Here is a 140,204-nt window from a genome sequence, read left to right as displayed (position 1 = left end):
CTCGGGAGGCTGAGGCGCGAGAATCACTTGAACCGGGGAGGTGGAGATTGCAGTGAGCCGAGATTGTGTCACTACACTCCAGCTTGGGCAACAGAGCAAGACTCTACCTAAAACAAAACAAAACAAACAAAAAAACGAAGAAACAAAAAAAACTAGAATCATTTTTATTATTTTAAAACACTTTGCAAAATGGTGGAGTTCCAACTAAGATTGACCAGCACTTAAGCTGTTTGTCTTTCATTTATACCTCCTAAGATGATGCTTCTTTTACAAAAATAAAATGCCATGTGGATGACTTGCAAATGGCTTATAGTTAGCTTACCCCAAGATCTTATTGCAGTGCCTGCCTTATCATTATTTTTTTAATAATTTTTTTTTTGAGACGGAGTCTTGCTCTGTCACCTACGCTGGAGTGCAGTGGCACAATCTAGGCTCACTACAACCTCCACCTCCCAGGTTCAAGCGATTCTCTTGCCTCAGCCTCCTGAGTAGCTGGGATTACAGGCACCCACCATCATGCCCAGCTAATTTTTTATTTTTGTACAGATGGGGTTTCACCATGTTGGCTAGGCTGGTCTTGAACTCCTGACCTCAGGTGATCTGCCCTCCTTGGCCTCCCAAAGTGCTGGGATTACAGGCGTGAGCCACCATGCCCAGCTTTATCATCATTTTTATAGCATTTTTTCTTTTGAAGATTATCCTTGAGCTGGTCTATTGAATGCCCTTCTAGTTCTCAAATATATCAAAGCCATTTTAAAATGAAAAGAAAGTGTATTTCCATTTTAGTGGCACTATTGCTACCATTTTTGAGCTCCTACTGTGTGTCGAGTGTTCCACATATGCTATCGCTGATCCTTATATGGAACCTGCAACCTCAGTAATATTATCCCATTTTATTGAGGAAATAGGCTTACAGAGATTGAAATGTTCGCTTAAAGGCACACCACACTCCTGAACCAAGACTCAAACACATGTCGTCTGTGTAACTCCAAAGCTACTTTACCGAGCAACTTTTCAATTATTGTCTCAGTGTTGGCAGATTCTTCTCTTGAAGGTACCAGTCAAGTAATCATATAGGTGGCCAGGAGTGGTGGCTCACATCTATAATCCCAGCACTTTGGGAGGCTGAGGCAGGTGGATCGCTTGAGTGCAGGAGTTTGAGACCAGCCTGGGCAACATAGTGAAACGCCATCTCTACAAAAACTACAAAAAATTAGCTGGGTGTGGTGGCACACAACTGTAGCTCCAGCTACCTGGGAGGCTGAGGTGGGAGGATCACCTAGCCTGGGGAGGTCAAGGCTTCAGCAAGTCGTGTTTGCACCACTGCAATTGGCCCTGTCTCAAAAAAAAAAAAAATCGTCTGTTTGATCTGATGAATAAGTTAGAAAACACTAGTTAGGGACCAAAGCCAACTGTGATATAAGATAATGAGTTCTCACATTTACCTTGTGTGGTTTGCAAATTGGCCTTATAACACAATTTAAACTTGTTCTGAGAAATGAACAGTGCAAGAATAAAATTGTAGCCTCACAAGGTCTCAACTTTGGAAAGCAACACCCGTTTGGGTAGATTTGTTAGAAAAGAACATGTCTTGGCCAGGCGCAGTGGCTCACTGCTGTAATCCCAACACTTCAGGAGGCCTAGGAAGATGGATCTCATGAGGCCAGGAGTTAGAGACCAGCCTGGCCAACATGGTGAGACCCTGTCTCTACTAAAAATGCAAAAATTAGCTGGGTATGGTGGTGCCTGCCTGTAATCCCACCTGTAATCCAGTGATAGAGCAAAACTCTGTCTCAAAAATAAATAAATAAACAAATAAAAATAAGTCCTCTTATGATTGTTAAATCCAATTTAAGAGTGCTGAACACTCAGTCACAACATTCTCTCATTCCACAACAGTGGAATTCCCTGGCAACTCTTCACCAGGACTTTGGTGCACCCACTCACTGACAGTAAACTCTGGAGCCTTTTTCTTTTAAGCCAGGTTCTCACTCTAGTCTGTTGCCCAGACTGGAGTGCAGTGGCACCATCATGGCTCACTGCAGCCTTTACCTCCTGGGCTCAAGTGATCCTCCTGCCTTGGCCTCCCAAAGTGCTGGGATTACAGGCCTGAGCCTTTAAAAAGTCTGCAGGTGGCTGGGCGTGGTGACTCATGCCTGTAATCCCAGCACTTTGGGAGGCTGAGGTGGGAAGATCACTTGAGCCCAGGAGTTCAAGGCTGCAATAAGCCTTGATTGTACCACTGCAGCCTGGGTGACAGAGTGAGTCCCTGTTTCAAAAGAAGGGGGGGGAGGGGGGAAGGGAGAAAGAGGCAACAGCAACAGCTGCAGCCTAATTCCATCAGTTGAATTCTAGGAGACTTGTACATAACTCCATTGAGTTCTCATTATTATCAGGCTTCCCTATAGACAGACAGAAGAGCCACATGCTGCAAATCTTTGGTGGAGGTGTTGCTGTGAGGTTTTCACTAAAATCTGGTAGAAATCTAAGATAAGTATTATTACTCATATTCAAATATACAAGTTGAATATACAGTTCCACAATTCAGATTCTGCAGGGATTGTGAGTCCTGTTCCCAATATCAGTGTAGTGTCATGGAGTAATTATAGCATTCAGTATAACTTGCATATGTTTTGAAAATTCAATAAAACAATAAGAATTGGTTATAAATAGATTGTGGATATAACTAAATTCTCACTACCCTAAAGTTAAAATATCCATTAGAGGCTGGGTGGCTCACGCCTGTAATCCCAGCACTTTGGGAGGCCGAGGCGGGCGGATCATGAGGTCAGGAGATCCAGACCATCCTGGCTAATACGGTGAAACCCCGTCTCTACTAAAAATAGAAAAAATTAGCCGGGCGTTGTGGCGGGCGCCTGTAGTCCCAGCTACTCGGGAGGCTGAGGCAGGAGAATGGCGAGAACCCGGGAGGCAGAGCTTGCAGTGAGCCAAGATCACGCCTCACGCCACTGCACTCCAGCCTGGGCGACAGAGCAACACTCCATCTCAAAAAAAAAAAAAAAAAAAAAAAATCCATTCGAGGAGGGGGCAAGTGCTCTCTAATTATCATTAATGATAACACTTTGCACTTAACAGTTTTCCCCTGTAAATGAGTTTCAAGTACTGTATCTCATGAGATATCTCTGCTGCATTTGAACATCTTAAAATGTGCCATGACCTTGGCTTGTGACTCTCCTCTCCTGGTTCTTCTCCGGACCCTGTAATACGTCCTTGTAGGTCCTCTCCTCTGCCCATCATTATCTGTTGGTGTTCCCAGGACTTCATCCCTGACAACTGTTCTCACAATGTGCCACGGTCATCTCATTCACTTGCATGGTTTCACTACTACTACCATCTCCGTGCAGATACTAGGTATTCCCATCTCTCTTTTTTTTTTCCTTGTATGTATTTATTTTTAATACAGGGTCTTGTCACCCAGGCTGGAGTGCAATAGCACGATCTCTGCTCACTGCAACCTGTCTCCCAGGCTCAAGTGATCCTCTCACCTCAGCCTCTCGAGTAGCTGGGATTACAGGCGTGTGCCACCATGCCCAGCCAATTTTTCAAAAAAATTTTTTTTGTAGAGATGGGGTTTTACCATGTTGTCCGGGGTGGTTTCAAACTCCTGGGCTCGAGCAACCCACCCTCCTTGGCCTTCCAAAGTGCTGAGATTACAGGTGTGAGCCACTGTGCCTGGCCTATTCCCTATTTTTTTTTTTTTTTTTTTTTTTTTAGCAAAGTTTCGCTCTTGCTGCCCAGGCTGGAGTGCAATGTGCAATGACCTGATCTCGGCTCACTGCAACCTTTGCCTCCCAGGTTCAAGCGATTCTCCTGCCTTAGCCTCCCGAGTAGCTGGGATTACGGGCATGTGCCACCATGCCCAGCTAATTTTGTATTCTTAGTAGAGACGGGGTTTCTTCATGTTGGTCAGACTGGTCTAAACTCCCGACCTCAAGTGATCCGCCCGCCTCGGCCTCCCAAAGTGCTGGGATTACAGGCGTGAGCCACTGCTCCCGGCCTCCCATTTATTTATAGTACCACGTTTGGTCCTGAGCTCTGGATTCATATTCCCAACTGCCTGCTGGGCATATGAATATATGCTTGGATGTAACAGTTTCCTCAAACTAAATGACTATAAGATGATTTTTATCTCCTACCGTGTGATCCCTTCCTCACTGAGCCCCACTCATAGCGACCCCCTGGTGGTGGTTTCTCCAGCATACCAACTGCTGCTTCAGCATCTTCACATTTGCTCTTCAATAAACTGAGTAGTTAGAACACTTACCCCAGATATCCTGATGTCTTAGTCAGAGATATGCTCAAACGCCACCTCTTTAGAGAGGTTTTCCATGACCACTTCCTCTAAAAGCAGTCTCTTTTATTTGTCTTCATTATGCTTGTTACCAGCTAACATTATACATGTCTTTGTTTATTGTCCCTCTCCCCAGAAAATAGAAATTCAACAAGGGCAGATTCTTTGTCTCTTTCGGTTTTATACCAGGCACATAAGTTGGTGCTCAATGAATTTTTTTTATTATTTTATTATTTTTATTTTTATTTATTTTTTTGAGACGGAGTCTCCCTCTGTTGCCCAGGCTGGAGGGCAGTGGTGCAATCTCGGCTCACTGCAATCTCCACCTCCTGGGTTCAAGTGACCCTCCCACCTCAGCCTCCCGAGTAGCTGGGACTACAGGCATGTGCCACCACGCCTAGCTAATTTTTTTGTAGTTTTAGTAGAGACGGGGTTTCACCATGTTTGTCAGGCTGGTCCCAAACTCCTGACCTCGTGATTTGCCCACCTTGGCCTCCCAAAGTGCTGGGATTATGGGCATGAGCCACTGCGCCTGGCTTTTTTTTTTTTTTTTTGAGACGGAGTCTCACCCTGTCACCCAGGCTGGAGTACAGTGGCCCAATCTTGGCTCACTGCAACCTCCGACCCCCAGGTTCAAGCAATTCTCCGGCCTCAGCCTCCCGAGTAGCTGGGATTATAGATGCCCACCACCACGCCCAGCTAATTTTTGTATTTTTAGTAGAGATGGGGTTTCACCATGATGGCCAGGCTGGTCTCGAACTCCTGACTTCAGGTGATCCACCTGCCTCAGCCTCTCAAAGTGATGGGATTACAGGCATGAGCCAGAACGCCCGGCGGTGCTCAATGAATTTTTGTTAAGTGACTTCATTTACTTGTAATCTTTATCCCCAGTCCCAGACTCCTCCTCTTTGCATGTTCTGGTTCCTTTAATAGCATACTCTGCCGAGTGCATTGGTTCATTCCTGTAATCCCAGCACTTTGGGAGGCTGACGCAGGAGGATCCCTAGAGCCCAGGAGTTCAACACCAGCCTGGGCAACATAGGGAGACCCCGCCCCTACAAATAATAAAAAACAAAATTAGCTGGGCATGGTGGTGCATGCCCGTGGTCCTAGCTACTGGGAAGGCTGAGGTAAGAGGATCCCTTTAGCCCAGAAGGTTGAGGCTGCAGTGAGCTGTGTTCGTGCCACTGCACTCCAGCCTGGGTGACAGAGTGAGAGTCTTTACCTCAGCTTTAGCTGGAGGATCTTAGATGGGTCACATTACTTCTGGAAGCCTTCTTCCTCTTTCCAGAAGGCCTCACCAGATGCACTAATGACAGAATTTCTACGGTTCTTTTAATGAGTACTGGCCGGGCGCAGTGGCTCACAGCCTGTAATCCCAGCACTTTGGGAGGCCGAGGTGAGCTGATCACTTGAGGCCAGGAGTTCGAGAGCAGCCTGGCCAACATGGCGAAACCCCGTCTCTACTAAAAATACTGAAACAGCTGGGCGTGACAGCAGGCACCTGTAATCCCAGTTACTCGGGAGGCTGAGGCACAAGAATCAGCTTGAACCTGGGAGGTGGGAGTTGCAGTGAGCTGAGATCACACCACTACACTCCACCCTGGGTGCCAGAGTGAGACTCTGTCTACCAAAAAAGAGTAGCTTGGTGTGGTGACAATCAGAAATATGAAGGGAATAAAATTTATGTATATTCTCCTTATTTTATTGTTGCCTGCTTATTCTACGCCAAACATTTGCTGGGGGTTGAAGACACAATGGTGAGCAAGACAGTGACTTCTTCAAAGATATCAAAGTTTAATGGAGGAGACAAAAAAGTAAGCAGGCAATTACAAAACAGGGATAAAGTGCTTTGATTGGGATAAACCCAGGAAATACAGAAAAGGAACACCTGATCCAGTCTTATGGGATTGGGAAAGGTTTCCTAGAGCAAGTCAGGTATTTGACCTGAAGGCTGAGTAGGAGTTGGCCAGAAGCGTGGAGAGAGAGATGCAGCTTGGAGTGTGCAGGAAAGAGCAAGTGCAGGAAAAGAGGAGGGAACCAGAGCTGGGGAGAGCGGCAGAGGCCAGATCATGAATGACCTCCTCAGAAATCACGCCAAAGGAGGTTCACTGTTTGCTGCTGGCAATGGGAAGCATGACAGGGCTTTACACAGAAGAGTGGCATGAAAGGATTTGCCTTTCAGAAAGATTGTTCTAGCAGAAAGGGAGAAAAGACTGACGGGAATCAAAATAGAAAAGAGGAGACTCATTAGGAGGTCGTTTCAGTAAGCGAGATATGGCCCAGTGATGGTCTGAATAATTGCTGCTAATAATTTGAGCCCCGTGATCTCATTTAATCTTTGCAACTCTATGAGGTAGACATAATTACTCCCATTTGCGGATGGGGAATCCAAGGAACAGAAAAGCTAAATAATTGCCCAAAGTCACATGGTAAGTGGTGGCAGCAGAGAGAGCCAGGCAGAAGGATCTGAGAACTATTTAGGAGGTGGTATGGGCATAACTGGATACATAGTTATACAATATTTGTTACTGATTTGGGGAGGGTGGCTAAAGGAACGGGAGTTAAGTATGATATGCAAGTTTCTAGCTTGGATAAGTGGGCAATGACTGAGTTAGGAACAGGAGAAGCAGGCAGGGAGTAGGGGAAAATGTGGCAAGTTGAGTTCAGGGTTTGATTTCAAGATGTCTGGGTAATTTCCTATTATCATTTTTTAACTTAGTTTTGTTATTTTGTTCATGCTTTGATGGATAATTTCCAAGCAGAGCTGTCCAGAAAGCAGCTGCAGGGGCTGGTGTGAAACTCTGCCAGATTTTGGTGTCATCAGCCTCAATCTTTCCCAAAAGGAAAAAATAAAACAAAACCACTTTTAGAGAAGCTGAAAATGATATAAACTTTGGGAATGAAGCATTTAGAAAAACAGATCATGCAATGGGATTTCCCACGGACCCATTTTAGGTCATTACAGGGTAATTGTCTCCCATTAATTCAGCTGTTTTTCACTAACGATCTTAACAGTCTTTCAGTTCTTGAAGTCTCCTATTGATAAGCAGGGCCTACATCTGCTACTCTACTGCAGAGGTGGGTATCTAACAACTGCTTCCAAAGAGTCAGTTTCTCCCAGGGCTTGGGAACTCCTTTGGGAGCTACACTAACTTCTAAAACACCAGGGAACCACTTAACAAATTATCATTTCAGTGCACTCAGTGATATCCTAATGGCCTGGAAACACAGTCCTAACCTACCTCTAGGGTCTTAGAGAACAGTTCACACAGAAGGAAATTTGCTCAATAATAATAACAATGTCAAGATACTAACATATCAAATAGTCTTAGAGGGAGGCTCTTGAGCTACACTTCTCCAGGTGAATTAGCATCTTCCCTTAACTTTCCTTCCCAGCAATGAAAAATGCTCAACATGCAGTAAGAAGAGTTGTTTTTTGCTTTTGTTTTTAAGGGATGAGGTCTTGCTCTGCAGCCTCGAACTCAGCCTCAGCCTCCCAAGTAGTTGGGACTACAGGCGCTTGCTACCACGCCCGGCTAAGAGTTTACATGTATATATACTTTTGGCTGCTCTATAGATAGAGTAGGGTTCACCCATAGGCAGAGTGGCCTAGAGTAGCCTAAATAATATTCTGGGGCCAGGCCTGGTGGCTCACACCTGCAAGCCATCATTTTAGGAGGCTGACTCGGAGCACTTGAGCTGCAGAGTTTGAGACCAGCCTCGGCGAAATATGGAGACCCCATCTCTAAAAAAATAATAAAAAGAATTAGCTAGGTGTAGTGGCACACACCTGTGGTCCCAGCTACTCAGGAGGCTGAGGTGGGGAGGATCACTTGGGCCTGGGGAGGTCCAAGCTGCAATGAGCTGTGATCATGTCACTGCATTCCAGCCTGGGTGACAGAGCAAAACTCTGTCCCCCCCCCCAAAAAAAAAAGTGTTGTTTTTTTTTTTTTTGATAAAGTTTCTCTTCTTTGCAAGTCTTGGCTACAAAATTAAAAACGTTTCTTTGATATTTATATTCTCCCCCAATATAAAACACTTCCATCCCTACCTTTGCCAAGGCTGGCTGTCCATTTAAAAAAAGATTTGAGAGAAAATTACTTGTAAGTAATTTGAAAATTGTGGCCACACCCTGGTAATACCTAATTACAGCCTTAGGCAGACTGTACAACTGTGTTACGAATAGAGAACCTTTGCTTCTAAGAAGTATCTGTTCTAGGAACCCAATCCTAGTGTGGTAGAAACTGTTATAGTTGTATTTTTGTTTTGTTTTGTTTTGTTCGAGATAAGAGTCTCGCTCTGCTGCCCAGGCTGGAGTACAGTGGTGTGATCTCGGCTCACTGCAACCTCTGCCTCCCAGGTTCAAGCTATTCTCCTGCCTCAGCCTCCCAAGTAATGGGGATTACAAGCGCATGCCACCACGCCCAGCTAATTTTTGTATTTTTACTGGAGATGGGGTTTCACTAGATTGGCCACACTGGTCTCGAAATACAGACCTTAGGTGATCCACCCGCATCAGCCTCCCAAAGTGCTGGGATTACAGGCATGAGCCACCGCACCCAGACTTAGTATTCTTAATGAATACTCCAAAATATCTCCTTAAAGCAACAAGGCCTTCTCTCATTTTTCTTTTTGGATTTTTTTTTCCTTCCCCAAAGCTAACGAGTCACCCATACCAAATATTCCTATGTGGCTTCTGTCACCAGCATAACCTTCGTAGAAAACTACTCAGGTTTTTTCATCTTCCCAAGATACGGCAATAACCAAAGGGCTCAAGATACTGTACTCCCAAATTCCTACAGAACATCTGTGTAATATACCTGTACATCTGTACGGAATGCATCAGTGTAAAGACAATCATGCCCAATTTTAATGACTCTGATGAAAAGCCATTAAATGAATCAGTGCTGGGTTACTAAAATAATTCTCAGGTTTGCTGACTTTAAAAATTATATTTTTAATTATAGAATATTGTTAGAATAATACAAACACTAGGATAACTGTGACCAATACCATAAGGAAAACTGTTCTACATATTGATTTGTTCATTCATTCTCCACAACCATAGAAAACAGGCACAAAGTGTTCACGGGATGTGCAGAGGCAGCCAGGGACTTGGGAGCAGAAGGCATGCAAAAAGCATTAGTGAAGGGAGTCTGATGCATGAGTTCTATACAAAGTTCAACACAGCAAACGGGCAACAACTGGCAGAAAGAGGAGACAGCTGGTGTGGCCCTTGTCCTTTAAGTTTCCCAGCTAGATTGTTCATGTATGGAGATAGCTGGGTGCTTAGAAGCCTTGTTTTAAGCCCTTCACCTCCAAGAAGCCAAAAGCAGCAGCAGGAACTGGTTGGGGTGGGGCAAGAACAGTAGGGAAGGAAAAGGGGGTGAAATACAGTTAGGTCATAGAAATGCGGTCATCTATGGCCACTCCCAAGCTGATACCCATAGTGGCTCACAGAAGCAACAGGAGAACTTTGACATTTATTAAAACCATCAGCAACATATATGAGAAAAGACATATTTGAGTTTAGTTACCAAGAACATGTGTCACCCGACAATTAAAATATGGATACCCACAGTCTGCTAGATTTTGTAAATAACAAAAAAAAATGCTCCTTGCCTGAGTTTGTCCTTAAAAAGGAGTGGCAACATGAAGGAACCCCCCTGGAAGATGGGTTACTTTAAAGGTTGTGTTATTAACAAGTGATGTGGTCCCACACAGCTGTGGGTCACAATAACTCATTATAGTACCCACCCAGAGAGACCACTGGCTCCTTTAACACCAAGTCCCAAAAAGCTATGGCAAAACATTTTAAAAATGTTACAACATTCACAATAAAGAACAGTAGCAATAAAGCACAGTAGAAATAAACTGGGGGTACTCTCAAAAGATATTCCTCACTCCAGTCCCATTTTCTGGGCACCAATTCCCTTCCACCCCAACATGCTTGGATAGCATCAACACTTGAGATATTTCTTAATTCCTACCTGGACTGAGATTAGGAAAACTGACACTACTGGGCTTAAATTGGGCGAACTGTTATTTTAACCACTTATATCTGTAGGGTGGGAGGATGGAAATACATTCCTACTGAGGTTCGTTAATTCCTTCTGACTAAGCCAAAGAGTTCTTCATTGCCATAGAAGATAATTCATTCTGAGAATAGGACAATCGACCTATTTGTCTGGTCATTATCTTCCACAATTGACAAACACATACAAACAAGTGCTTAGCTCTGTACAAAGACAGACCTTACAGGAGAGTGCACACTAAAGCACTAGTGTTTAAATTATTTTCCATAATGAAAAAAGGACATTTCTCACATTGGAGTTATGTCTATACTTCTGTCACATGACTCACATCACCCAAGAACATGCTAAGTCTCTGTAAATTCAGTTTCTATTAGAAAAACCACAGGAATACACATTACTGTACATACACATGCCCTGATGCAAGCTAAGATAAACACTGGGATGTGGCCCTTATCAAATCTTAGAGTTAGCAGGACAGGAAGAGTTGATCTTAGAGGGGAAAGAATACACAAACGACCTACATTCCTTGGGAAGGGACTCTGTGGTTCCTTCCCTGAAGGACTCAATTCCACTTGCTCCTTACACTTAACTGTCACTGATGGTCCTATCTTTTCTTGAAGATATTTTCTATACAATATTCCCTATAATGATCCCCAAAGAAAATTCATAAATCTGATTAATGGCAGTAATAACTGTGGGCATCTTCTGCTAAAGTCACCATCATTGATTGGTCCTTGGTCCCCAAACCTGTGTCTCATTTTTCCTTTCCAACCGTATCTTCAGTTAGCTTTCACAAAGATGCAAGCTTTAAAGGAGCTAATTAGAAACAATGAGGAGGAGAAAAGTTACAATCATTGCCTTCATCGTGCAAAATCTTGCCCTCAGGAAGATGGAAAAGATACAAATGCATGAGCAACTCAAGGAAAAAGCCCTTTGGAAGGGAAGATGTGTGTGCCCAACTACTATGGTGTGTGAATAGGTGTGGCAATTTAGGCAGAGTCTCTAGTTGCCTTTTTCCAAAGCAGCCATGACCACCCTATTACAGTCCCACGTTTCACTTAGCATAGTTCCTTGGGCCAAGGATGGGAGAAAATAACATTGAAAGATTTACTCCATTTCCAGGCCTGGGCATTCACCAGCATTTGTCCCCTGGTCTTCAGATTTCCAGTTACTTGTGGGGCTGATTTTAATGAAGTAACCCATTGAGTGAATAAAAATCACCATTTTGGAGGAGATAACATTCCCAAAGCTGAGGGTCAGAATTTCACATGGCTTGTCATCTCTGATGGTTTAAATTGTGGCCCACAACTAGGAGAGTATGATAAAAGCAGCTCAGTCTTGAGGGCGTTCATTGATATCAAATAAAATTGTATCTTCAAATGAATCATTTCTCAGCCATCATAATTACAGGACTTAGTCCGTATGAACTCTCTTATGTTTAATAAGAGCTGAGCTCCTGCTGAAACTCTTCTCACATTCGGTACATTCATAAGGTTTCTCTCCCGTGTGAACTCTTTGATGTGTGATGAGGTTGGAACTCTGGGTGAAACCTTTCCCGCACTGCACACACTCGTAGGGCTTCTCCCCTGTGTGGGTTCTCTGATGTTTAATTAGATCTGACCTTTCACCAAAGCTTCGCCAACACTCATTACACTCATAAGGCTTCTCTCCAGTGTGAATTTTCTGGTGTGTGATGAGATGAGAGCTCCGGCTGAAGCTTTTCCCACAAGCATTGCATTCATATGGCTTCTCTCCAGTGTGAGTTCTCTGGTGCTGAACCAAGTGTGAGATGCGGCTGAAATTTTCCCCACATTCGTTACAGTGGTACGGCTTCTCTCCCGTGTGGGCTCTGCGATGACGCACAAGGTCGGAGTTCTGACTGAAATTCTTCCCACACTCATCACACTTGTAGGGCCTCTCCCCTGTGTGGACTCGATAGTGTTTGATGAGATCAGATCTCTCACTGAAGCCTCGGCCACATTCGTTACATTCATAAGGTTTCTCGCCTGTGTGGGTCCTCTGGTGCTGAGCTAGGTGAGAGCTCCGGCTGAAGCTTTTCCCACACTCCTCACACTCATAGGGTTTCTCACCACTGTGGGTCCTTTGGTGTTGGATTAGGTGAGAGAGACGGCAGAAACTTTTTCCACACTCGTTACATTTGTGAGGCTTCTCTCCAGTGTGGATTGTCTGATGCTGAATCAGGTGAGAACTTCTTCCAAAACTTTTCCCACACTCGTTACAGTCATAAGGCCTCTCCCCAGTATGTGTTCTTTGATGCTGAATAAGGTGTGAGCTGCGACTGAAGCCTTTTCCACATTCATAACATTTATAGGGTCTGTCTCCAGTGTGGGTCTTCTGATGTCGATTAAGGTCTGAGATCTGACTGAAGGCCTTTCCACAATGAGAACATATATGATAGCGGATGCCTGTGTGGACTTCTTTGTGGACAAGTAGATCAGTGACTTGTTGGAGAGGATAGCTTACCCACTCTTCTGCTGTTAAATCTCCCCATTGTCTTTCTGACCTATCTCCACTTTCAAAGCCCTCTTCACTTTCAGGATTTTCCTCAGCATTCTCAGCAGGTCTTTCAGATGTAGTCCCAAATTGTACATCTTCACTAATCTCTTGCTTGGGATTTACCTCGTTCTCACTCCTGATCTCAAAATCTGTAATAAAAAGTAAACAATAAGACTAGTAAGTACAAAAATTACCTATTGTGTGCCAGGCACTATACTAAATTTTTTTTTTTTTAGACAGAGTCTCACTGTGTTGCCTTGGCTGGAGTGCAGTGGTGTGATCTTGGCTCACTGCAACCTCTGCCTCCTGGGTTCAAGCAATTCTCCTGTCTCAGCCTCCTGAGTAGCTGGGACTACAGGTGCACGCCACCACGCCCAGCTAATTTTTTTATTTTTAGTAGACACAGGGTTTCACCATATTGGTCAGGCTGGTCTTGAACTTCTGAGCCACTGTGGCCAGCCTAAATTATTTATATTCTTCATCACATATATTCTTTATCACAGCTATTCTGAGAGTCAGGAATTGTGATTATTTCTACTTCATTAACGAGAAATCCAAGACCCAGACAAGTGAATTGACTTGCTCAAGGCCATAGTAGATGGTAGAGCCAGTATTCAAACTCAGGTCTGTCAAAATTAACGTTCTGTATCGCTGTAATTAATGATTCATTAAGAAAACTATACAGGCCAGGTGCCGTGGCTCACGCATGTAATCCTAACACTTTAGGAGGCCAAGTCAGGAGGAACACTTAAGGCCAGGAGTTCAAGACCAGCCTGGGCAATATAGGGAGAACCCATCTCTACAAAAAAATTTTAAAAATTAGGTGGATGTGGTGGCATGCAACTGTAGTCCCAGCTACTCAGGAGGCTGAGGTAAGAGGATCACTTGAGCCCAGGAGTTCAAGGCTGCAATAAGCTGTGATTGTGCCACTGCACACCAATATGGGTGACAGAACGAGACCCTGTCTCTTAAAAAAAAAAAACTATATATATTTGTGTTTTGAAAGAACACTGGAAGCAGAAAATATGAGACTCTAAATTAGAATATCTAAAAGGCAAGATTCTAGGTATTTTGTGAGTATGTATTTTTTAACTTGCCAAGTCTTCATCATTAGTAGCATCATAAAATATTTACTAAGAAGCCACTGTGTTTTTGTTTGTTTGTTTTGTTTTGTTTTTTGAGATGGAATTTCACTCTTGTTGCCCAGGCCGGAGTGCAATGGCGCAATCTCCGCTCACTGTAACCTCTGCCTCCTGGGTTCAAGCAATTCTCCTGCCTCATCTTTCCGAGTAGCTGGGATTACAGGTTCCCGCCACCACATCCAGCTATTTTCTTGTATTTTTAGTAGAGACAGGTTTTACCATGTTGGCCAGGCTGGTCTTGAACTCCTGATCTCAGGTGATCTGCCCGCCTCGGCCTCCCAAACTGCTGGGATTACAGGCGTGAGCCACCGTGCCTGGCCAGAACCAACTATGTTAATATGGAGAAAAATGAATCTTTACCTATGTCATAGTTGACAGAAAAGTGACTGACAAATGTCACTTCCTACTTTTCAGTGACCTTTTAATGAAAATAGGAGTGGGAAAGTTGAAGAAGGAAAAAAGATGTCTGGCTGAGAACATTCTTGGCATTGTCTAAGTATATTTCACATGCAGTCTTTAAATGAAAATCAAAATACACAACCACTGTCTACAAGGAGTTTTATACCAGACACTGCATTCTCCAAATTGGGTTTCTTAGTACACTCTTCAGAAAGAAAGTATGTATTTTGGGAGAAAAGGGTTCATGGATAAACTGGGTTGGTAAATGGTACATACAATATCATTTCCTTCAAAATTCACAATGCCTAATAACACATTAAAGGTTCTAAGGAATCCTGAGGTAAAAAGGCCTTATAAGGCCAGATGCAGTAGCTCAGGCCTCTAATCCCAGCATTTTGGGAGGCTGATGCAGGAGGATCACTTGAGCCTAGGAGTTTGAGACCAGCCTGTGCAACATAGGGAGGTCTCGCTTCTATTAAAAATAAAAAGAGGCAGGCCAGGCGCGGTGGCTCACGTCTGTAATCCCAGCACTTTGGGAGGCCGAGGTGGGCAGATCACGAGGTCAGGAGATCGAGACCATCCTGGCTAACACGGTGAAACCCCATCTCTAAAAAAAAAAAAATGCAAAAATTAGCTGAGTGTGGTGGTGGGCGCCTGTAGTCCCAGCTACTCGGGAGGCTAAGGCAGGAGAATGGCGTGAACCTGGGAGGCAGAGCTTGCAGTGAGCTGAGATCACGCCACTGCACTCCAGCCTGGGCAACAGAGCAAGACTCCATCTCATAAAAAAATAAATAAATAATAAAAAAATAAAAAGAAGCTGAGCATGGTGCCTCACGCCTGTATTCCTAGCACTTTGGGAGGCCGAGGTGGGCGGATCACTTGAGGTCAGGAGTTCAAGACCAGCCTGACCAACATGGTGAAACCCCGTCTCCACTAAAAATACAAAAATTAGCTGAGCGTGGTGGCATGCAACTGTAATCACAGCTAGTCGGGAGGCTGAGGCAGGAGAATTGCTTGAACTCAGGAGGCGGAGGTTGCAGTGAGCCAAGATCGGGCCACTGCACTCCAGTCTGGGCAACAGACTGAGACTCTATTTCAAAAAAATAGATTAATTAATTTAAAATTTTTTAAAAAATTAAAAGAATTAGCCGGGCAAGGTGGTACGCATCTGTGATCCCAGCTACTCAGGAAGCTGAGATGGGAGGATGACCTGGGCCTGGGAAGTCAAGGCTGCAATGAGTTGTGATCGTGCCACTGCACTCCAGCCTGGGCAACAGAACAAGATCCTGTCTCCAAAAAAAAAAAAAAAAAGCCTTGTAATCATTTTTAAACCCATTCCCATTGCCAAACTTATTTGGGCAAGAAACCAGTTTTTTGGCGCTTCCATCCTTCTAACAAGTGCTTTTGGGGCTAAACTGTAGAATTGTAAATTCACATTTTTTAAAGATTGTCATTTTTTGCTTTTGTTGGATTAAGTGGAATATTTGGGTTACAGACTGCAATAGATCTGGATAGATAACTATTTATGGTTACTTTTATAAAGAAAGGATTCAAGAAACTAGGGACATCAGAGAAAGCTCAAGTTAAAAAGGAAAGCCCTCAGAGTTGCCTTTTGTTCTGAAAAAGGCTATGGGAATAAAGATTTCAAAAACAGGATTAATCCTAATGAATGGCAGATGACCTAGTGACCCATACACGCTTGCTAATGTCTGTCAAGTCTTGACAGGAGGCAAAGTGAGGCAAAGTGAGTCAAAAGACCGTTCAGCTCAAGAATACACTCTTTATTCTAGTTACACCCAGACCAAAGTACAGCAAAGAGAGAAGACAGGCTTGCAGACCATGAAAAAAAAATCAGCTGCCCTCTCTAATAGAATTTGTGATCTATTTCAGCATTCTTGTGGAACAGCATTTGACACACTACAAATCTATCATCATCAACACTGAAACATCTCTAGATGAGAACCTACTCAGCTAAGGAACTTGAGGCAAAGCTAGGGCTCTGAAGCCAAAACAAACACAAAAAGGTGGCTTTCGCCCTCCCATGAACCTGGGTTAGAATCCCCTCATCTTTTAGCACCCTAGAGTAAAAGCACTAGTTACGGGGGCATTTATATTCTGGCAAGCACTATTATGCCAGACCTGTTTGGTCAGTGATCTGTACAAACAGGCTGGAGATTGGAAAATGACTCAGGGCACAAGAAATCTGAACGTCTAAAACGTGCAGAAGCAGTTTTTTTCTTTTTAGACAATATGACCTGGATGTTCCCACATTCAAAGATCTGCCTGAGGACTCATGTCAAGCCAATATCCAATTAAGTGCTTTAAAAAATCAAACCACTAGGCTGTGTTGAAAGAACTAAGTCATTTTGACACGATCTCAAAAACGTGGAGGCAAAGAAAGGTAGAATCCTTACTTACCTAGTGAGACAACATTTCCATAATTCTCCTGCATAACATCCCGGTAAAGGTCCCTCTGTGCAGCGTCCAGAGGTCTCCATTCTTCCCGGGTGAGATACATGGCCATATCTTCAAACGTCACAGGTGCCTGAAATCACACGATACTTCCCTACTATTCTGTATTTAGGACTTCTTGAAATTAGATACATGATTAGAAATATTCAGGAGGAAAAATATATTAAATGTGACCTATAGAGTCCAAATAAGAAATAAACAAGCAAAAAAGAGATGTGGTAAAGAAGGCAGCAATTTATGAGCTGATTGCTCTGGTCCCATGGCCAGCTATCCTTGCCCCACTCAGGAACTTTATCCTCTGGCTGTGACTTTCTCAGGACATATCTGGCACTTGCATCGCTCCATACCTTTACTCATCATGTTCCTCTTTTCCTGGAATATCCTTCTCACACTAGAGAAATTCTACTACTCTTTAAGGTCCCACTGCAGTACCAACTGTTCTTCAATGCCCCCTACCCCTCTGCACGGCTCCACTCCCCTTGGATGCCCCAGATAGACTTAATCACGCCCACTTCTTGGGAGTGATTCCCACACTACTGCACTTTGTTCCTACAGCAAGTAGAGCACTTACTACGTTGTGCCACGCTTAAGTGGATGCGCCTTTCTCCCTACAGACTGTGAACTGTGAGCTGTGAGCTAGAAGGTAGCGTCCATCTCGTCCATCTTTTATCTCCCCAGTATTTAAAGGTATACAGCAGGTGTTCGATATATGTTTGTTTGTGACTATACTGGCCTGGTACTAGGCCCCTGGAGGCAGAATATCGAAGCCAGCGAATTACTAATCCCAGGGAATTTCCCACAGGGACTTGCAGAGCAGAGAAACGCCGGACGAGGTGGGTAAGCAGAGACAAGGTCTGAGAAGCCACCTCCGGCTTACCTGGGACCCAGCCATGAGCAGGGCGGCTGCCATCTCGAGCACAAGGGTTCGCCTCCAGGGAGAGAGAGCAGGAAAAGCAGCTAGCAGACAGCGCTGAAGGAGGCGAAAAGCAGGGCGTGAGGCACGGAAAACAGGCCCTGCCCACTCCCCAGGGCTGGAGTTTTGGCCCCAAGGCGGGCAGGGAGGGCCCTGGACCAGGGCCGGGTCACTCTCCTCCCTGACCCTTGAGCGCGACCCGCCCTCTGGGTCTCCGCCACAGCGGGGTGGAGGCAATGCCGGAATCTACTAGGACAGCCCCCTGGCTGGGTCCCTCCCGCGCCGGGGGTTAGACCGCCGCTGTCTCAGGGAGGAGGCGCTCAGCTCAGCCCAGGGAACGCCTCCGCTCTGCCATCTCGAGGCCGGGTCCTTTCCGGCAGCTGCCTCAGCCAATCAGCGAGCGAAGTTCGTGAACCACTCTGCCAATCAGAGGCGGAACACTATGCCCGCCTCCCACAGCCTGGCCAAGAGCCTCTAGTGCGCCTGTGCCTGCCCCCATGGCCTGCCGGGAGTTGGAGTTCCACTCCCGCGTACAAAAGCTAGCCAGAGGCCAAAAGCCAAGGAGGGAAAAGAACAAAAGGGTGAAAAAGTAAGCGCGTCCTCCCAGTCAGGGCGGAGTATTCTCGCTTTTTTCTTATGGAGACTGCAGCACGATTAAGCTAGAGGCTGCCCTGCTTCGCCTCACGTCCCTAGAAGCTTCTCTTGAGTCGGGCCTTATTATCTGCGAAGTCAGGCCAATTTAGGCGCTGGCCTGCGTTGAGCTGAGCTAGAATTAGCCCCTGCTTGACAGCACAGGCCGGAGAGGGAAGCGGCAGCCGCCCACTCCCCAGGGGAGACTCGGAGGCTGCGCTGGAACTTTGAGCCCCGCCCACGCACTACATGTCCCAGCAGCGCCTGCGGCGGCGCGGCTGTGTACGGAATACAACTCCCGAGAGGCCCCGCGCCGCCCCGCGCCGGGGCGACTCGGGAGTGCGGTCGGCAGTAGAGCCTGGCGGTGTCTCGGCTTCAGCGCTTTAACCCTGTAGGGGCGTGCGACTGCGTCCTTCTCAAGGGGGCGCCCCTCGAGCGGCGGGCTGAGTGGCGTCCAGCGGCGGGGAGGCGAAAACCCTGGGGGACTCAGAAGCGGGTGGCGGTGTAGGGCGTGTAAGGAGGAGATAGCCAGGCCCCTGGGTGGGGTGGGGAGGGGGGCGGGGGCGGGCCCTCCTTAGCGTCCCAGAGGGCTTGTCTGCTACAGGGGCTCCCAGCGGCCTCCCGCACCGAAGGGACCCTGGGCGTCTGAGGCCCTGATCCGGGCGGGCCTTCAGGATGTTAGCAGTCCCTGTCCGGTTGAAGGTAGGAAGCCGAAAACCCGAGTGGGGGACGAACAGACTTACCTCCTGTCCCGCAAAAGATCCACTAGATCGTCGTCTCCAAAACCTGAGAGACCGCGAACGGATTCCAGAGCCGCAGCGTTCTCTCAGACCTGGCGTTCAGAAAGATTCTAGAGAGCACGGGCAGGTCCCGGAGGTCTCAGACCCGCAGGTAGATCTCGAATTCGTAGACTTGCAGGCGAAGCCCAGATATCGTAGGCTGATCCTAAAGACTCAGATTCCCGAGGCCTCAGACTCGCAGGCAGCTCAGAGAAACCACAGGCTCATAGGCAGATCCCTGAGACCACAGAGGCTGGCCAAGAAACCACCAGCAACTAAGCTGCATTCAGCTGGAGTTCCTCGGAACGGGAGGACTCGCAGCTCTCCCTTTCCCCAGCCAGGATGAGGGAATTAGACAATGGAAGTCGAGCACTGGGGAAAGCAGGCATTCTGCGTGGGGAAGAGCTCCCAGCTCGCTGTAGCCTTGGAGAGGGAAGTGATGGAAAAAGAATATAGCAGCTTATTAGGGACTCCCACCCTCTTCAAGTTATAAATATCCCCAGAACCTTGGCTACGTGCCCGGAAGCCTGTTGTCTCTAACTGTACAGGAGACTTCTCTGCCTGGGCTGGGAAAGGGGCCTTTCTTTTGTTTTGCAGATAGATCCACCCACTGAGGAACTTGAAAATTTTTTTCAAACATAACTCCAGGCCTTGCTTTTATTAGTGAGTGTCCTGTTCCCAGTGCCCGGTTATTTATGATTAAATTACTCAAGTGTCTAAAAAGAACAGAAGGACCCGCCCCAGCCATAATGCAGACTTTCCCATTCCTTCTCTTTCCACCCGCAACTGTGGGGCTAAGAATTCTTAAGATGTCACAGAATTATACCATCCTACCTCATCTAAAGTCGATCCGAGGCTGGTCCGATGGTAGTGGGTTACCAGAACTTAGTAACATTAATAACTCTAAAGTTAGTATACAACCCCCCACTGCTAAATTTGGCTATAAAAATAAAATTGATCTGAGCACCATATAAAATGGAATCCTGGAGGGTCCCCTAGAGGCAGTATCCCCAGTGGAAAGAGCGTGGGCCTCAAGGTCAGACAAGCCTGGTTTGGAATCCAGGCTGTGTATCCTTTGGAAAGTCATTGAATCCAGGCGCATTTCCTTTTCTCTAAAATGAGGGTCATCATACCTAAGGATGTTGTGAGGCGTGAGTGAGATGATGAAAGCGTTCCAGAGAGTGCGCTCTTGGATGATAGCCGTTACTTTTTATTAACCCTGGCTTTGGTGGTAAGGGAAACTTCCAGAAATGCTTGTGGGTATATTGGATAGCTCAGAAAATCTGGGAAATCAAAGTGGCTCAATAGCTGTGAGGAACTGTGGGTGACTTTATCCTCACATCGTGTTTCTTCCAGAAATTCAGACGCAACAGAGGTTAGGCCAGTTTGGTGGGTTCCAGTGAGCGGTGTGTTGAGCCTAGTAGAGCATAGGTACTTGGGGTTGCCAAAACCCCAGCAAGTTGAGGCTTCACGCTCAGGGAAACTTCTGGGTCAGAGGTTAATAACCACGCTCCTTGTAGCGAGGAGGAGGGGAGCCTTTCTGACTAGCTGAAGTAATTGCAGGTTTCTAACTGGGCCTAAGGTGAGCTGAGGGCTTGAGCCCCTCAGCCCAGCGGGGGTCCCTTTTCATCCCTTCTCTGACAGATTGCTTTGTAAACTTTCTTAGGCCTTCCCCCCACCCCTTTGCCCCAGTGCTTTAAGCCCTTCTTTGTCTTCTTGCTGTTTTTTTTATTCCTCAGGCCTGCGGGGCGGGGGCGGGGTGGCGCCCAGGACGACTCCCCGGGCTCAGCTTGGCTGCCTGCCTCCTTCTGTAAGTGCTTTTTTTTTCTTCACCTGGGACCCTCTAGAGGTTGGAAAGAGAAGAGAGGCTGGGAGCGGATGGAAAGCATGACTGCATCTGGAGCCCCTGGGGGGAGTGGGGAAGAGGGAGTGGAAGGACAGTGGCTGAGGGGCTTCCTGTTGCAGCCTTCAGCTGGACTCAGGGTTGGGGTCACTGGAGGAGGAGGTGGCTTCCTGCCCCATTGTTCTGGACTGCAGTGTTTCTTGGGAATACTTACTGTATGTGGATTTTCAGTAACCAACTTGGAAAGCTGTATTTGTTCCCATGATTCAGCAAACAATGAGTACCTACTGTGTGCAGAAGCAGCAGGACAGCCTGTCATCACTGGGAAAGAGGCCAGAAGAGCCATTTGGCCAGGGTCTCCAATTTAGGCTTTCAACATTATCTCTAAAGAAGGTTATACATTATGTCGGCTCCACTGGCTGATGGGATCAAAGACCCTCCTTGTATATCCTTAAACCTGTACTCTATTACCAGGCCACTGTGCCTGTGGAGCACTGTAAGTTCCTACCTTTTAATAAATTTTATAATTATCTTGTGAGCAGCACAATTGTCATAGTTTTTTGTATCAGAAACATTAATTTGTTAAACATTTTAAAGCATGCCTTGATGTGTGTAATCCTGTTTTGTCATCTCTTCATTTTCAAACAGATGGGGCACCTCAAAAAATCAAAATGACCTGGGCTTCTCGTGAGCCCTGCTAGGAGGGGTGATAAAGGCTCATCACTGCACAAGGAGTTGGGGACGTGGGGGACACACTGACTTGCAAACAGTCATTGCAGTCCAAGTGCTATAATAAGGGGTGAGCTCGTCTGCACCCAGGAGGGGGTGGACTCCTAGCTGGCGTGGACGGGGGGAGGCTTCACGGAGGAGGTGACATCTGAGCTGGTAAGACTGTAGGAGTTTGGAGGTGGAGAAGGTGGGAGGGAAAGCATTCCAGTCTTCAAGAACAGCATGTGCGAAGGCACGGAGGCGTGAAAGGCCAGAGCATGTTCCAGGCTGGTCAGGATTGGTTATGGCTAGAGGGAATAGTGTGGGGGTGGAGCAGCAGGGGGAGGAAGCAGAGCACGGAGAGTCTCCTATGTCCCCTTGCCTGTCTCCCTGTTTGTCTCTGCCTTTGGCTGTGAATCGCAATGCTAATGATGAGGTAAAGATGCGGGGCTGCCCAGGGACTGGCCTGGGGTGAGGGAGCAGATTGACTCTGCAGAGGAGGGGGAAGTGGAGATGATTGGGAAGCTCTTATGACCTCATGCACTTCAGCTGGTTTTCTCCAAAAAGAATCAATATTTTCTAAAAATGTAGACAATTGCATTAAAAATGCAATACAGACTTATTTAGTATTATTTGGCCTACTTAAAGACATCAAACAGACCCATACTCACTGAACCCTATTCTGTACCAGCTGCTGAGCTGGGAAATAGGACACCACCCCTCACGACTGCAGGGCTGCTGCGTGGAGTAAATGTGAGAATGGTACAGAGGATGGCCTTGGCATACCATGGCCATCACTATTATGCGGGGAGGGAAAACACATCACAGATGTTCTGTGAGGTGAACATATTGCAAAGTGGCTCAGAGCATGACCTGGGCTCTGGGTTCAAATCCAGGTTCTTTCTCCAAAAACAAATGACTTGGCTCACGCCTGTAATCCTAGCACTTTGGGAGGCTGAGGTGGGCGGATCATGAAGTTGGGAGTTCGAGACAAGCCTGATCAACATGGTGAAACCCGTAGCTACTAAAAATACAAAAATTAGCTTGGTATGGTGGCATGGGCCTGTAATCCCAGCTACTCAGGAGGCTGATGCAGGAGAATTGCTTGAACCTGGGAGGCGGAGGTTGCAGTGAGCCAAGATTGTGCCACGCAGTCCAGCCTGGACGACAGAGTGAGATTCTGTCTCAAAAAAAAAAAAAAATTACTCTCAGAACCTTAGTTTTCTCAGTCTGCAAAGACTATAATAATACAAATTCATAGAAAGTAGAATAGTGCTTTCCAGGGCTTGAGGGGAGGAGGAAATGAGTTATTTAAGGAGTATAAAGGTTCAGTTTGCAAGATGAAGAGTTCTAGAGACTGGTTGTACAACAGTATGAATGTACTTAACCTTACTGAATTATATACTTAAACATTTTTAAGATGGGCTGGGTGCGGTGGCTTATGCCTGTAATCCGAGCACTTTGGGAGGCTGAGGCGGGTGGGTCACATGAAGCCAGGAGTTCCAGACCAGCCTGGCCAAGGTGTTGAAACCCCGTCTCTACTAAAAATACGAAAGTTAGCTAGGTCTGGTGGTGTGCACCTGTAATCTCAGCTGCTTAGAAGGCTAAGGCACAAGAATCACTTGAACCCACGAGGCGGAGGTTGTAATGAGCCGAGATCGCGCCACTGCTCTCCAGTCTGGGCAACAGAGAGAGACTGTCTCAAAACAGATTTTTAAAAAACTGCTAAGATGGTTTATGTCATGTGTAGTTTACTACAATTTTTAAAAAACAGTATAATAATAGTAACCTAGTTCATGAGGTCAGAGGGCTCACTGAGGCAATCAATGTAATGTGCTACCCTGTACTCATAGTAACAATAGCTAATATTTACTAATCGGTCACTATGTGTCAGGCCTGATTCTGCTGCTCTCTTTGTATTAACTAAATGAATCCTCACAACAACCCTTTGAGCTAGGAGCTGTTATTACCACTGTTTAACCGATGAAACCAGAAGCATGCAGAAGTTGTATAATGTGCCCAAGATACCCAGCTAGTAAATGCTCAATGATTAATAGATATTACTGACACTGTCATACAAAGAAATTTTAAAGGAATCATCATCATGAAGGTTGAATGCAATGTGTGCTAAGAGAATTTCACGATGCTATGGGAGTTCTGAGGAACCATCTCATGTTGCTAGGGGATCGGAGACCTCATAAGAAGATGTGCATCTGAGGTGAGCCTTGAAGAATGGATAAGATTTCGATCTGGCTGAGGAGAAGGAAGCAGTATAGGTATTCACAAATGGGAAGGCCCATTGGGTATTCAAACACAGGGCAAATATCTCCTTTAGCCTGGAGCATAAGGGACAGCAGAGGTGGACGATGAACCACCAAAGCCAAGCAGAGGGCAAGGGCCTGTCAGGCCTCTGAGCCCAAGCCTGCACGTATACATCCAGATGGCCTGAAGTAATTGAAGAATCACAAAAGAAGTGAAAATGGCTGGTTCCTGCCTTAACTAATGACATTACCTTGTGAAATTCCTTCTCCTGGCTCAGAAGCTCCCCCACTGAGCACCTTGTGTCCCCCGCCCTTCCGCCCCGGAAAACAACCCCCTTTGACTGTAATTTTCCATTACCTACCCAAATCCTATACAACGGCCCCACCCCTATCTCCCTTCACTGACTCTCTTTTCGGACTCAGCCCGCCTGCACCCAGGTGAAATAAACAGACTTGTTGCTCACACAAAGCCTGTTTGGTAGTCTCTTCAGACGGACGCGCGTGGCAGGGCCCATCGGCACAGTCAGACATAAAAGCCTCTAGGCCCCCTCGCCACCCCCAGAAAAGGCAGAGGGCAGATAGAGCTTTGAAAATCAAACCAAATAGTTGAATTTTGATGGCTGGTGGAACCTGCTGAAGACAAGGAATGATGCTCAGAGTCAGGCAGGGTAGATGCAGGGAAGATAGTGCTCTGAGTTGGAGGATCAGTAGAAGACCTTTGCACCAGTCCTAGAAAAAAAAAAACCTGGGCCGGGTGCAGTGGCTCACGCCTGTAATCCCAGCACTTTGGAAGGCCAAGGCAGGCGGATCACAAGGTCAGGAGATCAAGACCATCCTGGCTAACACGGTGAAACCCCGTCTGTACTAAAAATACAAAAAATTAGCCAGGCATGATGGAGGGTGCCTGTAGTCCCAGCTACTCAGGAGGCTGAGGCAGGATAATGGCATGAACCCAGGAGGCAGAGCTTGCAGTGAGCCGAGATCGCGCCACTGCACTCCAGCCTGGGTGACAGAGAGAGACTCCATCTCAAAAAAGAAAAGAAAAAAGAAAAAGAAAAAAGGAAACCTGAAAGGCCATGTTGACAGTGATGGGAATGGAGATAAGGGTTGGTCAAGGGAGAGACTATAGAATTGGGAAATAAGAGAAGAGGACAAGGGGAAAGGGTCACAGATGGTTTTAAGGAATGAATTAGCTGACAAATAGGAAAGACAGAAGAGGGGACCAAAGAAAGAAAAGATGCATGGGGTGCAGTGGCTCATGCCTATAATCTCAACACTTTGGGAGGCCCAGGTGGGAGGATCGCTTGAGGTCAGTCAGGAGTTGGAGACCAGGCTTGGTAACACAGGGAGACCCCCCTCGCGTGCCCATCTCTACAAAAAAAAATTTTTTTTTGAGACGGATTCTCACTCTCACCCAGATCGAAGTGCAGTGGCACTGTACTGCAACCTCCACCTCCCGGGTTCAAGCGATTCTTGTGCCTCAGCCTTCTGAGTAGCTGGGATTACAGGCATGCGCCACTGCATCTGGATAATTTTTGTATGTTTAGTAGATGTTTAGTACATGTTGGCCAGGCTGGTCTCGAACTTCTGATCTCAGGTGATCTGCCCGCCTTGGCCTCCCAAAATGCTGGGATTACAGGCATGAGCCACTGCGCCTGACCAAAAAAAAAAAAAAATTAGCCAGACGTGGTGGCATGTGCCTGTAGTCCCAGCTACTCAGGAAGCTGAGGTGGGAGGATCACTTAAGCCTAGGAGTTCAAGACTGCAGTGAGCTATGATCACACCACTGCACTCTAGCCCAGGCAACAGAGTGAGACCCTGTCTCTCAAAAAACAAACAAACAAACAAACAAACAAACAAACAATGTCGGGGTATGGTGGCTCACACCCGTAATCCCAGCACTTTGGGAGGCTGAGGTGGGAGGATCACTTGAGCACAGGAGTTCAAGACCAGCCTGGAAAACACAGCGAGATCTCATCTCTACAAATAAAAAAAATTAGTGGGGGGTGGTGGTGCACAGCTGTGGTTCTAGCTACTTGGGAGGCAAAGGCGGGAGGATCACTTGATCCTGAAACATCAAGACTTCGGTGAGCTGTGATTGCACCACTGCTTTCCAGCCTGGGTGACGGGATGAGACCCTATCTCAAAAAAAAATTTTTAAATTAAAAAACAGAGATGTGAGTTCAATTTCAGATTAACTGTATTATAGCATTGAAAGGGTCAGTGGGGTGCTTGCGAGGAGTTATCCAAATAGGCACTTGGCAATGTAAGTCTTGAGCTAAAGAAAAAACGAGGCTAATAAGAGATTTGGTAGTCTGGATGAAAATACTAAGAAAGACTTCTCATCCTATACAGTATTTTAGGTTCCTGGAACCTTTTTAAAACACCCAAATTGGCCATAGGATCTTCAACGACCCTCCATTCTTCCATTTTCAAGTTTGTTTGTTTGTTTGTTTGTTTTTGAGGTAGAGTCTCACTCTTGTCACCCAGGCTGGAGTGCAGTGGCAATCTCCGCTCACTGCAACCTCTGCTTTCTGGGTTCAAGTGATTCTCCTGCCTCAGCCTCCGGAGTAGCTGGGATTACAGGCGTGTGCCACCATGCCCAGCTATTTTTTTTTTTTTTTTGTATTTTTAATAGGGATGGGGTTTCACCATGTTGGCCAGGCTGGTCTCGAACTCCTGACCTCAAGTGATCCGCCCACCTTGGCCTCCTAAAGTGCTGGGATTACAGGCGTGAGCCACCGCAGCCAGCCTATTTTCAAGTTCTTTTGGCCATAACATTCTGGTGACCTCTTTCATTCCAAGCATGTTGCCTGTTTTACCTCATTTGACCTTGTCTTTTTCCTCCAGTATGGTAACCACCTCCCCTCCCCTAGGAAGCCCTCCTGGGTGGCAGAGGTGAATGCTAACTCCTTGTAGCTCGCACCTTCTTCATCTTTGGTTATGAAGGAGATGGGGTTAAACCACTTGTTCCAGCCAACAGCATGTGGAAAGACTCTGTGACAAGGAGGAGCACATCATGTCGTGAAGAACTGAGAGAAGGCCAGTGTGATTGCAGCACAAAATGCGGGGGCGAGGTACAGGCCCGCGCTGCAGGGCCGTGTAGACCTTGCCAAGAGCAGTAGGGGGGGAAAAAAAGAAAGGTTTTAAATGGGGGTGTAGAGTGGAGGATTCTAAGGATCAGTTTTACAATGTGGAAAAGCCTGTTCTGGTCAGTTGGATCCGGAGTGGACATGGGAAGGCCCGCAGTGAGGGTTTTGCCGCCTGCTGATGACAGTCTGTGGCCTATTCATACTCTTTTGTGTCCTTTTGTGAATGTGGATGTATACTGTATAGATGTGTGGACTTGAGCTGACTTGTTCTTTTGCTGTTTAATCTGACTCATCTCCTTTGTAAACAGTAAGGTTATTGAGGGTGAAGATTGGTTTTCTTTTTTTTTTTTTTTTTCTATGCTCTAAATCCCTATGCTATGACACAGGAAACACAAGTTATTTAGATTGTGACTACTGAAAATCGCCCCAAGGTGCCGCATTTATAAAACTCACCCAAGGTTGGCCGGACGCAGTGGCTCACGCCTGTAATCCCAGCACTTTGGGAGGCTGAGGCGGGTGGATCATGAGGTCAGGAGTTCGAGACCAGCCTGACCAACATGGTGAAACCCCGTCTCTACTAAAAATACAAAAATACAAAAAAAAAAAAAAAAAATTAACCAGGCGTGGTGGCAGGTGCCTGTAATCTCAGCTACCCAGGAGGCTGAGGCAGGAGAATTGCTTGAACCCGGGAGGTGAGGTTACAGTGAGCCGAGATCACACCACTGTACTCCAGCCTGGGCGACAGTGCAAGACTCTGTCTCAAAAAAAAAAACCTCACTCAAGGCCAGGCGTGGTGGTTCACACCTGTAATCCTAGCACTTTGGGAGGCTGAGACGGGCGGATCACCTGAGGTCAGGAGTTTGAGACCAGCCTGGCCAACATGGTGAAACCCCATCTCTATTAAAAGCACAAAAATTAGCCGGGTGTGGTGGTTCCGGTACTGGGGTTCTAGTACTTGGGAGGCTGAGGCAGGAGAATGTCTTGAACCCGGGAGGTGGAGGTTGCAGTGAGCCGAGATTGCGCCAGCCTGGGCGACAGAGCAAGACTCTGTCTCAAAACAAAACCAAACAAAACAAAAAACTCACCCGAAAGTAACCTTTATTGGCCTTATTAAATTGACAGTGGTTGCTTTTTGTTCTGCTTTTGGCTTCTAGACATTTGGATGGAGGATTACATAATACAGAGAAAAATCTGGACATCTAAGGCCTTCCTACTCAAAGTGTGGTCTGTGGACCAGCTGCATTGGGGTTAGAAATGAAAAATCAGCTGGGTGCGGTGGCTCATGCCTATAATCCCAGCGCTTTGAGAGGCTGAGGCAGGAGGATTGCTTGAGCCCAGGAGTTTGAGACCAGCCTCGACTACATAGGGAGACCCCATCTCTATAAAAAATAAAAAATTAGCCAGGCGTGGTGGTGCATGCCTATAGTCTCAGCTACTCCAGCAGCTGAGGTGGAAGGATCGCCTGAGCCTAGAAGGTCAAGTCTGCAGTGAGCCATGATGGCATTACTGCACTCCAGTCTGGGCAACAGAGTGAGACCCTGTCTTAAAAAAAAAAAAAAAGAAAAAGAAAAAAAGAAAGAAAGAAATGAACAATCTCAAGGCCCACCCCAGACCCATTGAATTGGAATCTGCATTTCAGCACAATGCCCAGTGAATTCTCACCTGTATTAAAGTTTAAGAAACATCTGGGTTTCTAAGCAACATCCCCCTGCATGTCTGTGGATAATGTTGGTCCCTCAGATGTATGTGGCATTTATCGCATCCCGTCTGGTGTGGAAATCTGTGCCTATGGTTTCTTTCCCTGCCAGGCTGTGACTTCCTGGAAGGTAAGGGCTGAGCGCTGTGTATAGCTCTGGATCTCTTATAGCACAATGACAGGAAGCAGAAGACCTGGGTTTCTGTCCTGGCTCTGCCATTTATGAGCTCTTTGTGTTGTATCATCTGTGAGAGGATTTTCGATCTTTCCAAGAAAGGGATTCACCCCAAATCTAACTATTTAAAAGTCAGAGACAGGCCAGGCGCGGTGGCTCACGCCTGTAATCCCAGCACTTTGGGATGCCAAGGTGGGTGGATCACCTGAGATCAGGAGTTCGAGACCAGCCTGGCCAACATGGTGAAACCCCGTTTCTACTAAAAATACAAAAAAAATTAGCCGGGTGTGGTCGTGGGCACCTGTAATCCCAGCTACTCAGGAGGCTGAGGCAGGAGAATCTCTTGAACTCAGGAGGTGGAGGTTGCAGTGAGCCAAAATCGTGCCATTTCACTCCAGCCTGGGCAACAAGAGTGAAACTCTGTCTCAGAAAAAAAAAAAAAAAAGTCAAAGATGGGGCCGGGCACAGTGGCTTATGCTTGTAACCCCAGCACTTTGGGAGGCCAAAGTGGGCGGATCATTTGAGGTCAGGAATTCAAGACTAGCCTGGCCAACATGGTGAAACCCTGTCTCTAATAAAAATACAAAAACTAGCCAGGTGGTAGTTGTGCGTGCCTGTAATCCCAGCTACTCAAGAGGCTGAGGCAGGAGAATCACTTGAGCCTGGGAGGCAGAGGTTACGGTAAGCCAAGATTGCACCACTGCACTCCAGTCTGGGTGACAGAGAGAGACCCTGTCTCAAAAATAAATAAATAAATAAAAATAAATAAAAGTCAAAGACGGTGGAAGACTCCTGTACCTAGTTTATTTCCGGGCTTCATCTACAGGAGAAGGCACTTATGGATGGAAGGAAGAAGACAGTAACCAATTCTAGAGTAAATGATATCCAAGGTATATGAGGAACTTGGGTTATAGTTGCCCCAACAGCTTCCCCAAGGCTTTTCTAGAAGTTTCCAGCTTTGCTGAAAGTTTCTGTCAGCATCAAAAGCAAGCCGAGGCCAGGTGCGGTGGCTCACACCTATAATCCCAGCACTTTGGGAGGCCGAGGAGGGTGGATCACTTGAGCCCAGGAATTCGAGACTAGCCTGGCCAACAGGGCGAAAACCCGTCTCTACTAAAAATACAAAAAATTAGCCGGGTTTGGTGGCTTATGCCTGTAGTCCCAGCTACTCAGGAGGCTGAGGCAGGAGAATTGCTTGAACCTGGGAGGTGGAAATTGCAGTGAGCCAAGATCACACCACTGCATTCCAGCCTCTAAAAAACAAAACAAAACAAAACAAAACAAAACAAACAAACAAAAAAAGCAAGCCAATAATTATCATGGGAGAAGTACGGCAAGGTCTCTGTGCTCTGCAGATGTGTTCTGAAGCTCAGGTCACAGATGGAGCTGTGAGGGACACATTGCTAGGGCCTGGGCAGGTTCTGAGGCTCAGGACTTTCAAGGGGCCATGGAAGTCAGAGTGCTGCTGTAATCTTCAGAAAGCCCACTCAAGAAAGCCCACTCAGAAAGCCCAGCTCAAGAGGATCTGTTCCCTGCCTAGAGGGATATGATCTGGAGTCCTCAAAGGCCCCCACAGCCAGGTGTGAACAGGGAATAGCAGAGAGTTTGGGAAGAGATGAGGAAAGAGTAGGGAAGAAATATTTCTATTAGGCCACTGCAAAAGTAACTGCAAAAACCACAATTACTTTTGCAGCAACCTAATACGTAGTATGGAAGTAATATCTGCTGAAGCCAAATGGTGTGTCAACTGTTCTGCACGTGTGACTCTGAGGTGGGGGTGGGGTAAGGTTTGTGTTGATCTGGCATTTTTCAATTTGGAAAAGCCTGGGAGATCCAGATGGGAGAGAAGGAACTCAAAGCAAAGGTCTGCCAGCCCACTGTCAAAGATATGACACCTCAGGTCTAAGGCGCTGCAGTTTCTTTATTTTTTCTTTTTATAGAGATGGGGTCTTGCTGTGTTGCCTGGGCTGGACTCAAACTTCTGGGGTCAAGCGATTCTCCCACCTCAGCCTCCCAGAGTTTGCAGATTACAGCCATAAGCCACCGTGCCTAGCCCTCTGCAGTTTCTAAAAGAGGTTCATCAATACAGATTCTCAGCATCATTCTCCAATTAGGCTCCCCCATTAACCAATTGTTTCTAATGACCGATTATTAATTTGCAAGATAATTCTTCCTCTAACTCATACCATCCCACTCAGAGTTCAGTATTTTCCTTCACTTTAATTTTTATTGCTTCTCCAGTTCAGACAATTCAGCGCTTCCTCTTTCTTCTTCCTCACCTTGTTCATGGCTGGCTGTTCCATCAGCAGAACTACAAAACCAGAAAGGCAACAAAATTTGAAAGGTTTCTCGGCATCCTCCAAGGAGGCTGTGGGGGAATATGAAAAAGAAGGTGGTGTCTGGAGCCACACAGACCAGAGTCCAAAGCCCAGCTCTGCCATTATTAGCTGTGTGATCTTGAACAAATCACTCACCTATAAAATCAGCTCATAATGCTTGTGAATGTGAGAATGATATCAGGTAATAAATGAATGGCAATTCGGTGCCAGGAATGTGCTGAGCTCTCAATTTATGGTCAATAACATCACTGGGATGGCTACTAATCACTTGGTTAGACTTTCGGTCTCCCACATGGCAACGGAGACCAACTGAAAATGTGTTCAGAAGTCTGTAGTTGTTACCTCTAGTGGATCCTGTCCCTCCAACTAGTAAGAGTCAAGGAGGAGGAGCTGGATTTAAAGCATTCAGAATGTCCTTTCTCTAACAGTAACAAAATCACAAGCGCTACATTTATTGAGCATTTATTCTGTGCTAGGCAGTATTAACATGTATTAACTCATTTCACCCTTACAATCACTCTGAGATAGGCACTAATATCACTCCCAATTCTTTTTTTTTTTTTTTGAAATGGAGTTTCACTTGTCACCCAGGCTGGAGTGCAATGGCATGATCTTGGCTCACCGCAATCTCTGCCTCCTGAGTTCAAGCGATTCTCCTGCCTCAGCCTCCCGAGTAGCTGGGATTACAGGCATGTGTCACCACGCCTGGCTAATTTTGTATTTTTAGTAGAGACGGGGTTTCTCCATGTTGGTCAGGCTGGTCTCAAACTCCCGACCTCAGGTGATCCACCGGCCTCCCAAAGTGCTGGAATTACAGGCACGAGCCACTGCGCCTGGCCTATCACTCCTATTTTTACAGGTAAGGAAGCAGATCAGAGAGGTTAAGTGACTTGCCCAAACTCCCGTAATACTAGTAGATGACATACCCAAAACAGTAAGAATAGTGGTTTTATGTACCAGGCATGTCTGTGCTCAGGGCTTTTTTTGTATGGTTGTATAATTTGTTGACTGCACAAAAGAGCCTGGCCAAAGGGGCAAGCTGAGGCTGAAACATAGCCCCTGCTCTGTTTGCTCCGTACCCTGGCATGAGGCTGTGCCGCCTGGAGGAAGGGACACGTTTTCCTAATTTGACAAAGATGCCATATGAGCTCTCAGAGGCTCTGTTAATGCTTTATGTGTGTTACCTTCTCTACTCCTCAAAACAGCTCTGTGGGCTAGATATGAATACCCTCATTTTATAGATGAGGAAATCCAGGCTTAGTGAGTTCAGGTCACTGAGTTAAGTCACTTGGTAAGGGATAAAGCTAGGATTTGAGCCTGATGCCGAAGCCCATGCTCTAAACCAGTAGGCCACTATTACTGGCCCCATCCCTAAGTGCTCAATAAGTGAAAAAAGGAAAAAATACATAATCATCTGGTTTTTACCTTAAAAAATATGGCAGTTCTAATGAGGCCCCAGTAAGGGCTACTGAGGTCCTTAGTAAGAAAAATAATTAGAGGCTGGGCGCAGTGGCTCATGCCTGTAATCCCAGCACTTTGGGAGGCTGAGGCGGGCGGATCACGAGGTCAGGAGATCAAGACCATCCTGGCTAACATGGTGAAACCCCGTCTCTACTAAAAATACAAAAAAATTAGCCGGGCGTGGTGGCCGGCGCCTTTAGTCCCAGCTACTCAGGAGGCTGAGGCAGGAGAATGGTGTGAACCTGGGGGGTGGAGCTTGCAGTGAGCAGAGATCACACCATTGCACTCCAGCCTGGGCAACAGAGCGAGACTCCATCTCAAAAAAAAAAAAAAAAAAAAAAAAAAAGTAAAAGAATTGATCAGGAAGTCGGAGCATCGGCTTTCAGTGCTCCAAACTGTGGCTTTATGCTTATTAACTATTTCCATATTTCAATTTCCTTGTCTGAAAGTAAGAATAACATTATAAAGGAAGAATTCTTGTAGTTGTTTGCAAAGTGTTTATGCATACATGATAACCCTCATATCAAAATGATCCTCACATCATCAAACCTTGGAGAAAGGCATTATTATTACTTTTGCTCAATGAGGTGAGTAACATGCTCAGGATGAGTAGGGCAGAATGGGACCTGAAACCAGGGATCCTGACTTGTCTTGTACTTCTTGCTAAGTACCTTAGAACTTTTGGAGCACCTGCAGCCTGCCTGGTGGCCCAGACATCACATGGTGCACGTGCAAGTCAGATAGCAGTTGGAAACTGACAATAGTCACGTGACCACACTCTGTTCCTTCAGGAGACTTGGCAGGAAGGAGCACTCTGGGAGGAGTCTTTGCTTGGCTCCCATGCGTGAAAACAAAACTTCTGCCTTTGCAGGAGCTGGGGCAGTCTGAGTTACAGACTTGGGTAAGACTTTCAGAGTTTCCTTAGGAGGGAAGGATGACCTGGTGGCATTTAGGTTCAACTCCTTTCTGACAGGGCTCAGCCTTCCTGTTTCCCATCCCTGGCTGTGGCCAGGTTCAAGGAAATACCATCTGTGGAAGCACTTTCCAAAGAGGCGTGGTCCAAGTGCAGAATGTTTTTCCTCTCCTCTGTGGATCTCAGGAAGCCGATTCCATCTGTGCTCAAATGACAGACTTGCTCATCCTGTGATAAAATGTGGGCTGCTGCCCCCACCCCAGCTTGGTGCCCTTCTAAAATGAAAACATGCATGTGTGTTCTCTCCCCACCTCCCCAACGGCAATCCGCCACTATCTCTGGCTCTGCAGACCTACTCTGTGCAGGCTGGCAAGTGCTGCCATGCACAAGGCCCCTTCTGGGTTGTGGGTATACTACGCCTTATGCAGGCGAGGTATGTGGATGACAGGGAAGGGGGAAATACATAAACATACAGACCTTCCAGCGATTGCCACATTCATTGCATAAGACAAAGGTAGTCATGGGCTCATCAGCACTGCGTGTCTGCACCTAAGAGAGAGAAGAACCACTCATGAAGTCACTCCCCTGTTCTAGGACCTGCCATGGCTCCCACTGTCTTTAGGAGTAGGTCCAAATCCCAGAGGTTGGCACTGAGATTCCCACCCCCCGCTGGCAATTTCCTTATCACTGACAACTCCATAATATTAGTATTATGCTTTCCTCTCCTCTGGCAGGCAGTCCATCAGCTCACTCCCAGTATCTTACTGGCTTAACCTGGCCTTTTGCTCTTCCGCTTTTTTTTTTTTTGACAGTGGAGTCTCGCTCTGTTGCCCAGACTGGAGTGCAGTGGTGCCATCTCGGCTCACTGCAACCTCCACCTCCTGGGTTCAAGCAATTCTCCTGCCTCAGCCTCCTGAATAGCTGGGATTACAGGCGCCCGCCACCATGCCCGGCTAATTTGGACTTTCACTCTTGTTGGTCACTCTTGTTGATCTTTTGTAACAGATCTCTCTTCTCTTGCCTCAAGACTTATCTCCTACAGGAAGTATTCCCTGACTCACCCCTGAACACACCCTACTGGACAAGTTCACAGGAGTGAGCTGCAAGCAGGCTTAGTGGTCTAGTTCATCTTCCTTATTTTACTGGTGGAAGACCTGAGGCCCAGAGAGGGAAAGTCCTAAATATCAAGCAATCTGCCTGCCTCGGCCTCCCAAAGTGCTGGCATTACAGGCGTGAGCCACTGAGCTGGCCCAGCCTAGAGAGGTTTTCTTTTTGTTTGTTTGTTTGGTTTGAGACAGAGTCTCCCTCTGTCGCCCAGGCTGGAGTACAGTGGTGCAATCTCGGCTCACTGCAGCCTCCACCTCCCAGGTTCCAGTGATTCTCCTGCCTCAGCCTCCAGGGTAGCTGGGATTACAGGCACATGCCACCATGCCTGGCTAATTTTTTTTTTCTTTCAGATGGAGTCTCACTTTGTCGCCCAAGCTGGAGTGCAGTGGCGCGATCTCGGTTCACTGCAAGCTCCACCTCCCGGGTTCACGCCATTCTCCTGCCTCAGCCTCCTGAGTAGCTGGGACTACAGGTGCCCGCCACCACACCCTGCTAATTTTTTGAATTTTTAGCACAGACGGGGTTTCACCGTGTTTGCCAGGATGGTCTCAATCTCCTGACCTCGTGATCCGCCCGTCTTGGCCTCCCAAAGTGCTGGGATTATAGGCGCGAGCCACCGCGCCCGGCATTTTTGTATTTTTAGTAGAGATGGGGTTTCACCGTGTTGGCCAGGCTGGTCTCAAACTCCTGGCCTCAGGTGATCCACTCGCCTTGGCCTCCCAAAGTGCTGGGATTACAGACGTGAGCCACCGCACCCGGCAAAGCCTAGAGAGTTTTAACCCTTTCTCCCCTCTGGCTCTTCCCTAAGCTTCTCTCTGATTTTCCACCTCTATGCCCCTGCGGCCTCCTGCACCTCCGGCCCGTCCCCTCACTGTCCATACCTGGTTATAGGTGCAGTTCTTCTTCTTGCATTTGCTGCACTGGAAGAGGTCAGTGGTGGTGCCGCCAGTCTTGGCCATCTGGTGCTCACGGATGGCCTCCTGGGTCATGGCATTCCTCAACTCCCTCAGTTCATCACTGGCCATTTCCTGGAGAAAAAAGAGTCTGCCCTTCAGGGCTGAGGAGTTGCAGGGGCCCTGCCCTACACCCGGTTTCTAGAAAGCCTGAACAGAAAAGGAGGTAACATGCTTTATTGACTGCAAGGAGCTGGAGGGAGGCCTGGATTCCGGGTCCTGCCCCAGCTGGGAGAAAGCTGTCCCCGCAGAGTCCTCCTGCCGCCCACGGCTGCAAGGTCATAAGGCACATTCAGGTGAGCAGCAGGCAAACAGCCTCTGCCCGAGGACGAGCACTCCTGTGTACATTTCTTCAGATCTGGGGCTCATCCTGCCTGCCAGGACCTTGGCCTTGGCCTGAACCTTCCTGCTTGAGCTGACTTGATCACTGCCACCTGGTCTATGATGTTCCCCTTAGCCTTCCTCTCTAGACTTGACCCAGTGCTCTTTTACGCTGTGATCACTGCCCTGCTATTCTGCTTAGTGGGAACCTTGGCGCAACTACCCATGACTTGCTGCTGCTACCCCCATCCTGAAGCTCCTGGGCTCACACAACTAACTGTTCATCTGATGAGCATGCACCCAAGATCATCTTTTTCTGAGAGTTTCTACAGAAGAGTCTCCAGTCTCCCACCAGCTCACAGTAGACACTCCGGGTCTGCATCACCCACACCTTTGCTTTCTCTGTCCATCTCCCTGGCCACTTGTCTCCCCTTAAGCCTCTGCCAGAGGACAGCAGAGAGGGAGCTCCAGTTAAGGGTTGGTGGAAGGGGAAGGAGGGTGGCTGACGCGAATGTCAAAATGAGGATTTTAAACTTTTTTTTTTTTTTTTTTGAGATGGAGTCTCGCTCTGTCACCAGGCTGAAGTGCAGTGGTGCGATCTCGGCTCACTGCAACCTCCACCTCCCGGGTTCAAGCGATTCTCCTGCCTCAGCCTCCCGAGTAGCTGGGACTACAGGCTCATGCCACCAAGCCCAGCTAATTTTTGTATTTTTAGTAGAGATGGGGTTTCACCATGTTGGCCAGGATGGTCTCGATCTCCTGACCTTGTGATCCGCCCACCTCATCCTTCCAAAGTGCTGGGATTACAGGTATGAACCACTACACCTGGCTTAAACATTTTAATTGTTGCTGTCTGTCCTGAGTCCTTAAACCATGGAGAAGAAAGCTGGCATAAAGGTCAAAGCATTTTAGTGTGCTCACCTTTCATTATAACCACTTAGGCTTCTTGATAAAATGCAGATTCCTATGAATCTGAATTGCTAAGGGCAGGCCCAGGAATATGCATTTTTTAAAGTTATTTATTTATTTGTTTATTTTTGGGACAGGATCTTGCTGTCACCTAGGCTGGAGTGCAGTGGTGCGATCGTGACTCATGGCAGCCTCAACCTCCCCAGGCTCAAACGATTCTCCCACCTCAGCCTCCCAAGTAGCTGGGACTACACCCAGCATGCACCACCAAACCTGGTTAATTATTTTTTGTATATTTTTGTAGAGATGGGGTTTTCCCATGTTGCCTAGGCTGGTCTCCTGAGCTCAAGTGATCTGCCTACTTTGGACTCCCGAAGTGCCGGGATTACAGGCATGAGCCACTGCACATGGCCAGAATATGCATTTTCACTAGTGTCCTCAAGTTATTCTGGTACGTATTAATGTTTAAGTCCTAGTGTGTTAAATTCAAAGGCTAGGCCCTAATCAATGACAGGAGAATATAGAAAAACAAGTCAATGAAAGCCATTTACCCATATGAGTAAAAAGTAGCTGACTTTAATTTGAGGGGATTTTCCAGAGCATAAAGCATTTGCCCATTCAAAATTTATTGGATGTGGCCAGGTGCAGTGGCTTACACCTGTAATCTCAGCACTTTGGGAGGCTGTGGATCACCTGAGGTCAGGAGTTCGAGACCAGCCAGGCCAACATGGTGAAACCCCATCTGTACTAAAAATACAAAAAATTAGCTGGGCGTGGTGGCGGGCACCTATAATCCCAGCTACTTGGAAGGCTGAAGCAGGACAATTGCTTGAACCTGGGAGGTTTAAGTTGCAGTGAGCTGAGACTGCACCATTGCACTCCCACCTGGGCAACAACAGCGAGACTCTGTCAAAGAAAAAAAGCCAGGCATGGTGGTGCATGCCTGTAATCTCAGCTATTTAGGAGGCTGAGGCAGGAGAATCGCTTGAACCTGGGAGGTGGAGGGTGCAGTGAGCCGAGATCACGTCACTGAGCTCCAGCCTGGGCGACTGAGTGAGACTCCGTCTCAAAAAAACAAAAACAAAATCTATTGGATGCCAATTTACTGAATGCCTTTAACTGTATCAGTTTGCAGGTAAACCAGCTTTGGTTGTGGGGATGCCTTGATTTGTAGCGTTTGTCAGCTTCCCTGGGACAAAATGCTATGGTCAATGGGACAAAATTCCATGGCCAATTTCAAGCTGCTAATGTGATATAACTGAACGCAGAGTTGGGAAGAGCTACACATCACCAGCTCCCTTGAGCTGGTAGGAGCTAGCTCAAGCATGCTACTGCCTCTGAGTCCAACGGATTCAGAAAAGAAGATCTGGTTCCTCCTCCCAAGTAGTGCTAATCTGATAGGGTAGCCAAGCATTTACACGAGATTGCAAGAGAGGGAAGGAAGTACTAAAGTGAAGGCATATAAGGTGCAGGGGAAAGCAACAGGGTATGGTGGTTAACTGTTTGGGGTCTGGTGGGTCATGAAGAAGCTAGTACTTTAACCAGTCTTGAAAGATGGGAGTTCCTGGGGTGGGTGGTGGCACATTCCAGACAAATAAAACAGCAGGGCCGGGCGCAGTGGCTCACACATGTAATCCCAGCACTTCAGGAAGCCGAGGCGGGCGGATCACCTGAGGTCAGGAGTTTGAGACCAACCTGGCCAACATGGCGAAACTTCGTCTCTACTAAAAATAGAAAAATTAGCCAGGCATGGTTACATGGTTACAGGTGCATGCCTGCAGTCCTAACTACTTGGGAGGCTGAGGCAGGAGAATCTCTTGAACCTGGGAGGTGGAGGTTGCAGTGAGCTGAGATTATGCCATTGCACTCCAGCCTAGGTGACAGCCAGACTCCATCTCAAAAGAAAAAACAAAAAACAAAAAACAGCAGGCACAAAAGATCAGAGGACAAGAATAGCATGTTTGGGGAAAAGTATTTGGGGTAGGTTTAAGTCAAGCGTGGGAGATGTGGCTGGAGGTCAGATTGTGGAAGGAAGGTCTTGTGTGCCAGCTAAGAAATAGAGAACAGAAAAATCTATCCAGCCACATGCCAATTCATTGACTTCTCTGCCCTGCCTCATTAGAATGAGGCAGCATCAGAGACACGGAGAATAAGCACAACACTGTAGAAAATAAGGTGGAAAATGAAGGAAATGAGAGTCAGAGACCACAATTCTATCCCTATTTGTTGAGCCCTGTGATGTACCAGACACTGTTGTCAGTGCTGGGTGGACTGTGAATGCCGGTTCTCAGGGGACTGACAGGATGCTATGTCCACTCAGCAGCGCTCATGGGTATCTCAGAGCCTACTCCATTCTTTGCTATGTCTGAGTAGGGAAGAAAAGAGAAGAAGAAAGAATGAGGGAGTCAGGTAAACAAGGAAAGAGGCATAAAAAGGGAGTCAGGGAAGGGAGTCCTGAGAGAGACACCGTCCACATGGGTTCCTGATGGGCGCTTCCCCTCACAGCAGGCAGCCCAAGCCCAAGCTAAGATTTTTCTTTTTTTTTTCTTTTTTTCTTTCTTTCTTTTTTTTTTTTTTTTTTTTTGAGATGGAGGATCTCAGCTCACTGCAGCCTCTGCCTCCTGGGTTCAAGCGATTCTCCTGCCTCAGCCTCCCGAGTAGCTGGGACTACAGGTGTATGCCACCACGCCCGGCTAATTTTTGTATTTTTAGTAGAGACAGGGTTTTGCCATCTTGAACTCCTGAGCTCAGGAGTTCTGCCCACCTCGGCCTCCCAAAGTGCTGGGATTACAGGCATGAGCCACCTCATGCTGCCTGTTGAAATCCTAACCCCAAGGCAATGGTTATTAGGGGGTCTTTGGGAGGTGATTAGCTCTCAAGGGCAGAGCTCTGGTGCAGGGGATTAGTGCCCCTCTAATAGGGGCCTGAGAAAGACCCCTCCACCATGTGAGGTTACAGTGAGAAGATGGCTGTCTATGAGGAAGCAGGCCCTCACTAGACACTGAATCTGCTGCTGCCCTGATGTTGGACTGTCCAATCTCTAGAAATGTGAGAACTAGGCCAGGTGTCATGGTTCACGCCTGTAATCCCAGCACTTTGGGAGGCTGAGGCGGGTGGATTATCTGAGGTCAGGAGTTTGAGACCGGCCCGGCCAACATGGTGAAATCCCATCTCTACTAAAAATACAAAAATTAGCCAGGCATGGTGGCACACCCCTGTAATCCCAGCTACTCGGGAGGCTGAGGCAGGAGAATCGCTTGAACCTGGGAGGTGGAGGCTGCAGTGAGCCCAGATTGTGCCACTACACTCCAGCCTGGGCAAAAGAGTGGACTCCACCTCAAAAAAACAAGCAAACAAAAAAAAGAAATGTGAGGAATAAATGCCTGTTGTTTATAAACCACCCAGGCGATGTTCGTTATAGCAGTCTGAACTGACGAAAGACACACTGTAAAGCCAAGTTGCAATTTATAACTCCAGGCATATGTTGCTATTTACCCCAAAAGATCAGATATTTTAAATTAGGCAGAAAGATAACCCTGGTCTACCTGTGCCAAGTTCCCCATTTCATCCTAAAGCCAAGGCTCTTTGCTGTTTGTTTTGGGTGTTTGAGGAAAGCAGTGAACCCTCTCCTCAGAAGAATGTACATACACACACTACATAACACAGACACACACTTCCACATGCCACACATACACAAACCACACATGCCACACATATGCTAATCACACACCACACACATACTTCACATGACATCATACACACACACTCCACACATCATACACACACACTCCACACATCATACACACACACTCCACACATCATACACAAAACACACTCCACACATCATACACACACACTCCACACATCATACACACCACACACACTCCACACATCGTACACAAAACACACTCCACACATCGTACACAAAACACACTCCACACATCATACACAAAACACACTCCACACATCATACACACCACACACTCCACACATCATACACACACACTCCACACATACACACACACACTCCACACGTCATACACACACACACTCCACACATCATACACAATACACACTCCACACATCATACACAATACACACTCCACACATCATACACACACACTCCACACATCATGCACAATACACACACACTCCACACATCATACATACCCACTCCACACATCATACACACCACACACACTCCACACGTCATACACACATACACACACTCCACACATCATACACACACACACTCCACACATCATACACACCACACACACTCCACACATCATACACAAAACACACTCCACACATCATACACACCACACACACTCCACACATCATACACACACACTCCACACACACACACACTCCACACATCATACACAGTACACACTCCACACATCATACACACCACACACACTCCACACATCATACACACACTCCACACGTCATGCACAATGCACACACACTCCACACATCATACACACACACTCCACACATCATACACACCACACAGACTCCACACATCATACACACACACACACTCCACACATCATACACACACACACTCCACACATCATACACAGTACACACTCCACACATCATACACAAAACACACTCCACACATCATACACACACTCCACACGTCATGCACAATGCACACACACTCCACACATCATACACACACACACTCCACACATCATACACAGTACACACTCCACACATCATACACAAAACACACTCCACACATCATACACACACTCCACACGTCATGCACAATGCACACACACTCCACACATCATACACACACACTCCACACATCATACACACCACACAGACTCCACACATCATACACACACACACACTCCACACATCATACACACACACACTCCACACATCATACACACACTCCACACATTATACACACCATACACACATTCCGTACATCATACGCACCACACACACTCCACACATCATACACACACACTCCACACATCATACACACACACTCCACACATCATACACAATACACACATACTCCACACATCATACACACACACTCCACACATCATACACAATACACACATACTCCACACATCATACACACTGCACACACACTCCACACATCATACACACCACACACACTCCACACATCATACACACCATACACACTCCACACATCATACACACCACACACACTCCACACATCATATACACACACACACACTCCACACATCATACACACCACACACACTCCACACATCATACACACCACACACACTCCACACATCATACACACCACACACACTCCATACATCATACACACATACACACACTCCACACATCATACACACCACAAACACTCCACACATCAGACAACACACTCCACACATCATACACAGTGCACACACAGTCCACACCTCATACACACACACTCCACACATCATACACACACACACACTCCACACATCATACATATACACACTCCACACGTCATACACACACACACTCCACACATCATACACACATACACACACTCCACACATCATACACACACTCCATACATTATACACACCACACATACTCCACACATCATACATACACACACACACTCCACACATCATACACACACACACACTCCACACATCATACACACATACACACACTCCACACATCATACACACACTCCATACATTATACACACCACACCTACTCCACACATCATACACACACACTCCACACATCATACACAATACACACATACTCCACACATCATACACACTGCACACACTCCACACATCATGCACACACCACTCCACACATCATACACACACGCACACTCCACACATCATACACACACACGCACTCCACACATCATACACACATACACACACTCCACACATCATACACATACTCCATACATCATACACACACACTCCACACATCATACACACACACTCCACACATCATACACAATACACACACACTCCACACATCATACACACACTCCACACATCATACACATCACACATACTCCACACATCACACACTCACACTCCATACATCACACACACACTTTCCACACATCATACACGCCACACACACTCCACACATCAGACACACACACTCCACACATCATACACACACACTCCACACATCATACACACCACACACACTCCGCACATCACACACACACACTCCACACATCATACACACACACTCCACACATCATACATGCCACACACATATACTATACACCAAACACACCTCATGCATCATACACACCACACGCACACCCACTCCACACATACACAGCCCCCACACTCCACACATCATATATATCAGTGGTTCCCCAACATTTTTGGCACCAGGGACTGGTTTCCTGGAAGACAGTTTTTCCACGGACAGGGTGGGAGATGGTTTCAGGATGATTCAAGTACGTTACATTTATTGTGCACTTTATTTGTATTATTATTACACTGTGATATATATAATGAAATAATTATCCAACTCACCATAATGTAGAATTAGTGGGAGCCCTGAGATCCCTTGTTTTCCTGCAACTAGATGGTTCCCACTTGGGGTGCTGGGAGACAGTGACAGATCATCAGGCATTAGATTCTCATGAGAAGCGTGCAACTTGGATTCCTCGCATGCACAGTTCACAATAGGGTTCGTGCTCCTATGAGAATCTAATGCCGTCACTGATCTGACAGGAGGCGGAGCTCAGGCAGTAATGTGAGTGATGGGGATAGGCTGTAAATACAGATGAAGCTTCGCTCAGTCGCCCACTGCTCACCTCCTGTTGTGTGTCCTGGTTCCCAACAGGTACCAGCTGGTGGCCTGAGGGTTAGGGATCCCTAATATGTACCATACGCACATGCTCCATACATACACGCACATACATACCACAGACACACTCCACATATACACACCACACACACACCCCACATATACCCTCTACACACCTCACACATCACATGTACCACATAGACACGCACTCCACACGTACAGCCCCCACACATGCCACACAACCTAGCTCTGGGGCCAGACACCTTGCCTCGTGGCTTCAACTCTTTCTAGCTGTGTGCATGGGCAAATTCGTTTACTCCTCTGAGCCTCAGGATCCTCATCTGTAGAATGGGGATAATACACCTTTCTATCTCAGTTGGTGTGAACATAAACTTGGCCAATTCGCTGAACACACTTAGCACAGCACTTAGAACCTATTAGCTGTGTTCAGTATCCTGCTAGTCCAGAGCCAGGTGGGGAGGCTGAGATGAGGCTGGTTGGAAAAGCTCCCTGGCTCATTGCTGATGAGTCACGAGCCACTGACCCTCTGCACTAGGCAGGGCTAGGGGGACCTGGCTTCCTGCCTCACCATGCAGATGCCCTGCTCTCACCTCTGCCGTCATCTTGGCTATAAGCCCTGCGGAGATGGCCCCACTGAGCACGTTCCGCCGCAGGCCGGGATTCCTGGGGTCCTTGAGGTTGCTTATGCGGCTGCGCACGCGGTTCCGGTACTTCATGTCCGTGCTCTTGAGCTCTTGGTAGATATGTGACACAGTCAAGGGCCGGCCAGCCATTCATGGAGGGGCACAGAAGGGTGCAGGCCTGGCCCTGATGCCTGAGAGCTCCAGAACCCTTTCTTCCTCTCCTTGGACTTCTACAGGAGTTGGGCCCCTCTTTTGTGACCTCTGACTCTCCAAGTGGGGATGTCTCTTGGGCATTTGCGGTCAGCCAAGTAGCAGAGAAAGAAAATAGCTTCTGGGGTAAGATCAGATCATAGCAAGCACTATAGTGTCAGGGACACCAGGACCCTGGGTTTGTCTGAGCCTCTTGTGTGACCTCAGGTGAGTCACACAACCTCTACACGCCTGAGTTTCCTTATTTATAAAATACAAGGATTCTGTGAGCTAAGCCACGTGATGCACTAGTGTGGTGTCTGGGATATATCAAATGCTCAACATGTATGGGCTGCTAAGATGATGACAAGGATGCGGATAACTTCTAGTTTGGAAGGGCCCCTGGAGGTTGTGAGTCCAGCTGTCAGAGGAAAAGATTAAGAGCCACATGTTTAAGGCTCTACGAAGTATTGCAAAAAAGAAACCACTGAGCTTTGTTTAATCTGGTGTTCCCAGTGAATTTGATTATAGAGTCCCCTTCCCCTCTGTCCTTTCCCCTACAAGACCTGTTACCATCCCATGGAACCCACGCTGGGAATTGCTGGTCAGAGTTACTTCTCCCATTAACAGATGAGGCAGCTGGGGCTTAGAAAGGGTGTAGGACCTTGCTCAAGGCCACCGGGCAAATTCCCGGCAGAGACAGGGCTGGAAGCCAGACCCCTCCTGACGGTAACTCTCTCCACTCACCCGGCAGGAAGTCATCCCTGGCCACCAACCACAGAGTTTCTGTCCAAACACTGCATCCTAGGCAGGCTTCCGAGCCTCCCACTCCCTCCACCCTCTGGAGGAGCTTGGGGAACACAGCCTCATTTTCTTGGTCTCCTGAGCCAAAGAAGATCAGGAAGACAAAGCTGTTGCTGGGAAAAGCCATATACAATAAAGAGACTGCGGAGAATGTGGAAAAATGAAAACAGATGACTTGCTAGAAGTGGTGGGAGGGGAGGTGGTATTCTTTCTTTTTTCTGTTATTGTTTTAATGTTGTTTGTACAATAAAAGTGTGAAAAGCAAAGAATATGCCACAATGCATGTGAAAGCCAAAAAATGTGTTTTAAAATGTACCACTTGGGATTCCTGGGGTGTATTGATATGTGGAGCCAGCAGGGCTGGCGATACTTTCACCAGCCTCTTTCTGACTCCGTCTCCATGTCCCAAGGCCACAGAGGGGATGAGGCGGAGAGCAGACTGGGGGCACCGGCCCCTCAGAGAAACTTTTGGCTGCATTGTTAGCACAGGGCCACTCCAAAGAGGACAGATTTATTTTAGGACATAGAGCAGTCAAGCCCCCAAATGTACCCTCCCCCTGACCTCCAGCTGGCTAAGAACAAAGAGCTAAAGTGTTTGATGCAGCTTTGATTTCCTCTCCTTTAGAAGAGGGACATTCAGGCTGGGGGTGGTGGCTCACGCCTGTAATCCCAGCATTTTACGAGGCTGAGGAGGGAGGATCACCTGAGGTCAGGAGTTCAAGACCAGCCTGGCCAACATGGTGAAACCCCATGTCTACAAAAAATACAACAAAATTAGCCAGGTGTGGTGGCGGGCACCTGTAATCCCAGCTACTTGGGAGGCTGAGGCAGCAGAATCACTTGAACCCAGAAGGCAGAGGTTGCAGTGAGCTGAGATCATGCCACTGCACTCCAGCCTGGGCAACAGAGCAAGATTCCATCTCAAAAAAAAAAAAAAAAAGGAACTTTCAGTGGATGGAGGAAAGGCTGGGAGTGGAACTTTGTACTGGACCATCTGCTGTTGTTTCAAACTGGACTTAAAGGTGGAAAGGACCTGCTTGGAGGGATGACTGTTCAGGAGAAAATGAAGATGAAACTCATGATAGTTCTGATACCTTGTGTTCTGCCTTCCAGAATTAACAGGAAATGATGAAAATGTACTTTTTGAGGTGTTGAATGGCTCCAGACTTGTTGAGGTATTGCTGATTAATCATTAAATGAGAGTAGAGAGAAACCACCAGAAAATAAGTTGGAGGGAATTAGGGTAGGCCACAGGAAGGAGATGGAAACGCAAATTTGTCGTCTGCAGATTGGCCCCTGGCTCTCCTCAACAGACCCTGCTGAACTCCACAGGTAGAACCCAGGAGCCCTCAAAAGGGTCGCTCACACCTCGGTGTGACACTTAGACTTCCTGTCCCCTGACTGTCTCCCCGCTCCAATACCATGCAAACCTTTGTCTCTAGTAAAAGAAGCTCCATGTTTTCATTCAGTGGGGGCCAAGTGGGGTGGGATTTTTTTTCTCCCAAGCCAAACACCTTTTGGTGCAACAGATCTATGAATACATCCCAGTGGTGGTCACCTCTCCTGTCTACACAAGGCCCCTTTCAGGTGAGAAGTTGGGGAGCAGGGGGCACATGGAAAGGATTCAATACATGGAATCCAAAGACAAAGTCTCCAGTCCCGCTTTAACAGTTCTGAGCCTCAGACTCCTCATCTGTAAAATGGAAAAAGTCCCTGCCTCACAGAGAATGCTGTGAGAGCTAACAGAGGTAGGAAGTGTCAATTGGCCATTGCAGTGCTTGATATATATTTGGGAGTAAAAAAACGGAGGGCAGGGCACTGGGTGTGATGGCTCACACCTGTAATCCCAGCACTTTGGGATGCAAAGGTGGGTGGTGCATCACCTGAGGTCAGGAGTTCAAGACCAGCCTGACCAACATCGTGAAACCCCTTCCCTACTAAAAGTACAAAATTAACCAGGTGTGATGGTGCATGCCTGTAATTCCAGCTACTTGAGAGGCTGAGGCAGGAGAATCGCTTGAACCCAGAAGTTGTAGGTTGCAGTGAGGCGAGATTGCGCCATTGCACTCCAGCCTGGGCAACAGGAGTGAAACTCCGTCTCAAAAAAAAAAAAAAGGGAGCTGTTAACATCAGAGGATGGGAGAAGGGAAAAGGCTGAGCATGGGAAATGCTGACCTCTCAATCTAGTCTGTTCCTGGAAGTAACGACTTGGCCAACTGAGGCACGCTATTACACAGCCTAGCTGGCACAGCCGCTGAGCCTCCAGGTTCCAGGGTCACACTTTCTGGGTTCAGATCCCATCTCTGCTACTACTGTTAGCTGTATGGGCTTTGGGAAATGATTTGACCTCTCTGAGTCTCAGTGACTTCACCCATGAAACTGGATAAATCAGGGAACTTACTGTGGGGTTGTTATCAACACTGAATGAGGTACTGCTCATTTTCAAGTTTTGCTGGCAGGTGTAAAATAATAATGAATGTTAGATAGAATTAAGAACTCTGGTTCAGGGGCAGAGCAGGGGCTGTTCCCGGAGCCCTTCCTCTCCTTCCTCACTCTCCTAGCTCGCTTGCACCTTGGATGGGTGCTGCTAGACGGTGCAGACACCCACAGCCCCGGCACAGTTCAAGGATATGATCTTCGATTTCTGATGCCATCTTGTCACAGTTGACTCCATAGTCCTTGTAATCATCTAAAAGAGATTCGAGAAATACAGGTATCAGCCAGACACAACGTAGGCAGTGAAGCCTGCTTGTACCTGGGACTAGAGTGTTCCTGTACCATCCCTTGGGGTGCTGAGAAAGACTGAATTTCATCTGCCCTCAGTGAGATTGGGAAAAGGGACTCCTTCCCTCCCTCATCCCTAGCCCAGGCTCTCTCACCGTCCGCCTTCAGGGCTGCTGACAGCATCTCCACACACTTGTCCCGGACAGAGTCCCCTGTGAGATAGCAGGGGGCCAGGAGACACATGGAAGAGGCAAACGTGGGGGTCAAGGGGCTGCTAGGTGTTTTGGGGCTCTCCGCTTTTGATTTGCTGCTGTTTGATCTGAGGATGACAATCAGTAACAGACATTTGACATTAAGAGAGTAAAGCATTTATTGAGCAGCATTCTAGATGTCTTGATGGATGATCTCCTATAATCCTCATAACAACCTCATGAGGTAGGTACTATTTTAGGCACTTGACATGGATCATCTCATTTAATCCTCGTGACAACCCCATGAGGTTGATACTATTCTCATCCCCATTCGAGAGATGCATTTTAAAGTGCACGGTAGAGAAAGATGTATCTAAAGGTGCACTTGTCTCAGATAACACATCGACGAACCAGTAGAAACAGAATTCAAACCCAGGCAGTCGGCTCTTAACCAGCCACTGTGCGTTACTCATTATAGAACAGTGTAACACCACCAATAATTATATGCAATTGATTAGGCACTGTGCTAGCTGCTCTCTATCTATGCTCTCCTAAATGTATGAACTGTTTATTCACTCATTCACTAAATATTTATTACAAACGTATTCTCCAGGCGCTTGCCAAGAACAAAGGATAATGCAGATAAGTCAGCAAAGCTCCTTCCCTTAAGGGGCTTACAGTCTAGTGAATAGTGACTATCTACCACCATTTAAAAGGGCTGGCTTTGCTAGATGCCAGAACTGTGCCAGGCACTTTAAAAGAATTTTCCAATTTAATCTTCATAGCAGTCCCAGGAGGTATACTCTCATCATCTCTATTTTAAGACGAGGAAATAAACCCAGAGAGGTACACCACTGAGATTTGCCTAAGGCTATATACCACCAGGATTTGAATCCACATCTGTCTAATTCCAACATCTATGCTCTTTTTATTAATTTATTTTATTTTTTGAGACAGGGTCTCTCTCTCTCTCTGTCACCCAGGCTGGAGTGCAGTGGTGCAGTCATGGCTCACTACAGCCTTGACCTCCTGGGCTCAGGCAATCCTCCCACCTTAGCCTCCAAGGAGCTGGGACCACAGGAGCACGCCATCATGCCTGGCTAATTTTTACCTTTTTTTGCAGAGATGGGATCTCACCATGTTTCCCAGGCTGATCTAAAACTCCTGGACTCAAGCAATCCATCTGCCTTGGCCTCCCAAAGTGCTGGGATTACAGGTGTGAGCCACCACACCCAGCCAACACCTATGCTATAATCTGTGATGTACTATCTAAGAATTATCTCATTCAGGTTTTGTGTATATATATATATATATATATATATATATATATATATATATATATAAACACACAGACATTTAGAAGGCTAACTATGTGGCTCAAGCTGTCATAACAAAATATCAGACTGGGAGGCTTCACTAGCAGAAATTTATTTCTCATGGTTCTGGAGGCTGGGAAGCCCAAGATCAAGTTGCTGGCCAATTTGCTTTCTCATGAGGGCTCTCTCTTTGCTTGTGAATGGCAGTGTTCTCATTGTATTCACATGGTGTCTCTTCTCGTAGGGACACTAATCCTATTGGATCAGGGCTCCACCCTTATGACCTCATTTAACCTTAATGAAGGCCCTATCCCCAAATACAGTCACAATGGGGTTTGGGATTTCAACATATGAATTTTAGGGGGTCACAAACATTCAGCCCATAATACCATGTTAATAGCAATTATCTCTCTGAGGTGGAATGATAGGAGATTTTCATTTTCTTCGTTTGCTTATGCCTATTTGCTAAATCTTCTATACAGAATATATCTACTTTTGCGATGTGAGAAACCTTTTTTTTTTTTTTTGAGAGGGTGTCTCACTCTGTCATCCAGGCTGCCAGGCTGGAGTGCAGTGGCACAATCTTGGCTCACTGTAACCTCCACCTCCCGGATTCAAGTGATTCTCCTGCCTCAGCCTCCCTAGTAGCTGGGATTACAGGCATGCACCACCACGCCCAGCTAATTTTTGTATTTTTAGTAGAGATGGGGTTTTGCCATGTTGGCCAGGCTGGTCTTGAACCCCTGACTTCAGGTGATCCACCTGCCTTGGCCTCCCAAAGTGTTGGGATTACAGGCATGAGCTACTGTGCCCGGCCAAAAAATGCATTCTTGGCAGAAATGCATGGAAGTGTAGAAGGCCAAGGTTTGCATGGGCAATGTCAAAGGGCTCAATGTAGCTGGAGCGTGAGGGTGAGGGAGCTTGTAAGAAGGAGAGAGAGTTGGAGAGAAAGGATCTAACCAGACTCTGGGGTTTGTTAAGGATGGTAAAACAAAAGCCACCATTTACCACTGGTCTGCTGTTTATTCTTTTTGGTAACCCTAAAAGTCACAAATTACTGGGCCCATTTTACAGATGATGGAATGGAGCCTTGAAGAAGTGAAGTGTGTCAATCATAGCTCACTGCAATCTCGAACTCCTGGGCTCAAACAATCCTCCTGCCTCAGCCTCCCAAGTAGCTAGGACTGACTACAGGCAGATGCCGCCACACCAGGCTTTTTTTTTTTTTTTTTTTTTTTTTGTAGAAATGGGGGTCTCAATATGTTGCTCAGGCTGGACTCAAACTCCTGGCCTCAAGTGATCCATTCGCCTTGGCCTCCCAGTGTGCTGGGATTACAGGCATGAGCCACTGTGCCTGGCATGACTTTGTGATAGTTGCACAACTCCCTCCCTCCCAAGATGTTTTTGCACTATTCTTTAGGGTAGGAGCCAGGAAGTCAGGAAGTCTCTGTCTTCATTCCTCTGCTCTTCTCACCTCCTTTTTCAATAACCCATCAGAATCTGCCAGCCAGCCCCTATATCTCTGCTGAGAAAAAAGTGGACTCATCAGAGTTGAAAAAATTAAGGTCCCCTCCTGGAGTGAAATTAAGACCCACTCGAGGGTCTTACCAAACTGAGCCCTTGTGGAAGCGCCCAGAGAGCTGCTGCATTTCCTCACTCCAGGAGGCACCATTTACATTAGTAGCTTGGTACCTCCTGTAATTATACAGTGCACAGCCTGGGCAGCTGCGCCAGGCAGCCTTGGGGCCTGGATCCACAGCTGCTTCTCATGTTCACTTTCAGGCTGTGGACATGCTACTTCCTTTCAGGAAGAAGAGGATTCTGGACTTCTGACAAAGTCTCTCAGGCCCAGGGAGTTGTGTCTGAGAGTGAGGCTGACTGAGTAGCCCAGGCTTCTCAGGATCAACAACCTGGAGTTACCAGAGAATACCATCCAACATCCTGCTGGGCACAGCTCAGTGTGGACTCTGCTGGTGACCTCCCTGTCCCCCACCTCTTGCTGTTTGGCCTGACCTTGGATCTCCTCTTTCACCCCAGACCCCTGGACCTTTGGGATTTTTGCATTCTCTAGAGACTTGAGGTTCCTCAAAAGTGCCTCCGTGCATACTGGTGAGGTGGGCCGGGGATGGTAAACTCTGTTCTTGTAAGGTTTACATTTTGAATTTCTAAAAATTTTGTCCAAAGGGATTCATTTCCTAGTTTTTATTTATTTTTAATGCAGTTTGAAACTTACTGTCCTAGATTAATCTAGCCTTAATTCTACCCGACCCTGCCTGACAACTGGGTTGCCTGGCAGCATGGTGGAGGGACAGGGAAGCTGAGATCCAAGCAGATTTCTCCTGGAGTCAGATTGCAGCAGGAGGTTTGGGTGAGGAAAGGCTGGACAGGGCGTGAACTCGCGGGGCTGTTGGCATCCAAAACGGATGTTCCTGCCCCCAAGCCTGATCCTGGTCACAGGGTTCCCACCTGAACAGTCACAATAGCCCCAAAACTGGTTTCCCTGTGTCCTCTTCCCCCACTATAATCCATTTGCCAAAGAGCCGCCAGAGGGACTTTTCAAAAATTCACAGCGGATCAAGTCACTCCCCTGCTTCTAACCCTCCAACACAGGGGTTCCCACCCCCTGGGGCCACGGACTGGTACCAGTCTGTGGCCTGTTAGGAACCGGGCCACACATCAGGAAGTGGGCCCTGTTGTGAACTGCGCATGTGAGGGATCTAGGTTGCACGCTCCTTACAAGAATCTAATGCCTGATGATCAGAGGTGGAACAGTTTCGTCTTGAAACCATCCCCTACAAGCCCTGGTCCATGGAAAAACCGTCTTCTATGAAACCAGTCCCTGGTGCCAAAAAGGTTGGGGACTGGTGGTGTAACAGCTTCCAATTATTTTTAGCATAAAGTAAAACTCCTGGCCAGGTGCAGTGGCTCATGCCTAAAGTCCCAGCACTTTGGCAGATCGAGGTGGGAGGATCACTTTGGTCAGGAGTTCGAGACCAACCTGGCCAACATGGCGAAACACTGTCTGTACTAAACATATAAAAATTAGCTGGGTATGGTGGCGCACGCCTGTAATCCCAGCTACTCAAAAGGCTGAGGCACAAGAATCGCTTGAACCCGGGAGGTGGAGGCTGTAGTGAGCCGAGATCATGCCATTGCACATCAGCCTGAGCGACCGAGTGAGACTGTGTTTCCAAAAAAACAAACAAAAACAAAACCAAAAGCTCACCACAGCCTCCCAGCCCCTGCACGTCCTGCCCCTACCCACTTTCTGATGTAATCTCATGCCATGCTCTCCGCATGGTTTACGGAAGGCCTCCACAGCACTGCTTCTTTCTGTTCCTTAAACATACCCATCCCTCCCACTGCCGGGCCTTTGCACAGGCTGGTCTTCCTTCCCGGAATGCTCTTCCTCCTCCAGGTCTCAGCTCGCATGAGGGAGGCCTTCCCTCACCACCTCAGCTGAGGCTGATGGTCCCCGCCCTGTAATTCTCTAGCACATCACCTGATTTCTCGCTTTTACAGCACTTATCCAAGTGTATGATTAGCTTGTTTATGTGTTTATAAACATCGTCTGCCTCCATCTCCAGATTACAGGCTCCAGAGTATTGGGACCCTGTCACGGGTTCACCACTGCATTCCAGCTCCTGTAACAGTGCTCTAGGTGGACACTTGATACATCATTGCTAAATGGACGGATGAATGAATAAATGAATGAATACATGATGAATTGAGGAATTGACCACAGAAAGATGAAAGGCACACCCAGAGGGTCCCCCAGGGCTGAAATGTGGAAAGAGGAAGGTCCTCTTTGGAAGGACAGTGGCCCCACTCTCTGGGCCTAAGAGAGGGATCTCTCTCTCTGGGAGTACGAGAGGGATCTCTCTCAAAGCCAGCCTCTGTCAACTCCCAGGACCCAGGCAACGCCATCTCCTGCAGCTGGGATGGTGCCTCGCTGACCTGTGTGTGCCACTGCACATTCTCAACAGCTATGACTCACCACAGGAAAACTGTCACGGGAGCCTGCAGCATGCTGCTTTGAAGGAGCCCCAACGAATGACAGTAATAATGGTGGTCGTTTTTGAAACGACTGCACTGAGTTGGTTTACTTTTTAAGAACCTAGGCTCTGGAGCCAAACTCCCAGGTTCACAGCCTGATACCAACACTTTGTAGCTATGTGACCTTGGGTGAGTTCCTTAACCCCTAGGTGCCTCAGTTTTTTTCACACGTAAAATCGGAATAACAATAGTACCCATCTTATGGGGCAGATGAAAGCAACTAAGTGACAAAGTATTAGGCAGTTTACATAGATAACCAGGTTTCATATGAGTATTATTACAAAGTATTATGTACTTATTGAGCATTTACATGGTTTGGGAACAGTGCTGGGTATTTCATTACCTCATTTAATCCTCACAATGACCTTGAAAGGGGTTCATAATTGTCTCCATTTTACAGACCAGTAGACTGAAGCTCAGAGAGCTGAACTGAATTATCCATCCAAGTTACTGTCCCAAGTTATCCATCCAACTAGCAAAGGGTATAGTCAGACCACGAACCTGTCTGTCGCCCTTCCAAATTCTTTTCAACACATCAACTGTGTCTTTAAAAGAGAGGTTTCCAGAGTCCTCCTACCTGAGCAAGACTAGGCTGTTTGGAGCATTTCTTCCCACCTTCCTGGCAGGGCACACCCAGCCCTGGTCCCGCCTCCCCGGTTAGGAGCTGGCTGGCTGGCTGGAATTCGTGTCTGGGCAGCATTTCAGGCAGCCACACTCATTTTGCTTTCAATGCACACGCCTGGGAACTGAGCCAAACTGCAGAGAGGGCATCATCGGCCGGGGTGGGAGGTTGGATTTATCAACAGCTTCCTTCTGCTCCCCGGATGTGCCCGCACCGCACCAGTCCTTAGAAAATCCTCCTGCCCCAGGTCTGAGTAGAGGCATCTGGAGGCCGGGCCCGCTGCTTCTGTGCGCCACCTCGAGGGCATTTCAGTTACTGCATCAGCGAGCATGCTCTGCAAATGGCAAATCATTCTGATAGCCAGGTAAAAGGACAACTGAGAACAGTCAACTTTCTCCCCTGTCACCATGGTATCCTTCGTGGTCTGCTTCCTGGTACTCCAGCTACAGTTCCCAGAGCATCGTGCTCACTCCCACTTCCACACCTTTGCGTGTGCCATTTCTTTCTGCTTGAAATGACTCTCCTGAATCGCCTCCCAAACTCCTCCTATTAGACTTTCCATTCTCAGCTCAAATACTTTCTCTTCCACGAAGCCTCCTTTGACTTTTATAGTCATATTGAGACATGCTTCCTATGTTCCCACGGTGTTTTATACCTACCCCTTTCTAAAAACATGCATTTTGGTGTCTGCCTCTGCACTCATGGTTAGCCCTAAGAAGGGAGAGGTGATGAGTTTCAACCTTTGCCTGGCATTACAGGTCAAAAATGGGTGAGCTACAAATATGTTTTGTCTCCCTATTGTGTCTTAGAAAAATGTGAATATGTTGCTGATATTGAAAACTGGGAGTTTTGGCCAGGCGCGGTGGCTCACACCTGTAATCCCAGCACTTCGGGTGGTTGAGGCAGGAGGATTTCTTGAGCCCAGGAGTTCGAGACCAGCCTGGGCAACAAAGTGAGATTCTGTCTCTACAAAAGAAAAAATTTGTAAAGTTAGCTGGGTGTGGTGGCGTGCACCTGTGGTCCTAGCTACACGGGAGGCTGGAGCAGGAGGATTGCTTGAGCCCAGGAGGTTGAGGCTGCAGTGAGCCCTGCTTATACCACTGCACTCCAGCCTGGGTGAGATCCTGTCTCAAAAAAGGTGGTGTTGGGGAGTTCCATATGAAAATCTAGGTGTCTGGCTTTTCTTTAAAAAATTGGAAGACATGGCACCCTGGACCTGCATTTCCCCAAAGCAACAATCAGCTGCGGTGGGGTAGTGGCTGCCCCCTTCAGACAGGCACATACTTTCTAGTTTGCCATGATCTCCACTAGTCACCCCGTGTATGCATGTGCTCTTGATCCCCAGAGAATGTTGAATTTGCAAGGAAGTGCTCAATAGATGTGCTTGCCAAATCAATGAATGGATGAAAGAACGGAAGAGAAAAATGAAATAGAGAAGTAAATCATGCAGGAAACAGTCTGGGTAGGAGACAAATTAATGAGATTTGCTGCCTGGCACGGTGGCTCACACCTGTAATACCAGCACTTTGGGGGGCCGAAGAGGGTGGATCACAAGGTCAAGAGATCGAGACCATCCTGGCCAACATGGTAAAACCCTGTCTCTACTAAAAATACAAAAAATTAGCTGGGCATGGTGGCACATGCCTGTAGTCCCAGCTACTTTGGAGGCTGAGGCAGGAGAATCACTTGAATCCGGGAGATGGAAGTTGCACTGAGCCGAGATCGTGCCACTGCACTCCAGCCTGGCAACAGAGCGAGACTCCATCTCAAAAAAAAAAAAAATTAATGAGACTTCCTTGTGTCCCTTTTGGTTTCCTACCCTCAGTACTGAACCAGCAGGAAATGGCACAGCTTCTGGAAGGACAAACAGATTCTGTTTGACTGATCTTCAGAGAAAGAATGCATTAGGGGAGGGAGCCAGGAGATTTCAAGACCATGAAGGCAAAGTCAGGAGAGGAGTCTGGAGGCTCAAATCCTTACATGAATGTCGAGTGTTTTGATTACAGCATCAAACCCAGAATGTCATTAGTGACCAGTGTTTCATCTGGGGATAGGATGACCCTTCATTATCCAGGAAAGTCCTTCACTCTCCGGGACACTGGGCATCTCTGGTTCCTGCCACAAAATGTCAGGAGTATCCCCCTCCTTCTCACCTTACCCCGACTTTGGCCCAAGTCATAGTGACAACCAAAAACGCCTCCACACATTTCTAAATGACCCCTGCTGAGATCCACTGGTCTAGAACCAGGATGACACTGGAACCACCATTTCTAGGCCTGACCCACATCAGACATTGCTAATTGACTACAGAACTTTTTCTACAGCCTCAGACTCCCTCTCCAATCAGCACTCCAGATAGCTTCCATGCATCAGCTGGAGCTGGCTGCCATGTTGGAGGGGTGCAATACAGCCTAGGCCCGTTGAATCTTCATAAAACCTTAAACAACCTAATTTTTGTGTCTCTAATTTTCTTTCCAATGGCATTCTTACTGATACCTTAGGCTTAAAATAATTCTGCAGCTCCCACACCTACTCTCCCAGAGGCCAACACCCTTATCATCCCACCAAGGTGCCCCAAAACCCAATGTGGCCCATGGACCCTAATCGTTCTCCTTGATCTGCTGCTTGGCCACTTCCTAGCCTGGCCTGCTCTCCTTGGCCCTGTTTCTCCTGCTCTGACCTCTGACCACTCTCTTGGACCACACTTCACACCCACTCCTTTATCCACAATCTTTCCTTGGTGCCCTCATCCAGGTTCTTCAGATGTCAGTTACACACTAATGACTCTACAATTTTTGTTTTGTTTTGTTGTGTTTTGTTTTGTTTTGAGATGGAGTCTCGTTCCGTCCCCCAGACTGGAGTGCAATGGCGCAATCTCAGCTCATTGCAACCTCCGCCTCCCGGGTTCAAGTGATTCTTTTGCCTCAGCCTCCTGCCACCACGCCCACTAACTGTTGTATTTTTAGTACAGACGGGGTTTTGCCATGTTGGCCAGGCTGGTCTCGAACTCCTGGCTTCAAGTGATCTGCCCGCCTCGGCCTCCTAAAGTGCTGGGATTACAGGCATGAGCCACCGCACCTGGCCTTGACTCTGCAATTTATATTTCCAGCTGAGACTTTCTTCCTGAGTTGTAGCCTCATATAATCCAACTGCATATTTGACTTCTCCAACTGAATGACTAACACACGCCTCAAATCCAACACATCGAGACCTGAACTCTGGATTTTCCACCCCAAGCCTGATTTGCATAAGCACAGTCTTCCCCATGCCAATTCATGGCAACTCCATCCTTGCAGATGCTCAAGTGAAAAATCTTGGACTCATCCCTGACTCCTCTGTTTCTCTCATTCCCCACATCCAATCTGTCAGGAAGTTCTGTCAGCTTTCCTGTCAAGATATATCCGGAAACCACCCCTTCACCCCACTTCCACCATTACCTCCCTGATCCAAGCCACCATGATATCTTGCCTGAATTACCGCAACAGCCTCCTGGCTGGTGTTGCTGTTCCTTCATTCCCGGCACAGCAGCCAGAGCCATCCTGATAAATTTGGTGACATCATTCCCGCCCTCAGTACCCTCCAATAGCTCCAGCTTTACTCATTCCCCCAACCCTCCCCTTCACTTAAACTGCTCCAGCCCTCAGCCACTTCACTGTTCCTTGACTCTGCCAGGCACACCCCCACCTCAGGGCACTTGGCTTGGAATGACCCCAGTATCTGCTTGGCTAAATCCCTCTTTCAAGCTTTTGCCTAACGATCACTTCCTCGATGGGGACTTTTCTGACAACTCCATGAATATCCTTCCCCGATCCTCTTCCCTCTCCTCTTTTGATTTCCACAGGACTTGTCACCTTCTAAACTTTACCTGTCTCCCCCTACTTAGAATAAAGGCCCCCATCACTGCAGGGATTTTTGTCTCTTTTGTGCATGTCTGTATCCCTGGCACCTAGGATAGCTCTTGACACATGATAGGCCCTCAATAAATATTTGATGACTAAATGACTTGATGATTTATGCTACTTTTGGGTAGACATCCTAGCCAGTTCAGCCCAAATCCAGAGAGAGCCCATTCCAGGTATAGGCTTTCTTTCTTTTTCTTTCTTTTCTTTTCTTTTTTGTTTTGTTTTGTTTTGTTTTGTTTGTTTTGTTTTTGAGATGGGGTCTCACTCTGTTGCCCAGGTTGGATTGCAGTGGCGCGATCTCGGTTCACTGCAACCTCTGCCTCCTGGGTTCAAGCAATTCTCCTGCCTCAGCCTCCCGAGTAGCTGGGATTACAGGTGCCCACCACCATGCCTGGCTAATTTTTGTATTTTTAGTAGAGGCGGGGTTTTGCCATGCTGGCCAGGCTGGTCTCAAACTCCTGACCTCAAGTGATCCGCCTGCCTCGGCCTTCCAAAGTGCTGGGATTACAGGCATGAGCCACTGTGCCCAGCCTAGGTATCGGCTTTCAAGACCTCTGTCCCCACTGGGTTCAATCGGACCTTGAGACTGGTCCCCTGACAGCGATGGGGCAACAGCAACCAGTCAGCCACCCCAGGGAAGGAGCCACACCCCTGATTCAGGGGCACACTTGCTAAATGATGGATGAATGAATAAATGAATGAATACATGATGAATTGAAGAATTGACCACAGAGAGATCAAAGGCACATCCAGAGGGTCCCCCAGGGCTGAAATGTGGAAAGACTGTGTAGGTCTTAGAATACGGGGGCAACATAATGTAGGAGGTTTCTTCCTTCCCTCCTTTCCTCTGCCTTGGGCTTCCTCCATAAAAACAGAGAAGGGGACACAGGCTGAATAGGACACTGGGATGGAGAAAGCTGTGGTTTCCTTTACCTTTCCACCGATGGTCTTTTTGGAGAGGAGGAGGCAGAAGACTTGGAGTCCACAGAGTCTCTCCTGAAAGAAGAAAATTGGCAATGAGACTGCTTTGTAGACTAGCATCAGTACTGACAGGAAGGTGGGGAGAAAGCATCCTGGGAAAAGGCCAGCTGGCTTGAGGCTAAGGAAGCCCACCCGGGCCACAGCTACTTGGGAGAGGGAGCTCCAGGCGGTGCCGGCTGGTCATGACCTTCACCTACCCTCCATCAAGTGAACCAATACAAGGGAAGGAAGTCGATATCTGCCAAGGGCCTAACACATGCCATGTATGTGACATGGGTTGTGTTGCTCATTATTTACAACTATTCTCAGCAGGTCCCTGTCCTCCTGGCTGTCAGGCAGGCCTTAGCTAACTGGAGTCCACAGAGACTGGATTCCTGGAGTTGTCTGTACTCATCTGGAACCAGAGAAACAGAGAGATCAGCTTCAGCCTCCCCGGCAGGCACTTTAGGAGGAGGAGAGGAGAAACACATGGGCCTTGGGGATAGAAGAGCTGAGTTAAAATAGCAATCAAAAAAGCAGGAGACAAAATTAGATGCGGACTGTGCCTAAAGTCACGCAAGAAAACCAATGCATAGGAGGAAAAGCAGATCTAAAGAAAATATACTCAAATGTTAACCACTGTTACAGCTAGGGTGATGGGATTAAAGGTGATCTTTTCCCAATTTTTCCAAAATGCATTCAGCTACATTATTTTTATGATATATAATATAGTTATTCCTTTTACTGGTTTTAAAAAATCAATCTGTTTGTTAATTGCAAACCCCACTCCCCATCTCACTTACCCTGCCTTCCTTTTAATTCCATAGCACATGTCACCTTCTAGCATACTACATAATTGACTTTTTTTCTTTGAGACAGAGTCTCACTCTGTCACCCAGGCTGGAGTGCAGTGGTGCTATCTTGGCGGCTCACTGCGACCTCCACCTCCTGGGTTCAAGTGATTCTCCTGCCTCAGCCTCCTGGGTAGCTGGGACTACAGGCGTGTGCCACCATGCCTAGCTAATTTTTATATTCTTAGTAGAGAGGGGGTTTCACCATGTTGGCCAGGCTGGTCTCAAACTCCTGACATCAGGTGATCTGCCCACCTCGGCCTCCCAAAGTGTTGGGATTACAGGTGTGAGCCACTGCGTCTGGCCAATTTACTTATTTATATTTAATTATATTTATTGTCCGACACCCCATGCAAATTCCACAAGAGCAGCATTTGGTGGGTTTTGGTTACTGTGGTGAACATTGTCTGTGCTCAGCCCAGTTTCCCTTGGGTGCTCACTCTCTCAGTGCCTCTGGACCCAAGAGCTGCCTCCTGCAAGCTCCCCAGGGCCTCTGTCTGAGGGAGTTCTTCCCCACAGCTAGGCTGGCTGGAAGTGCTGGTCACTAATTAATGACCCCAGGAACAGCCCTCCACCAGACACATGGGAGAGGGGAAGAGAGGTCCTCATTCACATGCCCCTGCACTCCCACAACAGGCCCTGGGAGTTCTTCTGTGGGGCGTCTCCCTAGTGCACCTTGGGGATAGACAATGCAAGCAGGAACCATAAGCTGGAATTCCTACAGTGGGAGAGGGGAGAGAAGACACGAGACTCTACCCTGGAGAACCACTTTCTGACTCTTCCTCATTGCTTTTCTTTTTAGAATAAATCAGAAATACTCCGCAGTTATTGCAAATGACTGTTATGAAAACTGTTCAGGAACATAAAAAAATGCTTAGAATACAATAGCAAGATAAATAAAAAGGTGACATATTAGTCGATACTAGAGCTAGAGCATCAGGAAAAGTCTAAAGATTAGACCGTAAGAAAATAGAAACCAGCTGGGCGCAGTGGCTCACACCTGTAATCCCAGCACTTTGGGAGGCCAAAGTGGGCAGATCACTTGAGTCAGGAGTTCAAAACCAGCCTGGCCAACATGGTGAAACCCCATCTCTACTAAAAATACAAAAATTATCCGGGCATGGTGGCGTGCACGTGTAATCCCAGCTACTCGGAGGCTGAGGCAGAGGAATCACTTGAACCTGGGAGATGGTGGTTCCAGTGAGCTGAGATTGTGCCACTGCACTCCAGCCTAGGCAACAGAGGGAGACTCCATCTCAAAAGAAAAGAAAAGAAAAGAAAAGAAAGAAAATAGAAACCATGTTTCAAAGACCTGTATTACAGGTACTTCATCAGTTTGTAAGGCATGAGTCCAAAAGAGCTAGCAGTTTGGTTCTTGAAAGATCCCTGAATTGTATGCAGTTACTTGGACAAGTGGGTTAGGACCTTATCATGAGACAGATGGAAGGAAATACTCCAGCACAATATTTTCTCTAGCAACAAATGAGATGTGGTGATCAGGGGACAGGAAAGTGTACCAAATGGGTGATGTCTGTCAAGATGACATGGCACAGAATATCAGCATTCTAGCCAGGCCCTGGAGATGTGGCACATCAGTGAAAAAGGGGTCTGGAATTTATGTTTATTTTTATTTATTTATTTTGAGATGGAGTCTCAATCTGTCACCCAGGCTGGAGTGCAGGGGCACCATCTTGGCTCACTGCAACCTCCATCCCCTGGGTTCAAGAGATTCCCATGCCTCAGCCTCCCGAGTAGCTGGGATTACAGGCACGCGCCACCATTCCCGGCTAATTTTTTGTATTTTTAGTAGAGATGGGGTTTTGCCATGTTGGCCAGGCTGGTCTCGAACTTCTGACCTCAAGTGATCTGCCTGCCTTGGCCTCCCAAAGTGCTGGGATTACAGGCATGAGTCACTGCGCCCAGCCAGGGGTCTCGAATTTATGCAGAAGAAAAAGTAGACTATGGTGAATACATGGATAAAAATAATGGGAGGCGACAAGCAACAACAATCATAGTGAGGCAGAAATTTAAAAATAAATATGCATTCATTCACTCCAAGAAAAGTAACAGGCAAGGCAAGGGTTAAAAAGAAAAGAACAGGTTTTCCTCTGCCTAGCAAGCTCACTTCAAGGACAGTTATAAGATAATGCTGTTTGGGAAACCAAGGCCAAAGGAATGGGCTCCAGACACCCCTCCCCTCCAGAGCAAGGTTGAAGGAAAAAAAGAGAGAAAGACAAATTCCTTTACTATTACTCCTTTCCCTGACTTCTTAAGCATGACTATGTTTTACAAATGTCTGTATTTAGCCAGTTCTTGTTTTTCTTTCAATGCAGCTACAAGGCCGCCAGCTATGCAAGGCCACAAGTTATGCTATGCTATAGATTATGTGACCTATCATATGATTAACTGCTTTTGTTTTGCTTCTGTAAGCCTGCTTGTAAAAACCCCGCTCTGTCTTTGCTAAAATGCTCAGCTTTTTAGATATGAATCCACTGAGCCGGTGCATACCTTAAATAAACAACCCTCCTGCTCTCCTATTGGTCTCTCTGGTCCTCAGTTTCCTGCAATGATAGCTGATAGTAGGATATTTCTGAGTGACCAGACAAAGGAGAAGGCATAGAATGGGTGATTCTTCTTCGGCCCTTGTTTGCAACAGTCTCATTTCCAAATCACAGATAATCTTTATAGTTCCTAAGGACAAAAATTCAAATACTGTTTTATATTTAAAAAAATAATTTGCGCCCATAGTCCCAGCTACTCAGGAGGCTGAGGTGAGAGGATCACTTGAGCCTAGGAGTTGCAGGCTGCAGTGAGCTGTGATTGCGCCACTGCACTCCAGCCTGGGCAACATGGTGAGACTCTGTCTCAAAAAAAAAAAAAAAAAAATGGCCGGGCATGGTGGCTCACACCTGTAATCCCAGCACTTTGGGAGGCTGAGGTGGGCGGATCACCTGAGGTCAGGAGTTCGAGACCAGCCTGAGCAACATGGAGAAACCCCTTCTCTACTAAAAAAACAATACAAAAATTAGCTGGGCATGGAGGCACATGCCTGTAATCCCAGCTACTCGGGAGGCTGAGGCAGAAGAATCACTTGAACCTGGGAGGCAGAGGTTGCTGTGAGCTGAGATCGTGCCATTGCACTCCAGCCTGGGCAACAAGAGTGAAACTCCATCTCAAAAAAAAAAAAATTGTACAGTCTGCCTAAAGGAATGGAAAAATTATGTATGTAGTTAAACAAGGCCTGGGAGAGGAGAGGAAGAAAAATAAAAGCTGCTTAATTTGTCTGATGTGCACAAATATTTCCCATGCTTATTCTAAGTTTCACTAATGTGGTTACAGTGTTTGTATAATGAATTATCATTAAGAAAACTAAAAAGGAAGGAAATTAATTAACTGAGCTGAAATAGGACCCCCGACAACTGGCTTCTCCCAGCAGAATGAGGAGATACCTCTCCATTTTCTGCTCAGCACCAGCGACAGCTTCATTTCTGAGCCCCATGGCTGTGAAAAGTGAGTGGGCATAACAATTTATTGTCCCAGGAAAATGTATAGTGCATTTCAAATTTTATTAACAAAATATAAATATAAATGTACATATGAATGTTCTTTTTTCTTTTTTTTTAGACTGAGTCTCACTCCTCACCCAGGCTGGAGTGCAGTAGTGCGATCTCGGCTCACTGCAACCTCCTCCTCCCAGGCTCAAGTGATCCTCCCACCTCAGCCTCCCAAGTGGCTGAGAACACAGGTGCACGCCACCACGCCCGGCTAATTTTTTTTTACTTTTAATAGAGATAGGGTTTCGCCATTGGTCTCTAACTCCTGAGCTCAAGTAATCCACCTGCCTCCACCTCCCAAAGTGCTGGGATTACAAGGGTGAGCCACTTTGCCCAGCCCATATGTATGTTCTTTTTGTTTTAAAGACAGAATCTCGCTCTGTCATCCAGGCTGGAGTGCAGTGGGGTGATCTTGGCTCACTGCAACCTCAGCCTCCAAAATTCAAGCGATCCTCCTGCCTCAGCCTCCCAAGTAGCTGGGATTACAGGTACCCACTACCATGCCCAGCTAATATTTGTATTTTTAGTAGAGACAGGGTTTCACTATGTTGGCCAGGCTGGTCTTGAACTCCTGACCTCAAGTGATCTGCCTGCCTTGGCCTCCCAAAGTGCTGGGATTAAGGGCGTGAGCCACTGAGCCTGGCCTGGCCTGTATGTTCTTAAAAAACTACAAAGATATACATTAAAATGTTAACAATGGTTATTTCTGTTATTTTCTTCTTGTGTTTGATTTTCTAAACTTTTTACACTAAACACACCTTGCTACTGAAATGAATACATTTATGTACATGAAAAGGTTACAAACTAGTATACAGAGTGTAATTCAATTTTATTAAAACAAATAGGTATTTTATACCTATTTATAGGTAGTAATGCATAGGAATAGTCTAGCAGGATGTATATATATATAAATTTTATATGTATATATACACACAATTATATGTGAGTGCTTGTTTCTAGATAATAAATGATATTTTATTTTACTTTATTTTATTTTATTTTTTGAGACAGAGTCTCATTCTGTAGCACAGGCTGGCGTGCAGTGGCACGCTCTCAGCTCACTGAAACCTCCGCCTCCTGGGTCCCGGTTCAAACAATTCTCCTCCTCAGCCCCCCAAGTAGCTGGAATTACAGGCATGTACCACCATGCCCAGCTAATTTTTGTATATTTGGTAGAGATGGGGTTTCACCATGTTGGCCAGGCTGGTCTCGAACTCCTGACCTCATGATCTGCCCGCCTCAGCCTCCCAAAGTGCTAGGATTATAGGCACGAGCCACCATGCCTGGCCCTTATCTTTTGTTTTGTTTTGTTTTTAAGACGGAGTCTAGTTCTGTCGCCCAGGCTGGAGTGCAGTGGCACGATCTTGGCTCACTGCCACTTCTGCCTCCTGGGTTCAAGTGATTTCCTGCCTCAGTCTCCTGAGTAGCTGGGATTACGGGCGCCTGACACCAGGCCCAGCTAATTTTTGTATTTTTAGTAGAGACAGGGTTTCACTGGGTTGGCCAGGCTTGTCTTGAACTCCTGACCTTGTGATCCACCTGCCTCAGCCTCCCAAAGTGCTGAAATTACAAGCATGAGACACTGCACCCGGCTTATTTTCTTATTTATTTGTATTTTTAAAACTTTCTACAATGAGCAAGTAATTATCTGTATTATAAAAAATACAAAATCGCTAAACTAAGACAACTAAAATATAATTAAAGACTATTACAAATAAAACATTTTATTTTTAAGAAGAAAGAACTGAGAAAATGATGTCTGTGTTTCAGGCCATAATACTGAGTCTCAGAGAAGAAGGCCATAAGTGACAAGTTCAGCCCAGAACCTGGCTTTCTGCTTTTTCGTTGTTACCTCTCCTACACCTGTTGTTCTCATACAGGCCTTTAAAAGAAATCCCTTTACTGTTCTTTTTTTTTTTTTTTTTTTTTTTTAAACAGAGTCTCACTCTGTTGTCCACGCTTGAGTGCAGTGGCGGGATCTCAGCTCACTGCAACCTCTGCTCCCGGGTTCAAGTGATTCTCCCGCCTCAGCCTCCTGAGTGGCTGGGACTACAGGCGTGCACCACTACCCCTGGTTAATTTTTGTATTTTTAGTAGAGACAGGGTTTCACCATCTTGGCCAGGCTGGTCTCGAACTCCTGACCTCAGGTGATCCACCCACCTCGGCCTCCCAAAGCGCTGGGATTACAGGCATGGGCCACTGCGCCCAGCCTCTTTACTGTTCATTTAGTGGGGCTTGGGGATGGAGCAAACAAAAACAAAAACTGCATGTGTTCAGGCTGCCACTTTTACCTGGATGCCTACACTCCCCATGTGACAGATTAGTCCCAAATCCCATTTGGTCCCTCCCCAGTAGTTCAGCCTCTAGTCCTTCAACTTCATCTCATAAGAGCTCTCCTGCTCCTGGTCTTTCATTTGCCAAGGTTCTCATAACCACACAGGTGCTCCAGACATGGCCAGACCAGCCAGGGCATGAACAGGAGGTAACACACAGGGCAGGGGACCATGCTGCTACAAATGGGCTAGCAATATTCAGTAAATGTTCACTCCGTGCTAGGCACTGTGGAGATGGTCAGGGATTCCCCGAGCCAAACTTCTAATCCCTTTGGGAAAAGAAAACACACTCGTGTGAAAAGTTAGATGCCAATTAGGGTTTTTCCAAGTAGGATACACTTGCAAAATGAGCAATGGAAAGGAACAGAACATAGAAAATGTGACAAAACCATTTCACAGGCATTACCTTTTAAAAAGCAGCCTATTAAAATTGGGGATGACTATAGAAAACATGTCAGAGAACAGAAAGAAAAGCCATACACTAACTCATCAAGAGTGATTGTCTTTGGGTGGTGGGAATGCGGGTGATTTTTTTTTCTACTTTTCTACATTTTCCTTTTTTTTTTTTTTTTTTTTTTTTTTTTTGTGAGACGGAGTTTCGCTCTTATTGCCCAGGCTGGAGTGCAATGGTGCAATCTTGGCTCACTGCAACCTCCGACTTCCAGGTTCAAGTGATTCTCCTGCCTCAGCCTCCCGAGTAGCTGGGATTACAGGCATGTGCCACCACACCCAGCTAATTTTGTATTTTTAGTAGAGATGGGATTTCTCCATGTTGGTCAGGCTGGTCTCGAACTCCCAGCCTCAAGTGATCCGCCCACCTCGGCCTCCCAAAGTGCTGGGATTACAGGGGTGAGATACCGTACCCGGCCTTCCATTGTTTTCTACAACAGATTTTTATCACTCTTATTTGTTTAGTTTTTAAAAGCACTATTATTATTTTTTGTTTCAAAAGCAGTACAGGATCATTGTGAAAAAACCCAACAATTCAGATTTAAAATTTTTATTGTATAATACAGAAAGTAGAGATCCTTTTAATTTATAATATATGTCTTGGTTTTTGTTTGTTTGTTTTTGAGACAGGTTCTTGCTCTGTTGCTCAGGCTGGAGTGCAGTGGCGCAATCTCAGCTCACTGCAACCTCCATCTCCCGGGCACAAGCGATTCTCCCACCTCAGCCTCCAGAGTAGTTAGGATTACAGGTGTGCGCTACCATGCCTGGCTAATTTTTGTATTTTTTGTAGAGGCGGAGTTTTGCCATGTTGCCCAGGCTTGTCTCAAACTCGTGGGCTCAAGTGATCCTCCCGCCTCAGCCACCCAAAGTGCTGGGATTACAGGTGTGAGCCACTGCGCCAGGTGCAATGAATCTTTTAAGTGGCTATTGCCTTTGCTAGCATCTTGGAATCTTTGTCTTTGGGACTGTTACAAGATTTGGGATGTGAGGCTTATACCCGCTGTGGTCTTGTTTCCCCGCACCTAGGCTGTTGCCTGGGTGGGCCAGAGAAGAGCTCTAGACTGCCATGCGGTCTCCTATGGGAACTCTCTGTAGAGAAATGCTGGAGGCCCTCCCGCAGATGCACTCTTTCCTGTCCCTGCATCCTTCTAGGCAAAGCCAGTGCCATTTATGTCCTATTTGGGTCTTGTGAGTCTAACATCTGGTTGAGCCAAAGAAGACCCCCAGAGGGGGCACTGCAGGAGATAATACCAATATCTTCCTCCCCAGGATGTAAGGTTTAAATGAGATAATATACACTGAGTTGCTGTCAGAGGACGTGACAAGTGTCAGCTCCCTTCTCTCCATCCCAAAAAAGAATACCTGGTTTTGGGGTCTTCTCGTTTTTTCCTTGGTGGAGAAAGGCCTGCTTCTGGCTTCCAGTCTGAACACTCAAGCCCTTTTTCCTTCTTCTTTGCTTTTTCTCTTTCCTCTCCTTTTTCTCCTTTTGGGGGTCCAGGGGAGTCTGAAAACAAAAGGGTGGCATTGTCCCTCAGCTAAGCTCTGTCTCAGCAGAACCCAGCATGACTTAGTGGGGAGAGAGCAAAGGGCAGGGACAAGGACAGCTGCACACACACTCCCAACACACACACAAACACATTTACACACAAATGCACAAACAACAGGAACGTGTGTACAAATACACAGTCTCACATGGGGACATTAATACATTGGCAAACACACCTCTGCACATATTAAGACAAATGTGTGCACGTAGACATGTACTATATAGACAAATGCATGAGAGCACAAAAACATAAGTGGCACATGTACACAAAACTCACAAGTCTACAAATCTTGCACTTGTGTACACAAACATTGGCAGTCCCCCACTAGCTACCTCCCGGATCCAGAGGCCATCTGTCACTGATTAAGTCACTCAACAGACATACACTGAGTGCTGGCTATGAGCCAGGCCCAGTCCTGTCCCAAGTGCTAGGAGAAAAACAGGGCTCAAGACAACCTTGTCCTCTCTCACCTAGCAGCCGCTTCCAGTTTTTGATAAGGACTTTGGCCAAGGACACCACCTCCTTGTCTGAGCAGTGCTTGCGGACCCCATTAACAGCAACTCCAATCCTGGTTGTCTGCAAAGTGAGAGGGTTAAGGCATGATCTGGGAATGGATACACAGGAATGGCTGCCATCATTGGCAGGTCCTGCCCCAGCTCTACCACCACCTCCCCTTCCAACCTGGACCCCCAGAGTCCTAGCCCTGACTCCTGGCTGAGGTGAGAACCCCACTACCATAACTAAGGCCCTGCTCTGCACGAGGCCGAGGGCCCAGGGCTAAGCCTGACATGGAGGATATCTGTAGCTTTGGTGAAACCTGAACCTAGGGTTGGGGGTGGCACTTGGCTGACTGTCAGGACCCCTCCCATTCCCAACCCTCTAGTGTCTATTTTTTTGAGATGGAGTCTCGCTATGTTGCCCAGGCTGGAGTGCAGTGGTGCAATCTCAGCTCACTGCAACCTCCACCTCCCAGGTTCAAGCGATTCTCGTGCCTCAGCCTCCTGAGTAGCTGGGATTATAGGTGTGCATCACCGTGCCCAGCTAATTTTTGTATCTTTAGTAGAAACGGGGTTTCACCATGTTGGCCAGGCTGGTCTCGAACTCCTGACCTCGGGTGATCTGCCTGCCTTGGCCTCCCAAAGTGATGGGATTACAGGTATGAGCCACCGTGGCCAGCTCCCTCTAGTGTCTTTGAGCTCCAGTTTCAACTGAGACAGCAGCTCCGGCTATGAGACCTTGCATCTGTCTGTGCTGATTTTTCAGGGCCAGGAGTTTTGGTAAATCTGGGAACTTTAAGGGCCACACAGGGATTTTAAATGGGGGCTTTTCCCTCTCCCTGGATCATTGGCCTCTTGGATCCCACAGGCCCAGGGCCTTGGGAATTGGGGTATTCAAGAAAAGCGAATCAGTCTTGCTCCAAGGCCCAGAGGTCCCCTACACCTAGAAGATACCCTCTCCGCCCCCGAGATGCCCCTGTGTCCCCCTCAGTCCCTCCCTGGGAGGTCTCCACCTCAAGATCCCCTCCCCGCAGGCCCCCCTCAGAAATTCCTCCCAGACTCCACCTTCCCCCACCGGGGGTCTTTCCCTCCCCCACCAGCTCTCCCCCCAGGCACTGTCCCAAGGCTTCCCACCCCCGCCCCACCTGTAGTAGCTGGATGGACATCTGGCAGCTGTGCAGCTTCTTCAGAAGGTCCAGGGCCCCTTCCTGTGGGAGGCCACAAGGTGAGGACTGGGGCCCGGGTCCTGACCAGGCTTCTCTGACTATTGTGTGGTCTTGGTACAGAGAGCAGGAGGATACAGACAGACACGTGGCCGAAGGACAGGCAAGGGGCAGAAGGAAGGAGAGAGACGAGAAACAATCTGTCCTAGATGGTGCTCTAACTTCATCCCCCGCCACCTGCTGGGTTCAAACCCTCTGAGCCAGGCTCCTGACCTCCAGCCTTTGGTTCTGCTGTGCCTCTCCCCAGGAATGCCCTCCCCCTTCCCCATCTTTCCTCCCAAATGAATTCCTTCCTGGCTTATTGTTGCTCATGTGCCTGTAGCATCCTTCCCTTACCTCCCCGCTGTGAACTTCGCAGGGTGAGGACTGGGAGCCTTTTAAAAAACAAAACAGAACAGTTTAGCCAGCACAGTGGCTCACACCTATAATTCTGGCACTTTGGGAGGCTGAGGTGGGCGGGTCACTTGAGGCCAGGAGTTCAAGACCAGCCTGGCCAACATGGTGAAGCCCCGTCTCTATTAAAATACAAAAATTAGCCAGGCGTGGTGGCGCATGCCTGTAATCCCAGTTACTCAGGAGGCTGAGGCAGGAAAATCGCTTGAGCCCAGGAGATGGAGGTTACAGTGAGCCAAGATCGCACCACTGCACTCCAGCCTGGGTGACAGAGCGAGACTCCAACTTGAACAAAACAAAACAAAACAAAAAACAGCTTTTTTGAGGTATAATTCACATACAATAACTGCACACTTTGCAGTGTAAAATTTGATAAGTTTCAACATATGTGTACACCCATGGAACCCTCACCACAATCAAGATAAAAGCACAGCCACCAGCCCCAAAAGCTTCTTCCTGTCCCCTTTCTGATCCATCCCTCCCCATCCCCAATCCTAAACAACCACAATTCTGCCTTCTGTTACTATAGTTGACCTTGTATCTTTAAGGATTTTATGTAAAGAGTATGTAGGGCAAAAACCCTTTTTTATCTGGCTTATTTCGGCATAATGATTTTTGAGACTCATCCATGTTGTCTCGTGGATCAGTAGTTCCTTTTTATTACTGAATGGTTTCCACTGTATGTATGTACCACAGTTTGCCTGGCATTTTTTGAGACAAGATCTCACTCTGTTGCCCAGGCTGGAGCACAGTGGCACAATCACAGTTCACTGCAGCTTCGACTTTCCAGGCTCAGGTGATCCTCCCACCTCAGCCTCCCGAATAGCTGGGACCACAGGTATGCACCACCACATCTGGCTAATTTTTTGCATTGTTTCGTAGAGATGGGGTTTTGCCATGTTGCCCAAGCTGGTCTCAAACTTCTGGCCTCAAGTGATCCTCCTGCCTCGGCCTCCCAAAGTGCTGGGATTACAGGCGTGAGCCACCACACCCAGTCTACCACAATGTTTTAAATTCATTCACCGGTTGATGGGACTTATGGATAGGTTCCAGTTTGGGGCTGCTAGAAATAAAGCTTCTAGGTACATTCATTTCAAGTCTTTGTGTGAACAGGTACTTTAACTTCTCTCGGGTAAAGAGAACCGTTCTAATCTCTGAGAACTTAGGGCTCAGCAGAGAGTCCAGTGCTCCCTGAGTGGATGAACTTGTGCAGAACTAAAGCAGAAAGAAGGCAGGAGACAGAAAAAGGCTTAGGTTTGAAAATCTGTGAGCTGCCAGGCCTAGACACCCTCTGACCCATTTCAGCCTTCTCCTTTCCCCCAGCCCCTTCCTAGAAGCCATACCTGCCTGCTGTCCTGAGATCAGTTCCCTGGGGAGCACCAGCTGACGGTGTCCTGTATGTTCCTATCCTTGGCCCACAGTTCATGGTTCCAGCTGCCAATCCCCACCCTGCCAGGACCTGGACCATGTCCTAAGAGCTGCCCTCTGTCAGTCCTTAGCCTCCCTGAGAACTTGGGTTCACAGTAGGTTTTCAGAAGCGTGACCTGCAGATGTGTGTGTATGTGAACTTGGGGGTACACAACTCCAAGTGTAACATTAATTAAAGGCTTGCTATGTACTAGGCACTCTTCTAAGTTTTTTACCTGTATTATCTCATTTAACTTTCACAATGGCCCTATCGGGTAGGTCCTGTGTATTATTCCCATTCTTACAGAATTATTATCCCGTGTTCACCAAAGAGCAATCCAAGAAAGAGAGAGGTTAAATAATTTTCTCAAGGTCACATGCTTTATAAGGAGCCAAGTTGGGATTCAAACTCAGGCCTTTTGGGCTCTAACCACTATACAAATTGTGTTAGCGTGGGCGTAGATCTGTCTAGACATACACAATCATGGAATATCAACATGGGTAAGTGCAGTGGTGTGCTGGCCAACGTTTAACAACCAGTTCTCAAGGAAAAAAAAAACTGACCTGTAGTGTTTGCCAATTTCTGTGGTGTAAACACTCATCCCCTGGCCAATTTCAAGCTACCAACATGCTGTCACTGAACTGAAGGAAGTTTTGGGAGGAGATGTACAGTACCATACCATTATATAATATTTCCACTGTACAGATAACAATAGAAGTAAATTATCTCTGACCATACATGACAGTACAATGTAGTAAAACAATCAGGAAGTGATTATTTTGGAGGATTCCTTACCTTTGTTTTTAATATAATTTATTTATTGTAAGCAGATAATGTAGTTTTTTGAAACAATTGCTGTGTTTAACCACCAGGTTGCAAAATTCCTGAAAACGCAACAATCTGTGTTAAGCCAGTTCCAGCTCTCCACTGGGTGTATGCCTCGTGTGTCACAGCTGTATAACTGGGTCATATTGGAGGAGAATAGCCATGAGCCTGGATTGTAGCTGGATAAACAAAGCCTTGTGCAAATGTTGCTGGGTGTATCTCTCTGAACATACAAATGGGTTCTGTAGCCAGTAGTATCTCTGGTCTAAGTGTGCAGCTGTGAATATGCAGCTCCAGGCACAGCTGTGTCTATTTGGCTTTGTGGGATGACGCCTGTGTTATAAGATCTGAATGTATAAATGTGGCTGTTTGCTAAGTCTGTAGCATTGCATGTCTGGGTGTAGCTGTGCTGCGTGCATACGTGTGCGGCTGTCTTTGTGTATCATTCTATAACTATAATGGTCAATGTGGGTCATATGGGTCAGTATGCTTGTCATGTTGGTGTCAGTAGCCGTGTCTCATACGCAGTTAGGTTCAGTTGCTTGTTTAACTACTGTGTTGTGGCCACATGTTATAGCTATGTGTGTGTATGTAGCTGTGACCGTAGGCACTTGGTTGCATGTTTGAAGTTGCTTCTGTTAGTGCATGCTCAGAGGATGTGACAAAGCCTTAAGTGGCTGAGACTTCAGCAACCGGCAGTAAACCCCGGGCCTGAGCTGCAACGTGGAGGATCCGTCTTATTACAGGAAGTATGTCCTCCTCTGCCTAACCACTGCTGGGCGGGTCCACTTTCACTCCCAGAGCAGGCCCCACCTTTCTCGGCCAGACGCCCAGAGCTCCATGCCCACCCAGACACTGCCAAGAGCCCAGGCGCAGACGTGGCTGTAAACTGGCTCCATGCTGCAGGGACCCTGCGGCCAGACTTGCATCTTTTCAGGGCACAGCTCTGGGCACTTCCACAGGAATCCATCTCCAAAAGACAGCATTTCCTCTTCCCATTTCACAGAAGAGGAAACTCGAGGTCCAGAAAGGGAAGGTTGAGTGGCTTTTGCCTAGGGCCATAAAAGGAGTGAGGGGGAGGCCAGGGCAGGTCCCATCCTCTTCAGCCAGAGCTCTATCCCAAGCAGGCTGCCTCTCCTCGGGTCTCTAGGCGTCCCCACCCTACCCCTCTTACCCAGAGGCCCAGAATTTCTTTCCTGGCCCAAGCTTGGGGGTCAGTAAGGAGCTGGGCTGGGATAACCCGTCTATTTGAACTGGAATTTGGCTCAGAATCCCTGGCTGGGCTCTGCCAACCCCAGCTGAGAAAATGCTCCCCCATGACTTGTGGCTCAGTTGTACTGAGGATTGTGGAGGAGTCTGGAACGGGGAGTGCATGGAGGTTAGGAGTGTCAGGTGAGAAGCTCCCAGCACTCTGCAGGTTTGTGCTGTATCTTTCTGTGTTGGACCTGGCTGCATAGAAGCAGGTCTTGTTCGCCAGTTCTTAGCAAGCACAGGTCTGAGTCCTACTAAGGGCTTTACATCTCTGTCTCATCTCTCCAATCCTCACCGCCGCCAGCAGAGACAAGAATCCAGTGACATCCCTTCTCCAGAGGCAGATAATCTCATCTCTTTCTTACAGATGAAGAAACTGAGGCTCTGGCCTTTATATGGACACCAACTCATGACTGCCCAGTGTCCACTCTAGGGCTCCCTGCCACTTCATGGTTCCAGTGACCCTTCCCTGGGCCTTGGCTACTCTTCCTGGCTCTAAAACTTCCCTTAGTGTCTCTTCCTTTCCCAGGCTCCTAAGTGTCCTGGAAATGCAGGTGGCTGCAGCACATGGCTACGGATGGTGGGAGGAAGAGGACCCTGGAACAGGAACGGGAGGTGGGAAGGGCATGCTCACCAGGCTCCCTTTTTTTCCCTCCCAGGGTGAGCGCAGGCCCTCCAGGACCCAAGGCCAAATTTGCTCTGGCCAGGCGACCAGTCAGCCGCCAGCCCCAGGCAAAGATCACGGGGAAGATCAAACATTAACTTCCAGCTGGGTCTGCGCTCTGGCCAGGACCCTCCGGTAGGGCTGTCAGCCCTGCTCCCAACCTCCCGCCGAGCCCTCTCCTCCCTCCGCCCTCGCCCTCGCTGCACAGGCCTCCAGCCCGGCCCCCTTCCCCCGCCCCGCGGGCCCCCACACCTGTTCGGCCCCCGCCCGTCCGGGCCGCACCCCAAGGCCAAGGAAAGGGAAAATTGCCAAAAGAACCGCTCCTGACGCACCAAGCGGTGGGGTCGCAGGATCCGCGGCCTTTTACTTCTCTCCCGCAGACCCACTCCGGGGTGCAGGGATGCAGCTCAGTACCCCCGTCAGCCCAAGTTTCTCTGCCACTTCTCGGGCCATCAGGATTTGCCCCCCGCCCCGCCCCCGCCATCGCCGCCGCTCCCCGGGCTTTGCACACGCCAAGCCCTGGGACTCCCAAAGTCCTTTCCCACGTCCAGCTCTCTTCGCCCGCTTTCCTGGGCCCTGCACTAGCTGCCCAGGGTGAACCCTACACGTCCAAAGGGACGTGCACAAGTCGCGCCTCCGGGACCCGCACGATCCCCCTGGCGTCCTGGGCCACGCACACGCCCACCTCGAGGTGCTCAGCAAGGGTCCCCAAGGGGCCTTGGGCCCTGCACCAGCCGCTCCTCCCTCGGGTCCCCGAGTCCCGTACGCGCCCCCACGGCGCCCCGCCAGTATGTCCCCACCCCGGAATCCGGGGCTTGCCCGCGCCTCCCGGGGGCGGGGGCCGTGGCCCAAACTCTGCAGCCTCACCGTGTTCTTTCTGGCCACCATCTTCTCCAGCTTTTTGGCGATCCTCAGCAGCTCCTCTTCCTGGCCCATGTTGGCCCGCGACGCCCGGCGGGGCGAGGGGCACAGGGGCAGCAGTAGGGCCTCGGGGGCAGGAGGCGCGAAGGCGGAGGGCGCGCAACCCGCGCGGGCCCCAAACACACACGACACACACGCCCGGCGGGGGCGGGGCTCCCCCCACCGCCCGCCTCCCAACTGTGCGGGGGAGGGGTGGCGGGCACTAAATATAGACTTCAAGGACTTGCCCGGGCACTGATTGCCAGCGCCGGCCGATCGGGCCTCAGGGGAGGGACGAGGCTGAGAGAGGGGACCCTCCAACTCCGGCCCTTCCAGGGGCGCCGGGGGACCGAAGAGAGATTTGGGAAGGAGGGCTCTCTGGCGAGCTGGGAGGCTGTGACCTGGCCACAGGCGGCGGTCGCGGCGCGGAGGGCGCCCGAGGGTGTCCCAGGGGCCCCGGGAAGCGTTCTGGGATCCCGCCTCTCTGCACCGTTGCATCTCAAAGCGGGAGGACTCAGTTCCGCGCCTATGCCCAAGTGGAGGCAACTCGGTGCGCTCGAATCCCGTGTGTGTGTGTGTGTGTGTGTGTGTGTGTGTGTGTAGATCACTAAATCCACCTCTGCTTTAACCTGCACTCACTCCATCGTGCACACGGCCTGTGCATGCCACGTGTATCCAGGCTCCTGTTTGCCTCTGTCTACCTAAAACTTCCTTTGCTGGCTGTTTTGTTAGTAAGGCTTTGCATTTTTAACAAGCTCCTATGTGCTGGGGGTGCTGCTGGTCCCAGAACTACACTCTCGAGTAGTGAGAGCTTATCGGGGAGATTCTTTTTATTTTTTTGAGACAGGGTCTCCCTCTGTGGCTGAGGCCAGAGTGGAGTGGAGCAATCAGGCTCACTGCCTCGACTTCCCCAGCTCAAGTGATCCTTTCTGCCTCAGCCTCCTGAGTAGCTAGGACTACAGGCGTGAGCCATCCATCATGCCCAGCTAATTTTTTAATTTTTTGTAAAGACTAGGTCTTACTACGTTGCCCAGGCTGGTCTGGAACTCCTGGTCTCAAGCGATCCGCCTGCCTTGGCCTCCCAAAGTGCTGTAATTACAGATGAGATTCTTTTTTTTTTTTTTTTTTTTTTTTTTTTTTTTTGAGACGCAGTCTCGCACTGTCGCCCAGGCTGGAGTGCAGTGCCACGATCTCGGCTCACTGCAAGCTCTGTCTCCCGGGTTCACACCATTCTCCTGCCTCAGCCTCCTGAGTAGCTGGGACTACAGGCGCCCGCCACCACGCCCGGCCAATTTTTTTGTATTTTTAGTAGAGATGGGGTTTCACCATGTTATCCAGAATAGTCTCGATCTCCTGACCCCATGATCTGCCCGCCTCGGCCTCCCAAAGTGCTGGGATTACAGGCGTGAGCCACAGCGCCCCGCCGAGATTCATTCTTAAGTGCACCAAATTTTGAGAAATACTGATCCAGGTGCAAGGCTGCCAGGTCAGGCCAGTATCCCCTCAGTGGGGTTGGGTTTGGAAGAGTCATCTTAGTGGAGGGGTGGAAACACAATTGTGTCTATCTTCCCCAGCCATGCAGGGATCTGCCTTCCTGTGGAATGATCTCCAATGATCTTCAAGTATCTCCTGCAGACCCAGTTCTCTTGCTAAATAAGTGAGTTCAATGGACAGAAAATGATCTTCCTGTGATGGGGGTGGGGCTCAGGAACCTGGAGGGAAGGCATGAAAAGTGGTCCACAGTGTGTGGGAGCTGGGGTTGGGGTGTCAAGTGAAATCTCCTGATTTTCCTGAGAGAACCCCATTTCAGCTTGGGTCGCAGAGGCAGCTTGGTGTGGACACCTATCTTCTAATTGCTATGTGACTGGGATCAAGGTAGGACAGAGTGGGTTTTTTTCATCCATTCAACAAATACGTATTGAGTGTCCAAGCAATGAACAAGACGGACCCAGTCCCAGAAAGCTTGAGACTCAGTCTATGGGCAAGAGAAACCTTAAACAAAAACAGACATAGTCAATTAATGCATTTATCATAGCTGGGGTGAAGGGCAGGAAGCAGTGGAGGATAGCTTAAGGACACATTTGAGGGGACCTGCACTATTTAGGGTGTCATCTTCTCTGAAGAAACGAAGTTTAAACTTTGGGCTGAAGTACACAGTGGCCGTTGAGGGGAGGAGGAAGAGTGTTCACGGAAGAAAGGAAGAGGCATTCAACATATATTTATGGAGCACCTAACATGTGCCAGGTAGTTCTTGTTCTGGACATCCAGAGAGGAACAAAACAGTCCTCCCCTCTTGGAGTTCCAAATGTGCAAAGCTTAGGGATGGGAGGGTGCCTGGCCTGCCTGACAGTGTTGGAGGAACTGAAAAATTGGCGTGGCTGCAGCACAGAGGTGAGGAGTGTGGGGAGAGGCAGTGGGTGGGACCTGAGCATGCAGCGCCTGCCGGTCACATTTGGGAAGTTAGACTCTAATGGTTTGGGATTCTCTGGGAGGCCTTTTGGCCAATCCCAGCCAAGCCCTTCTGGGTTGAAGAGACTCAACCTCAGCAGCCTGAGGCTACTTAGGATTGCCTTATTAAAAAAAAGGCCAGGAGCAGTGGCTCATGCCTGTAATCCTAGCACTTTGGGAGGCCAAAGCAGGAGGATTGCTTGAAGCCAGGAGTTCAAGACTAGCCTGGGCAACAGAGAGAGAGACCTCGTCTCTACAAAATATTTTAAAAAGCTGGGCATGGTGGCGTGGGCCTATAGTCCCAGCTACTCGGAAGGCTGAGGCAGGAGGACTGCCTGAGCCCAGGAGTTCAAGGTTACAGTGAGCTCTGATTGTGCCACTGTACTCCAGTGTGGGAGACAGAGCCATCAAAAAAAAAAAAAAAAAAAGAGAGAGAGATTTTTCTCAAACTTCCACCCAGTCACCACCCTGAGATGTGCGACATCAAAAAAAGTTAAGACTCCTAGAATGTCAGGGTATGAAGGCCCCTAAGAAAACATGGAGTCCAACCTCTTTATTGTATAGATGGGAAGACCGAGGCCCAAAGAGGGTGATGATTCTCTCAGGGTTGGACTCTGTTGATACCATCATATCCCCTCTGCCTACCTGTCCACCCTACAGGTCACTGGAAGATAATTCCTGGACACACCTTGGACAGCTCCCCACATTTCTCTATTTGGAGCTTTGGGGTGGTAGGAAATTGATGCCCTCAGAAAGGACACCCCCAACCAGCAAGAAACCAGAGTTGGTGGAAAACAACATTTCTTCACTCTCGATGGGACAACCTGAAGGCATGTTCTAGTCAATACTGCTTCTCACAGGTCCCCAACAAGGGTTAGAGACAGAGTCTCGCTCTGTTGTTCAGGCTGGAGTGCAGTGGCGCCATCATGGCTCACTGCAGCCTTGAACTCCTGGGCTCAAGCAATTCTCCCACCCGAGTAGCTGGACTATAGGTTCTCACCAACACGCCCAGCTCTTTATCGCTCTTTGACTTTCTGTTTCATTTCTCTATTCCCTCATTATGCTTCCTGGGATCATTTCACAGATAAGCTACTTGCTCCCAAATCCTTGTCTCAGGGGCAGTCAACAGAGACAGTGGCAGAGGACCATGGGAGAGCTAGAATTTCAGGTCTCCAGACTCCTAGTCCAGTGCTCTTTCCAGGGTTTCTCAACCTTGGCACTATTAACATTTTGGACTGGATAATGCATTGCTAGGGAGGGTTGACCTATGCACTGTAGGATGTTTAGTAGCATCCCTGACCTTTGTCCACTAAATGCCACTAGCACCCTCCAGTTGGGAACAGTCAAAACTGTTTTCTGCTTTATCAGAAGTTCCCCGGGGCAAAACACTGTGGTTGCAAACCACTATTCCACATCAGGCCATCTCCCTTGCCAGGTCCAGAGAAAGAATTTCAAGCCCCAAGATTCCTTTCCCCTCCCTGTTGCTCTTTAGATCACATAAATGAAACAACTGGAAACTGACCCCCCAATCCTTTATTAGAGATGAGTGAAATAACAAGTCTGAGATGAATGAAACCAGACACTGGGGGCTCAAAAGACAACCCTGTTCCTGTGGGAACCACAGACCAGTCAGGTCTCCAGGGGAAACAGCACAGCCTCCCCAGCCAGGCAGCTGTGTTGGCCATTGGTGCTCTCTAGTCTCCCCTGCTTGGCTTGGCCCATTCCTGCCAGGGCCCAGCACCCAGCAACTGGCAAGTTGAGATGTTAGTGGTTGATGATGGCTTAGGTGTATCTGCTTTCTCATTGGGGCTGAGCAATGATAGAATTTCTAGGGCTGGGAAGCAGAACCCTTAAGTCTCTGCCCTCCCAATTCTATTACTCTCCCTTCTTTCTTTGCCTCTCCATTCCCTCAGACTAAAAGGCTCCTGAGTTGACCAAGAGAAAGAGAAGAGAAGTGGGCATCCATCAACCCAGACTATTCCTTTCCTTCCTGCTAAATCAAGGACACAGGCAAATGTGGGTGCATCTGACTCTACAATTTGGCTGGGGAATATAGGAGAGTGCCTAGGGAAGGCTGTGCTGTCCCTCAAAAGGAGTGACATTCAGAATATTTTTATTTAACAGCCAGTACAGCATGCATGTTGACCAGCCAGAATGGATGTGATCTGTAGACAACTGTAATGGTCATATAGGTATAAACCAGCTGAGTCCAGAGCCATGCCCTGGAATCTGACCCTGCCCAAGCCCAACCCTTAAGACCAGCTTTCCACCAAAGGACCACCCCTGCAGGGCCCTTGTCTTACTCGTGTGGTATCTGAAGTGCCTAACACAGGTCCAGACATAGAGTTGGAATTTAGTGAAGGAATATTAGACTAATAAATGGCTGGCTGAGAAGACAGTCCCTACTTGGCAGGGTCCCTGATCTGGAAGTCAGTGATGGAGGGCTCTCCTGCCCTTGTGAAGCCCCCAGACTGACGGGGGAAATAGAGTCTCGATCTGATGAGGGACTGAGAGTTCTGCAGCTGAAGCCAGCTCAGGAGCACTCAGATCCAGCCACAGGGCTCCCAGGCCCCTAGCGGGTAATGAGATAGGAAAGAACCGCCATCAGCCCTAACAGGGAAAGGCCATGTGTCCTTGGTAGAGGCATGGCCTGTGGCAGGAAGAAGGCCAGCTACAGAGGCACAAGGGACAGAGAGAGTGAGATCCAAGAGAACAAATGTCTCAGCTCCCCAGTTTTGTGAGCTCAAGTCCCAGCTCTGAACATTGGGGCCTAGCATGGGGCATGTGGGGGCCAGCAAGGAGCTAGTCTTGCAAAAGTTGCACAGAACTTGCTGGGAGACTCCCAGTCCTTGAGCCATCTCCTTCAGTGATGCCAACCTGCAGAAAGAAGGATGAAACTGACATTTTCAAAGCACCTGTAATATACCAGGTGTTCATCTCACTCAGTTTCACATCTGTCCTATTGTAGATAAATTAAATTATTCTCATTTTACAGACAAAGAAACTGAGGCTTGAGGAAGTGAAGCTACTTATCCAAAGTCTCCTTACTCTAAAGCCCAAGCTCTTGCTATCATACACACCACAATCACAGGCATCAATTAAATGCCATCTGATGGATACTTGGTTTTCAGGGCAATAGTGGAACCAGGATATGGACATAGATTTGTGTCTGCTGACTAACTCTGGTGGACTAAAGATGACGATTCCCCAGACAGAACCAGCTTTTGCCCCTGCCATCCTGACTCCCAACACAACCAATGCCATTCTGAGGAATTCCCAGAGGAACAAGGGACAGAAGAGGCTTCTTTCCCAACACAACTGGCTCTGATCTGTGCCCACTCCTAGGTTCAACTAATATATGCCATTGTTGGAGACTTGGTGATTCAGCAGGGAGAAGCTGGATTAAGGATGACAGCTCTTGCCCTGTCCCTGTCACATCCCTCTATGCCTGGGATCTGAAAGTCCCTGTGGATTCCAGGAGACTCATGAACAAGGGGAGAGTTAGGCAAACAAGGGCTGGTACACGGCCACCTAATCCTGCCTCTTCTGCAGGGAAGTGATGCCTTCTCTGAGCGACTGGCCTGGCTAACACAACTTTCCTCATCCTCCCCTGGGGAGAAGCCAGAGCTTGGGCCTCATCATCGCTGCCATCCCTCAAGGCCTGGGCTCTCCTCAGCTTCACCCAGCCCTGGGCTGAAGCAGGGAAAGAGGAGCACCAGGACAGGGACTGGCCAAACTGCAGCCCTGGGCACCAGGACAGGGACTGGCCAAACCACGACCACCTGGGCACCAGGACAGGGAATGGCCAAACCGTGGCCACCTGGGCACCAGAACAGGGACTGGCCAAACCGTGCCCACCTGGGCACCAGGACAGGGACTGGCCAAACCGTGGCCGCCTGGGCACCAGGACAGGAACTGGTCAAACTGTGGGCACCTAGGCACCAGGACAGGAACTGGCCAAACCGTGGCTGCCTGGGCACCAGGACAGGGACTGTCCAAACTGTGGCTGCCTGGGCCCATTTGTACCCCAACCATGGGGAGGTCTCCCACCCTAATACGCCTACTCTTGACTAACTCTGCCTCCCAGGCACCCTGCCACCGCCCCTCAAACCATGGTCCCAGAGTTCCTACCGGCACGTTCCTTCTGGGCAGAGGCTGCCTGGCTGAGGGACCATCTTCAGGGCTCCGCGCCCCCCGCCGATAGGAGCGAGTGCTCTCGGAGCTGGAAGGCAGGGAAAGGCCAACGTGACCCTCATGTCCAGAGAGCCCCTCAGAGTGGGGAGAAAGGGCTCAGGAACAGAGCCAGTCTGGGGGCTTAGGATGGGTGGGTAGAGTCCACAAGGCCCCCAGGCCAGGTCCATCACAGGCCCAAGAAGGCTGGAACTGACCTCCAGAAGACTCTGTGGATATCTGCAGGTCTACTTCTCCCCAAACTCCAGACTGAATGGGTTTGTATGGAAGGGAGAAGACTGGATCCTGGGTTGGAGGTGGGGACAGAGTGAAGACCCCACTGAGAGCCTCTAGAATAAGCCACACAGGGGGCTAAGCCTACTTTACTCCAACATCAGCAGGGAGGATCCCTGGCTCCTCCTCAGCTCTCCATGCAGGATTTGGGAGCAAGTGTGTGAAGGGGGAAGGGGTCCCAGGGTTCAGCGTTTCTGCATAAGTGATGGGCCCAGAGATGGAGTGTGACCCAGTCTTTAGGCAGGTACTATTTAGAGGTGTGGAAATCAATGGGTGCTCAGAGAAGTCAGGGGATTTGCCCTGGTTGCACAGCTGGGCCCTCACCAACCTGAATCTGACGGGGAGGTACATCTCCGAAGGGGTGGTCCCGGATGTCAGGCTGGGTCTGGAGGTGCCTGGGGGCTCTCGGAGGCCCTCTTCAGAGTTGGGTGGGGCTTGGCTGGGATCCCCAGGTTCCAAGGGGCTCATGAGACTGGAGGAGGAGGCTGGACTGCCCAGGCTCTCAGGGGTCTCAGGGGCCTCTGAACTCAGGCTGGAGACTTCAGAACGATCTGGAATCAGAAACATCAGAAATGATAAAGCTTTTCTTTATCACTTACTCTGTGCCCAACCTCAAAGCAGTCTCTGGCCTCTAGGATTTTTTTTTTTTTTTTTTTTTTTGAGACAGAGTCTCACTCTGTCACCCAGGCTGGAGTGCAGTGGTGCAATCTCGGCTCATTGCAACCTCCGCCTCCCAGGTTCAAGAGATTCTCCTGCCTCAGCCTCCAGAGTAGCTGGGATTACAGGTGCATGCCACCACACCTGGCTAATTTTTGCATTTTTAGTAGAGATGGGGTTTCACCATGTTGGCTAGGCTGGTCTCAAAATCCTTACCTGGGGTGATCCGCCTGCTTCGGCCTCCCAAAGTGCAGGGATTACAGGCATGAGCCACCGCATCTGGCCTAGGATCTCTTCTGGTTCTCTGCCAATAGTCCATTCCCCATCTACCTGTCCAGTTTTCTCCTTCAACTGATGAAGCCTTTGTTCGCGGTGGCCAGGGCCATGCTGACTCACTGTTTTGCTTGTGCTCATACCCTGTCCCAGTTTGGATTCTCCTGCTCATCCCTCAGGTTCACTCATATGCTATCCTCACCAGGAAGCCTTCTTAAACCAACCCCCAATCCCAGCAGGACATGCTCCCTCTCCAACCGCCCCAACCTCCCAGAACAAGTCTGTTCCTTCATTCGACAAATAGTTCTTGAGAACAGCCAGGCTCTGCGCTAGGCGCTGGACAAATAGTATTCAATGAAACACTCAAAGTCCTTGTCCTTTTGGGATTTACATTCTATATCACATTGTGCCTTGTATTATAATGAATTGCATTCCAGTTTTTATCTCCCCTACTAGACTGTGTCTTGGTAGCCCTCAAAGGACTCAGGATGAAGGGGATGCTCAATAAACTCGTTTCTCTCCTGTTAAGTGGAGCATTGAGGAATTTGGAATAAGATGGGCTGAGATTTGAATCCTACATCAGAGACTTATTAGCTGTGGGATCTTAAACATGTGACTTAACACCTCTGTTCTTTTATCTGTAAGGGGAAGATGAGAACCCCTTCCTGGGAGGTCATCATAAGGATGGTACGGACTAACATATGCACTCAGCTCAGTGCCCCAGCATACACAGGTCCTCTGTGAATGGCATGGTGAGCATTTATCTGGGCATCCAACTGTACCTCCACTGGCATGTCTTGCACACCCTTGGACCAAAGTCCGAGAAGAGTTTTTGACTGGCAAGGGCGGGGGACAGTCCTCACTCTCGCCCTGAGGGGTGGCTGCTTCCAGGCTGGCGACAGTCTCATAGGTCTTGTTGCTGATGTCCAGCCTCCCACTGGCCCAGTGAGCCTGGGCCGGGAGCTTCAGCAAGCAGCGCTGCCAGAGCAAAAGATTGAGGATGAGGACAGCCTGGTTCCTCCGGTGTAGCCCTGTCCCCCCGCCTCACCGCCCCTGCCAACACACACCAGGCCCAATCTGGCTCTTTCCTTCTGCCATCCAGAGGCCTGAGGGACAGGGCTGGGACCCACCTTCTCTTCCTCATCCTCCTCACTGTCAGAGCCAGGCTCTGTGGAAATTACCCAGGAGTAGTCCACATGTAGAGGGAAGGCAAAGGTCCCCGCCTGGGCCTGCTCCAGCTGCCAAAAACAAAGGCTTGGTGGTTCAGAGGGTTGGGGGCTCAGCAGGGAGAGAGAAAGAGTCAGGGGCCCCTTGCCTCCCTGAGTCCTCACCAGCTCCTCACACTCCTTGTGGTGCTTCTTCCTGGCTATGTCCAGAGCTGTCTCGCCTGCTTCATTTACTGTGAGCGGGGAAAGTCAGGGTTCACGGTCATAGTCAAAGAAACATTACAGCTTAGAGATTAAGACGGGCCTCTGGAATCAGAATGTATGGGTTTGAATCCTGGCTCTGCCATTTTCTGGCTATGTGACCATAGGCAAGTTATATAACCTTTTGGGACAAAATTGTTTATGAAATGAGTATAATACTTGGAACTACCTGATGAAGTGGTTGTGAGGATTCGATTAATCAACATACAAAAAGCACTTGTCCCATTGCCAGGCATATGTTAAACAATACATATTAGCTATTACAATCATTATCATTCAGATCTAGCTAATATTTATTTGCCTAAGTACTCCCAGAAATATTATTTTCTTTTTTCTTTAGCAGTCCTGCTAGGTCAGTGGTATTATTCCCATTTTACAGATGAGGAAGCTGAAATTCAAGAGCTAAATGACAAACCCCTAAGATCACAGAGGTGGTCAGAAGCAAGCCAGGATTAGAGCCCGAGACCATCGGAAGTCCACATAAGGGGTAGTCAGGAATAGGAGTCTGACGGAGGAGGTATTCAAGCCCCACCTGTGCCAACCAAAGCTCTCCCCTTCAGCAGCAGCTTGAGGCAGTCGGGCTGGTTGTAGAGTGCTGCGTAGTGCAGAGCCGTGTTCCCGTCAGCAGCCTTGGCATCCAGGTGACCACTGGAGAGAGGAGGGTTCAGGGAGAAAGGAAGAGGAACAGATCAATGAGGGGATCAAAGTCAGGGGAAAAAGTGGGAGGGGAAAGGAGGGAAGAGTATGGGAGAAGAGGAAGGAAAGGAGAGGGAGTGTGAGGAGCCAGACAGACAGGCAGGGAGGCTCTCACCCATTCTGGATGATGAAATCCACCAGAGGCAGGGAGGCCTGGTTGGCGACTTTGACAGCCAAATGCAAGGCGAGCTCTTCAGGTGCCTGAAAACACATCCACACCTCTGAGTTTCCCCCTCCAGTGCACCTGCCTCCAACCCAGTATTTCCCTCTTGAACTCTTGCTAACCCCTTATCCCCCCATAGGAAGCTGCCAGAACCCTGGAGAGATGAGACTGCAAGGGCAGAGCCTCATGTCTGGGAGGAAGGTGAAGGGCCATTCTCCCATTGTTTCCATTCACAGCTCTTCCTCCTCTGCCCGCAACAAGTGTTTCCCAAACTTCTTTCTCGGCTCTCGGCTCCTCTCCCTGATCGCACTTCCCCACCAAGACCTCAGCAACCTCACATTTTCAACTATCACACATGTGCAGGCTGTTCCAAATTCTTACCTCACCTAAGTGCTGCACTGCCCATTGGATAGCCCACCAAGATATCAGACAGACAGTTCAAAGATACCCGTTTTTAGTTTTTCTGAGACAGGGTCTCGCTTTGTCACCCAAGCTGGAGAGCAGTGGCGCAATCACAGCTCTCTGTAGCCTCAACCTCCTGGGCTTAAGCCACCCTCCCACCTCAGCCTTCTGAGTAGCTGGGACCACAGGTGTGTGCCACCATACCCAGCTAATTTTAGTTGTTGTTGTAGAGATGGGGGTTTCCTTATTTTGCCCAAGCTGATTCTGAACTCCTGGGCTCAAGTGATCCTTTCACTTTGGCCTCCCAAAGTGTTGGGATTACAGGCGTGAGCCACCACACCCAGCCAACATCCAATTTTTGATGTCGAATCAGTCAGCAACTCCTGTTGATTTACTTTTTCAAATGTCTCTGATATCCTTTCTCCGTGCTCATGTGTTTGTTCTTGGAATAGCCAAAGCAATGTGGCCTTCCTGGCTCTAAACTGACATGCCCTTATATTTCAGGGCTATTTAGGTGAAAGAAAAAGATATTAACATTTATTGCATACCCATTGTACACTAAGCCCTTTATATACATGACTTCTCACTTCATCACCGTGGTGCTATTATTAACCCCTTTTATAGATGAGGAAATGAGACTCAGAGAAGTAACCTGCCCTAGATCACACAGCTAGGAAAAAACAGAGCCAGGATTCCCACCCAGGTCTGCCTGACTGAAGCTGTGCTCTTTCCCACTTACCACTCTGATGGGTGAGATCTGAGCAGATGTCAGAGGGGGGGTGGAGGGGAGTAACAGCTGGTCCTGGAGAAGAACTGGGGAATATGTTAGACAGGTGGGTTATAAGTGGCTCTTGGAGGGGGTTCTCACCTGTGCATCAGGCCCTGGCAGCGGCTGTCCAAAGTCCTGCCCATTGGCAAAGGCCTCCAGTACCGACAGGAGGTCCCTGTTGCAAATGGCTGTCCAGAGTCTCTGAGGCTCAGGTGTGCACCGGCGTGCAAACCTATGCTCCACATACTTGGCCATGATGTAGTCCCTGCGGGTGCCCCTACCAAAAACAACCACAGGATCTCAGAGCATGGACCGTGTCTGCCCAGCTGATCCCTGGGGCCCTCCCACAGGAGATACAGCTCTCTTTTTCTCCAGAACCATGTCCTGAAGACGTCTAGATCTGAGGCTCCCCTCTCCCCAGGCTTTTTTTTTAGACAGAGTCTCACTCTATTGCCCAGGAGGGAGTGCAGTGGCGCAATCTCGTTTCACTACAAACTCTGCCTCCAGGGTTCAAGCAATTCTAGTGCCTCAACCTCCTGAGTAGCTGGAATTACAGGCGTGTGCCACCACGCCCAGCTAATTCTTGTATTTTGAGTACAGGCGGGGTTTTGCCATCTTAGCCGGGCTGGTCTCAAATTCCTGACCTCAAGTGATCCGCCCGCCTTGGCCTCCCAAAGTGCTGGGATTACAGGCGTGAGCCACTGCGCCCAGCCTCCCCAGACTTCTGATCCAAGACTTTTCTATGACCCTGGACACTGCGGAGGCAGAATCCCCTAGGCAGGGTGCCCCTCTCTCTGAGAATCCCCTTACATGTCACTCTCAGCTGAGGGTTTAGGGCCGCCGTGTGAGGGTAGCTGGGCCTCCATGACCTCATTGAAGCTCGTGTTTCCCATGTTCAAGGCCAGCTGGAGTCGTAGGAAAATAGACGTGGGGCGGAGTAAGACCGGGCGGTTAAGCCTGCATAGGGTGGAGCTCCAAGCCCCCAGAGTCCCGCCCCTCGGCCGCCCTCCCGGTTCAGGCCCCGCCCCTGACCACCCGCTACCTGGCTTGTCCCAGCCCACCTCGGCCAGGTCCCACCCACAACCTGCAAGCCCCGCCCCCGGATGAAACTACACCCCTAACTCCGCTTCTGGCCCCTTCCAGGCCCCGCCCCGCCCTCACCAACAACTCGGAGGGGCCCAGCAGGTCCAAGGTGAGTGACTGCATGCGCGAAAAGCGCACGCCCAGTTCGCGGTGGACGCCCGAGCACTGGATGCAGGTGAGCACGCCCAGGTTGGTGCTGAGCCACGTGGGGTCTGCAGAGGAAAGCAGCTGGAGCCTGGAGGTGCAGCCCCTCCCCTCCACTTAAGCCTCCCTCCTGCCCCGGCCCCGGGGACCGACCTGCAGCCCCGCAGTCGCAGCACTGGCTATTCCCAGGCCTGCTCTTCACCTCCGCGATGAGCAGCTTTGTGAGGTCGTGCGGCTCCCCGTCATGGCCGGCGGACCCCCAGGACCCCGGGCCACCGCTGGGCTCCCCGAGGAAGGCGCTGCTCAGGGCTTCGTCCTTGCTGTTCTGCAACACTGACACCCACCTGCGGAGATTGAACGGGGTGGGATGGGGATGTCAGGTGGGAAGAGATAGGGCCGCCGGCCCCCACCCACAAGGCTGGCCGGGCTGGCCGAGGGGGCACTCACGCCTCACACTCGTGCTCGTCCTCTGCCTGAAAGTGGTATGTCCGGTTGTCTGTCGGGAGAGAAGGGGGCTTCTGACCCACAGAAATGCTGCTGGCCTTCCCGGAGCCCAGGGAGCCCCCACCAAAGCCGCTGGGGCCACATGGAGATGTGTCCCTGACAAGTCGGACTCTCAAGCTAGGAGTGGGAAGGGAGTGGAATGACAGTGGCCAGCACCAGGGGCAGTTTCTCAGAAGTGGCCTCCGAAGTAGGATCCCAACAAAGCTCCCTCTGCGTGAAGCCCTGGTTCCAGGCTCAGACGAGGTCTCAAAGGGCTTGGAACCCCAGAGAACCCAGCTCAGAGGCAGGGCATCCTCTGAACCAACTGTCACCACCCCACTGGGCCCTTCCTGGTCTCCTCCTGGGCGACCAGGCCTCCTGTCTGGTCTCCCTGCTTCCCATTTCCCCTTTCCCCTAGCCTGTACCAGCTCCCAACTGTTGTGCCCAAGGCTCTGCTCTAATTACACCACTGCCCTGCCCCAAGATCTCCCATGGCTCTCTATTGCCAGGAAATAAGGTCCAAACTTCTAAGAGGGATTTCCAGGCCTCATCTCTCACTCTGCTACATGAACCCTCCACTCTGGCCAAACTGGCCGGACCCACTCTCCTGCTTCCATGCCTTTCATCATGCTAATCCTGTCTCCTCAAAAGCCCCCACCCCACAAACTCTTCATTCTACATGTCCTTCAAGGCTAAACTCAAATACTGTCTCCTCCAGGAGCCTTTCCTGATTCCCCACAGCAGTGCAGGCCTTCCTGCTCCCTAATCTTCTATGGGGCTATATCTGCACCCATCTTCTGGACAGCCCCCTCATCTTACAGTCCTGGGTACCCACCCCACACCCCTGCCAGAGAGTTTCCTGAGGACAAGATCTAGGTCTTTCTCAGCCTGTGTCTGCTCTCACACAAAGCCTGCACCAAAGGCTCTGAAGAACGAAAAGTAGAAAATGTAAAGAAACAATAATTTCATCTCCTTCAAGTCTGGGTATTTGGGAAAAAAAGGTAAAATTTTAAGAAAAGAAATAATTTCAAAACCCAGATGACCCAAATCCACTCAAATATGCTCTGTATAAATAGCCACATTTATTATGTAAAGTGGGTGCATTTTGACATTTAATGTGATGTGGGTATCCTAGACCTAAGGATTCTTATGTCTGCAGTAGCAGCAATTCGACACCATGTGTGGAACTGGACACAGACCCCTCACTGAAGCCCCCCGGGAGCTGACAGGTGTCTTAGAGAAGCCCTGAGCAGCTGTGGGTGGGGGAGAGGCACAGGGACCACTCACGGGTCACCAGGTCGAAGCACTTTTTCTCCTCAGGGTTTGGCCTCACTTGGCACGTCAGCAGGGTCAGCTTCACCGGGGGCCGGTTTATCTGTGGGAATTTAGGGGTGGAGGATGTATGCGTTACCTCTGGCCCTCCACATTCTTTAGGCCTCCATTTCCCACTCTGTTAAATGGGCATAATCATCCTGTTCCATTTGTGTTTCTCCTCACCCAGCAGCACCTCAAGGATGTGGAGTGTAGACTAAGACTAGATTGGGGCCTTCGGGTCCCATCTGTCCTCCCACACGGGTGTCCAGCTCCCTGGACCTAGGTTTGGGGGCCAGTCCTAGAGGGAGGGCTTGACATTATTTGCTCAGAACACCAGAAGAAGAGGGTCCATCGTGCCCTGAGACTCCCACCACCTCTAGGCCTCACCGTGCTGTGTGAGATGGTCAGGCAGCCATACTTGACTCCACACTTCCTTTTCTGCCAGACTCTTCGGATTCTAAAGCCCAGAGGGATAGAAGGACAGTGACCCAAGGCTCACACCTAGTTCACAGGTGTCAGAGAACAGAAATTTGCCCCCACCTGTATGATCTCTAGCCACATCCCTTTACCTCTTTCTTCTCCGAACCCTACACCCCCACCCCCGACCCCTGACTCTCTGGGGCTCCCTTCTGATGGAGGACACACAGTTCTGCTCTTAGGAAGATGCCAGTCTGATGGAGAAACACAGCCTCACTCCCTGGGAATCCTTATTCTAAGGGGATGATGTGACTTTGGCCCTCTGAGAGCTCCCAGTCTGATGGGGGAGACACACCTTATATCATTAGGGAGCTCCTAGTCTGAGAGGCACAGGCTCTTGACAACAACAAATAAATTGTGGTTCAACTAAGCAAGATCAATATTAATATCCCCAAAATAAAATTAGCAAGTCCATGATCCAAAACTCCGTAACACTTCTCCTGTAACAGGTAAATATTCATTGGTTTCTTCTTCAAAGTTATTCTTCTCTGATTAAACTGATTGGTAGGTAGAAACATGAATATATCCCACAAGGGCCTTTGCATTTCACAGCAGTTTTGTTTTTTTGTTTTGTTTTGTTTTGAGACAGGATCTTTCTCTGTCACCCAGGCTGGAATACAGTGGCATGATCTCGGCTCATTGCAATCCCTGCCTCCCAGGTTCAAGCAATTCTCATGCCTCAGCCTCCCAAGCAGCTGGGACTACAGGCTCACGCCACCATACCCAGCTAATTTTTTGTATTTTTAGTAGAGATGGGGTTTCACTATGTTGGCTGGGCTGGTCTTGAACTCCTGGCCTCAAGTGATCTGCCTGCCTTGGCCTCCCAAAGTGCTGGGATTACAGGTGTGAGCCACTGCACCTGGCCCACAGACTGATTTTTTTTTTTTTTTTTTTACACTAGGGAGCAAGGCACAGCCAATACTTTCATTTCTAGGCATATTCAGTATATTGCAGAGATTAAGAATTAGGGCATAGGCTGGGCACAGTGGCTCACGCCTGTAATCCCAGCACTTTGGGAGGCTGAGGCTGGCAGATCACAAGGTCAGAAGATTGAGACCATCCTGGCTAACACGGTGAAACCCCGTCTCTACTAAAAATACAAAAAATTAGCTGGGCGTAGTGGCGGGCACCTGTAGTCCCAGCTACTCGGGAGGCTGAGGCAGGAGAATCGCTTGAACCCAGGAGGCGGAGGTTGCAGTGAGCTGAGATCACGTCACTGCACTGCAGCCTGGGTGACGGAGGGAGACTACATCTCAAAAAAAAAAAAAAAAAAAAAGAATGAGGGCATAGTAAGTGTTGCAATAAGTGTTAGCTACTGCCGGCCGGGCGCGGTGGCTCATGCCTGTAATCCCAGCACTTTGGGAGGCTGAGGCAGGCAGATCACAAGGTCAGGAGATCGAGACCATCCTGGCTAACATAGTGAAACCCCGTCTCTACTAAAAATACAAAAAAATTAGCCGAGTGTGGTGGCAAGTGCCTGTAGTCCCAGCTACTCGGGAGGCTGAGGCAGGAGAATGGCATGGACCCGGAAGGCGGAGCTTGCAGTGAGCCAAGATCGCACCACTGCACTCCAGCCTGGGCGACAGAGCGAGACTCTGTCTCAAAAAAAAAAAAAAAAAAAAAGTGTTAGCTACTGCTATTCTTCTTCTTTAACTTAAAATAACCAGTCACCTTTAGCAGAAGTTCACATGCCCAGGTGTCCTGGACAACCCAGGAATTGAGGATTTTACATTGCAACCCTCGGTGTCTACACAAATGATTAGAACAGTTCCTTTGGGCAGCTTCCCCAACCCTGTCATTTACTTGCAGTGTGACATTGGGCAAATTATGTAAGCTCTGAATCACTTACCCGTCACTTTTCTTATATAGAAAGCCCACTTTCTCCGTCCCAAACTGCTTGTTGCCTTGGTGCTGGTGGATGCTGTAGCCACATCCTGAGTTCTTCCGGCTCAGGTGTTCCTGTCCCTCGGACATGCAAAGGAGACCTCAGGGCATCTCAGTGGGAAGAGCCCCATTCTGTGGGGGCTCACTCAGGGAGACTTCTCCAGGGGACCCTGTGGGTCTTCCTTCTCTCCCTCCCTCCACGGTGGGCCTTGGGGGAGGGCATTCCTTTTGGGATAGTTCAGGGGCTGACCTCTCTGCTCTCAAGCTGCAGTGTCCCTCGGAGGGAGTCCCGGAGCTGGGTCAGCTTCTGTAGCTCGTCCTCCTGGGCCTGATGGAGCTATGGGACAGAGGATGGGATCCCATCACCAGCCAACAAATATGTTAGGCACAGAGCCCAGACCCAGAAGAGCAGAGCAGTAGCCTCACTCTGTGGGCAGAAGCCAGCTCTTCCACACCCACAGATTTTCCTGGAAGGACAGGGGGCTTGATCACGTGCCCAAGGGTGAGACCCAACTTACTGCATGTACTGAGGCCGCCAGCTTCTCGATGAAGGGGAACAGGCTCTGGGCAGCCTTCCAGCCATCTTGGAAAAAGCTAAGAGGTGTCAGAGGCCAAACAAGGGTCCAGATAAAGATGGAAATGAGAGATGAAGCCAGAAGTGTGGGAGAAGCTGCCATAAGGATCACAGGGCACCTCAGGGAATTGTAGTCTGACGGTCAAGAACAGACACTCCATAGACAAGAGTCTCTCTTGACTAGGTTCAGATCCCACTTACTAGCTATGTAATCTTGGAAAATAAGCCTCAGTTTTCTCATCTATAAAATGGGGATAATATAGTACCTGCTCCCAGAAGTGTTGGGGAATTGAGTGAATTGATGTTTGTAAAGTATTCATGCCTGACACCCGGTGAGCACTCAGTGAGGAGCTATGAAAGTTCTGCCAAAAAGACGCAGGCCTCCAAAGAGACTCTCAGGTCTATCACACCTTGAGAGGGGCCTTGTTCTGTGACACTGGAAGGGTTAGTGGCAGGGACACGGGAAGATACCTACTTGTGCTGGGCGTGGAAGAACTTGATGAGGCTCTGAAGGAAGTCAGGACCTTGCTTCATCTGGCTCTCCCCGGCTTTGAGCAGATACTAGGAGGAGGGCAGGGCAAGATACGTGATGTGAGCTGAAGCAGAATCCTGGGAACGAGGGGCTGCAGTCCCCATCCCAGGCTAATCCTCCTGGCTGCGACTGGGCCTTGGTGACATCCCACAGGGCCATGTGGCCAGGACCTGAGCTGAGGCTGTGACTGGTCCCCTGGAGAGGCAGACAGGAAGACACATCCCATGCCCTCCCTCCCTCATCCAGAGCACCCCTTACCTCACACATGTGCAGCTGGAAGATGCGCCGCTCTCTCTGCATGTCCTGGGCCACCTCCCCAGGGATCCCTCCTGTCACCCTGGCCCGATCGCGCTCCTTCTCCAGCTTGGCCCTAGACCCCAAGGAAAGAGAAGCCTGAACAAGTCTCACCAGCCCCTATGTCCTCTTCTGCCAAGGATGCATGAGCAAAGGGGCCACATGGTGCAGGAGGCCCTCCTGTGCCAGCTGTGTGGTGGGGCTGGGTACAATGAACAAGACAGTTTAGGGAATCCACAGAGTGGTGGGGGAGAAAGACATGAATCAAATCACAGCCACACAGAGAACTATGGGAGAGAAAATGGGGATCCAACCTCGTTGGGGCTAGTCGGGAAGTGATGTCTGAGCTGGGATCTGAAGCCTGAGAAGCTTGGAGGAAGCTACTGCTGGGCAAGAGGGCTGGACCATGTGATGGCCCCAAGGCAGGAGCGATAGTGCCAAGATGGAGAGGGCTGGTGCCAGCTAAGGTAAGGAGGTGCCAGACCATGCAGGGTCTAATTCACACCATGTTAATATATTCTTGGTCTTTATCCCAAGAGTAATGGGAAGGATTTGAAGGTGTTTATTCAGGGGGATGAAGGACTCAAACAAGGGCCAAGTGAGATTTGGGGCAAACAGTTCTGATTTTCCTGGAAAGGATTTAAGAGCACAGGTGCCTTCAATCTTTTTTATTTGTATTAATTTTATAGATTCGGGGGTACAAGTGCAGTTTTGTTTCGTGGATATACTGTGCAGTGGTGAAGCCTGGGCTTTTAGAGTACCCATCACCCGAATAGTGTACATGGTACCCAATAGGTAATTTTTCATCTCTCACCTATCCTCCCACCTTTTGAAGTCTCCAATGTCTACTATTCTGCTCTGTCTGTCCACATGTACCCATTGCTTACCCCCTACTTATAAGGGAGAAAGAACATGCAGTGTTTGACTTTCTGTTTCTGAGTTATTTCAAAGTGCTTTCATTCTTCTGAGCCCATGGAGCTTCATACTTAAAGCTCAGAAAACCTTTGTTCTTTTATTTTCTTTTTCTTTCTTTTTCTTTTTTTTAGTGCAGTGGTGCGATCTCAGCTCACTGCAACCTCCACCTCCCAGGTTCAAGCCATTCTCATGCCTCAGCCTCCTGAGTAGCTGGGATTACAGGTGCCCACCTCCATGCCCAGCTAATCTTTTTTTTTTTTTTTTCAGACGGAGTCTCGCTCTGTTGCCCAGGCTGGAGTGCAGTGGTACGATCTTGGCTCACTGCAACGGCATGATCTCGGCTCACTGCAACCTCGGCCTCCTGGGTTCAAGCGATTCTCCTGCCTCAGCCTCCCGAGTAGGTGGGAGTACAGGTGGGTGTCACCATGCCTGGCTAATTTTTTTGTATTTTTAGTAGAGATGGGGTTTCACCATGTTAGCCAGGATGGTCTTGATCTCCTGACCTCAGGTGATCCACCCACCTCAGCCTCCCAAAGTGCTGGGATTACAGGCGTGAGCCACTGTGCCTGGCCGACACCCAGCTAACTTTTGTATTTTTAGTAGAGATGGAGTTTCACCATGTTGGCCAGGCTGGTCTTTGAACTCGGGCCTCAAGTGATCTGTCCACCTCAGCCTCTGAAAGTGCTGAAATTACAGGCATGAGCCACCACGCCCCACCGTGCTCTTCTCTTTTTAAGTGGAGACAGAAAGCGCTTCCCATCCTTGTAGCTAAGAGTAACTGGGGCCTTCCCCCTCAGAGGTTGGCTGTTTTCCCTCTTTGGGGATGGGTGGATCTGTGTGTAAATGGTTTCCTGGAAATCCCATGCCCAGCAGACTACCCACTCACAGCCAGGAGAGTATTTCCACATCTCAGGCTGGGTGCATGTGACTCCAAATCCCATGTAAAGGAAAGGGCTTGCTTAATAGTTCTGCTCTCAAGTGGGGGCCAGCCCTGAGCAGAGAAGACAAAGACAGAGTGGGATTAATACAAGCTCTGCTGCTTGCTGGCTGCATTTATTCCCCTCTCTGAGCCTTGGTCTCCTCATCTGGAAAACGGAGATTCTTATCTGTACCCAGATGAGGCACAGCATGCAAAAGACTCAGCACATAGAAGACACATGGCAGCTTTTACTGTAGGCCCCTCAAGGCCTCTGTTTTCCCATCTGTAAATGGAGGAAGCAATGGTCTACGGTAAGTTCTCAGGTCCCTTCTGACTCTAAAGTTCTGGGCCCTCCTGAGTAGGTAAGACCTCTGGGATAGTGTTCATATACAGAATCTGTCCCTGGGGACCTGTAGAGCAGTTTCTCAACCATGGAACTGATAACATTTTTGGCCAGATGATTCTTTGTTATGGGGGGCTGCCTGGTGGTTTGTATGTTTAGCAGCCTCCCTGACCTCCACCCACTAGCTGCCAGTAGCATCCCCCCAGCTGTCTCCAGACATTGCAGGCTCTGTAGGCTTTTTTTTTTTTTTTTTAATTTTAAAGAGGGGGTTATTTTTTATTTCCTTAAGCTTTCTTAAGCTTAAGCAAGAGTTTGTAAAGAGTGGTAGAAGTAGGGTAGGAACTGATCCTGTGAACCAGGCCTGAGGGTCAGGACAGACTTCTCTGTGAATCTGAAAAAAAGCAGCAGAGAGGGGAGGTGACGGCTGGGCCTGCAGCATCTCAGCAGCATCTCAGCAGCAGTGCCTGGCAGCTTGCTACGGAATTAGGGAGGGCTGGGCGTGGAAGCTTATGCTTGTAATCCCAGCACTTTGTGAGGCCAAGGTGAGAGGATTGCTTGAGCCCAGAAGTTCGAAACCAGCTTGGGCATCATGGTGAAACCCTGTCTCTACAGAAAAATTTAAAAATGATCCAGGCATGGTGGTGTGTGCCTATAGTCCCAGCTACTCAAAAGGTTGAGGTAGGAGGATCCCTTGAGCCCAAGAAGTCAAGGCTGCAGTGAGCTGTGATTGTGCCACTGCACTCCAGCCTGGGTGACAGAGCAAGACCCTGTCTCTCCAAAAAAAAAAAAGGAATGAGGGAGACCAAGTGACATCAGGTGGGCTGGGGTAGGGGGAGTCTCCCAGTGTACACTGTTACCATATCTTTCAATAGTCAAAAATGGAAAATAAGTTAAATGTCCATCAGTAGGAAGTAGTTAGACAAATAATAGTATGGCGATATATAGAAATATCATGCAGCTGTTAGAATGAAGATTGGCCAGGTGCAGTGGCTCATGCCTGTAATCCAAGTGCTTTGGGAGGCTGAGGTGGGAGGATCATTTGAGGCCAGGAGTTCAAGACCAGCCTGGGCAACATAGCAAGACCCCGTTTCTACTTTAAAACAAAATTTTAAACCATTATCCAGGCATGGTAGCACGGTCCTGTAAGTCCCAGCGACATGGGAGGTTGAGGTAGGAGGATCACTTGAGCCCAGGAGTTCAAGGCTGCAGTGAGCCATGATTGCACCACTGCACCCCAGCCTGGGCAACAGAGTAGACTCTGTCTCAAGAAAAAAAAAAAAAGAAGAAGGAATATCTGTACATGTGATCGGCCCTCCATATCTGTGGGTGTAAAGCCTGAGGATATAGGCAGCTGACTAAGGGGCTTTAGCATCCTCAGATTTTGGTATCTGCGGGGGTCCTGGAACCAATCCCCCATGGATAATGAGGGATGACTGTACTGACATGGAAAGATATCTGCTCCAGAGTAAATGGACAAAAAGCAAACCACAATACAGTACAGTGGTTAGAAATGTAGATTCTGGATTTGAATGGCAGCTCCTTCACTTACTTAACCTTTATAAAACTTTCTGAGCTTGTTTCCCCATTTGGAAAATGAGAATAATACTGTAGTCCCCCCTTCTCTGTAGTTTTGCTTTCTGTGGTTTCAGTTATTCATGGTCAACCCCTGTCCAAAAATATTAAATGGAAAATTCCAGAAATAAACAATTCATAAGTTTTTTTGTCTTTTTTTTTTTTTTTTTTTTTTTGAGATGGAATTTTGCTCGTCACCCAGGCTAGAGTGCCATGGCGCCATCTCAGCTCACTGCAACCTCTGCCTCCCAGGTTCAAGCAATTCTCCTGCCTCAGCCTCCCAAGTAGCTGGGATTACAGGCGCCCACAACCACACCCAGCTAATTTTTGTATTTTTAGTAGAGCTGGGGTTTCACAATGTGTTTCAGGCTGGTCTCGAACTCCTGACCTCAGGTGATCTGCCTGCCTCGGCCTCCCAAAGTGCTGGAATTACAGGCATGAGCCACCATGCCCAGCCCAATTTGTAAGTTTTAAATTATGCATCATTATGAGTGGCATGTGAAATCCTCCATCCTTCTGCTCCATCCTGCCTGGAACATCAATCATCCTTTTGTCCAGTGTATTTACACTGTCTATCCAGCAGTCTCCAACATCTTGGCACCAGGGACTGGTTTCATGGAAGACAATATTTCCACGGATAGCAGGGTGGGGGAGGGTGGTTTTGGGATGGAACTGTTCCAGCTCAGATCATCAGGCTTAGATTCTCATAAGGAGCATGCAACCTAGATCCCTGGCATGTGAAGCTCACAATAGGGTTCGTGCTTCTGTGAAAATCTAATGCCATGCTGATCTGACAGGAGGCGGAACTCAGGCGGTAATGCTCGCTCGCCTGCCAACGCTCACCTCCTGCTGTTCAGTCCAGGTTCCTAACAGGCCTTGGACCCGTACCAGTCCATGGCCCAGGGGTTGAGGACCCCTGGTCTATACCACCTGCCATTAGTCATTCAGTAGCCTTCTTGGTTATCAGATTAGCTGTTTTACTATTGCAGTGCTTGTGTTCAAGTAACCCTTAGTTTACTTCATAATGGCCCCAGAGTGCAAGAGTAGTGATGCTACTATGTTCTATTTTATTACTATTGTTGTTCATCTCTTACTGTGCTTAATTTTTATCATAGGTACGTATATATAGGAAAAAGCACAGATTACATTTTAATGCCAAAAACTGCCGGAATTACTTTTGCACCAACCTAATGTAAGGTTCAGTATCATCTTCAGTTTCAAGCATCCACTGGGGGTCTCGGAACGTATCCCCCAAGGATAAGGGGGAACCACTGTAATGACATCTAGTCCTTGGATAATATAATGCATAGGAAACAGTACAGTTCCTGGCATATGGCAAGCCCTCAATGAATGGTAGGATTATGATGATTCAAGTGATGGCAATGATGACAGAGTAGTAAATACTGGTGATCCCTTTTAGATAATTTTTTTCAGCATATGGTACTTTCTTCTTTCTTTCTTTTATTTTTTGAATGCTAGTAGAGATTAAAAGATGCTACTTAACTCAGGGTGTAGATAAGCCGTGAAGTACACAACTTTGTCAATGTACTTCAGCTTTGACAAAATGTACACAGCTGTGACAAAATGGCTTTGTCAATTATCACAGTTCTGTCCCTCAGCCTCAGCTAAGATAATTCATAGAGATTTTCCCTACAAAGTCTGACATAGTCATTCTGAGATGACCTAATAGCTGGGGAGTGCTTTTCTTCCCCTATAAAATAACAAGTCCCATTCCTTCCCTATCCTCAAAGGATCACCAACATTTTTAAAACATTTCAAATGTTAGAAACATTTTTCTGTCTTATGAGTGGAATTGCAATAGAAGGAATGAAATGAAATAGTGGGTGAAAGTACTTAAATGCTAGTTACTAAGACCGAGATCATTGCAGAAGGAGACTACAGCAACAGTCCAGTGTTATTCATGGGATGGGTACAGGTACTCCTGGTGCAGGCAGGAAAGTATTTAAATACCACACACCCACCAACCTTGAAACCTTGAGCCACGCTTAGGTGGCAGGGATTCCTCACTACTTACCTATAAATTGGGAATAACAATAGCAGCTTTCCCTGCCAGGGAGAATAAATCTGGTAATAGATGCAAAGACCTTACTCCACTGCCTGGCACAAAGGAAACTCTAAAGTAGAAGCTGCTATTATTACTAATTATTATTATTATTCTTTTTTAGAGACAAGGTCTAGCTCTGTCTCCCAAGCTGGTCTCAAATTTCCTGGCCTTAAGCAATCCTCCTGCCTCAGCCTCCCAAGTAGCTGAGATTACAGTCATTAGCCACCATGTGTGGCTTCTAAATATATGTATTATATTTATTATATATGTATTATTATTATCAATTTTTTAAATAGAGGCAAGGTCTCACTATGTTGCCCAGGCTGGTTTCGAACTCCTGAGCCCAAGTGATCCTCCTGTCTTGGCCTCCCAAAGTCCTAGGATTACAGGCTCCTAGTTATAATTTTTAGGCCCAGGCACTCTGCTAGGCCCTTCACATGTTAAAATGATAGCCCCATAAGGCAGGATCGTTATCCCATTTTATAGAAGAGGAGCCTGTGGCTGAGATAAGTCACTTGTCCAAGTCACACAGCTGTTAAGTGGTGGGGCCAGGAGTTGAACCCAGGACTGGCTGGTGCCTAAGCCTTAGGGGCAGCCCAAGCAACCAACACTGTGACTCAGGTTTGTTCCATTCCTCCTTCCCTGCCTCATTCCTGCGAGCTGCTGACAGTCACACTGTTTATTTTCTGAGAGATAACAGTCTCTCTCAGAACAGGGACCATTTTACAGATGATGAAGCTGAGATCCAGAGAAGGAAAATGGCTTGCACAAGATTAAAAGCTGGCTAGGGTAAATGCTACCAGCAGATGTGTGGGTTTCTGCCTGTCAATCTCTTCCTGTGTTATTCTGGTCCTAGTTCTGGCTCATATAGGTAGTCAATAAATACTTGCTGAACTGAAGTGCTGAGTGCTTTATATGCACCGTGCTTATTCGTCGCCGCATTGACCCTGAAAGGTATTACTGTCCCTATTGTACAGATGAGGAAACAGACCTGTACATGGAACTGCCTAGATAAATTTGGCCTCTGTACAGGGCCTGGGATGCCTTTCTCAGCAGCCCCACGTGGAGAGGTAATCCTCCTCCTATATGAACAGCCAGGGGTGAAGCTCCCAGTGGTATTTGACAGATGCTATCAGGGCCCTGGGCCCTTCCAGCTGCTGCTCAGACTTGTTTGGTAGGAATGTGGTGAAATTACATAGGAACTTACGGCTCACGCATATCTGGCTACACCTGGAGCCCGTATGAAAAGGAGTGTACAGTCACCCGTGCCAAGACATTAGCTCAAACTATGTGGCTCCATGGTGGGAGCCAGGAGACCACGTGGCAGAAATAGCACTAGACTCAGAAGCCCTGGGTTCTAGTCCAGGTCCTATCGATAACTCACCGAATAACCTCAGCCAAGCCCCCTTTCCCATCAACTAAATGGAGTCTGGCCTGTAAATGAAATCCTACAGGAAGGCTCAATATAGAAACCTAGGAAAAGCAGACCTGCTTTGGGAAGGTCAGCAGAGTAGAGCTTATTATTTCCATTTGGTAGACGATCCCCGAAAGTCTAACGGCTTAGTTAAGGTAACTCAGGAAGAAGAGGGCCATGTGGCCCCACAGCAAATCATGAAGACAAGGTCAGCCTGTGCCCTCACTACCCGTCCCTGGGCCTCCAGTGAGAGCAGATGGCCGTGCCCCATCACAGGCAGGGATAGGGCCCCACAGGGATGGCCACACAGTGTCTACACCCTTCATCACAGGATCTATGCCCACAGCTGGGGCTGGAGATGCTTGTTCAGGGACAAGATGTGACCTTGCCTCAGACTTGGAGCGGTGCCATGGCTCTGGGAGCTGAGGGAACAATAAAAAGCTCCAGGATCTACTTCTTGAAATTGATCCTGCAGAAATAATTATGAGTAGGGACAAATATTTAAATCCAAGGATGCTTCTCCAATGACAGGAACAGATTAAATACATAATGGCTTATGCAGGTTTTGGCACACCCGTTTGATTGATGTTGTGGAAGAATATGTAATGGTGTACAAAGATGGCCACAATGTATTTTTTGAATGAAAAAAGCAGATTACAAAACAGTATGTTGTTATGATCTCATTTTTATAAAAACATTTCTTCATACATAGAAAAATAAATGTTAAAATGTTAATATTTTAGGCTTGAAAATTAAGAATTTTTCTCCTATTTTTGGGTAGTTTCTCCCCATCCCACCTTTTTTTTTTAATGATGAAAACTGCAATGTTACCCAGACCTTGTAAAAAAAAAAATTCAAACAACAGAGAGTATTATCCGCCTGCCATAACCCTAAGCCTCTGCTAAGGATGATTAATTTTTTTTCTTCTTTTACTTCTCCATATTTTCAAAATTATTCATAATAAGCATAAATTGCTTTGGCAAAATGCAAGAGAAAACAAAATTTTACAAAAAAGCACAAACAATGCTCTACAGTATGGGCCTGGCTGGGCAGAGGGCAAAGGCTGGGATCTGGACAGACTCCTCATAAGACAGAGCCCAAGGAGTCTCTGCCCAGGAGGAATTGGCCACTGGTTGCCTGAGGCTCCTTCTTTCCCCATGATGTCCCAGTAGCTGGTGAGACATCTGGAGTATCGTGTGGTGTGCACAGGACACAGAAAGCCATTTCCTTCTCTAGATATACCAACTGACACTGAGGAACGAGGAGCAAGGGGCATAAACCCCAGTTCTGCCTCTGCCAAGCTGTGGGGCCTTGGGCAAGTGACTTAACCTCTCTGAGTCCTCCTGTGGTAATTGTGATACTAATACCTCTCTCTCACATGACAGGGTGACTGTGAAGATTAAATGGCCAGCACGCGGAGGTGTTTGGTCAGTGCTAGCTCCTTCCCATCCCTGCCCATGTCTGGCACCACTGAGCAGATGGGACTCTGAGAGCAGCATCCTGAGGTCCCTTCACAATAGCTCCTTTGGTGGTCTCGTGGCCCAGTCCCCAGAATCCAGTCAGGTCTGGGTATAAACAATCTGCTGTAAATGCCTCTACAGAGCCAGATGTCACCCAATTCTGGATGACATGTCTCGGCAGCATTTAGGTTCTTCCCTATCCAGCCTAAGTGCTACTCTCCCAGACAAACGACCCTGGCTGTGGCCACTTACATTTTGGCTTCATAGTCCTTCCATGCCTTCTCCAGCTGCTTTTTGGAATCCTGTGGGTTAAAAAAGGACAATTTGCCCAGAGGGAAGCTGGAGCACTGGAATAAACAGTATGCTCTGCTGCCTGTAGGAGGACCTGCTAGTGTGCTCCCCTGAGCTGCTCAGAGCCCTTCTCTAACCAGCCCCTGCCCCCACAGTCCTGCTGCAAACCTGCCCCCACCAAACAGGCTCAGCTGACCCCATTTCTCAGAGCTAAGGCCCTCCTCCCAGCAGACTTTCTCCTCCCCAGAGATGCCAAGAATCAGTCAGGTTTGGTGGGCCATGGCTTGGGGTGTGAAGAGATCTTTGGGCTCTACCCTGAGTCCTCTTGCTCAGAAGAGAGATCAGTCATGACCATGAGGATGGGAGGATGAAGGCCAAATTCCCCCTGCCTAACTTTAGCCCAGCATTTTCTCCTGCCTGGTGCTAGATCATCCTCTTAGAGCAAGGGTACAGGTCAAGGAACATGCACAGAGAGGTTGAGAAGTCTACCCCAGGCCATATAGCAAACCAGGGAGACCTGACTACCCCCCGCCTAGCTTGCCTAAGCTTCATCCAGCCAGGCTGCTCACACCCTTCTGAACAACCCCGAGACTCCCAAGGTGAAAAAGCTGCCTATCTGGTTTGTGTGGTTAGCAGGCTGGTGCCACGCTGGCAGCCTAGGGCAGGGAGGGAACCCTCTTGGGGGAGCACGGCTCCTCCCCTGGGCCGTCTGGGGCAGATTGCCCAGGGAGATTATTCTGTCACCTTCTTTGAGCTCCACTCTGCATCCAGCCAAGGGCTGCCAGGCACAGAGAGAGCAGCTCGAGTATGGGATTCAGGATCCCTGGATTCCCACATGGGCTCTCTACTTCCTAGTTATGTAAACCATCGGCAGGTTACCTAACTCCCTTGGCCTCGAATTTCAACTGCAAAATGGGGATGAGTGTACCCACAAAGCCTACCTCATAGGATGGTTGTAAGATTTACATGAGATGTTTCACACAAGGGGCCTGGCAGACAGCAGGTCAGTCATCCTAGGCTGACCCGAGCCAGGTCCTCCAGACCTCCCCAGGCTCATCACTCCCGCTAAGACAGCCCCTTCACCTGGCCTCCACCCTCAGTCCAGCCCTGCCCCCCAACAGTCTCCTGCCCACCCCTCTTTTACTCTGTCCCACCACCACTCCCAGCATGGAGACTCACCTGTCGACCGTCCCTCAGCTGCCCCTTCATCAGACTGTCCAGGGGGAAAGAGACAATGTTGTTCAAGTTCTGAATCTGGAAAAAACAGAGACGCCCATTCCCGCCTCAGGTGACCGGCATCCAGCCCCTAGGGATTCGGGGTACAGTGAAGCATCACTTGGCAAAGAGAGCAGCGGGGAAGGGAAGTAGGGGAGAGGAAAAGATGTTATCAAAGAGATGACAGCCAAGTAAGGGGGACCGTCATGGCAGGAGTGCTGAGCCTGGGGGGGGACTAGAGGATCCAGCTCTGGGGTCTGCTTAGGATGGCTGACCTGCTGCCCGCCAGGCTTCCTGTGTGAAAGGGGGCAGGAGGGGAGGCCGAGGTGTGTCGGAGTGAGCCCCTTCCCTGATGGCTCCAGCCTCATCGCTGCACTGCTCCAGCAGCATCCCACAGTCAATCTCTCCCCTGTTCCTCGCCAGGAGCAGCCTCCCTTCTCCTCTCTGACTCTCTCAAGTTGACCTGTAGTGCACGTCTGTTGTTCTGGGCTGGCTAACGCTTCAGAGCCTCCCCTATTAATGGTCATAGAACTCCCTTTCCTGTGGGGAACTCCTCCTCTGTGGTCAGATGGGGTAAACACAGAAGTCAGATCTGAGCAGGGCACCCCAGCCCCAGGATAGAGGGACTGGATAGGGAACAGGCACGCACCCAAGCCAGCCAATCACAATCCTCGCTGGGATTTTTCTGCCTAAGTTGTGGGAGAAAGACCATCTTTATTCTGGTAAGATGGGCATCTGGGCCTGCTGGGCTATCCTGTCCACTGAGCAGAGACAGAGAAACTACCTTAAGAGGAAAGGATAGAGCCTAAGCCAGCTGCGCCCCTGGACTTCTCATTACAGGGGCTAATGAATTCCCTTTTAAAAATTTAACCTAGTTTGAGTTGGGTTTCTGTGATTTCGCAACCTAAAGAGGCCTAATATTTCAACCAGCTTCCAAGGTACAGCTTGGGTCTCTCCTCCTCCAGGAAGCCTCTCCTGGCTACTCCTCCCGCCTGGTCTATGCTGATCTCCCCTTTTCTGAACCATGGCAGCACTAGGCCTCTGACACCAGCTGCTGGGTCCTTGAGTTTGTGCCATGCTGCTGGTATTTCTTGATACTAGTCCACACCCTAGTTTTTCTCTCCCCCACTAGACTGTGGCTCTCTGAGGCAGTCTGACACTTTCCTGTGTCACCAACCCCTGGTACAATGTCCACTAGACAGCAGACCCCCAGGAAACACTAGTTTGACTGAAACAGGGAGAGAAGAGGTGAAGACAAAGAAGTACACTAATTCAATTGAACTCAAACACTATTTTTTTTTTTTTGAGACAGGGTCTTGCTTTGTCACCCAGGCTGGAGCACAGTGGTGTGATCACGCTCACTACAGCCTCGACTTCCCCCAGGCTCAACTGATCTTCCTACTTCAGCATCCCAAGTAGCTGGGACCACAGGCATACGCCCCCACACCTGGCATTTTTTTTTTTTTTTTTTTGAGATGGAGTCTCGCTCTGTCACCCAGGCTGGAGTGCAGTGGCATGATCTCAGCTCACTGCCACCTCCGCCTCCCGGGTTCAAGTGATTCTCCTGCCTCAGCCTCCTGAGTAGCTGGGATTACAGGCACCTGCTACCACACCCAACTAATTTTTGTATTTTTTAGCAAAGACAGTTTCACCATGTTGGCCACGCTGGTCTCGAATCTCTGACCTCAAGTGATCCGCCCACCTTGGCCTCCCAAAGTGCTGGGATTACAGGCGTGAGCCACCGCACCCGGCAATTTTCATACTTTTGTAGAGTCAGAGTCTCACTACATTGCCCAGGCTGGTCTAGAGCTTCTGGGCTCAAGCGATCCACACACCTCAGGCTCCTAAACCACTGGGATTAAGGTATGAAATGTTGCACCCAGCCTCAAACACTGTTAAAGGCTTTTTACATGCAGGACAGTGTACGAGGCACAGCTATGCCAAGAGCTATAACAATGATAGATTTTATTAGGCTGGTGCAAAAGTAATTGCTGTTTTGCCATTAATATAATATTAGCCAACATTTACTGAGCGCTTACCATAAAGTAGGCACTAACTTGCTTAATCCTCATTACCGCTCTGTGAGGTAGGCAGCATTATTATCCCAGTTTCACAGATGAGAGACCTGGGGCTTGGGCAGACTGAGTGACTTGACCTAGTAAGCAGCAGAGTGAAGATTCCAAGCTGGAGTCTAGGTCCAAGGTTGGGTGCTTAACCACTGAGCACACTGCCTCTCGAGGATGATGTGGCCCCTGCCAACCAGGGAGGATGCTGGGTAGGACTGGAGCCACAAGAGCTGGTCCAGTGCCATGGAGCCTGGAGGGAGATGAGAGGCTTTCCTGGGAGGCAGTGTAGCCAGGCTTATGCTTGGACTCTGGAGCCAGACAACCTGGGTTCAAACCGAACCGTGTGACCTCGGGCAAGCTGCTTAACCTTGAGGTCCTAGTTTCCTAGCCTGTAAGGTGGAGACAACAGTCACACCAGCCCCACAGAGCTGTGCATCTGGATCGAATGAGTGAACACATGAACTAGTGAGAACTGTGCCTGCACATGGGAAGAGCTGCTGTCACAGGGTGGCCTTGAGGAGAGGACTTGAAGGACCAGAGAGGAGGCAGTCACCAAGGAGGCCATCGGGAAGCAACCGAGGCCACTGGGTCATGTACAGGGGCTGAGAGGCTTGTGGAGGCAGGGACAGGTCCTGGGATTTAAGTACGAAGCAGATGTGGATTGGGAAAGCAGAGGACAAAGAGGGAGTGAGGAGAGGAGGAGGCGGTGGCAGCGGTGGTGGTGGCAGTGGCAGCAGTAGTGGTATAAAGGTAGGAACCCCCGAGCCTGTCTCTCCTTTATCCCAAAGCTCCTCCAGGGAACCCTCCCTTGCACGGGGCTCTTCCCTGCTGTGAGACCCCCTCTGCTCCTGGGTGAAGAGAAGGAGGAGAACAGAGAGAAGAGTTAGTTGGGTAAGAAGCCAGAGAGAAAGGAGGATTATCCAAAAGAAAGGTCAGGGCTGGAAAGGGACCTCAGGTCTGAACTCAGGTCAGAGATCAAGGGCAAACTGGGAGAAGGAAGGAAACGGACCCTTTCCCAGTCAGGTTCTTAAGACCACTAGATTTACCCTGAGTCTGGGCAAGGAAGAGACAGGGGCCTCACCAGGTTCTTGAAGAGCGCAGCAACCTCGCGGGTGAACACGGCCAAGTTTAGGAAGCCTGTGGACAGCTCATGGCTGTTCTGGGACAGGTGGCTGTTGCCTAAGGATTCCACGGCCTCTCGGTACTGCTCTTCATTCTCCACATGGCCTGTGGAGGTACAGACGGGAGCTTGGAGTTAGCTCCAGGCTGGGGCTGGGAGAGGGGCTTCCTGACCAGGCGGGGCACCCAGCAGGCTCACTTACCAAGGCCGGAGCTATGGATTGCCCGCACAGCCTTCTTTATTCTCTGCAGGATGGCTTGGTCTCCTTCCAAGATCTGGAAGCAAATGTGGACAGAGGTTCAGGGATGCCAAGCTGGAATAGGGTGCTTCCTTCAGGAACGCTGTCTCTATGATTTCCACCCCCCCACTGCCCTCCAAACAAATACATTGAGTTTTGCTGTCCTCTGGAACTTATCCCTAGGGTCTTCCTGTTTACCCCACCAAACAAAAAACCACACAGAAACCACAGACCAGTCACACCACTCCAAGAAGACCACAGACTTTTCTCCCTGAATCCAATGCAACGTAAATGTAGTGAGTCAAAGGTATGTGGCATGACAGGGTGTGCCAGGCCTGGGTTTGAATCTTGCCTCTGGCAGTAGCTGGTGTGTCCGTTAGACAAATCTGTTAACTTCTCTGAGCCTTGAGTGCCTTGTCTACAAAATGGGGATGATACTAGGGGACTTGTGGAGTTGCTGAGAAGATGAATGATTTGTAAATATGTACAAAATGCTGAGCAAAAGGCCAGAGGGGAGAACACACACATCTCTATGTTCCCTTAAGATACAAAGCAGGGGACACTCGTTCACCAAACCCCAGGCTCAATAAACAGTTATGTCAGGACAAGGAGGAAGAGGCCAGGATGCTATGGGTGAGCAGAGAGGGGTTGGAGGCATTCAGTTACCTGAGTCTGGGGAGATGGCAGAGGGTGGCGGGAGCACACTCCATCACCACTGGGGAGAACTGGAGAGACAACACCAGATAACCCCAAAGCCCAGAGGCTGCAGAACAAACATCAGAATGTGGGAAAGGCCAGAGATGTGATGGCAAGAAGCAAGTCTCACATGCCCCAAGCAGGCTCAGCCTAGATGGGAAACACTCCCCCTTTCAGTGGGGCGTGGAAGTTGACAACCTCATGAAATCCTTGCGAAATGCACAGTTAACTTGGAAAGCACAGAATGTCGAGCTGGAAGGGGCCCATAGATGAGAAAACTGAAGCCAAGAGATGGGAGGCCCTTACCCAGAGACACATGGTGGGGAAGCCACAGAGCTGGACTTCCCGGGTGCAACAGAACAGTGTTCCATCCATGTACCACAGCCCCACCCTGACCCCAGCCCAGCTGTTCTTCCCAGTGACAAAAATAAAATGGGATCAGAGTCTGATTTCCAGAGTTACATGACAAGAGTTAGTAAACACATTGGAAATGGTACTGCCAAAGATTCAAAATGATACCCACAGGAGAACATGCATAGGGCAGAACTCAGAGGCAATGTGGAGTGTTCTCAGAGGCTGGTGGCATGTGGGAAGCCTCTGGAGGAAGGGGGGTCTAGTTATGAAGCTCAGCTCCACTACTCGGGGGCTATGTGACCTTGAACAAGTTGCCTATTTTTTTTGAGACCAAGTTTTGCTCTTGTTGCTCAGGCTGGAGTGCAGTTGCACAATCTTGGCTCACTGCAACCTCTGCCTGCCAGGTTCAAGCAATTCTCCTGCCTCAGCCTTCTGACTAGCTGGGATTACAGGTGCCCACCACCTGGCTAATTTTTTGTATTTTTAGTAGAGACGGGGTTTCATTGTGTTGGCCAGGTTGGTCTCAAACTCCTGACCTCAAGTGATCCACCCGCTTCGGCCTCCCAAGGTGCTGGGATTACAGGCATGAGCCACCGTGCCCGGGCACAAGTTGCCTATTCTTTCTGAGCTTCCTGATTAGCCATGTGTAAAATGGGGAAATCGATGCCTACCTCTCAGGGTTGGTGTGAGGGCTATATGTATGAGAGGATGCAAATTCAGGATTTAGCTTGGTGCTAGGCATGGAGTATGTTCAAAATGAACAGCACCTGTGATCGTTATCATCAGCTGCTGCTGATGCTAGGAAGGTCTGCCAAGTTCCAGGTGCTTTTCCTACAGGGGCTAGAAATCTAACATTCTCCTCCTCGGGTGTGAACTTGAGACACTTTCATATTTGAGATCCGTGGAGGCCCATCCCAGGGCTGAAGAAAGAAAACAAAAGAATCAGGAAGATTAAGGAGAGGGCATCATATTTGAGTTGGTTAAAACATGAGGCTGGGCATGGTGGCTCATGCCTATAATCCCAGCACTTTGGGAGGCAGAAACAGGAGGATCACTTGAGGCCAGGAGTTCAAGACCAGCCTAGGCAATATAGTGAGACCTTGTCTCTACCGAAAAGAAAAAATAAATAAATTAGCTGGGTGTGGTGGGGTGCACCTGTAATTCCAGCACTTGGGGAGGCCAAAGCAGGAGGATCACTTGAGCCAAGGAGTTCAAGACCAGCCTGGGCAGCTTGGCGAAACCCCATCTCCATGTGGTGGCATGCGCCTATAGTCCCAGCTACTTGGGAGGCTGAGGTGGGAGGATCACCTGAGCCTGGGGAGGTCAAAACTGCAGTGAGCCCTGATTGCGCCACTGCACTCCAGCATGGGTGACAGAGGGAGCCCTGTCTCAAAAAGCAAAGCAAACAAACAAAAAACAACCAAAATGTTTCTTACTAAAGAGACAAAGAGGTGGAGGGGAGAACATTTCTTTCTAAACTGGCCAACAGAAAAAGAAAAAAAAAAAGAGGCAAGAACATGGCCACCTCTATGGTTCCCCAAAATCCAGATGGGGAAACAGAAGCATGTGTTTACCAAATCCCTTGATCCCCATCTTGAAACCTGGAAAGCTAAAAGGTGAGTAATTTAAGGAGCTATGATTTCGCTCTAAAAGACAATTCAGGTTAAAGATATGAACAACTGGGCCAGCACAGTGGCTCACGCCTGTAATCCTAGCACTTTGGGAGGCCAAGGCAGTGGATCACCTGAGGTCAGGAGTTCAAGACCAGCCTGACCAACATGGCAAAACACTGTCTCTACTAAAAATACAAAAATTAGCTGGGCGTGGTGGTGCACACCTGTAATCCCAGCTACTCAGGAGGCTGAGGAAGGAGAATCTCTTGAACCCGAGAGGTGGAGGTTGCAGTGAGCTGAGATGGTACCACTGCACTCCAGCCTGCACAATGGGAGCGAGACTCCATCTCAAAAAAAAAAAAAAAAAAGATATGAACAATTTCCAAAAAAATTTCCAAAATCCCTAGAGGGCAGATCCATGTACCTAGCACACAGAAGGTGCTCAATAAATGTTTACCTAAATGAATGATGGTTTGCAAAGTCCTGGGACATGGACCTGAGAGGAGTATGTTCATGCTCTAGATACATTCTGAGGAGTCTTCCCATCCCATGACACCCATTTTCTGAAAACTGCCCTCCCTTCCTCTGGAGGTGGGCCCCTGCAGCCTTGTTTGTTCTAGCCAGAGTCGACAGACACCTGGTTCAAGCTAAACCAATCAGATTCTCTCTCCCACCTAACCCAAGCTGGACCAATCAGATTCTCTCTCCAAGGACTTTGGAATTGGGCTCTGGAAAGCTAGTTGACTGACTGAAATGCTAAAGCTGGGATGTCCTTCCTGCCACATGCAGAGAGAAAAGAACAGAGCAGATGTGTAGAAAGACATGAACAAGCCCCACACCGCCACAGCAAGGCAGAAGAGGAAGAGTGGTGCTGGTTTCTGGCAACTTTCCAGATGCTACCTCTTCAGAGGCAACCTCCACACATTATGTCTTTGGTGAAATTCCATGAAATACCCATGAATCCACCCAACGAAGTTCCTTTAAGCAAGTTTGAGAAGATTTCCCTTCCCTGTAGTGTGGCAGAGATCACTGGGTGGCTCCCAGTGTCCATTCTCTCTTCTTCCTTCACAAGAAACCTGACTTTTCAGATGGCCACTTGGCAACCTAGAATAAAGACTACATTTCCTACCTTGCAGCTAACTGTGGTCATGGGACTAAGTCCTGGCCATGGAATATAATATTTTAATTGTTAACTTCCAAAAAGTATCTTACAAAGAAGGGAGATAACCCCCAAACTCATCAAGTTGTATACACTGACTATGTATAGCTTTTTACATGTCAATCCTACCTCAATAAAGTGGCTTTAAAAAAATGAAAAATAAAAAGGAAGGGAGGGACTACACACCTGTTAGAATGGCCAAAATCCAAAACACTGACAACACCAAATACTGGCAAAGGGAGGCCGGGCACGGTGGTTCACGCCTATAATCCCAGCACTGTGGGAGGCTGAGGCTGGTGGATCACTTGAGGCCAGGAGTTCAAGACCAGCCTGGCAAACATGGTGAAACCCTGTCTCTACTAAAAATACAAAAATTAGCCAGGCGTGGTGGCACACCGCTGTAGTCCCAGCTACTCGGGAGGCTAAGGCAGGAGAATCATTTGAACCTAGGAGGCGGAGGTTGCAGTGAGCTGAGACAGTGCCACTGCACTCCAGCCCAGGTGACAGAGTGAGACTCCATCTCAAAAACAAACAAACAAACAAAAAACACACACGCACACAAATAAAAAATAAATAAATAAATAACCCCAAAACACAAATACTGACAAAGATGTGGAGCAACAGAAACTCCCATTGTTGGTGGGAATGCAAAATGGTACAGCCACTTTGGAAGACAGTTTGACAGTTTCTTAACTAAACGTACTCTTTCCAAATGAGTCAGCAATCATACTCCTTCATATTTTCTCAATGAGTTGAAAACGTATACATACCTGCACACGGATGTTTACATCAGCTTTATTCATAATTACCAAAATTTGGAAACAACCAAGATGTCCTTCAGTAGGTGAATGGATAAAGAAATTGTCATGCATCCAGAGAGTGAAATATTATTCATCACTGAAAAGAAATGAGCTATCAAACCATGAAAAGATGCAGAGGAAAGTTACATGCACATCACTAAGTGAAAGAAGCCAATTTGAAAAGGCTACTACATGATTTCAACTATATGATATTCTGGAAAAGGCAAAACTATGGAGACAGTAAAAAGATCAGTGGTGGCCAGGGATGGGGGTAGCGAGGAGGAACAGGTGAAGCACAGAGGGTTTTTAGGGCAGGGAAACATTTCTGTATGATGCTATAATGGTGGATACATGGAATTATACACTTGTCCAATCCCACAGAATGTACAACACTAAGAGTGAACCCTAATGTAAACTATGGACTTTTGGTGATGATGTGTCAGTGTATGGTCATTGAAACAAATGTACCACTCTGGTAAGAGCTGTTGACAGAGGGGGAGGCTGTGTGTATATGGTAACTCTATGTACTTCCTGCCCAATTTTGCTGTGAACCTAAAACTGCTCTAAAAAATAAAGTCGATTTTTTTTAATTTAGAAAAAAAGGGCCTGGGGTGGGGTGGCTCACGGCTGTAATCCCACACTTTGGGAAGCTGGGGCGGGAGGATCGCTTGAGCCTAGGAGTTCGAGGCCTGCCTGGGCAACATAGTGAGAGTCTGTCTCTACAAAAAATTAAAAACCAGGCATGGGGCATGGGCCTATAATTCCAGCTACTCAGGAGGCTGAGGTGGGAGGACTGTTTGACCCCAGGGAGTTGAGGCTATAGTGAGCTGTGATCGTGCCACTGCACTCCAGCCTGGGCAACAGAGCAAGACCCTGTCTCAAACGCCCCCCCCCCCCACAAAAAAAAAAACAAAAGGAAAAAGGGGAATGCAAGGGTACCCTCTGTCACCCCTTTCTTCTGGCTACAATGTGCTGGCGACGTCTAGAGCTCAGGCAGCAATCCTGGACCATGAAGTAGAAGCCATTTGTTATGGATGGCGGAGCAACAAGATATCAGCCTTGTCCCTAGTGATTAGGAAACTACCCTAGCAGCCCCAGTCTACTTATCTGTGGAATTCTTTAATATGAAAGAGAAATCTCTTATTTGAGCCACTGTTATACTGGGTATTCTGCCACTCGTGGCTGAAACTAGCTCTAACTGGTAAAGGGAGACAAGTCACCCGAATCACTCACAGACTGTTTTTCTTTTCTTTTTTTTTTTTGAGATGGAGTCTCGCTTTGTAGCCCAGGCTGGAGTGCAGTGGCACAATCTCGGCTCACTGCAAGCTCTGCCTCCCGGGTTCACGCCATTCTCCTGACTCAGCCTCCCGAGTAGCTGGGACTATAGGCGCCCGCCACCACGCCCAGCTAATTTTTTGTATTTTTTAGTAGAGACGGGGTTTCACCGTGTTAGCCAGGATGGTCTCGATCTCCTGACCTCATGATCCGCCTGCCTCGGCCTCCCAAAGTGCTGGGATTACAGGCGTGAGCCACCGCGCCCGGCCACAAACTGTTTTTCGATGCCCTTGTCAGACATCTATCAGGAAACAGCTTCCCAGCCAGATACCATTCCCGTCCCTACTGCTCTTGGCAGCCAAGTTCACATGGCTGTTTATTCATTCAATTAGTTATTGAGTGCCCACTACACCCTGCGTAAAAAAGACACAATCTCAGCCGGGCACGGTGGCTCACACCTGTAATCCCAGTACTTTGGGAGGCTGAGGCTGGCAGATCACGAAGTCAAGATCGAGACCATCCTGGCTAACACGTCTCTACTAAAAATACAAAAAATTAGCCGGGCATGGTGGCATGTGCCTGTAGTCCCAGCTACTCGGGAGGCGGAGGCAGGAGAATCGCTTGAACCTGGGAGGCGGAGGCTGCAGTGAGCTGAGATCACGCCATTGCACCCCAGCCAGGAGGGCAGTGTGAGACTCCATCCATCTCAAAAAACAAACAAAAAAGACACAATCTCAGCTCTCAAGGACATCATCATTGAAGGGAAGAAAAAGCCATTATAAGCAGACACTTATCATGCAATGTGATGAGGGCTATGATGGAAGGTTCCTGGGAGTCCAGGGAAAACAGAGCCATGTCTGCTTTGAAGGAATGGGGAAGGCGTCCCTTAAGCTGTGTTGCTTAACTCTGGCCCCTGGACAGGCAGAAAAGAGACTAAAGAGACTGCACTACGAGGTAGAGGGGAGGGAATGCTTGGTAAAAATGGTAGGACTGCCAGGAAGGGAGGTGTGCTCTGGGAAGAATGGACAAGGACAGGAACATAGTTCCTCCATTCATTCATTCATTTCAACAAGCATTTCTTGGTGACTGTTTCAGCCAGGCATGGTGCCAGATGGTGGGGACACATAAGACATGTCCCCTTCCTTCAAGAGAACCACAGACTTAAGAACATGCAAGTGCCCATAGGGAGCATGAAAAGGGAAAAGTTCTAATTACTCCTTTCTCAAGAAAATATCTGAAAATCATTTACACTGGTTGATAACACCTATCCTGTGGTATAATAGGGCTCAAAGATTTAAGCTAAAGAAATGCAGGTGTTTTTTTTTTTAATCCACTCACCCACACACTCATAAAAAAATTTAGTTTTAAGGAGACAATTCTGATAGTAGCCTGGGGAAAGGAAGGTATTTTGGGGAAAGGCAGAGAGGTTTCCAGAGTGCTATGATGAGTCAGTAACTAAGATTCTAGCCCCAGCATCTCCAAAATTATCTCCTTGGGTGATACTAGCCCAGCTAGTTTTCTAAACTTCCTCTCCTTTAAAATAGATTTTTATTTTTTTATTTTTTTATTTTTGAGATGGAATCTCGCCCTGTTGCCCAGCCTGGAGTGCAATGGCGCAATCTCGGCTCACTGCAACCTCCGTCTCCCAAGTTCAAATGATTCTCCTGCCTCAGCCTCCCGAGTAGCTAGGATTACAGGTGCCCGCCACCATGCCTGGCTAATTTTTATCTTTAGTAGAGACGGGGTTTCACCATGTTGGCCAGGCTGGTCTCAAACTCCTGACCTCGTGATCCGCCTGCCTCGGCCTCCCAAAGTGCTGGGATTACAGGCAGAAAAATCCATTCTCTGCTTAACTCACAGAATTACCGTGAGGCTTAATGAGATCACAAACATGGCAAGGCTTGAGGCATTTGGAAAACATGAGTATGGTTCTTACTGTGGTTTGTTTTCTGACTCTGTGTGAGATCAGCCCTCGTTTCCCATGGAACTAGATAGATGAAGGAAAAGCCAGGTGTGGCGGCTCCCTCCTATCATCCCAGCACTTTGGGAGGCCAAGGTGAGAGGATCGCTTGAGCCCAGGAGTTCAAGACCAGCCTCGGCAACAAAGTGAGACCCCCCCCCCGCCCCCGATCTATACCAAAAAAAAAAAAAAATTTTTTTTTTTTGAGACACAGTCTCTCTCTGTTGCCCAGGTTGGAGTGCAGTGGTGTGATCTCGGCTCACTGCAACCTCCACTTCCCAGGTTCAATCGATTCTCCTGCCTCAGCCTCCTAAGTAGTTGGGACTACAGGTGCCCGCCACCATGCCCGGCTAATTTTTGTATTTTTAGTAGAGATGGGGTTTCGCCATGTTGGCCAAGCTGGTTTCAAACTCCTGACCTCAAGTGATCCTCCTGTCTTGGCCTCCCAAAGTGCTGGGATTACAGGCATGAGGCACTGCACCCGACCATTACAAAAAATTAAAAACAAAATTAGCCAAGTGCTGTGACACACACCTGTAGTCCCAGCTATTTGGGAGGCTGGGGTGAGAGGAGCCCTTGAGCCCAGGAGTTCGAGGTTGCAGTAAGCTATAATCATGCCACTGCACTCCAGCCTGAGTGACGGAATGAGACACTGTCTTAAAAAAAAAAAAAAATTCAGCTTCTGGGTTCACGTGGGCCCATTTAATCCCTGATAGTCAGAGATTCTCAAGGTGGGGGCCCTCAACCAGCAGCAGGCATCATCCAGGAACTTGTTAGAAAAGCAAATTCTCCAGCTGAATCAGAAAATCTGGGGGTGAGGTCCAGCAATCTGTGGTTTAACAAGCCCTCCAGGTGATTCTAATGCATGCTAAAGTTTGGGAATTACTGTTCTAATTCTCTTCAGAGATGCAGTACATCATCATTGCTAAAAGTATGGGGCTGTCCCCAAACTACCTGGATTTGAATTCCAGCTCCACCAGGTACCTGATGTGATCTCTCAGTCCCTCAATTTCCCCATTCATAAAATGAAGATGATAATATTGCATACCACATAAGGTTACTGGGGAGATTAAGTAAATTCTATAGGTAAAGTGCTTAGAATACTGTCCACTATTTGATAACTAAAAATGTTATCTACTTCAAAATTAAATTGAATTTGGTTTAGGAATTTCTCAACTTTCACTGAATTAATTAAACATATCTCCCCACAGCCCCAACTCCATGTTGATCCTCGTCAGCAAGCTGTGGGGAAGCACAGGTGGAGAGGGACCACAGCAGACCTCTGCCGCCGGGCAGGGAGAGTGCAAGCAGCATGTCCCAAGTGCCTGCTCTGTGCAGCCTCATTACTTGTCACTATCCTGGCCACTCTTTGAGGAAGGCATTGCCATTCCCATTTTAAAGATGAAGCTGTCAGGAGGAGGAACATGTCCAAGTCACACAGTGATGAACAGTGGCAGAGCTGTAACTTTTTTTCTTTTTTTTCTTTCTTTTTTTTGGGGGGGGGGGATAGACTCTCACTCTCGCCCAGGCTAGAGTGCAGACACACGATCTCAGCTCACTGCCACCTCTGCCTCCTGGGTTCAAGCGATCCTCCTGCCTCAGCCTCCTGAGTAGCTGGGTTTACAGGCGTGTGCCACCATGCCCAGCTAATTTTTGTATTTTTAGTATTTAGTAGAGACAGGGTTTCGCCATCTTGACCAGGCTGGTCTCGAACTCCCGACCTCAGATGATCTGCCCACCTCGGCCTCCCAAAGTGCTGGGATTACAGACATGAGCCACTGCACCTGGCCCAGAGTTACAATTTAAATCCAGGACTAGCCAAATCCAGGGCCAATGTTCTTTCCCCATCTCTAAGCTGCCCCACAAAGTTAGGGGGCACAGCTTATTTGATCCTGGGACTGGATCTGCCTCCAAACCTAAATCCCAATTCCACCACCTCTACCATATTCCCTCACCATCCCCTCAGGCTTAGGAGAGGGAGAAGGCAGGGCACAGAGGGAGATCTGTCCAAGGAAAACAAGGTTGACAGCAATGGTGAGGCCCCGAATACAAACACTGTAAAGGATGTCCTACTGAAAAGAAAACGGATTTGTTCAGGCTGGCCTCAGAGAGGATTCCCAGGACTGAGAGGTGGAAGTTAGGGAGGCAGAAACAGACTTCAGCTCAAACAGGGGACATTTCTAAGGAAGAATAGGCCACCCCTGAAGGCAGTGAGCTCCCTGTCACTTGAAGTATTCAAATACTTTAGGTGCTAGAGAGTGATTCAGACACTGGATTTTGGATTAGAATGGACAGCTATTTAGATTTCATTCAAAGCTAAGAGTCAATGGATCCATGCAAGAGCCTGGCAGGCACTGGGCAAAGGTGGCTGAAACACATCTTAGTGTAAGAGACACGTCTGAGCTTGGAAAGCCCACTGGAGTCCTTTGGGCAGCCTACCCTGGCTGGCCCTAAACAAGGCCTAAATTCCAGCTGCTGGCACTGCCCTTTGTGTCCCCTACCCTGATCCCAACATACACACACACACACACACACACACACACACACACACACACACACACCATGCTCTGGCTCTCTGGTTTGTGTTCTCTGCAGGCAAAAGACCACAGATGGCAGCACTAGGCCATGCCCAGCTGCCCTGCCTAGAAGGGCCTTCTGCATGCCCCCTTCTGGGTCAGGATTCATCAATAGGACCCATTCTTCATTCCCATGGTTTCTCAGAGCCAGCTGTGGTTACCAAGGCAACTCAGCCAAGGGGGCAGAGCTGCTAGAGCTAAGGCCTTGGGAGATACAGATTACATTTCACCATTAGACATTCATTCCTTTGGACCATTATAATATAGTACATAGTTATCACTTCTGTGTCATCCCATGACCATTACAGCCATTATTATTATTATTATTATTATTATTTTGAGATGAAATCTCGCTCTGTAGCCCAGGCTGGAGTGCAGTGGTGTGATCTCAGTTCACCGCAACCTCCGCCTCCCAGGTTCAAGCAATTATCCTGCCTCAGCCTCCAGAGTAGCTGGGATTACAGGCATGCGCCACTGCACCTGGCTAATTTTCTGTAGTAGAGACAGGGGTTTCACCATGTTGGCCAGGCTGGTCTTGAACTCCTGACCTCAGGTAATCCGCCCGCCTCAGCCTCCCAAAGTGCTAGGACTACAGGCGTGAGCCACCTCACCCGGCCCATTACAGCCATTATTATTATTATTATTATTATTACTATTTTTGAAATGGAGTCTTGCTCTGTCGCCTAGGCTGAAGTGCAGTGGCGTGATCTCGGCTCACTGCAAGCTCCACCTCCTGGGTTCATGCCATTCTCCTGCCTCAGCCTCCCAAGTAGCTGGGACTACAGGCGTGAGCCACCACGCCTGGCCCATTATAGCCATTATTAATCGATCACAGTGTTTTCCCCACTGACTGTGGATTTGGTTCATCATTCTGTTAAGATATGATGGTAGCCTCTACCAATTAAACTAGAGTTGGCAGAGGAGATGAAAAACATTTTCTATCTTTGCTTTGGACTGTGGTGTTGTTCCTTAAGAGACGAAGTCACAGAATATTAGAGATTATCTAACATTACCTCCTCATTTTACAGACTGCAAAATAAAGGCTCAGGTGAGTTTCTTGCCCCAGGTTTCACTGGAAACGCAAACAAACTAAGAAACAAATACAAACTAGGTCGGCGTGGTGGCTCATGCCTGTAATCCCAGCACTTTGGGAGGCAGAGGGAGGTGGATCACGAGGTCAGGAGTTCAAGACCACCCTGGTCAAGAGGGTGAAACTCCGTCTCTACTAAAAATACAAAAAAAATTAGCTGGGTGTGGTGGCAGGTGCCTGTAGTCCCGGCTACTCAGGAGGCTGAGGCAGAGAACTGCTTGAACTCGGGAGGCAGAGGTTGCAGTGAGCCGAGATCACGCCACTGCACTCTAGCCTGGGTGACAGAGTGAGACTCCGTCTCAAAAAAAAAAAAAAAAAAAAGAAAAAGAAAAAAAAAATACAACCTAAAACTTGTATAGAGCTTTACAGTTTGTAAGGGAGTTTGACACCCACCATTTCAGACACACAGCATCTTAATGGGGCAGTCATCATTTTTGTTCCCATCTGGCTGATGAGTCAGCGAGGCACAGAACAGTGAAGATCATTGCCTGAGCTCACACAGCCAAAATGTGGACCTGGGAACTAAACCGTTAAGACTCTAACTCCCTTGTTCATTTCCAGGCAATGGACCCAGACCCTGAAGGTCCATGGTGTTACTAGCAGGACACTGTGAAGCCACACTTATCATGAGCACTACTGACGAGTATAAAAATGTTTCACAAATTAGTCTGACCACATTCCAAATATGTGCAACTCTATGATCAATAAGACACAGAACCCTTTAAAAGCATTCTTGAATTCATTTGTTCTTTCCCATATTTTTCAATCAATCAATACTAACAGTATACGTGATGTGGGAAGATCAATGAAACTCCAACGCTAAAAAGTTTTCCTGTGGGATGGCTGAATCCTGGCTCTTTGGTCTTTGACGCCAGTGTCCACAAAGATGATTAAATTATATGTACTACATATTAAACATGATGCTAAAAATACAACGTTTGGCAGGGTGCGGTGGCTCACGCCTGTAATCCCAGCACTTTGGGAGGCTGAGGTGGGCGGATCACGAGGTCAGGAGTTTGAGACCATCCTAGCCAACATGGTGAAACCCTATCTCTACTAAAAATACAAAAATTAGCCGGGTGTGGTGGCTAATTTTTGTAGTCCCAGCTACTTGGGAGGCTGAGGCAGGAGAATCACTTGAATCCAGGAGGTGGAGGTTGTAGTGAGCCGAGATCACACCACTGCACTCCAGCCTGGGTGACAGAGTGAGACTCCATCTCAAAAAAAAAAAAAAAAGTACAATACCTGAATGAGCAAACCAAGTTACACTTAAAATATTTAACAAAATGATAAAGTACAAAAAAAAAAAGCAAAAAAAAACAAAAAAAACAAAAAACCCAAGGCTTCTCACTTCTAGATCCAATTACCAATTTACAGAAAATGCAGGTCAGGTGTTGTGGCTCCTGCCTGTAATCCCAGCACTTTGGGAGGCCCAAGTGGGTGGATTGCTTGAGCCCAGAAGTTTGGGACCAGCCTGGGCAACATGGCGAAACCCTGTCTCTACAAAAAATACAAAACAATTTGCCAGGCATGGTGGCACACACCTGTAGTCCCAGCCACTTGGGAAGCTAAGGTAGGGTATCACTTGAGCCCAGGAGTTCAAGGCTGCAGTGAGCTCTGATTGCACCACTGCACTCCAGCCTGAGCAACAGAGCGAGACCCTATCTCAAAAATAATAATAACAATAATAATAAATAAAATAAACTCAAACCCAGGCAGTTGGGCTCCAGAGTCCATGCTTTTAACCAAACCTCTAGGTTTTATTCTATAAATGATGGGGTGCTCCTGAAGGGTTCTGAACAGGGCAGTTACTTGCTAATTCTCAACATAGAAAGTTTAACTCCAGGGTTCGGCTGCAGATCCATGTTCAAGCGGGACAAAGAGGGTTCAGCCTTGTCCCCCAGGCATGACAGGGTGATAGGAACACAGCCAGGCCCTGGCCTGGAGCAGATCACCCAACAGGAAGGACTCCCATTCCAAGCTCCCAGCTTGAGTCTATTATTAGCATGAATTCAACTACCTATCGCCCCACTAACTGACTGCTCACTTTGGGGCAGGCATTTTATGTTTGTTACCTGGCCTATTCCTCCCAACAACTCTGTGAGGTAGTTATTATCCTCCCCATCTTACAGATGAAGAAACTGAGGCTGGGGTAGGTTAGGCAGTTTGCTCAAGGTCATGTAAGAAGTTCTAAGAAACGCAGAGACCTCTGCCTCCAGAGCCCTTTCTTGCTATCACACTAAAGCAAACTACGAGCTAAATCCTCTCTCTCTGAGCCCCAGTTATCTCTGTAAGGATTGCTGTGAAAAGAAATTGAGGTAATGTTTTTTCTAATGGTGGATGCCAGGCATCTTCAGAGGTGCTGCAGAAACATTCTGAGAGAATGGCCTTCTACTGCATATAGAACAAGGCCATGAGACCAAGAGCCCTGAACTGGAAAGTGCTGAATTTTAGGGCTGTCTCTGCCATTAAGCCCTCAGTGTGCCTCTGAGCGAGTTCCTTCCTCCTTCTATGCCTCAGTTTCCTCATCTGTCCAATTTTGAGCTAACAGACACGAGCTCTAAATCCCCTTCCAGGCCAAAGCGCTAGGACACAGTTGAGGTTAGTCATACCCTACAAGGCTGCTCCAACCTCAGCCACGAGCAAGAGTGAGCCAAAGACTCCAAATGGTTTTCCTCTGGATCAGCCCCACCCCCAGCACCTGAGAGTCCAGGCTGGGGCAGAAGGGGGTGCCAGAGGAGGGCAGTGCTCTTCCCAGCTACCCCTCTGCCTCATCCATACCAAGGTGGCCCTTGGCCCTGCTTGCCACCCCACAGCCCCTACGGTGGCTACACTGCAAGGCCTGGGAGCCAGGACCCAGGGCCAGCCCCAGCCCTGCCCCTGTCTCGCGGTGTGACCTGGCCAGTCTCCTTCCCACCCTGAGCCTCTGACTCCTCTTCTGGAATGAAGGGTTTGGGTGGTGACAGGGAAGGCTCCTGTATGCTCTGACATTTATTATTTCAGGATCCTCTGGCCTCTTGCTGTTTTCCTTCCTGCACTGCTGGAGCCTGTGACTGGCCGTGCGCCCCTTGGTCAGGCCTCTGCAGACATCTTCCCAGCCTGGGCACTTGTCCAGCCTCACCAGCTCAGCCTTACCGGCTGTCCCTTGTGGGGTGATGGGAAGCAGGGAGGAAGAGGGGTTGCAAGAAGGGAGCCACACCCTCGATGTATGCTGAGGCCTCTGCAAACCCCAAGTTTCCTGGCTGGGATTTTCCTCAGGAGATTGCTTGGCGGTGATGAGCTAAGAGAACAAGAACTTTGCTGGACTAACCGCGGAAGGTTCCTACCCGACCCCTGGCCTCAAGCCCTGAATTCCACCCAATCCTGGGGAAGAACCTGGCCTGCCCTCTTGGACAGAGCAGCAAACAGTACTTCCCACCTTCTGGGTTCCCTTGTTGGCCAGGATGAATCCCTCCCTGCCCCCCACTTGGGCTTGCTATCCATCACTGGTCCCTTAAAACCATCCCTATTGAACTCTTGGCAATTTCCTAAATATGCCAAACTGTTTCCAGCCATCAGACCTTTGCTCATGCTGCTCCCTCTGCCTGGAGGGCCCTTGCCCCATTCTGTCTAGTAAACACTTCATCTTTCCCGACTCAACTTACAGGTCACCCCCTCCCACCACAACAGAACTGATCCTGCCTACCTTTATTCCATCCTATGCCCACTACAGGCTTTCATTAGAGTATCCTGGCCCTTATTTGCCATACATGTCTGATCTCTACGGGGCTGAAAACTCCAGAAAGGCAGGGAATGGCTCATTTACCTTTGTATCTGCAGCACTCAACACAAAACTCAGGATGTGGGTGTTAATAAGCATGCGTGGAATGACTGAATGATTAAATGTATGAATACATACTAGCAAGGCCCAGTGGCAATATAGAAAAGAGAGCAAGGGTTAAGGACTCCGGCTTTCAAGTCATACTGTCCTAAAGTCCAAATTCTGGTTCCAGTCCTCTTAGCTGTGTGACCTGAGGCAAGTGACACAGCTTCTCTGATAGATGTTCCCCATCTGTCAAATGGCATAATAACAGCATCTATCTAATCAGACTGAACTCAGTCAGGCATTTAAGCACGTGGCCCAGCATAATACACACAGAAAGGGCTTCACGGTAGCTATTCCTGCCCAGCAGACACCTTCTCTGTATCCAAATAACTGGACAGGCCCTGTGTTATGATGTGCTAATATCTGAAAAGTGCTTACAACACTGCCTGGTGTGTTTGTTTTTCCTATTTTTATTGCTTTTTAACACAACCCAGACAACACGGATGAACCTTGAAAACACTGTGCAACTGAAAGAGATCAGACAAAAAAGGCCACATATAGTAGGATTTCATTCACATGAACTGTCCAGAATAGGTAAAGCCATAGAGATGGAAAGTTGTCGGGGGCCGGGGAAAAGGAGTGGAGAGTAACTACTAATCAATACAGGGTTTCTTTTTGGGATGATGGAAATGTTCTGGAATTACATAGTGGTGATGACTACACAACACTGTGAATATACTTAAGGCCACTGAATTGTACATTTTAAAATGGTGAGTTTTATGTTATGTGAATTTTACCTGAATGAGAAGAAATCTACCTAAAAGCAACCTAAGGGATTGTAGGGTGCAGCCAGGACTGAGAACTGCTAGGTAGCCTCTCAGCAAATGTTTTGTTTTGTTTTCGTAGAGACAGGGTCTTGCTTTGTTGTTTGAGACCAGGGTGGTCTCAAACTCCTGGCTTCAAGTGATCCTCCCACCTTGGCGTCCCACAGTGCTGGGATTACGGGTATGAGCCACCACACTGGCCTCAGCAAATGTTTGACAAAGAAATGAACAGGAGGCAGAGAGCAAAGGGCAGAGCTGAGGGAAGACTCTGCCTTGTCCAAAATCAGGCTTAGCTGTTCATTCCCCAAAACCTCCAAGGTACATAAGGTTTCCCTTTTTGCTCTGGTGCCAGGACCGCACAAATAATCTCAACACTCACTCATGGTAATTACCTCATCCCTATTGCAATTACTTTCCTCTTTTCTCTGTATGTTTCCTGATCTTTTTAACTACCCTATGTGCAGGTGTACTTGTGTTTACAGTAAGAGGGAATTTTAAAAAATTACTAAGTACCTGTTACGTGCTAGGTTCATGCTTGCTAGATTTTCTATGTGTTATCCCCTCAAACAAACCCATAAGACAGTTATCTTCATCCCTAATTCACAGATCAGAAAAGTGAGATTCAGAAAGGTTAAGTCATTTGCCCAAAGTCACACAGCCAATAGGAATTCAAACCCAAGTCTGTCTGACTTTAGTTACTGGACTCTCGCCACAGACCTCAGCCACATCCCTGTATGCTACAGGTTGTCAATCAACTTTTCACTGGCAGAGTCCTCCCACCCAGAAGGAGACCTTGTCTAGTTCTCTCCGTGCCCTCAGAGCCTGCCTTTGTACACCACAGGCGTTCAGTAAATATGGCTTAATGGATTACTAACCTTCAGTGGGCATGCAATAGCTTACCACAATAGTTTTCACCCCAACTGCTCATCAGTTACCTGGGAACTTCTGAACTGCACACTTGCCCAGGCCTCGCCCCTGGGAGATTCTGATTCAGTGGGTCTGGGTGTAGCCCGCAGCAGCTGAGATTCTTAAAAGCTCTTTCAAGGTCTAAAACCAGTCAAGTTAGAGAACCTTCAGCAGCTGTTCCCAGCTCAGCCTCCCATGCCCTCCAAAGCACCTCCTGTGACGTTGGTGAGGTGGAATCAGTTTTTCCAGGGCCCTGACCTAGAGTCACAGAAGCCACTCACTGTGCCCCTGTGGGTCTCACTCCCTCATCTGCCCTGGGCCCAAGTTCTAGGCTCACTGAAGGGACCTTCTAGCAGCATCTTGTCTGAGAATGATATGATCAAATTGCCTTCAGGGAAAGCATGTTCCTTCTGCTCTGACCTAAAGTTACAGTTTCTGCCTCCAAATCTGCCTGAGTCATCTGTCTCCTTGCACCTCAGTGGCCAGAAACAGCTGAACACTAGGCAAGGAAGTGAGCACAAAAAAAGACAAATTTGGGGAGAGAAGGAGACTTTGAGAGACAGGCTCAAGGTTGACAACTCTGGGAAGACCCTCGGCCCCCTGTGCAGAGGCTGTTGGTAGGGAGGAGGCTGGTTCAGTGGAGTTGGGTCCCCAGTCCATCCTAGAAAACCCTGCTGATCCCAGGGCCCTAGCCACACCCTATGTCTCTGCTCCCCTTCTAGGGAGAACTTCTCATCTGCCCCCTCCTCAAATCAGTCCAGGATGGTGTGGAGGCGAAAATGGCATTAAATCTGCTCTTTTTTTTTTTTTTTTTTTTGAGATGGAGCCTTGCTGTGTCTGCAGTGGCACAATCTCGGCTCACTGAAACATCCATCTCCCGGGTTCAAGCAATTCTCCTGCCTCAGCCTCCTGAGTAGCTGGGATTACAGGTGCCTGCCACCTTGCCTGGCTAATTTTTGTATTTTTAGTAGAGATGGGGTTTTGCCATGTTGGCCAGGCTGGTCTCGAACTCCTGACCTCAGGTGATCCACCTGCCTCAGTCCCCCAAACTGCTGGGATTACAGGCGTGAGCCATAAATCTGCTCTTAAAGTTCCCAATGACCTCCGTGTTGCCAAAGCCAGAGGCTGTGTCTCTGTCATTGTCTTATTTTACCTCTGGGCATCTGGGCAGCATCTAACAGAGCCGAGCACCCCTTCTCCTCGGAACACTTCTCTCCTGGCTTCTGAGGCACAACACTGTCTTATTTCCTTCCTTCCCCACTGACAGCCCGTTCTTGGTCTCCTTTATTAATACCTCTTCCTATCCCAATCTCTTGATACCGAGGGTCCCCAGGGCTTGGGTCTGGGCCTTCTTCGTTCCTCTCTCTAGGTGATCTTGTCCATTCCACAGCTTTATTTATTTTTTGTTTTTTTATTTTTTTGAGACACAGTCTTGCCCTTTCACCCAGGCTGGAGCGCAGTGGCACAATCTCGGCTCACTGCAACCTCCACCTCCCGGGTTCAAGCGATTCTCCTGCCTCAGCCTCCGAATAGCTGGGACTACAGGTGCGTGCCACCACGCCCGGCTAATTTTTTGCATTTTTAGTGAGACGGGGTTTCGCCATGTTGGCCAGGCTGGTCTCAAACTCCTGACCTCAAGTGGTCCCCCTGCCTCAGCCTCCCAAAGTGCTGGGATTACGGGTGTGGGCCACTGCGCCCAGCCCCCACAGCTTTAAGTACCAGTTCAAGCAATGGATGCAAATGTGGTTCAGGCATCACCTGCATGGGAATTTCCAGGGTGCTGGTTTAAATGCAGATTCCCAGACAATCCCACAAGCTGGCAAACTTGCTGTCAAGTACATCTGTCATTGTGTGCCAGTCTGGCATCTGACCTCCTTCCTATGTCTGGGGACTTCCTCACTGCACAGGTCTTGGCAGAGTTCACCTCCTGTGAAAGCTGAAAACAACAAATTCTTGCTTTTCCAGCCTCCCTTACACCTAAGCTCAACCAATCAGAAGCCCTCACTACAGACTTTGAATCAGGAGCACAGTGGAAGATCCATTCCAATGCTGGTGGCAACCACAGCAATGGTGTCTAGCGTTCAGGGGACAGTGACACAGCGATGGCATTTAGTGTGTGGCAGCAGTGTCCTGCCAAACTGGCTCAGTGGCATGATTTTGGCTGAGATCCTGCCTGCTGCCCAGCCCCAGTTTTCCAACTTCCCAGAAATTCTGTGAACTACTGAACATTCCCTTTCAGTGCAGCCCTTTTCTGCTTAAATCAGCTCAGGATGGTTTCTCTTGCTTGCCATAAAAAGCCTAAGATACCACCACTGAATCATACTCTCTGGGAATGACGCCAAGTGATTCTGACACAGATGCAGGTTTGAAACCCACTGTCTCGATGCTAACAGCTCTCAAATGTGTATCTCCAGCCCGCTCCTTTGAATTCCAAACTCACATACTGCCTTCTTGACATCTCCACTTGGATGTCTCAAGACCTATAAAGATATACAGATAGAATTCTTGGCCAGGCACAAGTGGCTCATGCTTGTAACCCTAACACTTTGGGAGGCCAAGGCAAGAGGATCACTTAAGCCCAAGAGTTTGAAACCAGCCTAGGCAACACAGCGAGACCTCATCTTTACCAAGAGAAGAAACAAATTAGCATGGATGTGGTGGCATGTGCCTGTGGAAGCATGAGGATTGCTTAAGCCCAGGAATTCAAGGCTGTGGTGAGCTATGACTGCACCACTGCATTCCAGCCTGGGCAAAAGAAGGAGACCCTGTCTCTAAAAAACAAAAAATTAAAAAAAAAAATAGAATTCTTGATTTCTCCCCAAACCTGTTCCCCTGCCAGATTTCCCCTTCTCGGTATATGGCACCCTTCCATCAGAAATTTAAGGCCGGGCACAGTGGCTCACACTTGTAATCTCAGCACTTTGGGAGGCTGAGGCGGGCAGATCATTTGAGGTCAGGAGTTTGAGAACAGCCTGGCCAACATGGTGAAACCTCATGTCTATTAAAAATACAAAAATTAGCTGGGTGTGGTAGCGGGCGCCTGTAGCCCCAGGTACTTGGGAGGCTGAGGCAGGAGAATCGCTTGAACCCGGGAGGTGGAGGTTGCAGTAAGCCGAGATGGTGCCACTGAACTCCAGCCTGGGCAATACAGTGAGACTCCATCCCAATCAAACAAAAAAAAAAAAAAGAAAAAAAGAAATGTGGGACCCAATCTTGAGCACTGCCCACATGTACTCCATCGACAAATCTTGACTGCTTATAAAACACTTCTACAATCTGTGCACTTCTCTCCTCCTCCACCAACCACAACCCGATCCACACCACCATCATCTCTTCCCTAAATAACAGCATGGCCTCCTTGGGTCCTCTCCTGGCCCTTCCAATCTAGTTTCCATACAGCAACTGATATGATCTTTCTAAAATATAAACTGGATTATGCTGCTTGCCTGTGTACTAAATAAAACTTAAACTCACTACCAGGGCCATCAAACTTGAATATGGCCTTGCCACCACCACCCAAACTCAGCAGGTGCCACTCTTCCCTTTGCCCAACTCAGTGCTTTTGCCCCTTGGGCCCCCTTTCAGGGTCACATATATTTCAGCTTCTTTACTGCCTCAGGGCCTTTGCCTAAGAGGTCCCCTCCATCTGGAGCACCCCCATACCATTATTCTCTATGAATGCTCCTTTTCAGTTTTTTTTTTTTCTTTCATTTATTTGTTATTCAACCAACATTTTCTGAAAACACACTATGGTTCTATGGTAAATACTAGGGACACAACAGTGAGATTAGTTTCTATTCTCATAGAAGTCAAAATCTATTGACAAATTAGATCTTAATAAAATAATATTTTGTCGGGGGACAGAGTCTTGCTCTGTCGCCCAGGCTGGAGTACAATGGCGTGACCTGGGCTCACTGCAACCTCCACCTCCCGGGTTCAAGCAATTCTCGTGCCTCAGCCTCCCAAGTAGCTGGGATTACAGGCACGTGCCACCATACCCAGCTAATTTTTGTATTTTTAGGAGAGACAGGGTTTCGCCACGTTGGCCAGGCTGGTCTCGAACTCCTGACCTCCAGTGATCCATCTGCCTTGGGGAGCCTGAGGCAGGAGACTAACTTGAACCCAGGAGACAGAGGTTGCAGTGAGCCGAGATCATGCCACTGCACTCCAGCCTGAGCAACAGAGTGAGACTCCATCTCAAAAAAAAAAAAAAAAAAGAAGATGATCCTTGGTGATGAGGGGCACACGTGGAGGTGAGAGGTCGCACCACTCATTGTGAAAACAGCTCTGGAAGGGAGCCTGAGGGAAGTTAGGAGTGTGGTCAAGTATGCACTGGGACATGAGGATCTAGGCTACAGGTACAAATGTGTGAGTCACCTGGAGATGGGAGGTAACTAAGGCCACACGTGTGGACAAGATTCCCTGAAGAGATGAGGACCCAGAACAAACCTCAAAGAAGGCCTTGACGAGGAGGATGAGTCTTCGTGCCACTTAGTACAATGAGCAACTTCTGACTTATTTGTTCTTTCTGTTTGTTTTGTTTTGTTTTGGAGACAGGGTCTTGCTCTATCACCTAGGCTAGCATGCAGTGGCACCATCGGAGTTCACTGCAGCCTCAATCTCCTGGGCTCAAGTGATCCTCTCACCTCGGCCTCCCAAAGTGCTGGCATTCAGGCATAAGCCACTGCACCCGGCTGTGACTTATTTGTTTACCTGCTTACTGTTGGGCTTTGCCAGAAGACTGTAAGGTCCACAGGGCAGGGACTGCATCTCTAACTGAGCGATGCATCTGCCCAGTGCCTCATACAGGGCCTGGCATGGAGCAGTCCCCCAAGCACTATGCTGGCAGGGCCAACCCCATCCATTCCTTGAGCAACATGATTGGGTCCACTGGTCCACACTGCCCAACAAAAAGTCAGAATGCTCAATTGGCATTCAAAACCCTCCAAGTCTTGCTGCACCCCCTTAGCATTCTAATCTCATCTTTTAAATCTTTTAAACTGCTGGGCACAGTGGCTCACGCCTGTAATCCCAGCACTTTGGGAAGCCGAGGTGGGTGGATCACCTGAGGTCAGGAGTTTGAGACAAGCCTGGCCAACATGGCAAAACCCCATCTCTACTGAAAATACAAAAATTAGCCAGGCATGGTGGCAGGCGCCTGTAATCCCAGCTACTCGGGAGGCTGAGGCAGGAGAATCGCTTGAACCTGGGAAGTGGAGGTTGCAGTGAGCCCAGATCGTGCCATTGCACTCCAGCCTGGGTGACAAGAGTGAAACTCCATCTTAAAAAAAAACTCCAGCCAGGTGCAGTGGCTCATGCCTGTAATGCCAGCACTTTGAGAGGACGAGGCGGGCGGATCACGAGGTCAGGAGAACAAGACCATCCTGGCTAACACGGTGAAACCCTGTCTCTACTAGAAATACAAAAAATTATCTGGGCGTGGTGGTGGGCACCTGTAGTCCCAGCTACTCGGGAAGTTGAGGCAGAAGAATGGCGTGAACCTGGGAGGTGGAGGTCACAGTGAGCTGAGATCGTGCCACTGCACTCCAGCCTGCATGACAGAGTGAGACTCTGTCTCAAAAAAAAAATAAAAAATAAAAAATGAAAAAACTCCTATACCTGAGTTTTCTAAAGGGGTTCTTCTATACCTGAGAGTATGCATAAATGATCTAAACCAGGGAGGTACAGAACAGGATGGACACAGCACCTCTCCCTGGAACCTGGACTGTGTGAAATAAAGAGGAATCGCCATAGATACTTCTGAGGGGATTTTCCAGGCCCTGCCCCTCTTCTCTGAGAAGCGCCCCCTCCCACACCATAGGTCTCAATGGCCATGTTTACCCTGCCTGTCACTTTCCCTCCATGACCTCTGCTGATGAAACCAGGGGTGGAGACCCAGCCACTGGACCCAATCCAGAAGCTGGGCTGGGCTGTCAACCTCTGCCAGGAACTTGGAAGTGGGACATGAGACTGGCTCAATCTAGTGTCCGGTTACCTTTAGACACTGGCCCAGTGAGGTCACGTGAGCATGGGGGCTGTGCTTTGGGGCCTATGTGATGATGAATGAGCGAAAGCACTGATCAGATGTGCAGAGGGAAGCAGTGGCAGGAGAGAACAAGAATGACGAAGCAGCTGCCTTAGTTCCTGACAACTTCCCAGCCTCCAGTTCCAGGCCCTGGAGAGGTGTACTTTTACCTCCGGCTCTTCAGTCTCATGAGGCACCTCTAATTCTTTAAAGCCAATTTCCCTCAATCTTCTTCTCTGACGATCAAAAAACAAACAAACAAATTTCCCTCCAACAGAAACAAGCTTGACAGGGTTTATGTTTCTTGCAAACAATCTCTAAGATTACACAATTTTAACACTAAAATACATTTTACAAAGCAAACTGTAAAATTCACAAGAATATTAAAAATTAAGAAGGAAATCCTTTCTAAAACAAGATTCAGAAAAGCAAAAGTCACAAAGGAAAAGAAAAATGTAACTCCAAAACAATTTAAACTGTGCATTATAAGACCTGATACCAATTTAGGTAAACATTCCCCCAGCCACTCCCATTCCCCCACTGATAATATATTTTCCATGGGGACATACATTGGGAAGCATGTACATTTCCATAGCAATTACCTCTGGGGAGAATACAGGGATTGAGATAGTTGTTCATAGGCCTTTTCTGTTATGTTTTAAATTACTTATTACAAATTATGCCCTGGCCGAGCATAGTGGCTCACGCCTGTAATCCTAACATTTTTGGAGGCTGAGGTGGGCAGATCACTTGAGCCCAGGAGTTCAAGACCAGCCGGGCAACATAGTGAAACCCCAACCCTACAAAAAATACAAAAATTAAGCCGGCGCCAGTAATCCTAGCTACTCAGGAGGCTGAGGTGGGAAAATCACCTGAGCGCAGGAGGTTGAGGCTGTGGTGAGCCATGATTGTGCCACTGTACTCTAGCCTGGGTGACAGAGTGAGACCCTGTCTCAAAAAATAAAATAATAATAAATTATGCCACTTGTCCAATTAAAACTTTCTTTTAAAATTTCAAAAATATATACAAAACAAGCCTTTGAAGATCTCCTATTTGTGGCAGACTGCTTCATCTGAGACCTACTGGAGGGGGTGTGTCCACTAGCAGTTTGAGGCACACAATATAGTATGAATTCTTAGCTCTGGTCAAAATGGCTTACTTGGTTCCCAATATGCTCTCTTCCCACCAGTCTCTGAATTCACTCCCTTGTCCTCTCCGATAAATGGGGTTCATCTATCCTTCCACCTGGAAGTGTCACCTCCTCCAGGAACTTCTCCCTCATTGCACCAGTCCTTACTGCTCTCTCCCTCTCCTGCTCCACTTGCCTCTTATGGCATTGACTGTACCTTTCTCTGGGGACTCAGGACAAACTCCTGGGGTTCTTACTGATCTCCCTGTAACAGGCTACTTCTCCCTAGTCAGTCAGCAAATCAAAGTAGCATCTTTATGTCCTTAGTGTCCTTTATGTCCATAGAGATGGCACAGAGAGCTGGACAGAGCCCAGGCAGAGCACAGCAGAGTCAGAGAGACCCACTGTGTGACACAGGGCAGCTGCCTCCACTGCCCTAGGCCCGGTTTCACCTGTTGTTGTGAATATCAATGAGATGATGGGCATAAAGGGGCCCAAGACAGGAAGAGGCTGGTTGACGTAATGACTATCTTAATATACTCCCTCACATTTGCATGGTGCTTCATAATTGAACACAAAAAACTTTAACAACCCAGTAAGGTAAGCAGGGAGTGATTAAGAGATCCATTTTAAGGATAAAATAACAAGGTTCAGAGAAGTTACGTAGGGAGGACAGACAGATGGACTTTAAAAGGAAAGAGAACAGGACCGGGGGTAGAATACGTGGGTAGAAATGCTAACTTTCCCACTATCCAGCCACAGGAACTTGGCCAAGTCTCTTGGCCTCTCTGGACATCAGTTACTCCATCTTATCTGAGAGAGTTTCTAGCTGGTCTCTATCTTAAAAGGGTCCCTCAGCCCTGACATTCTAGTTTCCTGTGATCTGCCCAGGGTCCTTCCCAGCAGGACTGTACAAAAGGGCTGCGAGTCCCAGGACAGGGTCCCTAGTTACTCCCAGGAAACCAGTCAGAACTGGAAGACTTGACTTAAGAATCAGTTGCATTTTGATTCAGTCAAATAGAGCTACAAGCCTGGGGGTGGGTTAGTCAAGCCCAGAACTGGGGGAAAAAATTGCAGCATCAAACTATATGCAAACACAATGTAATCGCAAAATATAAATGCAAATGCAAAACCAAACAGGAAACCTCAGGGAAGTCTAATCCAAAGTTCAGACTCTAACTTTTTGGGCCCTGAGATGCTGAAGAGAAAAGCTGTGTTTGGGTGCCGCAAGCCTTTCTGTTGTAACAATGAACCTCTACATGCACCAAACCAAAAATCTGAAGGCAAAGGAGTATGGGTTTTGTCTTGCCTGAACTGGGGCAAAGCTGAGCCCTGAACAGAGCCTGCTGTGGCCTCCAGACCCATTCTAAGGGTCCCTCCCCCAACACACAGTGCTTACACTTACACAGCCAGGCAAGGCCAGATGTATGGGCATAAATGGGCATTTCTGTCCATGGATAAGGTTCATATTGGAGCCCCTTCTCCTGCTCTAAGATTCTAATGAACAACCTGGGGAGGAGAATGAACCATGAAATCCCTAAGAATGTGGATGGCACTGAGCTATTCTGGGTCACGAAATGTGAGGCTATGAAGACAAATCTCAGGAAGCTCTCCAAAGGAAGGGCTGGACAGCAGTGTTTCCCTGTGAGCCCCACAGTAAAATATAACCCACATCCACAGGCAGTGGACTCCAAGCTACTGGTTCTGCCCAAGGAAGGAAGCCAAATCTGACCGGCTGCTTCTTATTTTAATAAAACATGTACCCCTACTATGTGCAAAGTAGTAGGCTAGGCTCCGTGAGACAAATGAGACAAGGTGAGGCTCTGTGAGACAAATGAAGACAAAAGAGACCCAATCACTGTCTAAAGAGATCTGCCGATTAATCTGACGATAATCATTCCATTTATCAAGAGGCATGGGCCGGTGCAGCGGCTCACACCTATAATCCTAGTACTTTGAGAGGCCAAGGCGGATAGACTGCCTGAGCTCAGGAGTTCAAGAACAGCCTGACCAACATGGTGAAACCCTGTCTCTACTAAAAATACAAATATTAGCCGGGTGTGGTGGAGCATGCCTGTAATTCCAGCTGCTTGGGAGGCTGAGGAATGAGAATTGCTTGAACCCGGGAGGCAGAGATTGCAGTCAGCCGAGATCGCACCACTGTACTCCAGCCTGGGAGACAGAGCAAGACTCTGTCTCCAAAAAAAAGATGCATGCTTTATATGCATTGTCTCATGTGAGGTACACATTATTACCCCCATTCCACAGATGACAGAACAGGTCACATGCCCACGTTCACCCAAATGGCAAACTGCAGAGCCAGCGTTTGAAAAAAGGTCTGCCTTGGCCGGCGCGGTGGCTCACGCCTGTAATCCCAGCACTTTGGGAGGCCGAGACGGGCGGATCATGAGGAAAGGAGATCGAGACCATCCTGGCTAACACGGTGAAACCCCGTTTCTACTAAGAATACAAAAAAAAATTAGCCAGGCGTAGTGGCGGGCGCCTGTAGTCCCAGCTACTCAGGAGGCTGAGGCAAGAGAATGGTGTGAACCTGGGAGGCGGAGTTTGCATTGAGCCAAGATCGCGTCACTGCACTCCGGCCTGGGCGACACAGCGAGACTCCGCCTCAAAAAAATAAAAAGAAAAAAGGTCTGCCTTCCCCAAAGTCGATGCTCCTTCCACAATCCTCTATCACCCTTACAAAGTGATACAAACAGACTCCGAGATGGAGGGTCAGCCTGACAAGAGAGAAGAAGAGGACAGATTTCCTGACACTGGCGCAGGGTGTTATGAACTACTGAGCTTTGTATCTGCCGCGCAGTGGGTGCCTAGTACACTTAAGGTGAAGGGTGGAAGGCTAGAGCCGTTGCTGAGGTCCAAAATGCCACCCAAATTGAGGGCATCCTTTGGATGGGGAGCTGCAAAAACACATTATTCTCCGTTGGACCAAGGCCACGGGGTGTCTGTCCTAGAATATTCTTTGCAGAGGAGCTGCGGAAAGCTGCAGCAGGTTCAGAGAAGAGGAATGGAAGGAACTCCGAAGAGCATGGGAATGGGGTGGGGCAGCCTGCAAGACCGAAAGAAAAGGCCTGGGACGCTTTGCTGGGAAAGACAAAGAGGAGAGGGGAGGGGAGAGGAGACGATAAACTTGCCAACAGCCCGGCCAAGGTGAACCCCGGCTCCTGGCGCCTTCCCATCCGCATTCATTCCACAAACGCGGGCCAAATCTCCGAACCAGCCGCAAGGGGGAGGGGGCCTCTCTGCAGCCGGGGGAGAAGAAAGTTCAGGACTGAGGCGGGAAGCCTGCCTCTCAGAAGGGGAGTGACTCGGGGGGCACACTTGTGGGGCTCCGAAAATGAAAACGCAAACTGAGGCTGGAAGGCGCTAGGCAAACACATATGTGATGAGGCGGTCACGCGGGGCACTTGGGGTACGTCCCCCGACTTGTGGAGTTTGTCATCGAAGAGACCTCGAGGCCCCCCAAAACGGTCCCTCGGGCCTCCCCCCGCCTCGACGGTGAGGACGCAGCTGTTGGAGATGCGCTCGGTCCTCCCAGACCTAGGGAGGGGGCAGGTTTCGGGGCGCGGTGAAGGGCCATCGCAGCTCGGGTGCGACACGCCTGTGGAGGTCAAGGCCAGGCCCGGCGCCGACCCCCGACCCCTCCCGCCTCGGCCCCCTCACCTCCTCCCGCGCCAGCGCCGCCCCTCGGTACCGGGGCATCTTGGCGGCGAAGGCGGCGGCCCCAGCCGGGGAGCTGAGGTCCTCCGCGGTGACGGCCAGGAACTCGGCGACGCTGAACTGCTCCGGCATGGCGGGCGCGAGCGTGGGGCTGCCGGAGCGGGGCGCGGGGGGCACTGAGCTGCTCCGCGCTGAGCCGGCCTCACCGCCGGCCGGGGGCGCCGTCCCGGCCTCCACACGCCCCGCCCCTCCGCACGCCCCGCCCCCGACCCTCCAGCCTCTCTCCGCTCCTCAGCTGGGACGGCCCCGCCCCCGGCTCCTCGCCGTCCTCCACCGCCAAGGTCCAGGATCCGGCCCCGGTCCCGGCCCCGCACCGCGTCAGGCCGCTTCCCCGGCTCCTCGCCGGCCCCCTCGGCCACGCCCCCAGCCCCTCACCGCCTCAGACCCCGCCCCCTGGCTCGATGCCCCACCCCTGGCCTCAGTCGAAACTCTTCCGCCTTCCCCCATCCCTGCCCCTTCAGGGCTCTGTCCCGTTTCATCCCGCTCTGGGTCTTCCAAATCCTCTTCCCTTGCACGGCCCAGGCTGCTCCATCTCCGCGCCGAGTCTTAGAGCCCCCTCCGTCTTCCTCCCTCCTCTGCTGATTCGTTCCGAGTTCCCCATGACCTCGCCCCTTCTGCCCTACCACCCCCCCGCCACCCTTCCCTCCTCTCTCCCCAGTCCCGCCCAATCTCCTTGCCTCGCTCCGCCCCGAATCGCCCCACCCCTCCTTTGCTGCGTACGCCCAGCTCTCAGCCTCAGCTTTGCAGGCATCCGGGGACTCCCTCCTGATAACCCCCGCCGCCCCGGGGATGTGTGGATCGGGGCCCCTGGCTAGCTGTGTGACTTGGGGAAAATTACCTCTCTTCCTGGAACCTCAGTTTCCTCATCTGTACAATGGGAAGCCTGATGCCCGCTTGATTGTGATGTTGCGAAGAACCGAACACGTGCGTGTACTAATTCCCTCTTACCCGACCATAGATCGCACCCACGCCTTTACTCTTCCTGCTCCTGCCTTTCACCCCTTAATCTGGCTCACCATCCTTTGGGGCGGATGAGGGATGGGGTTCAGGATAGAAATCCACTTAGGTTTAGTTCTGAAGCCTGAGGTCCTCTGGGGAAAAGTTCTCCAAGTAAAAAGCTAGGAAAGCACCGCGGCAAGGAACATTGGTTTTGGAGTCAGAGGAACCTAGATTCCAATCTTGGTTACTTTGGATAAATTGCTTGCTTCTCTAAGCCTGCATTTCCCCCTCTTAAAATGGCCTCATGGTATTTTACCCCACAGGGCGGCGACTGAGAGAATCTTTTCTTTTCTCGCACGGAAAAGAAAAGAAAAGAAAAAAACCTGGAAAGATATGCACTAAAATGTTGCACCAGCAACATTTTATGCACTAGCTGAACACAGATATGCACTAGCTGAAGACATTATGAGTAACTTTCTTTTCTTTTGGTGAATCTGTATATCCTAACTTTTATACAATGACCATATACTACTGTGTAATAGAATTAAAAGTTGACGGGAGCGATGGCTCATGCCTGTAATCTTAGCACTTTGGGAAGCCGAGGTGAGCGGATCGTTCAGGCGTTCAAGGCCAACCTGAGCAACATGGCGAAACCTTGTCTCTACAAAATATACAAAAATTAGCCCGGCGTGGTGGCTCTTGCCTGTAGTCCCAGCTACTTGGTGGGCTGAGGCTGGAAAATGGCTTAAACCTGGGAGGTCAAGTTTGCAGTGAGCTGAGATCCTGCCATTGCACTCCAGCCTGGGTGACAAAGTGAGACCCTGTCTCAAAAAAAAAAAAAAAGAAAGAAAGAAAAGAAAGAAAAAAGAATTAAAAGTTGAAAAAAATGTGTACCATCTGATAGAGACGACAACTATTCCAAGAGTTCTTTCAAGGTCAACTTCTCCTGTTGAAACCAAATAGGCACTTTTCTTGTTATTTATTTTTAGAGACAAGGTCTCACTCTGTCACCCAGGCTGAAGTGCAGTGCAATGATCATAGCTCAAGGCAGCCTCAAACTCCTGAGCTTAGGCACTTTTCTTGCTTGACTTCTAGGAGCATCTGACAATGTTAACCACTCCCTTCTCCTTGAAACACCCTTGCCCCTGAATCCTAGGAGAACTATTTTCTTTGGTGGCCCTCTCCCTCTGGCTGTTCCAAGAGCCCTTTCTGAGATGCACTTCCTCCGCAGGGATCTTAAATGCTGGAGTTGTTGGGAGCTCTCTGCTAAATCCTCTGCATGTCTCACTCTATCAGCCTTCCTGGATTTCTTCATCCAATCCCAACGGTAATGTTGATGTCTTCTGTACTAGTTTCCTGTTGCTGCTATAACAAATCACCAATAACTTCCCTCAGCCTCCCGAGTAGCTGGGATTACAGGCACGTGCCACCACACCCAGCTAATTTTTGTATTTTTTAGTAGAGACGGGGTTTCGCCGTGTTGGCCAGGCTGGTCTTGAACTTCTGACCTCGGGTGATCCGCCCACCTCGGCCTCCCAGAGTGCTGGGATTACAGGCATGAGCCACTGCGCCTGGCCACATTTATTCTTTTACATGTCTGGAGGTCACAAGTCTCCAATAACTTTCACTGGGCTAAAATCAAGGTATCAGTGGGGCTGTACTTCCTCTGGATGCTATAAGGGAGCATCTGTTTTCTTGCTTTTGCAGCTTTGAGAGCTGTAGTTTTTGCATTCTTTGGCTTATGGCACCTTCCACCTTCAAGGGCAGCAGCATCTTCAAGCATCTTACTTGCCTTCTTCCCTGTGATCAAATTTCTCCCAGCCTCCCCACCCCTCTTCTTTTTGTTTTTTTTTTTGTTTTTTTTTTGTTTTTTTTTTGAGATGGAGTTTCACTCTTGTTGCCCAGGCTGAAGTGCAATGGTGCGATCTCAGCTCACCACAACCTCCGCATCCCGGGTTCCAGCGATTCTCCTGCCTCAGCCTCCAGAGTAGCTGGGATTACAGGCATGCGCCACTATGCCCGGCTAATTTTGTATGTTTAGTAGAGATGGGGTTTCTCAATGTTGGTCCTCGAACTCCTGACCTTAGGAGATCCACCCGCGTCGGCCTCCCAAAGTTCTGGGATTACAGGCATGAGCCACGGCGCCCGGCCCCCTCTTTTTTTTTTTTTTTTTTTTTTTTTTTTGAGGCAGGGTCTCATTCTGTCACTCCAAGCAGTGGAGTGATCACAGCTCCCTCAAGTCTCAACCTCCTGGGCTTTTGCGATCCTCCCACCTCAGCCTCCCAAGTAGCTGGGACTGCAGGTGCATGACACCACGCCCGGCTAGTTCAACCTCTCTTTTTTTTTTTTTTTTTTTTGAGACGTGATGCCTCTCTGTCGCCCAGGCTGGAGTGCAGTGGTGTGATCTCAGCTCACTGCAACCTCTGCTTCACAGGTTCAAGGGATTTTTGTGCCTCAGCCTCCTGAGTAGCTAGAATTACAGGCCCATGCCACCACACCCAGCTAATTTTTTATTTTTATTTTTTATTTACTTATATTTTTATTTTTTGTATTTTTAGTACAGACAGGGTTTCATCATGTTGGCCAGACTGGTCTCCAACTCCTGACCTCAAGTGGTCCACCCACCTGGACCTCTCAAAGTGCTCAGCCTCCCTCTTATAAGGACATTTGTGGTTACATTTAGGGCCTATCCAGATAATCCAGGATAATCTCCCCATCTCAAAATCCTTAATTTAATCACACCTGCAAAATCTCTTTTGCTATATAAGTGCCATTTACAGGTTCCATGGATTAGGCCCTGGATATCTTTGGGAGCCATTACTGAGCCAATCACATCTTCCAAGGCTGTATTTCCAACCTGGACTCTTCTCTAGTTCAAGATCTATGTATCCAGCCACCTATGAGACAGTTTCATTTCACTGGCTCACAGACAGACACCTTAAACTCTACAGGTCCAAAACTGAACTCACCATCTCGTACGCCCACCCCTTGCACCAGATTGTTTTCTGTCCCTGTCTTGATGGAAGGCATTACCATGCACCCCCTCGGAGTCATCCTCTCCTCCCTTCTTCTACCAACCTCCCCTCAAACAAGTCTTGTCACTAGTCTCACCAATGAGACCACCTTCTCCATCTGCAGGCCAACCCCAGTCCAGACCACTGCCACCTCTCACTTCCTCACTGGTCTCCCTGCCCCTAATCTTGCATATCTGTTCTGTTGCTCCTCTACTTAGAACTCTTCAGTGCCCCCCGAATTGCTCTCTGAATAAAAGCCAAACTTGTTTTCATGGATGTCTAGCCCTGCATGGTCTTGCTGCTCCTGCCATTCACAGGCTGATCTCTTGCCTCTCTGTCCCCACTGTGATTGAGCCCCTTCACTGTTCTCCCCTCCGTCTGTAATGCTCTCCCACGTCCTTTCAGCAGGCCAACTTAGATGTCAATTCCTCCAAGAACCCTTCCTTGATGTACTTACTCTGGACTCCTACGGGATCCAGTATCTCCCACCACAGCAATTACCACTGTGGACTGTAATAATCAGTTTTCTGGTCTGGGGCTCTGGCCCACCTATTTATTTATTTATTTATTTATTTATTTACTACGTACTAGTCACAGGGCCAAGGGCTATACAAGCAATAGCTCACTCAATACCCACTCAATACTCACAGCAACCCTATGAGGTAGGTGACGTTATGCTTCCCATCTCACTGAAATTAAAGCTTAGAGAGATTAATTTGTATAAAGTCAGAATGAACAAGTAATATAACCAGGATTCCAACCCAGGTCTGCAAGACTTTAAAGCCTTCTTTGTTTTGTTTTATTGTTATTATTTTGAGACAGGGTCTCACTTTGTCACCCGGGCTGGAGTGCAGTGGCATGATCATGGCTCACTATAGTCTAAACCTCCTGGGCTCAAGGGATCCTCCCATCTCATCCTCCCAAGTACCTGGGACCACAGATGTGTGCCACCACACTGGGCTAACTTTTAATTTTTATTTATTTATTTATTTATTTTTGAGATGGAGTCTTGCTCTGTCACCCAGGCTGGAGTGCAGTGGCTCAATCTCGGCTCACTGCAAGCTCCGCCTCCCGGGTTCACAGCATTCTCCTGCCTCAGCCTCCCAAGTTGCTGGGACTACAGGCGCCCGCCACCATGCCCAGCTAATTTTTTGTATTTTTAGTAGAGATGGGGTTTCACCCTGTTAGCCAGGATGGTCTCGATCTCCTGACCTCATGATCCGCCCGCCTTGGCCTCCCAAAGTGCTGGGATTACAGGCGTGAGCCACCGCGCCTGGCCACTTTTAATTTTTATATGGAGGTCGGGGGGCAAGGGTCTCACTTTGCCCAGGCTGGTCTCGAACTCTTGAGCTCAAGTGATCCTCCCTCCTCAGCCTCCCAAAGTGCTGGAATTATAGGTCTAAGCCACTGAGCCTGGCCATTCTCTCTCTCTCTCTCTTTTTAAGTAAAATAACTTTTTGTTTTTACTTAAATATGTGAACAATTCAATTACAGTGAATTTTTTTCTGAACCTCCAGG

The 140,204-nt window shown here is 48.6% G+C and overlaps 3 protein-coding genes and 2 long non-coding RNA genes across 13 annotated transcripts; 2 read left to right on the top strand and 3 right to left on the bottom strand.

Moving 5' to 3' along the window:
* Positions 1 to 9,779: 9,779 nt before the first annotated feature.
* Positions 9,780 to 19,297, bottom strand: ZNF436 (zinc finger protein 436). 2 transcript variants are annotated; one of them, XM_001165342.8, is made up of 4 exons: positions 19,167 to 19,250; positions 17,758 to 17,850; positions 16,827 to 16,953; positions 9,780 to 13,016 (listed from the first exon to the last, which is right to left on the bottom strand). In XM_001165342.8, the coding sequence occupies exons 2-4, from the start codon at positions 17,788 to 17,790 to the stop codon at positions 11,764 to 11,766; spliced, it is 1,413 nt and encodes a 470-aa protein (XP_001165342.1). In that variant the 5' UTR covers positions 17,791 to 17,850; positions 19,167 to 19,250; the 3' UTR covers positions 9,780 to 11,763. The 2 variants fall into 2 exon arrangements, with proteins under 2 accessions (XP_001165342.1, XP_009448815.1); XM_009450540.4 differs by lacking the exon at positions 17,758 to 17,850 and having other exon boundaries at positions 19,167 to 19,297.
* LOC100612826 (uncharacterized) lies at positions 18,992 to 21,586 on the top strand. Its single transcript, XR_010154757.1, has 3 exons — positions 18,992 to 19,125; positions 20,942 to 21,012; positions 21,316 to 21,586. It is a non-coding gene; the product is annotated as an uncharacterized LOC100612826 (long non-coding RNA).
* Positions 21,587 to 29,761: 8,175 nt separating this feature from the next.
* Positions 29,762 to 75,263, bottom strand: TCEA3 (transcription elongation factor A3). Of its 3 annotated transcripts, none has more exons than XM_063804368.1 (11): positions 75,048 to 75,263; positions 69,562 to 69,624; positions 68,390 to 68,495; positions 67,735 to 67,876; positions 59,157 to 59,219; positions 48,292 to 48,455; positions 48,046 to 48,101; positions 44,387 to 44,542; positions 35,679 to 35,825; positions 34,168 to 34,239; positions 29,762 to 31,345 (listed from the first exon to the last, which is right to left on the bottom strand). In XM_063804368.1, exons 1-11 carry the CDS (start codon positions 75,114 to 75,116, stop codon positions 31,289 to 31,291), a joined length of 1,095 nt encoding a protein of 364 aa, XP_063660438.1. In that variant the 5' UTR covers positions 75,117 to 75,263; the 3' UTR covers positions 29,762 to 31,288. The 3 variants fall into 3 exon arrangements, with proteins under 3 accessions (XP_063660438.1, XP_063660448.1, XP_063660446.1); XM_063804378.1 differs by having other exon boundaries at positions 69,562 to 69,692; positions 75,048 to 75,262; XM_063804376.1 differs by having other exon boundaries at positions 29,762 to 31,288; positions 75,048 to 75,262.
* A 76-nt stretch (positions 75,264 to 75,339) lies between these two features.
* LOC104006748 (uncharacterized) lies at positions 75,340 to 78,951 on the top strand. Its single transcript, XR_680677.4, has 3 exons — positions 75,340 to 75,630; positions 76,655 to 76,737; positions 78,189 to 78,951. It is a non-coding gene; the product is annotated as an uncharacterized LOC104006748 (long non-coding RNA).
* Positions 78,952 to 79,043: 92 nt separating this feature from the next.
* Positions 79,044 to 134,928, bottom strand: ASAP3 (ArfGAP with SH3 domain, ankyrin repeat and PH domain 3). 6 transcript variants are annotated; one of them, XM_016956231.4, is made up of 25 exons: positions 134,677 to 134,928; positions 106,747 to 106,819; positions 106,506 to 106,651; positions 103,323 to 103,397; positions 102,105 to 102,154; positions 93,129 to 93,240; positions 92,814 to 92,899; positions 92,283 to 92,358; positions 92,015 to 92,101; positions 91,730 to 91,839; positions 89,791 to 89,860; positions 89,377 to 89,464; positions 88,054 to 88,102; positions 87,760 to 87,950; positions 87,541 to 87,674; positions 87,190 to 87,284; positions 86,479 to 86,656; positions 85,161 to 85,246; positions 84,882 to 84,997; positions 84,254 to 84,321; positions 84,053 to 84,160; positions 83,705 to 83,900; positions 82,321 to 82,543; positions 81,660 to 81,750; positions 79,044 to 80,405 (listed from the first exon to the last, which is right to left on the bottom strand). In XM_016956231.4, the coding sequence occupies exons 1-25, from the start codon at positions 134,803 to 134,805 to the stop codon at positions 80,331 to 80,333; spliced, it is 2,712 nt and encodes a 903-aa protein (XP_016811720.2). In that variant the 5' UTR covers positions 134,806 to 134,928; the 3' UTR covers positions 79,044 to 80,330. The 6 variants fall into 6 exon arrangements, with proteins under 6 accessions (XP_016811720.2, XP_016811718.2, XP_016811717.2 ...); XM_016956229.3 differs by having other exon boundaries at positions 83,990 to 84,160; positions 134,677 to 134,919; XM_016956228.4 differs by having other exon boundaries at positions 83,990 to 84,160; positions 91,730 to 91,845; positions 134,677 to 134,918.
* Between the last annotated feature and the right edge of the window lie 5,276 nt (positions 134,929 to 140,204).

Source organism: Pan troglodytes, chromosome 1 (genome assembly GCF_028858775.2).
Source record: "Pan troglodytes isolate AG18354 chromosome 1, NHGRI_mPanTro3-v2.0_pri, whole genome shotgun sequence".
NCBI lineage: Eukaryota > Metazoa > Chordata > Mammalia > Primates > Hominidae > Pan > Pan troglodytes.
This window is presented reverse-complemented; position numbering and strand designations above follow the sequence as displayed.

Excerpts from the sequence above, each read along its gene's own strand:
- ZNF436 (XM_001165342.8), bottom strand. The coding sequence starts at position 17,790 with ATGGCAGCCGCCCTGCTCATGGCTGGGTCCCAG. Across the intron at positions 16,954-17,757 it reads TGCTCATGGCTGGGTCCCAG|GCACCTGTGACGTTTGAAGA; the intron begins GTAAGCCGGAGG and ends GTGTGATTTCAG. Across the intron at positions 13,017-16,826 it reads TGGAAATGTTGTCTCACTAG|ATTTTGAGATCAGGAGTGAG; the intron begins GTAAGTAAGGAT and ends TTTTTATTACAG.
- TCEA3 (XM_063804368.1), bottom strand. The coding sequence starts at position 75,116 with ATGGGCCAGGAAGAGGAGCTGCTGAGGATCGCCAAAAAGCTGGAGAAG. Across the intron at positions 48,102-48,291 it reads AGCAGCCCTGAAGGCGGACG|ATGATTACAAGGACTATGGA; the intron begins GTGAGAGAGCCT and ends AATCTCTTTTAG. Across the intron at positions 44,543-48,045 it reads TGGCATCAGAAATCGAAGAT|CATATCTACCAAGAGCTCAA; the intron begins CATATCCTTGAA and ends TTGACTGTGTCA.
- ASAP3 (XM_016956228.4), bottom strand. The coding sequence starts at position 134,805 with ATGCCGGAGCAGTTCAGCGTCGCCGAGTTCCTGGCCGTCACCGCGGAG. Across the intron at positions 103,398-106,505 it reads CTGCGCTCTTCAAGAACCTG|ATTCAGAACTTGAACAACAT; the intron begins GTGAGGCCCCTG and ends TGTTTTTTCCAG. Across the intron at positions 91,846-92,014 it reads TGCAGCTTGAGAGCAGAGAG|GGACAGGAACACCTGAGCCG; the intron begins GTCAGCCCCTGA and ends TGCATGTCCGAG.